General features: G+C 43.3%; 1 protein-coding gene across 1 annotated transcript; it reads right to left on the bottom strand.

Annotated features, from left to right (window-relative positions):
• Positions 1-14458: 14458 nt before the first annotated feature.
• On the bottom strand, positions 14459-119749 carry Osbpl11 (oxysterol binding protein like 11). Its single transcript, XM_045148015.1, has 13 exons — positions 119330-119749; positions 95285-95353; positions 79222-79397; positions 76989-77068; positions 72902-73078; positions 62090-62291; positions 50529-50674; positions 45865-46005; positions 39338-39836; positions 32151-32337; positions 19557-19739; positions 17970-18123; positions 14459-15370 (listed from the first exon to the last, which is right to left on the bottom strand). Exons 1-13 carry the CDS (start codon positions 119515-119517, stop codon positions 15308-15310), a joined length of 2265 nt encoding a protein of 754 aa, XP_045003950.1. The 5' UTR covers positions 119518-119749; the 3' UTR covers positions 14459-15307.
• Positions 119750-120696: the final 947 nt, after the last annotated feature.

Raw genomic sequence — 120696 nt, 5'->3', positions numbered from 1 at the left:
CTTGCCTGTGAAGATAAAGGAGCGAGGTTCAATTCCCCAGGATCCACGTAGGCCGGCTCAGCTGCACAAGGTGGTGTGTGTGTCTGGAGTTCGTTTGCAGTGGCTGGAGGCCCTGGCCCGCCCATTTGTTTTCTCTCTTGCTCTCCATATATATAATATAATACACACACACACACACATATATATATACATACATACATTCATACACACATACATACATATTCGGTATAACTTGTCTCTTTCTCAAATAAATAAACAAAAATAATTTTTTTTTAATTGAGGGGTGTGTCCTGACCATTGCTCTTGTACTCTACCTTGTCTTCCGTTGACAGTTCCAGCTTCTCATGGGAGGATAAAAGCAGCATAATTATTAACTTCTAATGCGATTTATGGAGTTCAGGAAGAGTCCTTAAATTCCACACCTTGAGTCCGTGTCTATTTTCATCAAAAAAAAGGGGGGGGGGCAGGAGAGATAGTTTAGTGGTTAAGGGGCTGAGAAGCCTGAGGATCCAGGTTCCATTCCCTAGTCCCCACATAGGCCAGATGCACAAGGTTGTGCATGCATCTGGAGTTCATTTGCTGTGGCTAGAGGCCCTGGCACACCCATTCATTCCCTCTCTCCCTTCTTTCTCTCTCTCGCAAATAAATAAATAAATAATAAAATAATTTTTTAAAATGGGAGAAAACAAGACTGAGACTTATGAACCATAACTTTTTGTTTGCTTGCTTGGTTTTTTGAGGTAGGATTTCACTCTAGCTCAGGCTAACCTGAAACTCACTATGTAGTCTCAGGGTGACCTCAAACTCCTGGTGATTCTCCTACCTCTGCTTCCCGAGTGCTGGGATTAAAGGCTTGCTTCACCATTCCTGGCTGAACCATTACATTTTTTATACTCTTTTTTAAAATACTTTTTAATTTTTATGTATTTGACTGAGAAAGGAGGAGAGAAAGAATGGGCACACCAGGGCCTCCAGCCTCTGCAGACAAACTCCAGACACATGCGCCCCCTTGTGCATCTGGCTAATGTTGAGTCCTGGGGAATCAAACCAGTGTCCTTTGGCTTTGCAGGCAAATGCCTTAACCACTAAGTCATCCCTCCAGCCCTGAACCATTACATTTTTATTCAGGAATATATAAGGGAGATGGAGGGTGGGAGAACTCACCCACATGGTCTGAGAACCTATATGGGAAATAAGCATGAGCCTAGAACATAAAAAGGGATTTAGAAAGAGAAAGTGCAGAGAGCTCCTGCCACGTGGAGGGCAGGAGGGGGTAGAGAGCCCACGTGGGAGTAGGGTCCCCCCTCTTGTGGCAGTCAGCTTCAGTTGGTGGGATGAACCTCCAGACCAGACACAGTTTATGGGAGAGAGGGGCTTCTTGAAGCTTACAGATAAGAGGGAAAGTTCCATAATGGCAGAAGTTGGCATACCCTTTTCACAAGTCCAGGCAGAGAGAGAGCAAAGTAACCCCCACACTCGGTTGAGGTAGGGTCTCCCTCTAGCCCAGGCTGACCTAGAATTCATTTTGTAATCTTAGGCTGGCCTTGAACTCACAGCAATCCTCCTACCTCTACCTCCTCAGAGCTGCTGGGATTCAAGGTATGAGTTACCACGCCTGGCTCTTTTATTGCTGCTCCAAGACACACTTTGGGGGCAGACCCTAGGATCTGCCCACAGTGACACCTCCTCCAGCTAGGGGGCTTGGCGATCTAAATTACAAGCTTTAATAAACTCCTGAATCAACTGGGGACATCCATTCAAACCACCACATCTTGTCTCAATGGACTGGGCTGAGATGAGGAGAGGACAGATACTTCTGATCTCTAGCAAAATAAAGACCGCAAGGGCAGGTTCAAAAACATTCCTGCTGCTTCCTTTCTGGGCTAGTCATCCTAACTGCCTCAAACTTTCTTCAGGTTGAGTAACACAGGTTTCGAGAGAGGCCAAGAGTTTGGCTGAAGAGGTGCTTGAATCCCATTGTGTATAAACTTCAAACATTGGAGATCTCATAATTTTCTACAAAGGTCTCTTTTATGATTTTCGGCACTTACTTCCTTTACAAGCATTCAGGATGGTAACCTGATGAAAAATGCTCACTGACTATGGGGCCTTGATGTACTTTCTGTACAAAATCTGGTCTCCATTGTTTTCATGTATCAAAACAGATCTTTCTGCCCGAACAGCTTTTTCAAGTGTGACACACAATTCTTCTTGGAATGTTCCATCTATCTTTTGGCAGATAGCAAATTTCTACTTATCCCTAAAAACCTCAACTCAGTCATTGTATCCCATTGATACAGGAACTTTGGGTTCCTTGTGTGCTAATGCACTGATAATTTGAAGTGTTCCTGGATCTTTGTCCCATGAATTCAAAGAGTGAAATCCACAGACCAGAGAGCAAAGTTCAGAAAGATTTTATTATAGCTTAAAGCTTTAAGAAGACAAAGAGGGGGTGGAGAGATGCCTTAAGGAGCATGCCTGCGAAGTCTAAAGATGCAGGCTCGATTCCCCAGGACCCATGTAAGCCAAATGCACAAAGTGGCACATGTGTCTGGAGTTCTTTTGCAGTGGCTGAAAGCCCATTCTCTCTCTCCCTTTCCTCCTCTCTTTCTCTCCCTCCCTTCCTCTTCATAATTTTTTTTTTTTTTTAAGAATGTAAAGCATCAAAGGAAGGGGAGGAATGCTTTGCAATACAGTCTTCCAGACACCAAGTGTGGATGGCTGGTGCTACCTACCCAAGACCGACTAATATGAGGAAACAAATGATGAGGTCAAAATAGAAGAGAGACTAGTTGAAAAGGAGGAGAAATTCAGTGGAGAGGGGATTCAGGAGGGGAAAAGGGAGGGTGGTGAGATAAGACTGATCATAGTACAGTCTATATATATGGAGGTTGTCAATAAAAAGTTTAAAAAGGGCTAGAGAGATGGCTTAGCGGTTAAGCGCTTGCCTGTGAAGCCTAATGACCCTGGTTCAAGGCTCAATTCCCCAGGACCCACGTTAGCCAGATGCACAAGGGGGCGCACACGTCTGGAGTTCATTTGCAGTGGCTAGAAGCCCTGGCACGCCCACTCTCCTCTCTCTCTCTCTGCCTCTTTCTCTCTCTGTGTCTGTCGCTCTCAAATAAATAAATAAAAATAAACAAAAAATTGTTTAAAAAAAAGTTTAAAAAGCCTGGGTGTGCTAGTACATGCCTTTAATCCCAGTGTTTGGGAGGCAGAGGTAGGAGGATATACCACGAGTTTCAGGCCACCCTGAGACTACATAGTGAATCCCAGGCCAGCCTCCACTACAGCGAGACCATATCTTGCAAGACAAATACCGCCCCCCAAGTTAAAAGAAATATATATTTGGTGTATGAAAGAAAATAAGACTTTTTTATGTCCATTTTTTATTTTGCATAAGACACATGTAGAAGCCAGAAGACAACCGTGTGTGTGTGTGTGTGTGTGTGTGTGTGTGTGGTCTCACATAGCTCAGGATAGCCTTGCATGTCTGATCCTGGCCTTAAACTTGGTATGTAGTTGAGGCTTCCCCTAAATTCCTGGCCCTCCTCCCTCCATCTCCCAAGTACTGGGGTTACAGGCATACACCATCATACCCAGCTTGAGGACAATATATTAAGTGGATTTTTTAAAATTAATTAATTAATTTATTTGAGAGCGACAGACACAGAGAGAAAGACAGATAGAGGGAGAGAGAGAGAATGGGCGCGCCAGGGCTTCCAGCCTCTGCAAACGAACTCCAGATGCGTGTGCCCCCTTGTACATCTGGCTAACGTGGGACCTGGGGAATCGAGCCTTGAACCGGGGTCCTTAGGCTTCACAGGCAAGCGCTTAACCGCTAAGCCCTCTCTCCAGCCCAATTAAGTGGATTTTTAGAGCCTCCTCTCCCAATGGTACAACCCTTCAGGGAACTTTAAAAGGGGTGGGGTGGGGAGATGGCTCAGTAGTTAAAGTCAATTGCATACAAAGCATGGTAGTCTGGGCTTGATTGTTTAGTACTCACATAAAGCTAGATGCACAACATGGCACATGCCTCTGGAGTTCATGTTCAGTGGCAAGAGGCCCTGGCACTTCCATTCTCTCTCGCTCTCTCTCTGCTCACAAATTTAAACAAAATGAGGGGGATGTTTAGACAGTGTGGCACTCTAGTCTGGAACTCACCCTAGCCTAGGTTCACCTGGAACTTACTTTTCCTACATCTGCCTCCCAAATGCTGGATTTAAAGGTATGGACCACCATGCTCAGCTAAAAATATATTTCTTAGCTGGGTGCGGATCAGGCATGGTGGTGCATGCCTTTAATCCCAGCACTCGGGAGGCAGAGGTATGAGGATCGCCATCAGTTCCAGGCTACCCTGAGACTACATAGTAAATTCCAGGTCAGCCTGAGCTAGAGTGAGACCCTACCTCAAAAAAACATGATGGGCTAGAGAGATGGCTTAGCGGTTAAGCGCTTGCCTGTGAAGCCTAAGGACCCCAGTTCGAGGCTCATTTCCCCAGTTCCCACGTTAGCCAGATGCACAAGGGGGTGAACGTGTCTGGAGTTCATTTGCAGAGGCTGGAAGCCCTGGCGCGCCCATTCTCTCTCTCCCCCTCTACCTGTCTTTCTCTCTGTGTCTGTCACTCTCAAATAAATAAATAAATAATTTAAAAAAATATTTAGGGCTGGAGAGATGGCTTAGAAGTTAAGCGCTTGCCTGTGAAGCCTAAGGACCCCGGTTCAAGGCTTGATTCCCCAGGACCCACATTAGCCAGATGCACAAGAGGATGCATGTATCTGGAGTTCATTTGCAGTGGCTGGAGGCCCTGGCACGCCCATTCTCTCTCTCTCTCTCTGCCTCTCTCTCTCTCTCTGCCTGTCGCTCTCAAATAAATAAATAAAAATTTAAAAAAAAAATATTTAAAAAAACATGATGATGATGATAATAATAATACATGTATATATACTTTTGGGGGCTGGAGAGATAGCTTAGTGGTTAAGGCACTTGCCTGTGAAGTCTATGGACCCAGTTTCAATTCCCCAGTTCCCATGTAAGCCAGATGCACAAGGTGGCACAGGCATCTGGAGTTCATTTGCAATACCTAGAAGCCCTGGTACACCATCATCTATCTCTTTCTCTAATCATCTATCTACCTACCTATCTATTTATCATCTATCTCTATCTGCCTCCTTCTCTCTCCCCCCTCAAATAAAAAGAAATAGATAGATAGATCGATAGATAGAGATATATATAGATTTTTTTTTTTTTTTTTTTTTTTGGTTTTTCGAGGTAGGGTCTCACTCTAGCCCAGGCTTACCTGGAATTCACTATGGAGTCTCAGGGTGGCCTCAAACTCACGGTGATCCTCCTACCTCTGCCTCCCGAGAGCTGGGAGGCTGTAGTTAAAAGTGTGCTCCACCACACCTGGCTTAAAAGTTTTGTTTTTTTTTTAATTTTTATTTGTTTGGCAGAGAGAGAGAGGGAGAATGGGTGCTCCAAGGCCTCCAGCCACTGCAAACAAACTCCAGACACATGTGCCACCTTGTGCATGTGGCTATCGTGGTTCCTGAGGAATTAAACCTGGGTCCTTTGGCTTTGCAGACAGATGCCTTAATTGCTAAGCCATCTCTCCAGCCTCACAAAAGCTAACTTTTCTGAGTCACAATTTGCTTGCAGAACTGCAGAAATGTCCCTGTTTATTTCTGTCATTCCAATGGCTAACTTTGGTCCCAGTTTAAATAAAGGATTAATTTGGGCCCTAGCTTCAAATCTATTTGTGCATTGGGAGGAAATCCACCCCTTAATACTAAGCCATCTTCCCACTCGAAGTTGTTCTTCATCTGTTGCAGAAACCAAACATGGACCAAATATATCAGAAAACGTTGAATGTTGCTGGTCGTGGTGGCACACATCTTTAACCCCAGCACAAGGGAGGCAGAGGTAGGAGGATTGTCATGAGTTCGAGGCCACTCTGAGACTAGATAGTGAATTACAGGTCAGCCTGGGCTAGAGTGGGCTACCTTGAAAAAAAAAGCCCTTGAATAATTTTTGCTTTTGGGGGGTAGGTTTCAAGGTAGGGTCTCACTCTAGACCAAGGTGATCTGGAATTGACTATGTAGTCTCATGGCGGCCTTGAACTCATGGCCATTCTCCTACCTCTGCTTCCCAAAGGCTGGGATTAAAGGCATTTGCCACCACACCCAGCACTTTGTTTTCTTTTTTTGAGGAAGAGTTTCACTTTAGCCCTAGATGACCTGGAACTCATTCTGTATTCCTAGGCTGGCCTCAATTCGAATTCAGTCATCCTCCTTTCTCTGCCTCCCAAGCTCTGTGATTACAGGCATGCACCTGGTTTTCTTCAAAGACTATTTCCTTAAGAATGTGTGAGAGGCTGGAGAGATGGCTTAGCGGTTAAGCGCTTGCCTGTGAAGCCTAAGGACCCCAGTTCGAGGCTCGGTTTCCCAGGTCCCACGTTAGCCAGATGTACAAGGGGGCGCACGCATCTGGAGTTCGTTTGCAGAGGCTGGAAGCCCTGGCGCGCCCATTCTCTCTCTCTCCCTCTATCTGTCTTTCTCTCTGTGTCTGTCACTCTCAAATAAATAAATAAATAAATTTATAAAAGAAAGAATGTATGGGAAGTCACCCACTGGTGTCCTTTGAAGTGGGAATGGTAGTTATGAAGGGAGGAAAGGCCCAGATGATTATTGTTTGCACTTTTGCAGGAATAGGAACAGACCACTGATAGAGGCTTGGCAAGCCCTTACCACTGAGCATGTGATAGACTTGAGAGTAAATGAGTCTAGGAGGGGGGTAGATTTGACAAGGAGGACTTAGGCAAGCCAGATATGGTGGCTCATGGCTATAATTCCAGCACTTGAAGGGTAGAACAGGATCAGTAGTTCAGTGCCAGCCTGGGCTACTTGAGACCCTGTCTCACAAACAAAAGCAAAACACACGATTAAAATCTCTCAGCAGCCGGGCGTGATGCACGCCTTTAATCCCAGCACTCGAGAGGCAGAGGTAGGAGGGTCACCGTGAGTTCAAGGCCACCCTAAGACTGCATAGTGAATTCTAGGTCAGCCAGGGCTAGAGTGAGACCCTACCTCAAAAAAACAAAAAAAAAAAAAAAAAAAAAAGAAAAGAAAAGAAAAGAAATTACCACGTGGCAAGACCCTAGGAAGGAGATTACTCAGTCCCTGAGTCATGTGAGCTTCCACCCTGGTGCCTCAGAAGTCCATGGCTGTGTCCCAACCAAAGCTGGTGATGAATCACTGACACCAGCAGCAAATGATGCCCAGTATCCGGGAGCCCACAGAACCGGCCAACTCAGAACCCACACACGGGGCTCCTGAGTATGCTGAGAAAGGATTCAGCTGGAGAAAGGATTAGGATGTTCTTCAAAGTCTGCTTTATTCCCCCCTGGTTTAACAAATTGGCACCCTACCTGGTATTGTGGAGTATAAGAAATGCAGGAAAGAGAGGGTCATTGAGTTTGCAACACAGTCTTGTGTTTTGGAAATGGCCACGAGCAGTGTGAAGCAGGTTTTCTGGATGCCTGCATGGAGACCCGCACGGGGCCATGAGGATGAACCATGGATTGCAGTGGAGACCCAGTGGAGATGCCGGGACCACAAGATCGCTGCTAAGAAGGGCTGCCAGACCAGAATGAAGCTTTTTCCTGGACTGTGAGCAGCCTAGCTGGAGGGGTGGAATTGGAACTCCTGAGACTTGTTGCTGGTTAGAATTAGTAAACTTGGAGATTTGTCACTGACTAGAATTGTTGGACTTGGAGCTATAGTTTGATGTTTGCCCTGTTTAAATCTTGTATTGGCTGAATTTTTTTTTTTTCTTTTTACCTTTTGGTTTTTCGAGGTAAGGTCTCACTCTAGCCCAGGTTGACCTGGAATTCACTAGGTAGTCTCAGGGTAGCCTTGAACTCACAGCAATCTTTGCACCTCCGCTTCCCAAGAGCTGGGATTAAAGGCGTGCACCACTATGCCCGGCTGGTTGAATGCTTCTTTGCTATGCCCAATGCCAACTTTTGTAGTGTGTTTATTCTGTGCCATTATGGTGTTTGGGGGGGGGGATTTTTTGGTATTATGGCTTAGTTGAAAACCTTGGATTATGGGGATATTTGAACATTATGAGGATAAAACTATGGGGACTTTTAAAGTTGGATTGAATGCATTGCATTTTACATCATGTATGATTATCAGTTTATGGGGTCAGGGGTAGAATGTGGTTTGATTCAGGTGTCCCCTGTAAACTTAGGTGTTCTGAATTCTAGGTTACCAGCTGATGGAGATTTGGGAATTAATGCCCCCTGAAGGCAGTGTATTGTTGGGGGTGGGCTTGTGGGTATTATAGCCAGTTTCCCCTTGCCAGTGTTTGGCACATTCTCCTGCTGGTGTTGTCTGCCTGGTGTTGATCAGGAGGTGATGTCCACCCTCTGCACATGCCATCATGGAGCTTCCCCTCAAGTCTGTAAGCCAAAATAAACCTCTTTTTTTTTTTAATCCCACAAGCTGCTGTTGGTCGGTTGTTTTCTGCCAGCAATAGAAACCTGACTGCAACATCCCTGTTTTTAGTTGTTTTTTTTTTTAAATTATTATTTTTTTCTTTTTTGGTTTTTTGAGGTAGGGTCTCACCCTAGCTCAGGCTGACCTCCAATGCACTATGTAGCCTCAGGATGGCCTTGAATTCGTGGTGATCCTCCTACCTCTGCCTCCTTAGTGCTGGGATTAAAGGCATGTGCCACCATGCCCAGACTTGTTTTTAGTTTTTAAATCTTTGCTGCCACACGGCTAATCTTTTTTTTTTTTTTTCTTAAGAGAGACAAGAGAGAATTAGCATGCAAGGAACTCAGCCACTGAAATCAAACCCAGATGCTTGCGCCATCTAGTGGGCATGTGCAACCTTGTGCTTGCCTCACCTTTATGCATCTGTCTAGTGGATTATGAATCCTAAGAGTTGACCTCAGGCAGTGAATTTTTGGGGGGGGAGGGTTTGAGGTAGGGTCCCACTCTAGCCCAGGCTGACCTGGAATTCACTATGGAGTCTCAGCGTGGCATCGAACTCATGGCAATCCTCCTACCTCTGCCTCCCGAGTGCTGGGATTAAAGGCGTGCGCCACCAGGCCCAGCATCAGGCAATGAATTTTGACAGGCAGCTTGGTCCAGGAAATGTGCAGGAGATAACCTCACGTTATGTACAATTTGAAAACTCTACTGGTGATAATAGTAGCAAAACGACCTGGGCTAGAGGAGACCCTACCTGGGAAAACAACAAAACCCTTGAGCTTTATAAAGATCACTGGTAGTAACTGTTGTATGGATACAATGTAGTTTTGAAGGGCTCTGATGACTTATCTTAATTTGCAAAGGCACATGAAGTCCTCCTGCTGTTACTTTCCATTTTACTGTACAGCTTACACAATTCAGTCCTTCCAGCAGAAGGGTGTGGGCAGCCTTAGCCTCCATTTTTCACACTCAGAAAGCTGGGCGTGGTCACACTTGGATTTAATCCAGGCACTCAGAAACCAGAGACAGGAGGATTGCTGTGAGTTTGAGGCCTGGCTGGGACTACAGAGTGAATTCCAAGTCAGCCTGGGCTCTAGAGTGAGACCCTACCTCAAAACACAAAACAAAACAAAAAATAAAAAGATCTTGGGAAAGAGACCAATATGGTACTAATATGAACCATAATTAAACAAAACTTTTAAAAAAATTATCACTTGGGGGCTGGAGAGATGGTTTAGTGGTTAAGCGCTTGCCTGTGAAGCCTAAGAACCCCGGTTCGAGGCTCGGTTCCCCAGGTCCCACGTTAGCCAGATGTACAAGGGGGTGCACGTGTCTGGAGTTCGTTTGCAGAGGCTGGAAGCCCTGGCGCGCCCATTCTCTCTCTCCCTCTATCTGTCTTTCTCTCTGTGTCTGTCGCTCTCAAATAAATAAATTAAAAAAAAATTTTAAAAAAATTGTCACTTGGAACTAGGCATGGTGGTGAATGCTTTTAATCACAGTACTTGGGAGGCAGAGGTAGGAGGATCACCATGAGTTTGAGGCCACCCTGAGACTACATAGTGAATTCCAGGTCAGCATGAGTTAGTGACAGTACCTCAAAAAACCAAAACAAAACAAAAAAATGCCACTTAGGGGCCTAGAGAGATGGCTTAGCAGCTAAGAAGCCAAAGGACCCAGGTTCGATTCCCCAGGAGCCATGTAAGCCAGATGTAAAAGGTGGCACATGCATCTGGAGTTCATTTAGAGTGGCTAGAGGCCCTGGTGCACCCTTTCTCTCTCCATCACCTCTTTTTAACTCCCTGCCTCAATCTCAAAGAAATTAAAAAATAAAAACTATTTAAAATATTTCAAACAAAATTGCTACTTTGGCATTTTGTTTGTTTACTTTTGGTTTTTCGAGGTAGGACCTCACTCTAGCTCAAGCTGACCTGGACACTGTAGTCTCAGGGTGGCATTGAACTCACGACGATCCTACCTCTGCCTCCTGAGTGCTGGGATTGAAGACGTGTGCCATGATGCCCAGCTTTCACTTGGGCATTTTTGAAAATGTAGTTTAGGAGCCAGATGTGGTGGCACACGCTTTTAATCTCAGCACTCAGGAGGCAGAGGTAGAGAGTAAGCGAGGGAGCATGGGTGTGCCAGGGCCTCCAGCCACTGCAATGAACTCCAGATGCATGAGCCACCTTGTGCATCTGGCTGACATGGGTCCCAGGGAATCGAATCAAAGTCTTCTGGCTTTTTGCAGCCTGCATTTGGTGTTTATTTTATTGAACACTGTAATGTTGTAGCTTTTAACTAAGGACAGCCAGATTTTTTGTTTTGTTTTTTTTTTAAGACCAGCACTTGGGAGGCAGAGGTAGGAGGATTGCCATGAGTTTGAGGCCAGCCTGAGACTACATAGTGAATTCTAGGTCAGCCTGGGCTGGAAGAAGACCCTACCTGAGAAAAAAAAAAAAAAAAAAAAGGGCTGGAGAGATGGTTTAGCAGTTAAGGCATTTGCCTGCAAAGCCAAAGGACCTACGTTCAATTTTCCAGGACCCACGTAAGCCAGATGCACAAGGTGGCACATGTGTTTGTTTGCAGTGATGGCTGGAGGCCCTGGCACACTCATTCCCTCTCTCTCTCTCTCCTCTGTCTCTCTCAAATAAACAAACACACACACACACACATGCAACCTTTGGTTCAAAAGGAAGACAGAAAGGAAAGGACTGGGCATGTAGCTCAGTGGTAGAGTGCTTGGCTACCATTTGGGAGTTCGTAGGTTTGATTCCCCAGCACTTAAAAAAAAAAAAAGAAAAGAAAAAGAAAATGAAGACCTAAGTTAATAACTCAAAAGAAAAACCAAACCTCTAGCTGTTGGGAGGCAGGAACTGTTCCTTCTAAGCCTACTTCTGGAACAACAATTACCTTAAAGCACTATTGATTCCCTACTGACAGATTATAGTCCAATAATGTGGAAGAGAGAAGGACCATTTGTCAGTTCAAAGCTAGCTTGGGAACACTGAGATCTTGTATCAAAAAAGAAAAAAAAGATCCGGGTGTGGTGGTGCATGCCTTTAATCCCAGCCTTTTGGAGGCAGAGGTAAGGGGATTACCATCAGTTCAAGGCCACCCTCAGACTACATAGGAATTCCAGGTCAGCCAGGGCTAGACCCTACTTTGAAAATCCAAAAAGAAAATAAAGAAAGCAGAGTTTAAGGAGCTTAAGTTCTTTATAAATGTAGTTTTTCTTTTCTTTTTTAAAAATTTTTTTGCATATTTTTATTTATTTATTTGATAGTGACAGAGAGAGAAAGAGGCAGATAGGGAGAGAAGAGAGAGAATGGGCTTGCCAGGACCTCCAGCCACTACAAATGAACTCCAGATGTGTTCACCTCCTTGTGCATTTGGCTAACATGGGACCTGGGGAACTGAGCCTCGAACCGGGGTCCTTAGGCTTCACAGGCAAGCGCTTAACTGCTAAGCCATCTCTCCAGCCCTTTTTTTCTTTTTTTGAGTTAGGATCTCACTCTAGCCTAGACTGACCTGGAATTCTGTCTCTGGGTGGCCTTGAACTCACAGCGATCCTCCTACCTCTTCCTCCCAAATGCTGGGATTAAAGGCCTATGCCACCTTGCCTGGCTTTTTTTGTTTGTTTTTGATCTTTTGTGAGGTAAGGTCTCACTCTAGCCTAGGCTGAGCTGCAAAACCTGAGTGCTGTGATTAAAATAGGCCACCTCAAACCCAGGCCCAGAAAGCCAAGCGCCACATGTTCTCTCTCATATGTGGATCCTAGCTACAGATGATTGGGCTTCTGTGTGAGAATGAAAATACTTAGTAGCAGAGGCCAGTAAGTTAAAAAGGAGACATAAAGGGAAGAGAAAGGAAGGGAGGAGGGTACTTAATAGGTTGATATTGTATATATGTAAGTACAATGATTGTGATGGGGAGGTAATATGATGGAGAATGGAATTTCAAAGGGGAAAGTGTGGGGAGTAGGGAGGGAATTACCATGGGCTATTTTTTTATAATCATGGAAAATGCTAATAAAAATTTTTTAAAAAATAGGCCACCTCATCACAATGTATTATTTTTCATAAGAATTTTAAAACATCTAGCTGGGTGTGACAGCACTGCAGAGGCTGAGATAGGAGGATCACCATGAGTTTGAGGCCAGCCTGATACTACATAGTAAATTCCAGGACAGCCTGGGCTAGAATGAAACCCTACTCCAAAATAAATAAATGATTAAAAATCAAATCCCCATTTCCATTCATTCATTCATTCTTCTTCTCACTCTAGCCCTGGCTGACCTGGAATCCACTATGTAGTTTTAGGGTGGCCTTGAACTCACAGTGATCCTCCTACCTCTGCCTCCCGAGTGCTGGGATTAAAGACGTGTGCCACCACGCCTGGCCCATTCCTTTTTTTAAGTAGGGTCTCACTCTAGCCCAGACTGACCTAGAATCCCAGCACTCGGGAGGCAGAGGTAAGAGGATCATTGTGAGTTCAAGATCAGCCTAGAGTTACACAATAAATTCTAGGACAACCTGGGCTAGAATGAGACCTTACCTGAAGAAAAACAACAGCAGCAAAAAAAAAAAAAAAAAAAAAAAAAAAGGGCTAGAGGGATTGCTTAGTGGTTAAGGTGCTTGCCTGCACAGTCAAAGGACCCAGGTTCGATTGCTGAGGACCCATGTAAGCCAGATGCGCAAGGTGACACATGTGTATGTAGTTTGTTTGCAGCGGCTAGAAGCCCTGGCATATCCATTCTCTCTCCTTCTGTCTCTCTCAAACAAAGAAAAAAACAAAACAAGGGTGGCCTTGAACTCATAGCATCTTCCTACTTTGACCTCTTGAGTACTGGGCTTAAAGGCATATGCCACCACACCCTGCAACAATCATTAAATTTAAATTTATTTCCTAAGGTAGAGACTTATAAAAGTAAGGATTTTATTTATTTATTTATTATTTATTAAGACTCACAGTCTGGCCATGTTGTTCAGGCTGACCTAGAACTTACTCACTACGCAGTTCACACTGGTCTTGAACTCACAGTCCTCCTGCATCAGCCTGCTATGCACTGGGGTTACAGGAGGCCTGTGCTACCTCATCAGGCTGTGAAGGACGGAAAAAGAAAAGCAACGCCTCTCCCACACAAACAGGGAAATCACTATAAACATTCTATTTTTCGCCATTCATAAAAACGGACAAAAGCATCATTGTTCTCTAGTTTTATTATTTTTCAATTTTCTCAACACATGAACTCAAGGCTTATTTTGAGATTTTCTTTTCAGTGCATTTCACAGCAAAAATGAAAAGGGAATCATTAAAATGGTTGTACACAAACCAATTATTTTTCTTATAATTTACAATTTGCTGAAAATGATTGGGTTGCTCTTTTCATCCTATCAACCCTTGTAGTAAAACGCAATATATCAGAGCACAAAGTTAAAGTTGTAATGATGCAACAGACAGTCATCTGCCATGGCCAATGGGAAACAGGTACGTGTTATGCACACTGATTGGAAGACCACTCGGGAACAGCAGAGTAAGGCACCACTCTTGGAAAACGAACGTAGTTGCGGTAACAAGTGCTGAGCGCCACGAACAGGCACTCAGTAAATCCTTGAATGCATGAAGATCATCATTAGCATTATTCTTATACTTGTCAGCAATTCTTCAACCTCAAGAAAATACCCATGAAAAACAGTACCTGAATGCAACTTCCTGATTTTTTTCTAGAATCTTTTAACTTTCTTTAGCATTTCAATTTCTTTGAAAAGACTACCATACCTTATATGCACTCAGTCACATACCTAGTGAATTACTGACAAATAGGAATAGCCATTTGTTTTCATTTTTGAGTGAACAGAGAGGTAAGACAAAGCAAACTTATTCAGGAGGACAGTACATAATACTGAATATTAACCTACAAATGAAAAAAAAAAGATAAGGAAAAAAGGTAACAGTTTGTTTTTTATAAATATTTGCTCTTTTCTTTAATGCCTTAGTTCTTGTGAAAGGCCAAAATCTCATATTGACATGAACACATTTAAAAAAATTGTCTCTTAAGTATATTTAATAAAACTAGGTATTGAAAAATGTTCTGAAATTTTTCAAGTCAATGTTGTTTTCAAGTATATTAAAATGCTCAGAAGAAAAAAATTCTCCATGGTTATAATTCTAATCAATTTTATAAATATACTTTTAAAATACTTCCAACACAGGTGGATAATGGGTAAGTTCCTCAGACACAGGCACAGTCTTTTAGAAGAAAAAGAATGCCTTGTTACTACAACCTGGTGGGGTTTTTTGTTGTTGTTTTTTGTTTGTTTTTAACACTGATTTCAGGCACAATGGCTGAATCCTCTTCTGGATCCTGTTCTTCTCCCTCCTGGTTGGTTTAGAAGAGTAGTGAATACTTCAGCTATGAACAGAAAGCAAAACATAAGCTCTGAAAGAGACTTCACTTTTCACTACAAACACATCAACACTGAGTTGTATATCTGCTGCCCCTGTTCCAAGACAGGGGAATCAAGCAGCTTCAGGACCAGGAACAGAGGATGACTCATCTAGTCATTCAGGTCAAAGCCTGGGGGATGCTATTGCTCACGTCACTTGGACAGGTTGGTGAGAGGTCCATCGTGTTTCTTGAACATTTTGGTCTTGCTGCAGTATCATGGTGCCCTAGTAGGTACATTTGTGTTTAGCTAGTTCAGGATGCACGATCAGAAGCAGGTCGCTCAGTGCAATGACTCCGGTCTGAGAGGGTATGGGGTAAACAGAGAAGAACCTCATTTGGTCGAATCTTAGAGACTGTGTGTCACTCTGCTGGTTGTGTTGGAATTGCTTTCCAAAGGGGTTTGTGATAAACCCAGCCATCGCCCTAAAACAAGTAGAAAGGCAAATTAAAGAACCATTTTTCCAATATTTTCAAAATCAGAAATCAAAACTAAGAGCAAGGGCTGGAGAGATGGCTCAGCGGTTAAGGTGCTTGCCTGTAAAGCCAAAGTATAATTCTCCAAGACCCAGGGATGCCAGATGCACAAGACGGTGCATGTGTCTGGAGTTCGTTTGCAGTGGCTGGAGGTCCTAGTGCACGCAATCTCTCTCTATTTTTCTCTCTCAAATGAATTGAAAAACAAAAACAAAAACAAAAAACCCTAAACTAAACTAATAAATTGGGGCTGTAGAGATGGCTTAGCAGTTAAGGCATTTGCCTGCAAAGCCAAAAGATTCTGGTTTGATTCTCCAGGACCCACATAAGCCAGATGCACAAGGTGGCAAATGCACCTGGAGTTCATTTGCAGTAGTTGGAGGAACTGGCGTGCCCATTCTCTCTCTCTATCGCTCTCAAATAAATAAAATTTTTTATAAAAGGACTGGAGAGATGGTTTAGTGGTTAAGTGCTTGCCTGTGAAGGCTAAGGACCCCGGTTCAAGGCTCAGTTCCCCAGGTCCCACGTTAGCTAGATGCACAAGGGGGTGCACGGGTCTGGAGTTCGTTGGCAGAGGCTGGAAACCCTGGCGTGCCCATTCTCTCTCTCTCCCTCTATCTGTCTTTCTCTCTGTGTCTGTCACTCTCAAATAAATAAAAAAATAAAAAATAAAAATAAATTTTTTTTAAATACTAAAAAATTACTCTTAAAAAAAAAAAAGCAGCTAGGAGCAATCCCTACACTGAAAGGGAATTCTATTTAGCCTGTGTTTAAGGCTTTGCAGACAATGCCTGCAGGTTAGCTGGGAATACTGTAATTTCAATGTGACATATACCCCACAGGCTCTTGTGTTTGAACACTTGGCCCCAGGCTGAAAGACACTCCTTTGAGTGTAAATTGAGTGTGAATATTTTGGAGGTAGCCCTCACTGGAGGAAGTGGGGCACTGGGAGACCATGAGGATTGCTGCCCAACTCTGCTTCCTGTTGACCAGACCGTCCAAGGAATGTAACCAGCATTTTTTTTTTTTTTTTTTTTTTGACTGCTGAGCCATCGCTCCAACCCATACCCAGCATTCTCAAGCTCCTGGACCACTGCCCTGCCAGGAGCTGCTCTCACCAACATGCCTTTCCCATTTTGATGGACTATATCCCTGAACTGAAAGCCAGAATGAATTCTCCCTCTCTTCAGTTGTATTTGTCAAATGTTCTTTCCCAGGGATGAGAAAAGTTTTAAAAAAGTAGGGTTGGGCGTGCTGGTACACACCTTTAATCCCGGCACTTGGGAGGCAGAGGAAGGAGAATCACCATGAGTGTGAGGCCACCCTGAGATTACATAGTGAATTCCAGTGAATTCCAGGTCAGCCTGGAAAAAATAAGCAAAAACAAAACAACAACAAAAAAAGTAAACCCTCCTAATCTATCTATCTATCTATCTATCTATCTATCTATCTATCTATCTATCTATATATATATATATGGGGATGAATGCATTGCATTTTACATCATGTATGAATATCAGCTTATGGGGGCCAGGGGGGAATGTGGTGGTTTGATTCAGGTGTTCCCCATAAACTTAGGTGTTCTGAATGATAGGTTCCCAGCTGATGGAGATTTGGGAATTAATGCCTCCTGGAGGGAGTGTATTGTTGGAGGCAGGCTTATGGGTGTTATAGCCAGTTTCCCCTTGCCAGTGTTTGGCATATTCCCCTGTTGCTATTGTCCACCTTATGTTGGCCAGGGGGTGATATTTACCCTCTGCTCATGCCATAGTTTTCTCTGCCGTCATGGAGTTTCCTACTCAAGCCTGTAAGCCAAAATAAACCTCTTTTTTTTTTTCCCCACAAGCTGTTCTGGGTTGGGTGATTTCTACCAGCAATGTTAACCTGCCTGCAATGGGGGGGGGGGAAGGGGGGAGGGTGGGGGTTGAGGTAGGGTCTTGCTCTAGCTCAAGCTGACCTGGAAATCACTATGTAGTCTCAAAGTGTCTTTGAACTCACAGCAATCCTCCAACCTTAGCCTCCGGAGTGCTGGGATTTAAAGGTGTGCACCACCATACCCTGCCACTTAATCTTTTTTTTTTTTTTTAATTTATTTTATTTATTTGAGAGAGAGAGAGAATGGGCATGCCGGGGCCTTTAGCCACTGCAAACAAACTCCATACATATGCGCCACCTTGTGCATCTGGCTTTATGTGGGTCCTTGGGAAATGAACCTGGGTCATTCGGCTTTGCAAGCAAATGCCTTAACCACTGAGCATGGCTCTAAATTAGCATTTTTATTTGTGACCCATTTGAATTCTCAAATACAGTTCATCTGAGCTGTGGAAAACTGTTTTACTTGGAAACCTTGTGAAAACCTCATAGTTAAGCTGAACATTTTTGTTTGTTTGTTTGATTTTCAAAGTAGGGTCTCGCTCCAGCCCAGGCTGACCTGCAATCACTATTAGTCATAGACTGGTGCTGAACTCAGAAGTAGCAAGAGCTAGCAATTCAACAACAGGGTTCTAAGTAGAAAATGAGCTTTGGCCTGAATGCCTATAGGACTTACCTCTTTGATAAAGTACTTGGTTTTCCAGGGAATGCCTGTTTCTGTACGATGCCTTTCTTCGTTCCTTTGGCGTTCTTCCAGGGCACGTTTATGCTCTGTGGCCTTGTCCATTTCACATTCCCTCAGACAGTCTGTCACATTTTTCCATAATCGTCTAAAATCCACAAACATTCCATAAACATTTTTTCTTTCTTTTTGTTTTTTTAAGATAAGGTCTTGCTCTAGCCCAGACTGACCTAGAATTCATTATGAAGTCTCAGGGTAGCCTTAAACTCATGGCTATCCTCCTACCTCTGCCTCCTGGGTGCTGGGATTAAAGGCACATGCCACCACACCCAGCAAAACATTATTTAAAAAATATTTTTATTTATTTGGTTATTCACAAACAGAGAGAGAGAGAGAGAGAGAGAGAGAGAGAGAGAGAGACAGACAGACAGACAGACAGACAGACAGGGCACACACACATACACACACACAAACACAAAACGTATACATTTTCATGCAAGAAAAATCTGGCTTCACACAAATACAGTTACAAAAGGTGAGGATGTTTTAACGTAATTCAGATCTTTGATACTGTGTGAAAACTTGCCAAGTAGAAGTTTTTAACAGTTAGTTATGTAGGAAACTATAAACATTATTAAAATGATCACATATCACAAATTGCCTGTGGTATTCAATACTGGGTCAACTTAGAGGTAGCCTCTTGTAAGAGACAAATCTCCCCGTAAATCTGTGAGGAATTTTCTAGATTAGGTTAGTTGAACTGGAAGACCCATCCTGAATATAGTGATGGTACTCCATGGGCTGAGGTTCCAGGTAGAATAAGGAGCTATGCCAGGCATGGTGGTGCACACCTTTAATCTCAGCATTTGGTAGGGAACAGTAGGAGGATTGTTGTGAGTTCAAGGCCAGCCTGAGACTACGCAGTGAGTTCCAGGTCAGCCTGGGTAAGACTGAGACCCTACCTCAAAAGAGAGACAGAGACAAATATGAGAGCTGAACACTGGTATTCACCACTCTCTGCCTGAGGAGTGAACCTGACCAGCTCCTTCCAGCTCTTGCTGCCCCGCCTCCCCAACATGGCAGCCTCTGAGGTGTACACTGAAATAAACCCTCCTTTAAGATGCTTCATCTCACGTGTTTTATCACAGCAACAAGGGAAGTAACTAATATAATACCAGAGCTGATAAAGGGCTTACAATTTATTTTTTATTTTTTTTAATTTTGTTTTTATTTATTTATTTGACAGAGAGAGAGGGAGAGAGAGAATGGGCACACCAGGGCTTCCAGCCACTGCAAACAAACTCCAGATGCTTGTGCCCCCTTGTGTATCTGGCTAATGTGGGTCCTGGGGAATCGAACCTGGGTCCTTTGGCTTTGCAGGCAAATGCCTTAACTGCTAAGCCATCCCTCCAGTCCCAAGGGCTTACAATTTAGATCATACCAACCAACTCTTTCAACTTATAGATGATAAAGGGGATGCAAATGGAAAAAGTGACTTGTCCAAGGTCATAAATTAGTGAAAAAGTGTATGTAGAAAATCAGTGTTTCTGCCTTTCTTGGTGGCTGTGAGGGGTGGTATACCTTGACTCGAACAGGTCCTGTTTCTCCAGAGGCCTTACTCTTTTCTTCGTCACTGCCAGCTTAGTCAGGTCTACGTACTTTGTCTCTCCACTGCTGTAGGTGAATTCAAGGACGCTATTCCACTCCCCTTGAACTCTGCACACCACAGTGTTGGTGACGTTGTGCTTCACTTCAGCTGTAACCCTAGAAACAAGCAAAAAGAATAAAGATATGCTCCAATGGGTGATATACTTCGGTTGTTTCTTAGAATTCTAAAACCCAAGAAAACAACTGGAAAATCTACTTTAAATGAGGTACACAAAACCTCATTTCAACTTTTCAATGCCAAAGCCAGACATTTAGCAAGTCCAATGTCAGCCTCCTAGATAATTTTCTTTCAAATAATAACAAGTTTCTCCTTTAGAATACTAGGCATCAAACCAGACTTCATTGCTATGAATATGGTCTTTATTATGTTTATTGCAATGTAAAAATGTTACAGTTTAACTTTTTTTATTTTCGGGTATTTTGAGGTAGAGTTTCCCTCTAGCCCCGGCTGACCTGAAATTCACTATGTAGTTTCAGGGTGGCCTTGAACTCACAGTGATCCTCCTACTTCTGCCTCCCGAGTGCTGGGATTAAAGGCATGTACTACCACACCTGACTTTAACTTTTTTTTTTTTTTTTTAAGTAGTAGCCCTTCTTAAACATTCAGGTTCCTAGATATCTCTGTGTTGTATTAAATCACAAGAAGTCAAAATTTAAATATAGAAACTATTCAGCCAGGTGTGGTGGCGCACGCCTTTAATCCCAGCACTTGGGAGGCAGAGGCAGGAGGATCGCCAAGAGTTGGAGGCCACCCCGAGACTGCATGGTGAATTCCAGGTCAGCCTGAGCTAGAGTGAGACCCTACCTTGGAAAACCAAAAAAAAAAAAAAAAAAAAAAGAAAAGAAAAACTATAAAAATTAGTCAGTGCTGTGTAAAAAATCACCAGTGGCCAGGAGATGGTCCAGTGGATAAAGTTCTTGCAGCTTAAGGCTGAATAACCAAATTCAACCCCAGACCCAAGGTAAAGAGGCGGGAGCTGAGGCAGGTTTCCCAGCGCACTGAGGGAGAGATGGGGGGCTGGACAGAAGAACTTCCTGAAATCGCAGGAGCTCATGGAAGGGGAACAAAGAAAATGAATAGCAACAAGCTGAGAAACCCTGCCTCCAAGGAGATGAAAGACGCAGGGACAACACACTAAAGCTCTCCTCCACACAGTGTGATATACATACGCCCACACTCATACATATAAACACACACACATAAAATAATAATAATAATACTAAGCTGGGCTGGAGAGATGGCTAAACAGTTAAGTTGCTTGCCTGCAAAGCCTAACAAACAGGGTTCAATTCCCCAGTACCCATATACAGCCAGATGCACAGTAGCGCAGGCATCTGGAGTTTGTTCGTAGCAGCTGAAGGCCCTGGTACACCCATTCTCTCTCTCCATCTGTCTGTCTCTACTTGCAAATAATAACAATAAAACTCAAAGAAGCTGGGTGTGGTGATACATGTCTTTAATCCCAGCACTTGGGAGGCAGAGGTAGGAGGATCACCAAGAGTTCGAGGCCACCCTGAGACTACACGGTGATTCCAGGTCAGCCTGGGCTACGGTGAGACCCTACCTCAAAAAAACAAAAAACAAACAAACAAAAAACAAACCTCAAAGATTTTCAGCATTGCTGATATGGAATGAGGTTACCTGGCTGCTTATCAAGGACAGCAGCACTGATACAGCTCAGATATAGGTGAGGAATGGAACAGACCTGACTTTTTTTTTTTTTTTTTTTTTAATAAAGCTTATTTCGCTATAGGATGCAGGAAAGACCAAGGTTAGGTAAGACAGAAGTTCAAAACCCAGGGAATAGAGGGCAAAGGTTAAGGTCTGATTAGTGTGCCAGACATTATGATTTATCTGGATTTAAAAGAATCAAAGTCAATGGTACAGGAATGCTAATTTGTTATGTACAAGCCATGAGAACCAGAAAAGGTAGAAAAGGGCTTCAGAGAGCCCATTTTTAAAAATATATTTCATTTTTATTTATTAGAGACAGAGACAGAGAGAGAGAGAGAGAGAGAGAGAGAGAGAGAGAGAGATAGAGAGTGAGTGAGTGAGTGAGAACGGGCCTGCTAGGCCCTGTAGCCATTGCAAATGAACTCCAGACGCATGCACCGTCACGTGCAGCTGTCTCATGTGGGACCTGGAGGATCGAACCTGGGTCCTTAAGCATCGAGGCATGTGCCTTTACCGCTATCTCTCCAGCCCTTTTAATTATTTTTTAAAATTTTATTTACTTATTTGCTCGCAGAGAGAGGAGAAACAGAGAGAATGGGCATGCTAGAGACTTCAGCCACTGCAAACAAATTCCAGACCCATGTCCCCCTTGTGCATCTGGCTTACGTGGGTCCTAAGGAATCAAACCTGGGTCCTTTGGCTTCGCAGGCAAAAACCTTAACCACTAAGCCATCTCTCCAGCCCCTTATTTTTATTTATTTATGAGAGAGAATGAATGGGCATGCCAGGGCCTCTAGCCACTGCAAACAAACTCCAGATGCACTACCTTGCACATCTAGCGTATATGGGTTCTGGGGAGTTGAACCTGGGTCTTTAGGCTTTGCAGTCAAGTGCCTTAACAGATAAGCCATCTCTCTAGCCTGGGAGCCTCCCCCCCTTTTTTTTTTCCCAGTGAGAAAATTCAGAGCTGTAAAAAGGTACACGTGTGAAGAACCTGATACCCAAATGATCTATGAGCTGGACCTTGGAGATCAAGGTGCACAAGGGTTCAGAATCCAAGAGCAAACCAAGCTTTCAACATCACCACAGAGGGGGTAACTGTGCCAACACTCTCCCCTTCCTTGAAAATTTATCTCTAATCAAATAGGATATGTAGAGATGACTGAACACTTAGCTTTCTTCCCCCACCCCCTACATAATCAGATTTTCTTGATATTTATTTATTTTTGGTTTTCCAAAGTAGGGTCTCTAGCCCAGGCTGACCTGGAATTCACTAAGTAGTCTCAGGGTGGCCTCGAACTCACAATGGCAATCTTCCTACCTCTGACTCCCAAGTGCTGGTATTAAAAGAGTGAGCCACCACAGCTGGCATTTCTTTTCTTTTTTTAAACAAACTCCAGACACATGGGTCCCATGTGTATCTGGCTTACAAGGGTACTGGGGAACTGAATCTAGGTCTTTAGGCTTCACAGGCAAGTGCCTTAACTGCAAAGTCATCTCTAAAGCCCTTGTTTATCTTTCTCTTTTTTAAAAAAAATTTATTTATTTATTTGAGAGTGACAGACAGAGAGACAGAGGCAGATAGAGAGAGAGAATTGACGTGCCAGGGCCTCTCTAGTCACTGCAAACAAACTCCAGACGCGTGTGCCCCCTTGTCCATCTGGCCAACGTGGGACCTGGGGAACCGAGCCTCGAACCGGGGTCCTTAGGCTTCACAGGCAAGCGCTTAACCGCAAAGCCATCTCTCCAGCCCCCTTGTTGATCTTTCTTTTGGGGATCTTTATTATGGCGGTCTCATTGTGTCATCCAGGCTGGTCTCAGGAAGACTCACGTGATCCTCCCTGGCCTCAGTCTCCCCCTCCTCCATGCAGGGTCTGTAGGCGCATTGCACACAGTTGTAAACCACTGAGCCTGCTTACTTGATCATTACTGCCACAGCAAAACCTTCAGCAAAATGGTTCTCTCTCACACACCCTTACATTCAATAAACAGCCATCTCAGGTCCCGGGTCCCAAATGTTGGACTCAACAGTCCCTGCTCCTTAGAGCACCTTCAGGGCAAAAGCTGGGGCAGGGAGGGCAGGACTCATTTGTACCAAAAAAATCTGTAAGGGACTGGCAACAAACAAAAGGAAGAAAATGGGCTCCATCTCCTTTTCCTTATAACAGTTCTTTTATTTATGTAATTATTTATTTAAGAAAGAGAGAGAAAGACAGACAGACAGACAGACAGACAAGGTAGACAGCGAATGGGCACACCAGGGCCTCTAGTCACTGCCAATGAACTCTAGACACATGTGCCACCTTGGGCATCTGGCTTTATGTGGGCACTGGGAAATCAAACTTGGGTTCTTAGCTTTCCAAGCAAGTGCCTTAACTGCTCAACTATCTCTCCAGCCCCCTTTTATTTCTGAGGCAAGCCCAAGAGTCTGGCCTTTTTAATTTTTTTTTTTTTTTTTTATGACAGAAACAGCGAAGGAGGGAGGGAGAGAGAATTCGTATGCCAAGGTCTCCAGCCAGTTATAGAACTCCAAATGCATGTACCACCTTGTGTACTTGTGTGACCTTGTGCGACAGGCTTATGTGGGACCTGGAGAGTCTGGAACATGGATCCTTAAGCTTCGCAGGCAAGTGCCTTAAGTGCTAAGCCATCTCTCCTGCCCTTTATTCATTTTTTTTTTTTTTTTTTGAGGCAAGCCAAACAGACTGGCCTTTTTTTTTATTGGGGGGGTGGGGAAGGCCCTAGAACAATTCTTTTTTGTTGTTGTTTTGTTTTTTTACGAGGTAGGGTCTCACTCTAGCTCAGGCTGACTTGTAATTCACTATGTAGTCTCCAGGTGGCCTGGAACTCACAGCGATCCTCCTACCTCTGCCTCCCAAATCCTGGGATTAATGGTGTGCACCACCACACCCAGCTTTTTATTTTTTAGTTTTTCAAGGTAGGGTTTCACTCTAGCTCAGTCTGACCTGGATTTCACTATTTAGTCTCAGGGTGGCCTCAAACTTGTGGCGATTCTTCTACTTCCGCCTCCCGAGTGCTGAGATTAAAGGTGTGCACCACCACACCCAGCCTCGCTTTTTATTTATTTATTATTACTTTTATTTTTTTTGTTTTTCCATTTTTTTTTTTTTTAAGGTAGGGTCTCACTGTAGCTAAGGCTGACCTGGAATTCACTATGTCATCTCAGAGTGGCCTCCAACTCAAGGTGATCCTCCTACCTCTGCCGTCCAGAGTGTTAGGATTAAAGGTGTGTGCCACCACACCTGGCTTTTTATTTTTATTTTTGGTTTTTGAAGGTAGGGTCTTGCTCTAGGCCAGGCTGAGTTGGAATTCACTATGTACTCTCAGGGTGGTGAAATTTATTTTATTTTGAGAGGGGGAGAGAGAGGGGAAGAGAGAGAGAGAGAGAGAGAGAGAGAGAGAGAGGCAGAGACAGAGACAGACAGAATGGGTGCACCAAGGCCTTCTGGCACTGTGAATGAACTCCGGGCATACGTGCTACCTTGTGACACATGTGTGACATTGTGCACTTGTGTCACTGTGCGTCTGGCTACATGGAACCTGGAGATTCAAACTTAAGTTCTAAGGCTTTGCAGGCAAGTGCCTTAACTGCTAAGCCATCTATCCAGCTTGAATATTTTTATCTTTATTGTTTTGGTTTTTTGAGGTAGGGTTTCACTCTAGCTCAGGCCGACCTAGAATTCATTCCGAATTCTCAGGGTGGCCTTGAACTCACAGTGATCCTCCTACCTCTGCCTCCCAAGTGCTGGGATTAAAGGCGAGCAGCACCTTTATTTTATTTTGAATGAAAAAAGTTTCTTGGGGACTGGGGAAATGGCTTAGCGGTTACAGCATTTGCCTGCAAAGCCTAAGGACGTAGGTTCGATTCCCCAGGACCCATGTTAGCCAGCTGCACAAGGAAGCACAAGTGCCTGGAGTTTGTAGGCAGTGGTTAGAGGCCCTGGCATGCCCATTCTCTCTTTCTCTCTGTCTCTTTCTCTGACATAAAGCCTGCATCCTTGGGCTTCTCAGGCAAGTGCCTTAACCATTCTTCAAGCCCTCCAGCCCATTAAAGTCTGTATATCTTTTTTTGTTTGTTTGTTATGTTTTTTGTTTTCTGAGGCAGGGTCTCACCTGAGCCCAGGCTGAACTGGAATTCATTCTGTAGTCTCAGGGTAGCCTTGAACTCATGGTGATCCTCCTACTTTTGCCTCCCAAGTGCTGGGAATAATGGTATGTGCTGAATATTCTGTTTCAATAAATGACATAGAATACAGAACATGCTATGCTACCCTGAAGATATTTACCACAAAGCTAAGTCTTAAGTCATGTCTGGAGTGAAAATAAACTGATAATATAACATCAAGCAGTTACTTTCTTTGCAGAAATTTGACAACTAGAACTGTCTAGTTCTAAAACCAATGAATATTTAGATTTTCTAGACTTTGTCTCTATAGTTATTTACAATACTGACATATAACAAAGTTCTTATTGATTGAAAGTTAAGATTTTGCCTTTGTATTTTATTGTTTTTGTTTTGTTTGTTTGTTTTGTTTTGATTTTTTTCTGAGGTAGGGTCTCACTCTAGTTCAAGCTGACCTGAAATTCACTCTGTAGATTCAGGGTGACCTTGAACTCATGGCGATCCTCCTACCTCTGCCTCCCAAATGCTGGGATTAAAGGTGTGCGCCACCACACTTGGCTTTTTTTTTTTTTTTTTTAAGATGAGCTAGGGTCTTGCTCCAACCAAGACTGACCTGGAATTCACTATGTGTTCCAGGGTGATCTCACAGTGATTCTCCTACCTCTGTTTCTCCAGTGCTAGTATTAAAGGCATGTGTCAACTCGTACGGCTCTGATTTATTTTTTTTAATTATTTATTTGCAGATATGAATCCAGGCCCACAGCAAGTATCTTTAACCACTGAGCCATCTCTTCAACTTCTATTTAGTTATTATTTATTTATTTGAGAAAGAGAAAGACAGAATGGGTGTGCCTGGGCCTTTGGCTACTGAAAACGAACTCCATACACATGTGCCATTTGATGTGTGTCTAGCTTTATGTGGGTACTGGAGACTTGAGTGTGGGCCTGAAGCCTTTAACTATTGAGCCATCTCCCCAGTGAGCCCTACCCAACCACTTTTGTTGTTTGTTTTTTTGGCAGTAGGGTCTCACTCTAGTGCAGGCTGACCTGGAATTCACTATGTATTCTCAGGGTGGCCTCGAACTCTTGGCAATCCTCCTACCTCTGTCTCCTGAGTGCTGAGATTAAAGGTGTGTGCCACCACGCCCGGCCCCACCACTTTCTTGAAGACAAAGTCTCATGTATCCTAGGCTATGTAGCCAAGGATGACCTTGAACTTCTGATCTTCCTAGCACTGGGCTAGGATTACAGGCATGAATCACCATGCCTGGCTCACATGGTGCTGGAGATTGGCCTGATGGCTTAAAGAGAACTCTACCACCATGAAATAGATCCCCAGCCCAGCCAAGTATTTCTAGTACCAGTTTTCTAAATGGAAACCTAGAAAAGCCTTTGGTTTGAAGGGAGATCAAAACAAAAACATGAAGAAACTTTGGAGTTGGCCAAAATTATTCATTAAGAGTTAGGGAGGGGGCTGGAGAGTTGGCTTAGCAGTTAAGCGCTTGCCTGTGAAGCCTAAGGACCCCGGTTCAAGGCTCGATTCCCCAGGACCTACGTTAGCCAGATGCACAAGGGGGCGCACGCGTCTGGAGTTCGTTTGCAGTGGCTAAGCAGCCCTGGTGCGCCTACTCTCCTCTCTCTCTCTCTCACTCTCTGTTGCTCCCAAATAAATAAATCAAAATAAACAACAACAACAAAAATTAAAAAAAAAGTTAGGGAGGGCCAGGCATGGTGGTGTATGCCTTTAATCCCAGCACTTGGGAGGCAGAGGTAGGAGGATCTCCGTGAGTTCAAGGCCACCCTGAGACTACATCGTGAATTCCAGGTCAGCCTGGGCTACCATGAGACCCTATCCTGAAAAACAAAAATAAAAAGCTTAAAAACCAGGTACCGGGGCTAAGAGATGGATTAGCAGTTAAGACACTTGCCTATAAAGCTTAAGGACCCAGGTTCAATTGCCCAGTAGCCATGTAAGCCAGATGTAATTCACTATCTAGTCTAAAACTGGCCTTGAACACAGGGTGGCACATGCATTTGGAGTTCTGGAGTTGGTTTGCAGTAGCTAGAGGCCCTGGCACAGCCATTCTCTCTATCTGCCTCCTTCAATTTCTCTTATAAATAAACCAACCAGGTAACAAAAGCCATGTTTTATTTGCTTCTAGAAACTCAGTTGCCTGCTGGGTATGGTGGTGCACACCTTTAATCCCACTTGGGAGGCAGAGGTAGGAGGATCGCTGTGAGTTCAAGGCCACCCTGAGACTACATAGTGAATTCCAGGTCAGCCTGATTAGAGTGAGATCCTACCTTGAAAAGCCAAAATAATAATAATAATAATATAAATAAATAGCAACAACAACAATAAACACTAACTCAGCTGCCAAGATGTAGAGGCACACGTGACAAGGAGAGGCTACACACAGACCCCTGAATGACAGTCCTGGCCGACAGCCTCCCACGTGCGTGAGTTACCACAGATATCCAGCCAGGCTGAACCTGTAGAAAGCTGACCTCTAACAGCACCTGACTGAAACCACATGAAAGGTACAAGGGAGAGCCACCCACTGCAAACACAGCAACAAGAGGAAAGAATGCAGTTCTTTTAGAGTCTCGTGTAAGCAGAAAGCAACAGGCACTCACCTAGTTACTCTGAGCACCTTATCACCCCCTCTACCTCCTGAACGCCCAGCGGACCCCCACTTCTCATTTCATAGCACTACCGACCCTTCCGCTACTCTCCAACTTTCCTTCTTTCTTTTCTTTTTTATTTTTCAAGGTAGGGTCTCACTATAGCCCAGGCTGATCTGGAGCTCACTCTGTAGCCCCAGGCTGGCCTTGAACTCACAGCCATTCTCCTACCTCTGCTGCCCAAGTGCTGGGATTAAAGACACACACCACCATGTCTGGCTCAGAAAATTTTAAAGCAGGATATTTTTGTAGAAGGAAATATGTATTATAGCAATGGTGAATTCTGATCTTCCATATTAGGTTGTCATGAAATAATGACTATTTGAACATTTGTAATTTAGATAATTATAATTTAAGACAAAATACATCACTGGCTTAATAAAAGGCTTAAATGCTTTGCATTTGAAAAAATATCTGAGCTTAAATCTACAAAATGAGTTGGGTTTTAGTTTTTTTCAAGGTAGGGTCTTGCTGTAGGCCAGGCTGACTATAATTCACCATGTCTCTCAAGCTGGCCTTGAACTCATGATGATCTTCCTACTTCTGCCTCCCAAGTGCTGGGATTAAAGGTGAGTGCTACCATTCTTGACTTTAAAATGAGTTCTTACAATGGGTCATATACATAAATGTAATCAATATAACAAATGTTTTAATCATAATTAAGACTTAAAAACTGCATTAAGAATAGCTATATAAGTAAGCTGTTACAAAAGAAAATCTGGCTTGGTGCATGTGGTACTTGAATGGGTGGGCCCCAATATATTCAGGATCTTATTAAAGTTTGTAATTGTAAAGATCTGCAGCCACCTGGCTGGAGGAGGTGTCACTGCATGAATCTTAGGGTCCAGACCTAAGGCCAGGGGTAGGTTTGAAATGCCAGTCTAGAGATATGAAAAGTGCTGGCGTTCTGCCAGGAGTTTCTGACGTGTGCTTGTTTGCTTGATTTTTGGTGGTGGCTTGTGGCACCTGGACCTGCGAAAGTGGGCCAGCTTCTTCTGCCATTATGGAACATCCACTCTACCTTCAATAAGCCCCTTCCCCGCCTAACTACGCCTGGTCTGGAAGTTCTTCTCAGTGACCTGAAGCTGTCTGTGACAGAAATGGTACTGAGAGTGGGTGAGATGAAGCTGACCATATGTGGAGTTTAGTCTTTTGGATAAACACATCTAAAAGCTTTTAGTCAGTACTGCATTATCCATTAGACAACACAAGAAAATTAACACTAAGAACAAAATTTGCAGGCAGGGTACTTCCTTTTAGATACCACATACTTCACACTATGGGGAAAACCTACGTCTTATTAATGTGTGAGATTATCCCACCAGTTTTAGTATGATGCTGACACAGAAATTCTGTCTAGTATAAAACTCTAAAACATGTAAAGAATGACAAAGGCTTCAGACAGAACTCTACTTTCACTGACGCCAGACACCTCTGAGAGAAATGCTTTCCTCCTTCCCTCTCGTCTTCCTTCCCTCCCTCCCTCCCTCCCTTCCTCCCTCTTTTCCTTCTTATTCTTTCTTTTTTGTTTTTTTTTTGAGGTAGGGTACCTCAGAAAAACCAAAAATCAAAAACAAACAAACAAAAACGTAAAAACAGACCTGGAGAGATGGCTTAGTTGTTAAGGCATTTTTCTGTGAAGCCTAAGGAGCCAAGTTCAATTTCCCAGGACCCACATAAGCCATACACACAAGCCAGATGCATCTGCAGTTTGTCTGCTATGGCTGAAGGCCCTGGCAGGCCCATTCCCTCTCTCAAATAAATAAAATTAAATCAAAAAAAGTAAAAACAGGGCTGGAGAGATGGCTTAGCGGTTAAGCGCTTGCCTGTGAAGCCTAAGGACTCTGATTCGAGGCTCGGTTCCCCAGGTCCCACGTTAGCCAGATGCACAAGGGGGCGCACGCGTCTGGAGTTTGTTTGCAGAGGCTGGAGGCCCTGGTGCGCCCATTCTCTCTCTCTCCCTCTATCTGTCTTTCTCTCTGTGTCTGTCACTCTCAAATAAATAAATAAATAAAAAATTTTTTAAAAAGCTTTAAAAAAAAGTAAAAACAGTTGTTCAGAAAACCAGTTTTTTTAATAAAGAGATAACATAGTCATATGCAGTTCAAAGTCTCATATATAACTAGAGGGGCAATGCCGAAATCCTACATAGTATCTAGGTAACAGAAGTTTATATAAACATTCACCCACACTCTCTAGCAGCACTCTGTATGCACACAAACACGTAATTTTTGCAGTGCTGAGGACTGGACCCAGGACCTTGCTAGGCAAATCTGCTAACACTGAGCTGCACCTCCAATTGTCTTTAGCATAATTATTGTAATAGCCAAAAGTTGGAATCTATATAAATGACCATCAAAATTAGAATGAATAAACCAATTGTAGCACAGTTATACATGGGAATGCAAGTGTTGATGAGGAGACAAAAATGGAATTATAGGAGCTGGAGAGATGGCTTAGCAGTTAAGGCATTTGGCTGGCGAAGCCTAAGGACCCATGTTTGATTCTCCAAATCTCACATCAGCCAGATGCACAAAGGAGAGGCAAGCACAAGGTCGCACATGCCCACTAGGTGGCGCAAGTGTCTGGAGTTGGATCTCAATAGCTGAGGCCTTGGTGCTCCAATTCTCTTCCTCTAAAATAAAAAAAAAAATTTAAAACTAGAATTATATATGGACAAATATCAAAAACAAAATATTGAACAAAATAAGAGCTAACACCACAGTGCATGATATAATTTATATAGAGTGTAAGAACAGAGAAAATCAATATGTGGTGTCAGAACTCAGGACAATGGCCACCCACGTGAAGAGGGCTTTGGAGGTACAAGTCATATACCATAGTGAGATGAAGATACTCAAGTTTTTACTTTGTCTGCTGTTGAAAATTTGTGGGGTTTTTTTTTTGGTTTTTCAAGGTAGGGTCTCATTCTAGGTCAGGCTGACCTGGAATTCACTATGTTGTCTCAGGGTGGCCTCAAACTCACAGCAATTCTATCTCTGCCTCCTGAGTTGTGGGATTAAAGGTAAGGTATGTGCCAACACACCTGGCTTAAATTTTGTATATTTTTGCATGTATATTATTTTTCAATAAAAACTTAGTAGGAAAACTACCCCTATACTTCCAAGATAGTCAGAACAGGTATCAAAAGCTTAAGGAAAGCTGGAGAGATTGGCTTAGCAGTTAAGGCGCTTGCCTCTGAAGCCTAAGGACTCAGGTTCGATTCCCCAGTACTCAGGTAAAACCAGATGCACAAGGTGTAACATGCTCCTGGATTACATGGGTGTTGGGAAATGAACCTGAGTCCTTAGGCTTCGCAGGCAAGTGCCTTAACCGCTAAGCCAACTTCCAGCCCTTTTTTGGGTATTTTTCAAGCAGGGTCCCACTGTAGCCCATGCTGACCTAGAACTCATTCTGTACTTCCAGGATGGCCTCAAATTCACAGTGATCCTCCTACCTCTGCCTCCCAAGTGCTAGGATTAAAAAGCATGTGACACAACAGTTGGCTTAAATAAGTTTTTTGTTTTTTCAAGGTAGGGTTTCACTCTAGCCCAGGCTGACCTGGAATTTACTATGGAGTCTCAGGGTGGCCTCGAACTCATAGCAATCCTCCTACCTCTGCCTCCCAAGTTCTGGAATTAAAAGCGTGTGCCACCACACTCAGCTCTTAAATGTGTTTTTTATTTATTTGTATGGGTGTGTAAAGAAATGTCAGGTGTTTGTACACTTTTTGCATCTATCTTTACATGGGTGCTAAGGAATCAAACTCAGGCTGTCAGCTTTGCGAGACCCTTTAGTCACTGAGCCACCTCTCTAGGCCCGCCATTCATATTTTTAAAAGAAGGCCATGATTTCCAGATTGTCTTGGAAGCCTGAAAATATGCAATAAATAAATAAATAAAGACCAGTCTCATGCACATAAGTCAAAGCAGAAAGAGAGCAAGGCGTTGTAACACAGGACCAAGGGGAAGCACAGAACCAGAGAGCATTCAAGTGTTCTTACCGGTGCAGTCTGCCACCATAAAATGGCTTAGTATGAAAAGTGATGCTGGCTGAGTACCCAGTTTTTGCACAGTTGACGCTGACTTTGCCACCTAGTTCTACCCAAGGAACAGTCAAAATTGACCGGGCATATGCACAAGGTAGGGAAAATGTGTATTCTTCTCCATGCTCCAATAGACTAAGGATACCTGAATGTAAAAGCATGAGGGTGGTTAACATCTTTTAAATAAAACAGTTACCAAAAAAAAAAAAAAACCCAAAAAAACTATTTTTTCTACCTAGTAGTCAACATCACTGATTTGCTTCATCTTAACTGCTAAGCCATCTCTCCAGCCCTATTTTGATTGATCTTCATGATCTTGGATAACACTGACTTGACCACAAGCCCGGGTACAGGACCATTATTTTCACTCTGACTATATGACCTTTAGGGGTTCGTGGGACGAGTAAATGATACAATGCAAACAGTCTAAACTCCCTCTAATGCTCCATGAGACACAGCTGCAGGCTGTGCTGTGTCATGTTAAGATCTGGTCACTGACACTAGCAACCTTGTTGGCAGTTCAAGAATAGCTATAAAGTTATAGACCTTAAAAAACTCAGTATGATGGGAACCATGTTCTTCACTCTAGTCTAGAGAAAAAATTGTAATTTTATCTTAAAAGCTATAATCAGGGCTGGAGAGATGGCTTAGCGGTTAAGCACTTGCCTGTGAAGCAGTGGCTGGAGGCCCTGGCGTGCCCATTCTCTCTCTCTCTCTCTCTCTATTTCTCTCTCTCTGCCTCTTTCTCTGTCTGTTGCTATCAAATAAATACATAAAAATAAAAAAAACTATAATCATTCTAAGTTTAGTTTGCTATATTCTGAAATATGTAGAGTGAAACTTTAAGATACATAAGAGCTAAAAGTGGTGGTTTTCAAACAAATACTATTCTAATGATGTTTTTCCATATTAAGTAATGATATATTAAAGATGGCTAAAACATGTAAGGAATTTACACTAGTGAAAAATTGATCTGCACTAGATAATTTAAAAAGACACTACTCAGGACTGGAGGGATGGCTTAGTAGTAAAAGCATTTGCCTGCTAAGCCTGAGAACCCAGGTTTTACTCCCCAGTACCCATCTAAGCCAGATGCACATGGTGGCGCATGCATCTGGAGTTCCTTTGCAGGGGCTAGAGGCCCTGGTATGCCTGTTCTCTCTCTCTCTCTCTCTCTCAAACAAATAAGTAAAAATAAAATATATAGGGCCGGGTGTGGTGGTGTATACCTTTAATCCCAGCACTTGGGAGGCAGAGGTAGCAGGAGCGCCATGAGTTCGAGGTCACCCTGAGACTACATAGTGAATTCCAGGTCAGCCTGGGCTAGAGTGGACTTTAAAATAAAATATTTAAAAAATTTTGCTGGGGCCGGGTGTGGTGGCGCACGCCTTTAATCCCAGCACTAGGGAGGCAGAGGTAGGAGGGTTGCCAAGAGTTCAAGGCCACCCTGAGACTACATAATGAATTCCAAATCAGCCTGAGCTACAGTGAGACCCTACCTTGGAAAACCAAAAAATATATATAAATAAACAAATTTTGCTGGGCATGGTGGTACATGCCTTTAATCCCAGCACTCGGGAGGCATAGGTAAGAGGATTGCTTTTGAGTTCAAGGCCAGCCTGACTACATAGTGCTTTCCAGGTCAGCCTGGGCTAGAGTAAGACCCTAACTCAAAAAAAAAAAAAAAAAAAAAATCAGTAAGCACATTTGAGCTACATACTAATCTCCTAAAATGTGCTCTCATACTAAACACTGAACTAAATATGTACTTTTAGTCTGAGCCCTTAGTGAATGTGCAATGAGCATTTGCTTGGGTTTTTATGTTTTGTTTTTTGAGATAGGGTTTCACTCTGCAGCCTAGGCTGGCCCAGACCTGGGTATGTAGCTCAGGCTAGTCCAAAATGCAAGGCAATCATCCTGGAGCAGCCTCCTGAGTACTGAGACCAAGAGGTGAGCCACTGTGGCTGGCTGGAACTCTATTTTTAACACTCACAAACAAGAGCTGGAGCCGGGCGTGGTGGCGCACGCCTTTAATCCCAGCACTCGGGAGGCAGAGGTAGGAGGATTGCTAAGAGTTCGAGGCCACCCTGAGACTACATAGTGAATTCCAGGTTAGCCTGAGCCAGAGTGAGACCCTACCTCGAAAAAACAAAAAACAAGAGCTGTTATAAATATTTTCATAGTTAATTTTTTAAATAAAAAACAAATATGTCACAAAGTAGCATCAACCTTCTCCCCTCACCTCTATATTGATCCAATTTTAGTACATGCGCTGCTGACGTGAACACTCAACCTTTTCTAAGTGTTGGTAGGTAGGTCTCACTGTAGCCTAGGCTGACCTGGAACGCACGTTGTAGTCCATGCTGCCCTTGAATTCATGGCGACCCTACCTCTGATGCCCAAGTGCTGGGATTAAAGATGTGCACCACTATGCCAGGCCTCAGCCATTTTTTTTTTATTACCTTTAACACTTTTTTTTAAATATTTTTTTGTCCATTTTTTAATTTATTTATTATTTGAGAGCGACAGACACAGAGAGAAAGACAGATAGAAGGGGAGAGAGAGAATGGGCGCGCCAGGGCTTCCAGCCTCTGCAAATGAACTCCAGACGCGTGCGCCCCCTTGTGCATCTGGCTAACGTGGGACCTGGGGAACCGAGCCTCAAACCGGGGGGTCCTTAGGCTTCACAGGCAAGCGCTTAACCGCTAAGCCATCTCTCCAGCCCACCTTTAACACTTTTGACAAGGCAGCAATAAATAATTATTGAGGAAATGGAAGTTTATTAAATGGTAAAAGCACTTGCCTAGTATATGTGAAGTCCTGGGTTCTTTAGCATCAATCAACTGATCAATCAATCAACAGAATTATTGAGACATTTCATAGGAAACATAGTTTTATTCATATAATGAAAGCCAGAAAATATACTTGGATCTATCTAAAGTGCTAAGAATAACTTAATTATAAATAGGACAGATTATACTTTTTTTTTTTTTTTTTTCCCGAGGTAGGGTCTCACTCTAGCCCAGGCTGACCTGGAATTCACTATGCAGTCTCTGGGTGGCCTCGAACTGACGTAAATCCTACCTCTGCCTCCCAAGCACTGGGATTAAAGATGTGTGCTACCACACCTGGCAAGACTGTTCTATTACTATTTTTGTTAAGTTACACGATTTTATAAATTGGGAATATGATCACTGGTATCTAAGAAGACATTTAGAATAATAAGCAAATACTATGGAATTTAAATTGAAGAAACACATGATAGGGTAACTCATAAAATTATAAAATCTCATCTAAGAATTAAGCTGAATTTTACCACATAGGTAACAAGAACAAATGAATCATAATAAATCCCATTCCCTGACTTAAATTTTTTTTTCCTTTTATTTATTTACTTGTTTTAGCTTTTTAAATTTATTTATTTGCAATCAGAGAAAGAAAGAGAGTATGGGCATGCCAGGGCCTCCAGCCACTGCAAACAAACTCCAGATGTGTGTGTCCCTGTGCATCTGGCTTACATGGGTCCTGGGGAATCAAACCTGGGTCCTTTGGATTCGCAGGCAAGTGCCTTAACCGCCAAGCCATCTTTCCAGCCCCCCCCCCTTTTTAAGAAAATCAATAGCAGTTTAACTTCCAAAGATAATGCATAAATCTACAACAGCATGTGGGTAACAAAAACTTAGGTACTTTTACAACTACGTGATGAGATCAAGTTCAAGCTGGAGATGCTCACCTCTAGGAGTAGACAAGGCACCATTAGCAAAACTTTTATTCTATTAACTAACTGATAAGAACAACTATTCCTGGGGAAAGTACATCAAAGAATGACATACTAAATCTGGCTATGGGTCTGGAGAGATGGCTCAGCAGTTAAGACACTTGCCTGCCAAGCCTAATGACTACAGTTTGATTCCCCAGTACCCACATAAAGCCAGATGCACAAACTGGCGTATGAGTCCAGAGATCATTTACAGTGGCTGGAGGCCCTGGTGCACCCATTCGTTCTGTCTGTCTCTCTCTCTCTGCTTGCAAATAATTACATAAATGAATATATAATCAATCTGGCTATGCCTTGGTCTTATGATCTCAAATTCCATTATCTCTAGACTTCATCTATAAAATAATGTAATACAAGCTAGGTGTGGTGGTGTACACCTTTAATTCCAGCACTTAGGAGGCAGAGGTAGGAGGATCACTGGGAGTTCAAGGCCAGCCGGGGACCACCCTCCCCCAAAAATAACCATTCTAAGCAAGAATGAGGACCTGAGTTCTATTACCAGCACCCGTGTAAAAGCTGGGGACTGAACTCAGGCCACTGAGCACTGCAGGCAAGAGCCTTTCACCATTGAGCATCTCACCAGCCTCCAGAATAGCCATTAAAATGTCTTCTCTCTGTCATGAGGATTATTGATGTGCATGAGATGTGTGCAGAGGCCTCCTCTATGGCTCTTCTGCCTTATTTCCTTGAGGCAGAGTCTCTCACTGCATCAAAAGTGGGCTATTTTCCAGTTACACTGGCTGATCACAGAGCCCCAGCAATCCTGTCTCTGCCCCTCTCAGCGCTGAGATTCCAGTGTGGTAATGCCCAGTTTTTACATGGGTGCTGGTATTAAAAGTATATGCCACCATACCCAGCAACATAGAACATATTCTTTTTCTGTTTTTGTTTTTTTGGCTGAGGCAGGGTCTTGTACTAGTCCAAGCTGACCTGGAACTCACTTTGTAGTTTCAGGGTGGCTACGAACTCATGCGTTCTTCCTACCACTGGCTCCCAGAGCACTGGGATTAAAGGCATGTGCCACCACACCAGGCTTTTTATAAAATTTTATTTTTACTTATTAGAGGGGGAGGGGGAAGAATGGACTCACCAGCGCCTCTAGCCACTGCAAACGAACTCCAGAGTTATACATCGCCATGGGCATCTGGCTTACATGGGTTCTGGGGAATTGAACCTGGGTTCTTAGGTTTTGTAGGCAAGCCCCTTAAACACAAAGCCACCTCTCCAGCCCTAGAATGTATTCTTATATTTGTTGAAAATTTCCCTGTCACCTAACACTAATTTTTATTTATTTACTAGAAAGAGAAAGAGGTAGACAGAGAAAGAGAGAGAGAGAATGGGCATGCCAGGGTCTCCAGCCACTGCAAACAAACTCAAGAAGCATGCATCACCTTGTGCATCTGGCTTACGAGGGTCCTGAGGAATCAAACCTGGGTTCTTTGGCTTTGCAGGCAAACACCTTAACTGCTAAGCCATTCCTCCAGACCTAATTTTAATAATTAAAACTATGACTACAGACAGAAAAAATATAAAAAGCCAGTTCAAATTATCCATCTTTGAATTAATGGATTAGGGGATATTTTTATTTCCCCTTTTAAATTTTCATTTGTCAAGATTTTTTTTTTTATTTGCCAACTTTTTTTTGGGTGGGGGATTATTATTATTATTATTATTATTATTATTATTATTATTATTATTATTTTGAGGTAGGGTCTCACTCTGGTCCAGGCTGACCTGGAATTCACTATGGAGTCTCAGGGTGGCCTTGAACCCACAGCGATCCTCCTACCTCTGCCTCCCAAGTGCTGGGATTAAAGGCATGAACCACCACGCCTGGCTATTTGCCAACTTTTTAACAACATAAACTTTATATTTAAAATCAGAAATGTCTGATGTTTTTAAAAAGAGATTTACTATTATTATTTATTTATTTGTGAGAGAAAGAAGCATATAGACAAAGAGAATGGGCGCTCCTGGGCCTCCAGCCACTGCAACCAAGTCCAGATGCATGTGCCACCTGTGCATCTGGCTTACATAGGTCCTGGAGAATTGAACCTGGGTCCTTTGGCTTTGCAGGCAAGCATCTTAATTGCTAAGCCATTTCTTCAGCCCAATGTTTGATTTTTAAAGGGAATTTACATTACTCCATAATAATGTTCTTTTTTTGTTGGGGGAGGGTTCAAGATAAAGTCTCCCTCCAGCCCAGGCTGACCTGGAATTCACTATGTAGTCTCAGGGTGGCCTTGAACTCAGTGATCCTCCTATCTCTGCCTGCCAAGTGTGTGTAACACCATGGCCAGCCCAAAGTAAAATATCTTTTTTTTTTTTTCCTCCCTGAGTTAGGGTCTCAGTCTATCCCAGGCTGACCTGGAATTCACTATGTATTCTCAGGCTAGCCTTGAACTCACAAAGATCCTCCTACCACACCCAGCTCTTAATTTTATTTTATTTTATTTTTTTTTTTTTTTGAGGCAGGGTCTCACTCCCGAGTAGGCTGACCTGGAACTCAATCTGTAGCTCCAGACTGGCCTTGAACTCATGGGGGCCCTTCTACCTTAGCCCCCAAAGAGCCGGGATTAAAGACATACATTACTATACCCAGCCCATGTTAACATTCTACTTCCAACAAGTGTTCTAGAACACAATAGGAATTGGGCAAATAAAGTGGTACATATAACATCATAGCATTGCTTTATTATTTATTTAGCTTTTTTTGGTTTTTCGAGGTAGGATCTCATTCGACCCATGCTGACCTGAAATTTACTCTGTGGTTCAAGGCTGACCTCAAACTCACAACAATCCTCCTACCTCTGCCTCCCAAGTGCTGGGATTAAAAGTGTGTGCTTCCACACCCAGCAATTTATGCTTGTTTTGAACCCAGGTCTCAATCTAGCCAGGCTGACTTGGAACTCAGTCTAGACCACAGTGGCCTCAAACTCACCTCCTGATTAAAGGTGTGTGCCGCAACGGCTGACTTACTATTTATTTACTGTGTGTGTATGTTGTGTGCACATGTGTGCAGAGGTCAAAGGAGAATGCTGGGTCTCCTCCTCTATGGCTTTTCCACTTTATTTCCTTGAGACAGAATTATTCATGAACCTGCAGCTGCCATTTTTTAGTCAGATTTGCTGACCCTAGTAATTCTTTTGTTTTCATCCCCCTCAGCACTGGGTTTACAGGCATGAATGGCCACACCTGATGTTTTATGTGGGTCCTGGGGATAGAATTTGGGTATTCATGCTTGCACAACACGAAATAATTTTCCCAGCCCCGTTAACATGGCAAGTTTATAATTAATACCTATACAGCTTCCCCAAATTTAGGACTAGTCTGCTATTAAGAACTGGAGAGAAATTTTTGTACTTACCTTCACCAACCATTGTCACACCTATTGACATGCCTAAGAATTTGCTTTTAGTCCAGACATGTGCATTTACACACATCTTCTTCTCTGCACATTCGGCATAAAATCCTGAGACTGGAGGATGATGGGAAACCTGCTCAGCAACAAATCTGACTGTGTAACAGTCCGATCCCACCTGGACTGGAGACTCCTCTGAGGGAGGGGCACAGTTTGTTACTATCTGGGAGGAAGAGCCACTCCCAACACTGGACACCACCTGGCTCTTGGGCACCCTCCAAGAACAGTGAAATGTCTCTCCAATGATAGGATTGTACGGCTTCTTAGCAATGGCTCCTTTGCGGCCTTCATGAAATGAGGTAAGGTAGTACTCAACAAAGCGGATCATTCTGTCCTCAGGTGTGGCGCCATAAGTGATGGCTATGAAGAGGTCTGGATGAGACATAAAATCTGCATACATTTCCAGCAAGGACCGCTTCTCTAGGATAAATGTAGGCAGTACCACCTAGAAACAACAACAACAATCAACTAACAAGGGACAATTTCATCCACATCAACATCTACGACCAATCACTCTATTTCTCTTTTAGGAAGGAAGGCATTCCTTTTTTCTTTTTATTTTTTTTTCTGGGGAGGCGGGTGTCGGTTTCCAAGTAGGGTCTCACTCTAGCTCAGGCTGACCTGTAATTCACTATGTAGTCTCAAGGTGGCCTCCAACTCAGTCATCCTCCTACCTCTGCCTCTTAGAGTGCTAGGATTAGAGTGTGCCACCATGTTTGGCTTCAGAGAGACATTCTTTTTGTTGTTGTTGTTGTTCATTTTTATTTATTTGAGAGAGGGAGAGAGAGAGAAAATGGGCACACCAGAGCTTCCAACCACTGCGAACAAACTCCAGACACGTGCGCCCCCTTGTGCATCTGGCTAACATGGGTCCTGGGAAATCGAGCCTTGAACTAGGGTCCTCAGGCTTCACAGGCAAGCGTTTAACCACTAAGCCATCTCTCCAGCCCCAGAGAGACATTCTTATTTCTCTGAAAGCATTTCATTTCAGACAGGTATTTGGAACAGAATTACATATAAAAGTATTTGGCCGGGTGTGGTGGTGAGACTGAATTCCAGGTCAGCCTGGGCTAGAGTGAGACCCTACCTTGAAAAGCCCCCCAACCAAAAAAGTATTTATTCACATTAAGGAAAAAAAAAAAGCACACCAAACACACACATACATTTAAGGGGGGGGGGGAACCAAAAACAAGCACCTTTAAAAGGAAAAGAGAACAAAAATTGTGACTCAGTTAACTTTAAGTACAAAAGGGCTTCTTAACACCTAAAGGCATATAAATTAAATACTTCACTTAAAGTAGAAATGAAAAGACACTGTGAAGAAAATGGGTAATACTTCTTAAGAGCTCTAAGAAGCCCATACCCAATCAGTTTAACAAAAAAAATTAAGAGACAAGTGTGGCGGCTTAATCCTAATCCAAGTACTGGTGAGGCAGAGGCAGGGGCAGGAGGAGGGACTATGAATTCCAACCAGTGATATAGTAAGACCCTATTTCCAAAAAAACAAAAATAAATAAATAATGCCAAGAAAGTAAACCAGGGCTGAAGAGATGGTTCAGCAGCTTAGGCCCCTGTTTGTAAAGCCTAAAGAACCAGGCTCAAGTCCCCAGTACACCTGAAGCCAGATGCAGAGTGGCACATGTATCTGCAATCTCTGCACTGGAGGGGACCCTGCAGAGTCCCTTCTACCTCCCTCACTGCTTGAAAATAAATAAATTAAAAAAAAAATTTTTTTTGAGGTAAGGTCTCACTCTAGTTAAAGCTCACCTGGAATTCACTACGTAGTCTCAGGGCGGTCTTGAACTCACGGCGATCCACCTACCTCTGCCTCCCGAGTGCTCGGATTAAAAGTAAAACAGGGGCGGGAGAGATGGCTTAGCGGTTAAGAGCTTGCCTGTGAAGCCTAAGGACCCCGGTTCGAGGCTCGGTTCCCCAGGTCCCATGTTAGCCAGATGCACAAGGGGGTGCAAGCGTCTGGAGTTCTTTTGCAGTGGCTAGAAGCCCTGGCGTGCCCATTCTCTCTCCCCCTCTATCTATCTTTCTCTCTGTGTCTGTCACTCTCAAATAAATAAATAAACAAAAAATATTTAAAAAAAAAGTTAAACAGCATATATTTTAAACTAGGGTTCTAGGCTGGGTGTGGTGGCACACACCTTTAATACCAGCACTTGGGAGGCAGAAGTAAGAGGATCGCTGTGAGTTCAAGGTCACCCTGAGACTACATAGTGAATTCCAGGTCAGCCTGGGCTAGAGCAAGACCCTACTTCAAAAAACCTAAATAAGTAAACGAACAAACTAGGGTTCTAGAATGTTCACCTAGTAGGCAGTGACTGTCATTTGAAATGATGGATGTGAAGATAACACCCAAGTCACAGGAGGTGGAAGGCTCAGATGGTGTACTGAGTGCATAAATCTTAACCCCATATTCCACTTAAATACCACTGAATCATTCCAGAAACCAAGCCAGAGAGACTGGGAAAGTAGAGATTAACAAGATTTGGGGGTTTGCTAAGTAGAAAGCTGAACTGGAAGTAGCTTATACCACAGATTTCTGGAAAAGGTTCAGGAAACCACAGTACCATGCACTGCTTAAAAAGCCCAAGTCTCTGCCCTGACTCCACACTGCTAGTAATGCCCGCTGGTTCCTCGAAATCTCATTTAATCTCTGGAGAGTAAAACAAAATGCATATTCTCTAGAATGGAATACACCAGAAACAATGAAGGAGGAGACAGCATGCTGATAACAAAGAGTAACAAATAATCATTTATACATTAATTAAATGTTCCATTCCCCAGGACCCATGTAAGCCAGATGCACATGGTGGCACAGACATTTGGAGTTTGTTTGCAGTGGTTGGAGGCCCTGATGCACCTATTCTGTCTCTCAAATAAATAAATAAATAATTTTTTAAAATCTGCCTTCTGGGAAATGCTAACCCTGGAGGAAAAACCAATACTGATGGCAGATTCCCAAAGAGCCACCCAGACTCTTGGGCATGAAAAGGAGAGGTCCTAATCATATGCTGAAACTTACAGTCGAGGTCTAGGGATATACTTCAGTGGGTAGCGTGCTTGCCTAGCACTCACGAGGCTCTGGGTTTCATCCCCAGAACAGCACAAACCAGGTGTGATGGAATATGCCTGAAATCCCAGCAGTGGGAGGTAAAGACAGGAGGATCAGAAGTTTAGTGTCATCTTCGCCTACCTTATGAGTTCCAGGTCAGCCTGGAGTACGTGAGAGTCTGTCCCAAGAACTAACAAAGATGCTGGAGACATGGCCCAGCTGGTACAGCACTTGCTACATAAGCCTAAGTACCTGAGTTTGGATCCCCAGAATCTACAGAAAGCTGGACACCGTGAGGAACATCTTTAATTCCAGTGTACCTACAGCTAGAAAAGCAGCAGAAACGGGAATTTCTTGGAAGCTCGAGAGCCAGCTTGCCTGGAAAGTCCAGCAGTGAACAATGAGAGACCCTGTCTCAACTGGGTGGGAGGCGGGGATCAACAACTGAAGTTAGTCTCTGACCTCCACACATGCTGCACTCACATGAATGCACACAGACACATGCACCCCACAAGAAGGGAAGCTGGAGGTCAGTTAACAAAGTGCCTGCCAACCAAGCATCAGGGCCTGCGTTTGGATCCCCAGCACCAGCACAAATGGCAGGTGGAGTAGTGCCTGACTACAATCTCAGAGCTTGGGTGGAGCAAGAGGCTCTGTGGGGCTGATCAGGTAGTCCAGCTGTATCAGCAAGCTCCAGGTTCAGAGAGAGAAACCCTGTCTCAAAAAATAACCAGGCAGGGCGTGATGGCGCATGCCTTTAATCCCAGTACTCGGGAGGCAGAGGCAGGTGGATTGCCTTGAGTTCAAGGCCACCCTGAGACTACGTGGTGAATTCCAAGTCAGCCTGGGATAGAGCGAGACTCGACCTCAGGAAAAACAAAAACAACTGAGGAAGATACTTGATGCTGACTTCTGGCCGCCTCATATATGTGCACTCATATGCACATGCCCACCCTCTCCCCGTACAAATAATAAAACAAACATGTAATTCACTTTTAAGTTTCTTTAAACTAAAACATGAACAACAAACCAAGACACAGTACATCTCAGAAAATCTCCAGTGAATAACAAAGAGAGCTGGGGAGATGGTTCAGCAGATAAGAGCCCTTGCCGAGCAAGCATCAGGGCCAGGGAGGGTTCACCTGCCCTGGGTTTGATTTCCCAGCACCCACATAAACAGCAGCACGTGGCCACACACACCTGTGGGAGTGAGACTGGAGAACCGCTGAGGCTCGCGGGTCTAGCAGGTGCAGGTTAAGAGAGAGATTCCATCGCAAGTAAACACGTGGATGAGGGACAAAAGAAGACACCCGACAACATTCTCCTTTGGCCTCTGCACAGGTAAACACACAGCATCACACATGCGACACTCATGTACGCGCAAAAAGACCAAAACAAAAAAGCCCTTGGCGGCCGAAGAGATAGCTTAGTGGTTACGGTGCTTGACTGTGAAGACTAAGGATCCATGTGTGACTCTCCAGGTCCAATGAAAGCCACATGCACAACATGACACAAGCACACAAGGTCACACATGCACACAAGGTGGCGCGTGTGTGTGGAATTTGGTTGCAATGGCTGGAGGCCCTGGCACGCCAATTCTCTCACTTGCTCGCTTTTTCTATCTCATACAAAGAATTGCAAGCGGGCATGGGGGCACATGCCTTTAATCCCAGCACTGGGAGGCAGAGGTAGGAGGATTGCGTTGAGTTCGAGGCCACCCTGAGACTACAGAGTGAGACCCTACCTCAAAAAAGAAAAAAAGAAAGACAGACAGGCAGACCTTGGAAGAAAAAAAAAAAGTTTTTAAAAGAATAAAATCTTGAGCCGGGTGTGGTGGTGCACGCCTTTAATCCCAGCACTTGGGAGGAAGAGGTAGGAGGTTCGCCGTGAGTTCGAGGCCACCCTGAGACTCCATAGTGAATTCCAGGTCAGCCTGGGCTAGAGTGAGACCCGTCCTCAAAACACCAAAAGCAAAAAAACCAAAAAGAAAAAAAATCTTTACAGAATTTAGAAAACGTTATATATATGAACTAAAGATATATATTCTCTCTGTCTCTGAGAGTCTCATGTAGCCAAGGATGTGATCTTGAACTATTTTAGCCATAGATGGCCCTAAATTCTTGTATGTGTGGTCAATACACATGGATGTGCTGCTGTGGTATCCCGTGCACTTGCCTGTGGGGGCTGGAGGATAACACAGGCAGTTCTCCATCACACACCTGCCTGTTCTTATAACAGAGCTTCTTGCTGATTCCAGAGCTGGCTCTCCACCGTTAACACTCACCACTGAATTGAGTTACAGTCGTGTGTGGCCATACCAAGATGTTTGCATGAGTTCTGGAGACTGAAACTCAGGCAGTCTTAAACCCCCTCAGGCCCTTGCTCTTACACAAAAGGTGCACTTAGCCTCTGAGGCATCTATCTAGCCCAGCCCTTGGAGTACTGGTATTCCTGATTCTGCCTCCTGAGTACCGGCATTATATGCCCAGTGTTACGCAGTGCTGGGAATGAACCCAGGGCTTGGGTTCTACCAATGGAGCTATACATCCCCAGTACAAAGATACTTTTACTCAAGCTAGGCATGGTGGCGCATGCCTTGAATTCCAGCACTTGGAAGGTTGAGCTAAGAGGACTGCTGTGAGTTCTAGGTAAGCTTGCGTCTATACAGTGAATTCCAGGTCTACAGTGAGACCCTACCTTGAAACACACACACACAATTAAAACTCAATGGGCTGAAGAGATGGCTTAGCAGTTAAATCACTTGCCTGCGAAGCCTAAGGACACAGGATTAATTCCCCGGTACCCACAAAAACCAGATGCACAAGGTGGTGCACGTGTCTCAAGATCATTTGCAGTGGCAAGAGGGCCCTAATGCACCTATTCTCTATCTGCCTGCACCTCTCTCTCTCTCAAATAAACAAATTAAAAAAAAAAAATTTAAGCTGGGCATGATGTTTCATGCTTTTAATCCCAGCACATGGGAGGCCAAAGTAGGAGGACTGCTGTGAGGTCAAGGCCACTTCGAAACTACATAGTGAATTCCAGGTCAGCCTGTGCTAGTGGGCCAGAGTGAGAACCTATCTCAACAACAACCAAAAAACAAACAAAAAAAGGCTAGAGTGATGGCTTAGTGGTTAAGGTGCTTGCCTGCGAAGCCTAAGGATGCGTGTTTGAATCTCCAGGTCCCACGTATAGCCAGAGGCGAAAGTGACACGAGCATGCAGTGTCACACATGTGCACAGAGGGGCGCACGTATGGCTGAAAGGCCCTGGCGCACCCATTCTCACTCGCTCTTTCTCCCTCTCGGTCTCTGTCTCAAAATAAAGAAAGAAACGCCCTGGCAACATTGTTGACTTCGGGCATGTTCCCAAGCCAACAGTGTCTGTGGGAGGTCTGCGCTGGCACTTACTCTTGTTAAGTCCATGCCCAGTTTGAGCTGTGACAGCAGGTGCAGGATCACACTGCGCTGCTCTTCCACAGCTCCCAGGTCGTCCTCCTTGCTGTCACCCGTGTCCTCCACCTCCTCGTCTGCATTGATTTCTTCAGGTTCCTTGACAAGAGTGAAACACAAGTCTACTATTAGACATAATTAGTCATATCCATTCAGAATGGAAGGTACAAACTTTTTTTTAAATTTTTTTTTTTAATTTATTTGAGAGAGAAAGAGGCAACGAGAGAGAGGAGAGTAGGCGCGCCAGGGCCTCCAGCCGCTGCAAACGAACTCCAGACGCGTGCGCCCCCTTGTGCATCTGGCTAACATGGGACCTGGGGAACCGAGCCTTGAACCGGGGTTCTTAGGCTTCACAGGCAAGCGCTTAACCGCTAAGCCATCTCTCCAGCCTGGAAGGTACAAACTTTTAACGCATTTATACTAGGCTTAAACAAATCAGAGGATGAAAAAAACCCTTTATGAAAATACAACTTTGCTGGGTGTGGTGGTACATGCTGTTAATCCCAGCACTCGGGAGGCACAGAGAGCTGGATCACTGTGAGTTCAAGGCCAGCCTGTGAAGTCCAGGTCCGCTTGGACTAGAGTAAGACCTTACCTTGAAAAACCAAAATAAATAAATAAATAAAGGAAATACAGGGCTGGAAAGATGGCTTAGCGATAAAGGCGCTTGCCTGTGAAGCCTAAGGACCGAGGTTTGATTCCCCAGTATCCACGTAAGCCAGATTCATAAGGTGGCACATGCTTCTGGAGTCCATTTGCAGTGGCTAGAGGCCTTGGTACACCCATTTCCTCTCTCTATCTGCCTCTTTCTCTGTCAAATAATATTGTGGTTTTGCTTACATATCACATAAAACAAATTTTGTTTGAGACAAGGTCTTACTGTGTAATCCTGGCTGTCCTGGAATGCACTATGTAGCTCAGGCTGGCATCATACTCATTCTCCTGTCTGAGTTTTGCAAGGGTTGGGACTGCAGCAGTGAGCCACCATGCCTAAAATATACTTAGTTTTTATGTACACGTGTGTGGTAAAATCTAGAGCTGGAGAGATGGCTTAGCAGCTAAGGCACTTGCCGGCAAAAACTAAGAACACATGTTCGAATCTTCAGGTCCCGTGTAGCCAGAATCAAAAAAAAGTTGACACAAGGTGCAAAACTGCACATGTGCACAAGAGGCACACACGTCTGGAGTTCATACACCATGGCTGAAAGGTCCTGATGTGCCCATTCTCTCTTTCCCTCTCTCAAAATTAAAATAACATATAAAAAGAAAGAGAGAAGACAGATAATACATGTGACATGTGATACCACATGTCATTCCTCAGAAACACCATCTATCTTTTTTTTTTTTTTTTGAGGTAGGGTCTTGCTCCAGCCTAGGCTGACCTGGAATTCACTACGTCGTCTCAGGGTGGCCTCAAACTTAGAGTGAGTTATACTCCTCCCTCTGCCTCCTAAGTGCTACAATTAAAGCATGTGCCACCATACCCGGAAAAATGTTAAAAAACAAAACAAAAGAAAAGAAACAAGGTAGACGGTAAGAGACAACTGGAAAGTTGTCCTCTGACCTGCATATGCACAACATGGTATGTACATTACCACACTAACATACAGGAACACACACCCCTAATAAATACAGTAGGGGGTGGAGATGACAGTCTTCCTCTTTCATATGGTATTGAGAAAAAAGCAGATAGAGAGAGGAAGAGAATGGGCACGCCAGATCCTCCAACTACTACATACAAGCACCAGACACATGTGCCATCTTGTGCATCCGCTTACTGGGAAATTGAAACTGGATGCTTAGGCTTTTCAGGCACAGAGATGGTTTAGCAGTTAAGATGCTTGCCTGCACAGCCAAAAGACCCAGGTTCCATTCCCCAGGACCCATATAAGCCAGATGCACAAAGTGGCGCATGCATCTGGAGTCGGTTTGCAGTGGCTGAAGGCCCTGGCATACCCATTCTCTATCTGCCTCTTTCTTTCTCCCTTTCTCTTTCTTTTTCAAATAAATAAAATTTTTAAAGAATTAACACAAAAAATAGGGGGCTGAAGAGATGGCTTAGCGGTTTAGGCGTTGTCTGCAAAGCCAAGGGCTCCCAGCTCGACTCTCCAGGACTCACGAAGGCCAGATGTACAAGGGGGCACACGCACCTGGAGTTCACTTGCAGTGGCTAGAGGCCATGGTGTGCCCATTTTTTCTCTCTCTCTATCTGCCTCTTACTCTCTCTGTCGTTTTCAAATAAATAACTAAGAATCAAAATAATTTTTTTAGAGAAGAGCTGGTTGTAGAGGCATGGCACATGCCTTTAATCTCAGCACTTGGGAGGCAGAAGTAGGAGGATTGCCGTGAGTTTGAGGCCAACTTCAGAGTGAATTCCAGGTCAGCCTGAGCTAGAGCGAGACCCTACCTCAAAAGCCAAAAACAAACAAACAAACAAACAAAACAAAAACATAAATAATAAAATAAAACGAGAAGAGCCCAAAAGTTGGGGTTCATAAACCCTCTCTGAACTCCAAAAACATTGTATCAGTGCAGATTCTCCCAACTGAAATAGTCTCTCCTGAAGAGGGGACCGAGACCTTCAGGTCTTTAACTTTAACCTTTAACTCTCTGCCCAGCCCGAGACCAAATTCTTTGGGCTGCCTTGTTACTCCGGGAGCAGGCAACCCACACTGTTTGCTGTGGAGGAGCCCGGGAAGCGTCACTCCTCATACTGTCCAACCACCTGAGGTCATTCCCACAACCCAGCTGCTCTGCTAGATTCACTTTATCCCCAAGACAACCTTCCTAAGTGCTGTCACTGCTTTACAGAGGAGGAAATAGAAGTTAACAGTGGTTCATTAATTGGTCCACTACTGAATGGCAAATTCTGAGTTGATAATCACCAGGCAAGAAACACATGCGACTACAGAATCCCGTCTTCCTTATTTCTCCCTCTTGAGATCTCCTTGTTCCTACTCTTCACATCCTCTCTCCTTTCAAAGTCCAAGTCTACATTCTTTGACTCTAAGGCATTCCTCATCTATTCCACTCCATGGTTCCTGTCTTTGTTTCTTTTCTTTTTTCTTTTTTGAGGTAGGGTCTCACTCGAGCCCAGGCTAACCCGCAATTCACTATGTAGTCTCAGAGTGGCCTCAAACTTACAGTAAGTGATACTCCTCTGCTTCCTGAAGGCTAGGATTGAAGGCTTGTGCCATGCCCAGCTGCATAACTATTATTTTTTAATTCTACTTCCCTAGCCTTTTAGCTTCCTGCCTCTAATGACTGCCTCATTAAGTCAAAGCCACTGCCAGGGAGGCTGGTGTTGTATCTTTTAAGAACCATAAACTGTATCTTTTTTAATTTAAAGATTTCATTTATTCATTGATTTGGGAGACAGAGAAGGAGGGAGAGAGAGAGAAAAAAAAAAAAAGAGAAAAAGAAGGGGCACATCAGAACCTCCAGCCACTGCAAACGAACTCCAGATGCATGCTGTACCTTGCACATCTGACTTACATGGGTACTGGGGAATTGAACCTGGGTCCTTAGGCTTTGCAAGCAGGCAAGTGCCTTAGCTGCTAAGCCATCCATCCCTCCAGCCCTATAATCAGTGTTTTTAAAGGCTGGAGAGTTGGCTCATTAGTTAAAGGCACTTGCTTGCAAATAAATAATAAAAGGCCGGGTGTGGTGGCACACACTTTTAGTCCCAGCACTCAGAGGTAAGAGAAGCGCCACGAGTTCAAGGCCACCCTAAGACTACATAGCAAATTCCAGTAAGCCAGGGCTACTTATGTGAGACCTTACCTCAGAAAACCAAAATAAATAATAAAAAAGTAACTACAAATAAAATTATTTATGTAACTATGGTGGCCATAAAAATAGCAGACATCAACACTAAGGGAAAAAAATATATATCTTTTAACAATAGTAAATCTATAAATAGAATAAAATGCTCTTTAGCTTCTGAAAATATAGAATAAATATTTCAGGAAAATATTAAACCCCGAAAAGAGGTGCTATTGTGAATAATAACAGGAACAATGTTTGGTAAAGTGTTTATTATCTAAAGGTTTACTATAACAGAAAAACTTTTTTTTTTTTTTTTTTTGAGGTAGGGTCTCCTCTAGTCCAGGCTGACCTGAAATTCACAGTGATCTTGGGACTGAAGACTTGCACCACCATGCCCAGCTTATAATAGACACTTTTAAGTATGTAAACAGAATACTGTGGTAAACAAGTTAAATGAAGTTAAATAATAAAGACAATGGGGTAGGAAGCTGGCCTCGACAGCCTTTGCCTGTAATCCCAGCATTTGTGAGGCTGAAGAGGAGGATCTAGCTTGTGCTAGTGAGAGCCTGTCTCTAAAACAAATATCTTTATCATTAAGCAAAGGTATACCAAAACTATAAAGAACATGTTATTTAACCTGGAAAATATATTCAAATTTATTATTAATACCTTTTCAATTAATTTAATTCAATTAATTTAATTAACACCTTTTCAAAAACAAATTGAGTTTAAAGGAGAATCTACAATGTCACTCCAGTTCTCTGATGACCTAAATGCAGAACAATGGAAATAAACCTGACCCTTTCAAGAATCCATAATTTCATCCATCAAGACCATAATTTGTATCATCTTACCCTTGCTAATGGTCCAGATTCTGCGGCAGACTGCTCTTCTGGGACTGCCAGAGGTTTGCTCTGCTCAGCTGCAAAGGGCTGCTCAGATCCATTTTTATAGTGGTTTGATAAAGGGATCTTTGGTTCTAACCACTCGATTGTTGTTCCTGATGAAGTAAGAGAAAACTTTCGCTGAAACTTGCTCATAATCTGGAAAGTTCAGCAGATGTAGATTTTACTACACAATTCTGTTCTGGGATTGAAAGAATAAAAGCAAGTCAACCTGCACCCAAAAGACGGCTGCTTGTGTCTCATTAGCATGAGCACCATGATTGGTCACTGACAACAGAACAGTTTGCAATTTGAAATCAGATACTATTCTAAAGACACTAACGCTGCATGCGACTGGTCTCTCTTAGACAAGTCTGAGAGTCATGAAGTACACTCCTAACCAGCTGACTTGCATCCTCTTCATATGAATTGTGTCCCTCTAATAAGCAAAACATACAGAATTAGGTTTGGAGGGCTCATGACTACCAGAGTTGGTTCAAAACAGTATGACTGGTTTCAATTTGGGATTGCCATTTTCCAGTCAATCAAAATAACCTCCCTGTATCTAATTTAAACTGCTCATATATGCCTTTTATTTAAATTACACAGAGCCCCATATAACATTTAAACTAAAAACTTTTCTACTGAGAAAGTGATAGCTGACCTGGTGAAAGATAGTGGTCACATTCAGAGACCTTGTCATCTTCTCAGTTAATGACTCAATGCTCTCTTGTTACTCTCAACTAGTTTAACAAAGTGAATTCTATGCCTAATCAATAATGGAAAATGTTCCATGTGATTTCAGAGGCTTATCTAGGTTTCACAGACACTAGCTAGGTTATTGAGTGCTTTAATAAGGAATGCTTAGCCAAGTATAGCAAACATTAGTAAAAGTCAGAAATGTACCAAGCCAGGCTAGAAGGATGGCTTAGTGGTTAAGGCTTTTGCCTGCAAAACTAAAGAAGCCAGGTTCGATTCCTCAGGATCCACATTAGCCAGATGCCCAAGGGGTGCACACGTCTGGAGTTCATTTGCAGTGGGCTGGAAGCCCTGGCACACCCATTCTCTCTCTCTCTCTCTCTCTCTCTTTCTGCCTGCAAATTTCCCTCTCTCAAATCAATAAAGAGTAATAAAAAAATATTTTTTAAAAAAATGTACCAAGTCAAATCCCAGGCTTCAGTACAGAAATAAATTACAAACTATGCACCAGGCCAGCAAAACATCTTGCCTTATTCAATCTCACTTGGCATTGGAAGGATTAAAGATTGAAGGAACCTAGTATGGTGGCGCATACTTTTCCCAGCACTCAGGAGGCAGAGATAGAAGGATCTCCATGAGTTTGAGGACACCCTGAGACTTACCTAGTGAATTCAGGTGGGCTAGAGTGAGCCCCTACCTCAAAAAAACAAAAATAAATAAAGATTGAAGAAATATTTTGGGAAAGTTCATGGAGCTTGTTTTAATATATATATTTTTTTAATTTTAAAGTATTTTATTTTATTTATTTGAGAGAGGGAAAGAGGTGGAGAGAGAGAAAGATAGAAAGAATGGGTGCGCCAGGCTTCCAGTCACTACAAACCAACTTCAGATGCATGTGCCACCTTGTATATCTGGCTCATGTGCGTCCTGGGGAATCAAACTGAGATCCTTTGGTTTTGCAATCAAGCACCTTAATTGCTAAGCCATCTCTCCAGCCCTTAATATATTAGTTTTTAATTTTTTTATTTATTAGAGAGAGAGAGAGGAAAAGAGGCAGGTAGAGAGAGAGGGAGAGAATAGGTGTGCCAGGGCATCCAGCCACTACAAATGAACTCCAGAAATTTGGGCCACCTTGTGCATCTGACTTACATGGGTCCTGAGGAATCAAACCTGGGTCCTTTGGCTTAGTAGGCAAGTGCCTTAATCACTAAGCCATCTCTCCAGACCCTGTTTTAATAGTTGAAAGATATATTAAAATGTTTCTTTTTTAATATCAATATCCAGATCTCATTACTTCTAAAATTAAATGGATATGAATGTTAATTAAAAGGCCAATTTTTGTAGCTCACCTGAAGCAAGTTTTTTAAAAAATATTTTTATTTATTTATTTGCAAGCAGAGAGACAAAGAGAATGGGCACACTAGGGCCTCCAGACACTGCAAACTCACGATACATGTGCCACTATGCATTGGGCTTTATGTGGATACTACAGAATTGAATTCAGGTCGTTAGGCTTTGAAGTCAAACACTTAGCCACTGAACTATCTCTGCAGGCCATGAGCTAAATTAAAAAAAAAGCCAGGCATGGTGGCGCACACCTTCAATCTTAGCACTTGGGAGGCAGAGGTAGGAGGATTGCTGTGAGATCAAGGACACCCAGAGACTACATAGTGAATTCCAGGTCAGCCTGGACTAGAGCAAAACCCTACCTCGAAAAACCAAAATAAATACATAAAATAAAGACCAATTTTTAAAGCTGGGCATGGTGGCACATGCTTTAAATCCCAGCACTCTGGAGGCAGAGGTAGGAGGACCGCCATGAGTTCAAGGCCAGCCTGGGACTACATAGTAAGTTCCAGGCCAGCCTGAGCTAGAGTGAGAGACCCTGCCTCAAAACAAAAGAAAACCAGTTCATTTTTTAGCTGGGAGTGGTGACTCACACCTATAGTCCCAGCACTAAAAAGCTGAGGTAGAAGGACCCCTGTGAGTTCCAGGTCAGCCTAGGCTAGAGTTATACACTCTCAATAAGAGTACAAACTGGGGCTGGAGAGATGGCGTAGCAGTTAAGCACTTGCCTGTGAAGCCTAAGGACCCCAGTTCGAGGCTCGATTCCCCAGGACCCACATTAGCCAGATGCACAGGGGTGCACGCATCTGGAGTTCATTTGCAGTGGCTGGAGGTCCTGGCGCACCCATTCTCTCTCTATATATATCTGCCTTTTTCTCTCTGTCTGTCGCTCTCAAATAAATAAGTAAAAATAAACAAAAAGTAAATAAATAAAATACAAACTGGATGTGGTGCTCCACACCTTTAATCCCAGCACTCAAGAGGCAGAGGCAGAAGGATCACTGCGAGTTCGAGGCCACCCTGAGATTATATAGTGAATTCCAGGCCAGCATGGGCTAGAGTGAGACTCTACCTAAAAAATAAATAAATAAATAAATAAACAAATAAATAAATAAATAAATAAATAAATAAATAAATAAAAGCAGGGCTAGTGAGATGGCTCAGTGGTTAAGGAGCTTGCCCATAAAGACTAGTGACTCAAGTTTGATTCCCCCAGTGCACAAAGTAGCACATGTGTCTGCAGTCTGTTTGCAGTGGCTGAAGGCCCTGGTGTGACCATTCTCCCTCTCTGCTGAACATGGTGGCATAGGCCTTTGATCCCTGCACTTGGAAGGCTGAGGCAGGAGGATGACTTTGAACTCAAGACCATTAAATTCCAGGTCAGCCTGGGCTAGAGTGAGACCCTACCTCAAAAAAAAAAAAATAAATAAATAATAAGGACCAAATTTAACAGATTACTCAGCTAACTGGAAATTATAATAAAACAGTGTCTATCATATCATTTGGTCTCAGGTCCTTCTGCATCAATTACCTGACTCTTTTTGTTTTGAGGTAGACTCTGGTCTCTAACCCAGGCTGACCTGGTACTACTCACTCTATGGTCCCAGTCTAACCTCAAACTCACTCACTAATGGGGATACTCCTACCTTTGCCTCCACAGTGCTGGGATTAAAAACATGCACCACTGAACCCTGCAATTAACAGTCTTTAACATGCTTTGTCTTTGTCATTTTTTATTTATTTATTAGAGACAGAGAGAGGAATAGAGAAAGAATGGGCATTCCAGGGCCTCTAGCAACTGCAAATGAACTCCAGACACATGTGCCACCTTGTGCATCTGGCTTACGTGGGACCTGGAAAATTGAACCATGGGTCCTTAGGTTTTGCAGGCAGGTGCCTTATCTGCTGAGCCATCTTTTCAGCCCTATTTTTTTGTTTCTGTTTTTGTTTTCAAGGTAGGGTTTCATTCTAGCCCAGGCTTATCTGGAATTCACTATGTAGTCTCAGAGTGGCCTTGAACTCATGGCAATCCTCCTACCTCTGTCTCCTGAATGCCGGGATTTAAAGGCATGTACCACCACACCTGGCTCCAGCCCTATTTTTATTTTTGCAGGGTTGGGGATTAAACCCAGGTCCTTGTACATGCTAGGAAAGTACTCTACCACTGAGCCACATTACCAGCAACGACTATGTCTTCAGATAACAAAATTAAGACCTTCTTACCTAGGCATTATAATATGCATGTAAATTTTAGCACTTGGGAACGAAAAGTAGGAGGAACCGAGGCCAACCTGAGCTACAAAGTGAGTTCAAGGTCATTTTAGAGCACTAAATTAATACATAAAACAAAAGACTATATAGGACTCAGTAGGTAACTCGGGTTTCATTTTTCTTGTCACTGCAAAAATTTAATGTAAGAGCCAGGCGTGGTGGCGCACGCTTTTAATCCCAACACTTGGGAGGCAGAGGCAGGAGGATCGCTGTGAGTTCAACGCCACCCAGAGACTACATACAAAATTCCAGGTCAGCCTGAACTAGAGTGAGACCCTACCTCAGGAAAAAAAAGGAGCTTGCCTACAAAGCCTAGCACCCCCCCATACCCACGGACAGCTAGGTGACAAAGTGGCAGTGAGGCTGGAGGGCCTGGGGCACCCATTTCCTCTGTCTGTCTCTCTTCTACTTCTCTGCTTGTTAATAACTAAAAGAAATATTTAAAAAATAAGTTTCTACAGATCCAATCTGGGAAAAATGACCAGTGTGACAAAAAGGACCAATTCCGGTGAGTTAATTCTTCAGAATGCCCATAAAACCTAGGCTCCAAAAAAAAAAAAAAACTGATGAACTTTTTGTTTAAACACCTATGAAGTTTGTGTTTCATTTTTGTAATTAATGCAAACTTAATTATAATACCTTCTTAAAATTGATTGTTTATTTTTATTTTTTGAGAGCAACAGAGAGAGAGAGAAAGAGGCAGAGAGAGAGAGGATGGGCGCCAGGGCCTCCAGCCACTGCAAACGAACTCCAGACGCATGCGCCCCCTTGTGCATCTGGCTAACGTGGGTCCTGGGGAATCGAGCCTCGAACCGGGGTCCTTAGGCTTCACAGGCAAATGCTTAACTGCTAAGCCATCTCTCCAGCCCCCTTCTTAAAATTGAAAAAAACATATATAGACTATTAAATTAAAGCATACAAACTAAGTTTTGTTTTTTTTTTTTTTAACAAATCTTCTCCCTCTCTACCACATAGGATCTCCCTCTAATCCAGGTAGACCGGAAATTCACTATGTAGTCTCAGGCTGGACTTGCATTCAAAGGGATTCTCTTACTTCTGCCTCTTTTTTTTTTTGGTTTCTCAAGGTAGGGTCTCACTCTAGCCCAGACTGACCTGGAATTCACTATGGATTCTCAGGGTGGCCTTGAACTCACAGTGATCCACCTACCTCTGCCTCCCATGTGCTGGGATTAAAGGCATGTGCCACCACGCCCGGCTTACTTCTGCCTCTTAAGTGTTAGGATTAAAGGTGTGCGCCATGACACCAGGCTTTTTAAAAAAATTCTTTTATTAAAATATATTTTATTTATTTGACAGAGAAAAAGAGAGAACGAGCGAATGGGCACACCATGGTCTCCAGCCATTGCAAACGAACTCCAGACACATGTGCCCGTTGTGCATCTGGCTAACATTGGTCCTGGGAAATAGAGCCAGGGTCCTTTGGCTTTGCAGGCAAATACCTTAAACAGTAAGCCATCCCATCAGCCCAACACACACCAGGCTTTTTACTTTTTGTTTTTTCGGTTTTCTGAGATAGGGTCTCACTCTAGCTCAGGCTAACCTGGAATTTACTATGTATTCTCAGGATGGCCTCGAACTCTAGGTGATCCTCCTACCTCTGCCTCCAGAGTGCTGGGAATAAAGGCGTGCACCACCACAGCCGGCACAATTTTTTTTTAATTTTTTATTTTTTATTTAAGTGATAGACAGAGAGAGAAAGAGACAGAGAGACAGAATGGGTGTGCCAGGGCTTCCAGCCACTGCAAATGAACTCCAGAAGCTTGCGCCCCCTTGTGCATCTGGCTAACATCGGTCCTGGGGAATCAAGCCTCAAACCGGGGTCCTTAGGCTTCACAGGCAAGCACTTAACCACTAAGCCATTTCCCCAGCCCTTTTTAACAAATTTTTAAAGATAATTTTTTAAATGACATATTTAATTTTTATAATATATTTTTATTTATTTAATTTCAACTGGGCATGGTAGCTCATGTCTGTAATCCCAGCACTCAAGAGAATCTGGCTTTACATGGGTATTGGAGAATTGAACCTAAGTCCTTTGGTTTCACCAGCAAGCACCTTAACAGCTAAGCCATCACTCCAGCCTCCAGATACATTTTTAAAATTTTTATTTCTATGTATTTGAGAGAGAGAGAGAAAGCCAGGTGTGGTGGCAAATGCCTGTGATCTCAGCACTCAGGAGGCAGAGTCAGGAGGATCACCCTGACTTCGAGGCTATCCTGAGACTACACAGTGAATTCCAGGTTAGCCTGGGCTAGAGCGAGACCCTACCTCGAAAAACCAAAACAAAGAAAGAAAGAAAGAAAGAAAGAGAATTCTAATGGCATCAAGAATAAAGGTTTAGGGCTAGAGAAATGGCTAAGCAGTTAAGGCGCTTGCCTGCAAAGCCAGAGGACCTCAGTTCGATTCTCGAGGACCCAGATAAGCCAGATGCACAAGGCAGCGCATGTGTCTGGAGTTTGTTTGCAGTGGCTGGAGGCCCTGGCGTGCCTATTCTCTCTCTCTCTCCCTCTGTCTCTCCCTGTTACTCTCCCTCCCAAATAAATAAATAAATACATAAATAAATAAATAAATAAATGAAATATATTTTTAAAAAAGAATAAAGGTCAAACAAGCCAATCAAAAATGGGCTATGGAGCTAAACAGAGTTCTCAAAGGAAGAAATACGAATGGCATATAAGCATCTAAAAAAAATATTCCACATCACTAGTCATCAGGGAAATGCAGATTAAAACTACATTGAGATTCCATCTCACTCCTGTCAGATTGGCAACCATCATGAAAACAAATGATCATAAATGTTGGCGGGGATGTGGAAAAAGAGGAACCCTTCTACACTGCTGGTGGGAATGCAATCTGGTCCAGCCATTGTGGAAATCAGTGTGGAGGTTCCTAAAACTGCTAAACATTGATCTACCATATGACCCAGCTATAGCACTCCTAGGCATATATCCGAAGGAATCATCTCATTTCCTTAGAAGTACGTGCTCAACCATGTTTACTGCTGCTCAATTTATAATAGCTGGGAAATAGAACCAGTCTAGATGTCCCTCAACTGATGAGTGGATAATGAAGATGTGGCATATTTATACAATGGAGTTCTACTCAGTGGTAAAAAAAAATGAAGTGATGAAAACTGCAGAAAAATGGGTAGATCTGGAAAGGATCATACTAAGTGAGGTAACCCAGGCCCAGAAAGCCAAGCGCCACATGTTCTCCCTCATATATGGATCCTAGCTACAGATGATTGGGCTTCTGCGTGAGAAGGAAAAAACTCAGTAGCAGAGGCCAGTAAATTAAAAAGGAGATATAAAGGGAAGAGAAAGGAAGGAAGGAAGGTACTTAATAGGCTGGTATTATATATATGTAAGTAGAATGATTGAGATGGGGAGGTAATATGATGGAGAATGGAATTTCAAAGGGGAAAGTGAGGGGGGGGAGGGAGGGTGTCACCATGGGATACTTTTTATAATCATGGAAAATGTTAATAAAAATTGAGAAAAATAAATAAATAAAATAAAATAAAAAAATAAAGGTTTACATAAAAAAAGAATCTGGAAGCCAGGCATGGTGGCCCATGCCTTTAATCCCAGCACTTGGGAGGCAGACGTAGGTAGATCTCTGTGAGTTTGAGGCCACCCTGAGATTACACTGTGAATTCCAGGTCAGCCTCAGCTAGTATAAGACCCTACCTCAAAAAAAGAAAAAAAGGGCTGGAGAGATGGCTTAGCCGTTAGGCGCTTGCCAATGAAGCCTAAGGACCCCAGTTTGAGGCTCGGTTCCCCAGGTCCCACGTTAGCCAGATGCACAAGGGGGCACACTTGTCTGGAGTTTGTTTGCAGAGGCTGGAAGCCCTGGCGCGCCCATTCTCTCTCTCTCCCCCTCTATCTGTCTTTCTCTCTGTGTCTGTCGCTCTCAAATAAACAAATTAAAAGAAAGAAAGAAAGAAAGAAAGAAAGAAAGAAAGAAAGAAAGAAAGAAAGAAAGAAAGAAAGAAAGAAAGAAAGAAAGACAAAAATGAACCTAGGAGTGGTGGAACACGCCTTTAATTCTAGCACTCAGGAGGCAGGGGTAGGAGGATCACCGTGAGAACAAGGCCACCATGAGACTGCATTGTGAATTCCAGGTCAGCCCAGGGTAGAACAAAACCCTACCTCAAGGGGAAAAAAAAAAAAAAAGAAATGGAACTTGTGTCTGATCAGTACTACACTGCCCTCTACTGCTCACAGTCTAGAACACTACCTGGCTCAGGAGGGCTGCCTCAGGATCCACCCTCCAAATCTACAAACCAATCGGGTCTTCTTGCCTGTGAAGGCTGCTATCTTCTTCCTGTAGGAGGCTCCAACCCACTCTGCCCTATCTCTTTCTCTCTTTGTTAGGGCCAGAGGGACACACAGAAGTCTGGCTTCTCTCCCTGGCTGGCTAGAGGGCAGGGGAACATAATACCATTTCTTGACCAGGGAGAACTTTTCTGCTCACCCCTGTTTTATAATTTGGAGTAACTTTTCACTTTGATTACATGCAAGATTTTCCTCTGGTCTCTGAATCTACCACATGTGCATTTTCCTTACTCTTTAGATCTACCACAGGTAGATCACTAACTCCAGACCTGCTACTTGTGTAATTTCTTTAAACTCGGGGTAACCATGGGCAACTCTTCATTACGCTTTTCTTCTCTGAATTTTTTGGTCTCTGCTTTGATATTTTTTCTCTGCTATTCTTCCTTCCTTAAGTCACTACCGTTTGCTCTTTTAACTTTCTTCCATGGGGAAGATACCATGGGTGTTCCCTCTACAAAAGCTCCTCAAATTCTTCCTTCTTGTGCTTGTGGCTCTACTCCAGTCTTAATTTGAAAGCCTCAGTCTCTCAAGTGAGCTTCCCACATGCTTGTAAGCTTACTCTAAGTGCTCTTTAAAGTCCTGTTTCAATCTCGATCACACCTTCCAAGGCTCAGGGTCTAATGCTGAAGCGGTGGCAGAAAGAATGTAAGAGCCAAAGGAAGGGTAGGACTCCTTACAACGTGCTCCCTCCAGGCATAAAATGGCTTGGATATCCATGACCTCACAGTGCCTAACACTACCTACCTACAAGACCATCATAAAAGGAGAAAAAGATCAAAATAAAAGAGAGACTGATTGAGAAGGGGAGGGGATATGATGGAGAATGGAATTTCAAGGGGCAAGTGGGGGGGGGAAGGGTATTACCATGGGATGCTTTTTATAATCACAGAAAATGTTAATAAAAATTGAGAAAAAATAAAATAAAAAGGCACTAGCAATGTAAACACAAACAAACACACAAAAAAAAAAACAAAAAAAAACAAGGACCGGAGAGATGGTTCAGCAGTTAAGGCACTTGCCTTCAAAGCGTAAGAACGCAGGTTTGATTCCCCAGTACCCACATAAAGCCAGATGCACAAAGTGGCACTTGCGTGTGAAGTTCATTTGCAGTAGCTGAAGGCCCTGGTGCACCTATTCTCACTCTGCCTCTTGCTCTCTCTCTCTCTCAAATAAATAAATAAAAATAAAATATTTATTTAAAAAAATCCTGTTTCACTTACCTTCCACACATTCGTGGCATTACTCTAATGTCTCTTTAAGAGCTGCAGCTTCTCTTAAGTCCACATGTTTGCAACTTTACTCTAAACTCTCTTTAAAAACCTCAGTTTCAGGCTAGTCAGATAGTTTAGCAGCTATGGTACTTTCCTGCAAAGCCTAAGGACCCATGTTGATTCCGCAGAGCCCATGTAAGCCACATGCACAAGGTGGTACATGTATCTGTTTGTTTGTTTGCAATGGCTAGAAGGCCCTGGTGTGCCCATTCTTTCTCTCTCTCTCAAATAAATAAATAAGAGCCTCAGTTTCTCTTAAATCCTAATCTCCCTTAAATAAACCCCACAATTTGTGATTTCCCCCTAAATAAGCTTCATATTTCATAATTTATCCTTGAGTCATTCTTTATTACTTCTCTATTAAAGACAGGATAGAACCCAAAACTTGGGATTCATAAATTCTGGGGTACCCCTTTTGAACCTCAAAATCCTGTATCACTAGGGCCTCTTGCTTACTACGTGATGGTACATGCCTGTAATTCCAGCACTCGGGAGGTGGAGGTAAGAGGATCCCTGTGAGATCGAGGTCAGCCTGGGCTACAGTGAAGCTCAGTCTAGAAAAAGACCAAAAATAAATAAATAAGAAAAGGGGGGAGGTAGTCTTCATTGTTTTTTTTGGGGGGGTAGGGGTAAGAGGGGTTTCTCACTCCAGCCCAGGATGACCTGGAACTTACTATGTAGTCTCAGGGTGGCCTTGAACTCATGGCAATCCTCCTACCTAAACGTGTGAGCCACCCTGCCTGGCTTGTATTTTATTTATTTATTTATTTGAGATAGAGTGAGAGAGCACATGAGAGAGAGAGAGAGAGAGAGAGAGAGAGAGAGAGAGCGAGCATGATGGGTGCACCAGGCCCTCTAGCTACTGCAAAGCCCAAACACCTGTGACACCATGTGCATCTGATTCGTATGGGATCTGGGGATTTGAACCTGGGTCTTCAGGCTTCACAGGCAAATGCCTTAACTGCTAATCCATCTCTCTAGCCCTGGTCTTGGTTTTTAATTATTACACTAATGTTACACAAACTTTTGCTAACTGAATTAATTGAATTCAAAATTATTATATATTTACATGCAGAAAGAGTAAGTTGGGCACGCCAACGACTCTTACACATGCTAAATTGTGCATGTGGCTTTATGTGGATGTGGGGAATTGAACCTTCGCCCGCAGGCTTTGCAAACACATGCCTTTAACCACTGAGCAATCTCCCCAGCCCCTAAAATTATTTTAGATCTAATGTCTAAAATCATTGGATGTACCTTTATAGACCTCAAACTCAATATACCAAAAGCTAAAATTAAAAAATAATAAATAATAAAAAGCTAACTTCAAATTTCTACAACTTATATATACTGTTAAAATGAGTGGAATCACTATCCATCTGGAAAGTCTGTTATAATTATTACACAAATGTTATACAAATTCTTCCTAATTCACTCAGCCTCTGGGAGTTGTACGATCAAAGGCATGCACCATCACACCTGGCCTTTTAAGATAATAATAATAATTTTATTACTTATTTGCAAGGACAAAGTCCTTTTCTTCTTTGGCCATGAATGTTAATCCTACCTTTGGTCTCTAACTTACCTGGAGGCAGTGAGCCCTTCTGATGTGATGCATGCTGCAACTGTAGGATATGGAAACAATCGTTTAAGCAGGTCATAGTTGCCATGGAAGTAGCTTTGAGCATTAAGAGATCCTGGTCCAAGGAGCTAAGAAAGCCAGAAGTAGGAAGGCCTTCAATCCGTCTGATTAAGTCTCTCTGTTGGCCTTCAGCATGAGACATCATCTACAAACAACAACAGTTCTGTGGGTCTTATAACTTCTGTACAGCATATATAATATCTGCTTGCCATTTTAAAGACCATATTTACCACTGAGACACATTATGACATACTAGACTTAGAAATGTATTTTAAGTTTGCTGTGTTATTTTCTTTCCTTTTTTGCTTTTTTTTTTTTGGTGTGTGTGGGGGGGAGGCAGGGTCTCACTCTAGCTCAGGCTGACCTGGAATTCACTATGTAGTCTCAGGATGCCCTCAAACTCATGATGATCCTCCTACCTCTGCCTGGAATTAAAGGAGTGCACTACCACACCTGGCTCAAGTCAGGCATGATTTGAAAGTAGGAACATGGTGGTTTAACTGCTTCCTCTTCCCTAACCTAACTTTCTGGTTAGGCTGTTTTATTGGTTTACTGTTACTGTGGTTCGAGCAAGTACTAAATTATAAATTTTTCAGGCTAAAAGAGTTTAATACATTTTTTTTTTACTTTTTTGAGGTAGGGTCTCATTCTAGCCCAGGCAAACCTGGAATTGACTATGTAATCCCAAACTGGCCTCCAACTCGTAGTGATTCTCCTACCGCTCTCTCCCAAGTGCTGGGATGAAAGGCGTGAACCACCAAGACTGGCTTTAGGCAGCTTTAAGCAGGCAGTTAGGGAAGCCTTTGAGGTAGGAGTCTTCCCTCACACCCTTGCCATGTCCACCTCAGCTTGTCCCACCTGCTTCAGTTGCAGGACGCTAAAGTTAACCCATCCCACCCAATCAGATCTCTTTTCAGCACACACTCTGCCCAGGCATGGGTGGATTCCTCCTCGGAGCCCAGGCTGATTGGCCTAAATAGGAGAAATAGAGAAAACGCCAACTTGAACTCACAGGAAGAAACTGTTTTTTGGTTCTCCTCCCTGGCCCTTGAATTTGCAAGCAAAACTGCACCTGGGTTTTTGTACTTGTAAGAGTCCCGCTCCCAGCCTGACCACCAGGGTGAAAAGGGACATTTTTCATTACTGCTTTTTTTTTTTTTTAAAGTATTTATTTATTTGAGAGAAAGAGGGGGTAGGGGAATGGAAGTTCCAGGGCCTTTAGCTGCTACAAATGAACTGCAGATGTTTCTAGCACCTTGTATATCTGGCTTTATGTGGGTCCTGGGGAACTGAACCTGGGTCCTTTGGCTTTGCAGGCAAGTGCCTTAACCACTATGCCATCTCTCCAGCCCTGTTTTGACTTTAAAAAAATATTTTTTAGTGGTAGGGTTTCACTCTAGCCCAGATTGACCTAAAATACACTATGTAGTCTCTGGGTAGACTTGAACTCTTACAATAAATAGTATTTATTATTTACATTGTGTGTGTGTGTGTGTGTGTGTGTGTGTGTACACACACATACATACACACACATATACATACATACATACATATATACACATACACATACATACATACATATATATATATATTCATATTAGAAAGAGAGAGAAAGAAGGTAGCCAGGTCCTCCTGCCATTGTAAAGGACTCCAGAGGTATGAACCACTTCATATACCTGGCTTTGTGTAGGTACTGGGGAATTGATTCTGGGCCTGCATATTTTGCAAGCAAGTACCTTTAGCCATTGAACCACCTTTCCAGCCACCTAAATTATAATTTTAAAAAATCATTTAATAGAGCAAAATAACAGAAAGAATTTTGTTTTTTGAAGCAAGACCAATAGACTGGCCTTTTTTTTTTTTTTAATGCAAGAGAGAGAGCGAGCGAATGGGAGGAAGGGAGAGACAGAGGTTAGGAGGACCAGGGCCTCCAGCCATGTAACTGAACTCTAGACACGTGTGACCCCTTGTGCGTGGGCATCACTGTGTGTCTGGCTCACGTGCGACCTAGAAAATAGAACATGAGTCCTTAGGCTTCTCAGGCAAATGCCTTAACCGCTAAGCCATTTCTCCAGCCTAGAATTATTTTTGTAAAAAAAGGAAAAATAGCTAGGCGAGGTGGCACATGCCTTTAATCACAGCACTCTGGAGGCAGAGGTAGGAGGATCACCGTGAGTTCGAGGCCACCCTGAGACTACATAGTGAATTCCAGGTCAACTTAGGCTAGAGTGAGACCCTGTCTTGAAAAAAACAACAAAAAAAGATGGCTCATGGTTAAAGCTGCTGCTTGCAAAGCCTAAAGACCCAGGATTGATTCCCCAGTACCAGTGTAAAGGCAGAAGTACAAAACATGCATGTGAAGTTCATTTGCAGCAACTAGAGGCCCTGGTACACCCATTCTCTCTCTTTGTAAATAAATAAATAAAAATATTTTTAAAAAGGAAAAAAAGGACATGGAAGTGCAACCCTTTAGTCCCAGCATTTGGGAAGTAGAGGTGAAGGGGTTGCTATGAGCTTGGGGTCACCCTGGGACTACACGAGTTCCACGTCAGCCTGGGCTAGAGTGAGACCTTACGCCAGGAACACCTCCCAACAAGAAAGAAGAAAAAGTGGAAGAAGTTCCGGTTAAGATGGCGGCGTAGGTACCACACCAAAGCAGCCTAGGGAGGAAAAAGACCAAAAAAACTCAGCAAAATACACACTTTTACTAAAAAGTGAGGTGTATAGGAAATTGAGGCGGCAGCGGAGAAGTAGAAGAGTTATAGAGCATCCAGAGCCTGCACAGGCGGGAAAAGCAGCTCCGGCATCTCGGCCAACCGCCGCGGCCGCAGTGCAGCAGAAAGCCGCCAGGCTCGGCTCGAGCCGCAGGAAAAGCCAGGTGCGGGATTTTCCCTCACACCTCGCTCTCCGCAACTCGGAAACGTGAGGGGAGAGCGGCAGCAAGCAGCGGAGGAGCAGACCGCAAGGTAGAAGAACACGTGGAGCAGCGATACAACCAGAGCAGCAGCGGCTCCCTCCCCTCCCCCAATGCCTGAGCCCAGCTCCAGCGAACAGAGCAGTGGCCCGGGACCCAACCACGCCAACTTGTGCTGACAACGGGACCCAAACAGGAGCAGAGTTCGGCAGCAACATCAGCGGCTTCAGCACCGGTAACAGCGGCCCCAGCAGCAGCGGACACAGCAGCAGCAGCTTCAGCAGCAGTGGTGGCTTCAGCAGTGGCAGCTATGGCAGCAGCAGAGGCAGCAGCAGCGGCTCAGTTTGCCCCGTAGGAAAAGCAAGTGCCCAGCTCCACAAATCAGAACAGCAGCCCGACGACCCAGGCAGCAACTTGACTGAGACCAAAATCACCCAAGGTAACTGGGACTGCACCAGGGAAGGGTCTCACTTGGTCACAAGCTGACTTGGATCCCTCAACAGACCAGAAATCTAAACCTCTTTGTTGACAGAGGATCTGGTCATTATAATAACTACTCTTGCATACATACTCGGGGCTGTTTTTGATTGAATGTGTACAGTGTTTAGTTAAATTTTAGAATCTACCTGTATTTTATTCCACTCAGCCTGCTTGAATACTCCTATAGCAGGGAATCTCAACCCCTAAGAACATCTTTGTAGATACTCTGAGAGTCTTAAGAGCCACACCTAACACCTTAAGGTCCTACCCTGAAAATATATTACATCAAATCAATTGATACAGCTAAGAATACACAGCTAGCTAGAAAAACCAAGCATTAACTTAATCCAAGATGCAAAAATATATACATTATAACACAAGAAACACTAAAAAGCAAGATGATATAAATCCACCTAAAAGTATTAATGCATCAGAAATGTCCTCCAGTGAGAAAGAGTTAGAGGAAATGCCTGAGAAAGAGTTCAAAAGAATAATTATAAATATGCTCAAAGAGGTCAAAGAACACATGAAAACAATCAAAGAAGAAATCAAAGAGGAAATCAAAGGAATCAAAGAAGAGGCAGGACACCAATTTAATGAAATAAAGAAGGCAATACAAGACATAAATAGGGAAATAGAAATAATAAAGAAAAACCAGTCAGAATTACTAGCAATGAAGAACACAGTTAATGAAATAAAAAACTCTGTAGAAAATCTCACCAGTAGGATGGATGAGGGAGAGGACAGAATATCTAAGCTAGAAGACCAGGTGGCAGACCTAATGCAGTCCAACAAAGAGAAAGACAAACATACAGAAAAGTATGAGTGGGAATTTCAAGATATTCGGGACACTATGAAAAGATCCAATATAAGAATTCAGGGCATAGTAGAAGGAGAAGAACTCCACTCCAGAGGCATAGTAGGCATCTTCAACAAAATCATAGAGGAAAATTTCCCCCAAATTGGGAAAGAGGTGCCAATACAGATACAGGAAGCCTTTAGAACCCCAGCCAGACAAAACCCAGAAAGAACCTCTCCTCGCCATATTATAATCAAACTTCCAAACACACACACCAAAGAAAAAATATTGAAAGCAGTTAGAGAGAAAAATCAAGTTACCTACAAAAGCAAGCCCATCAGGATTACAGCAGATTATTCAACACAAACTTTTAAAGCCAGAAGGGCTTGGAGTGATATATTCCAAGTTCTGAAAGATAACAACTGTCAACCAAGGTTACTTTATCCTGCAAAGTTATTCATTCAAATAGATGGAGAAATAAAGACATTCCATGACAAAAGCAGGTTAAAGGAGTATTTGAAGACAAAACCAGCTCTACAGAAAATACTTGATAGAATCCTCCATGCTGAACAAAAGGAAAAGCACACATATAAGGAACCTAGAAAAAACCAGCTATACCCAAATACCAGTTAACAGAAGAGAGCACAGGTAGAACCAGAAACACACACACACAAAAAAATGGCAAACATAAATACACACCTTTCAATAATATCTCTTAATATCAACGGTCTCAATGCCCCAACGAAAAGACATAGATTTGCAGACTGGGTTAAAAAGCAGGATCCTACAATTTGTTGTCTCCAAGAAACTCACCTTTCTACAAAGGATAGACATTACCTTAGGGTGAAAGGTTGGAAGACGGTGTTTCAAGCAAATGGGCCTAGAAAACAAGCAGGGGTTGCTATCCTAATATCAGACAGGGTAGACTTTAGTCCGACGTTAGTCAAGAAGGATAAGGAAGGTCACTTTATACTGATTAAGGGCACACTCCAACAGGAGGACATTACAATCCTAAACATATATGCACCTAACATGGGGGCTCCCAAATTCGTCAAACAAACACTATTAGAACTAAGGTCACAGATAACACCAAACACAGTGGTGGTGGGTGACCCACTCTCATCAATTGACAGGTCATCCAGGGAAAGAATAAACAGAGAGGCATCTGGACTAAATGAGGTCATAGAAGGAATGGACCTAACAGATATATACAGGACATTTCATCCAAAGGCTACAGAATATACATTCTTTTCAGCAGCACATGGAACATTCTCTAAAATAGACCATATATTAGGACACAAAGCAAATCTTAACAAATTCAGGAAAATTGAAATAATTCCTTGCATTCTATCTGACCACAATGGAATTAAACTACAAATCAGTAGCAAGAAAGGCTATAGAGCATACACAAAATCCTGGAAACTAAACAATACACTACTAAATGATGAGTGGGTCAATGAAGAAATCAAAAAGGAAATCAAAAAATTTATAGAGTCAAATGATAATGAGAACACAACATACCAAAATCTCTGGGACACAATGAAGGCAGTTCTAAGAGGTAAATTTATAGCCTTAAGTGCCTATATTAAGAAATTAGAAAGGTCGCAAGTAAACGACCTAATGCTTCACCTTAAAGCCTTGGAAAAAGAACAAGGCAAACCAAAAATCAGTAGACGGGAAGAAATAATAAAGATTAGGGCAGAAATTAATGAAATAGAAACAAAAAGAATAATCCAAAGAATTAATGAAACAAAGAGTTGGTTCTTTGAAAGGATAAACAAGATTGATAAACCCTTAGCAAATCTGACCAAAAGAAAGAGAGAAGAGACACAAATTAATAAAATCAGAGATGAACAAGGTAACATCACAACAGATTCCAGAGAAATTCAAAATATCATAGGGACATACTATAAAAGCATATACTCCACAAAGTATGAAAATCTGAAAGAAATGGATGATTTCCTTGATCTATATGACCTACCTAAATTAAATCAAAATGAGATTAATCACTTAAATAGACCTATAACAAACATGGAGATCCGAACAGTTATCAATAATCTCCCAACTAAAAAAAGCCCAGGCCCGGATGGATTCACTGCTGAATTTTACCAGACTTTTAAGGAAGAGCTAACACCATTGCTTCTTAAGCTTTTCCAGGAAATAGAAAAACAAGGAATTCTACCAAACTCCTTCTATGAGGCCAGCATCACCCTGATACCAAAACCAGGCAAAGATAGAACAAAAAAAGAAAATTACAGACCAATCTCCCTCATGAACATAGATGCAAAAATTCTCAACAAAATATTGGCAAACAGAATACAAGAGTATATCAAAAAGATCATTCACCCTGACCAAGTAGGCTTTATCCCAGAGATGCAGGGATGGTTCAACATACACAAATCTATAAATGTAATACATTACATAAACGGGGTGAAGGACAAAAATCACATGATCATCTCATTAGACGCAGAGAAAGCATTTGACAAAATCCAACATCCCTTCATGATAAAAGTCCTACAGAGACTGGGAATAGAAGGAACATATCTCAATATAATAAAGGCTATTTATGACAAGCCTACAGCCAACATATTACTAAATGGGGAAAAACTGGAAGCTTTTCCACTAAAATCAGGAACAAGACAAGGGTGTCCACTGTCCCCACTTCTATTTAATATAGTTTTGGAAGTCTTAGCCATAGCAATAAGGCAAGAGACACACATAAAAGGGATACAAATTGGAAAGGAAGAAATCAAGTTATCATTATTTGCAGATGACATGATTCTATACATAAAGGACCCTAAAGACTCTACTAGCAAGCTGTTAGAGCTGATCAAAACCTACAGCAATGTAGCAGGATACAAAATAAATACACAGAAATCAGTAGCCTTCATATATGCTAACAACAAACACACAGAGGATGAAATCAGAGAATCACTCCCATTCACAATTGCATCAAAAAAATAAAATACCTTGGAATAAACCTAACCAAGGAAGTAAAGAATCTATACAATAAGAACTTTAAAACACTCAAGCGAGAAATTGCAGAAGACACTAGAAAGTGGAGAAACATCCCTTGTTCCTGGATTGGAAGAATCAATATCGTGAAAATGGCAATCTTACCTAAAGCAATCTACACATTTAATGCAATCCCTATGAAAATTCCAAAGGCTTTCTTCATGGAAATAGAAAAATCAATCCAAAAATTCATTTGGAATCACAAAAAACCTCGAATATCTAAAATAATACTGAGCAACAAAAAAAGAGGCTGGTGGTATCACCATACCTGATTTTAACCTATACTACAGAGACATAGTAACAAAAACAGCATGGTACTGGCACAAAAACAGACATGTAGATCAGTGGAACAGAATAGAGGACCCAGATGTAAGCCCAAGTAGCTATAGCCACCTGATATTCGATAAAAATGCCAAAAATACTCATTGGAGAAGAGACAGCCTCTTCAGCAAATGGTGTTTTGAAAACTGGATAAATATCTGCAGAAGGATAAAAATAGATTCTTCTCTCTCGCCATGCACAAGAATTAAGTCCAAATGGATTAAAGACCTTAACATCAGACCAGAAACTTTGAAACTGCTAGAGGAAAAAGTAGGGGAAACCCTTCAACATATTGGTCTTGGCAAAGACTTTCTGAAAACAACCCCAATTGCTCAGGTAATAAAACCACAGATTAACCACTGGGACCTAATGAAATTACAAAGATTTTGCACCGCAAAGGACACAGTGAAAAAAGCACAGAGGCAACCTACAGAATGGGAAAAAATCTTCGCCAGCTATATATCTGATAAAGGATTAATATCTAGGATATACAAAGAACTCAAAAAGTTAAATAATAAGGAATCAAACAAGCCAATCAAAAATGGGCTATGGAGCTAAATAGAGAGTTCTCAAAGGAAGAAATACGAATGGCATATAAGCATCTAAAAAAATGTTCTACATCACTAGTCATCAGGGAAATGCAGATTAAAACTACATTGAGATTCCATCTCACTCCTGTCAGATTGGCCACCATCATGAAAACAAATGATCATAAATGTTGGCGGGGATGTGGAAAAAAAGGAACCCTTCTGCACTGCTGGTGGGAATGTAATCTGGTCCAGCCATAGTGGAAAACAGTGTGGAGGTTCCTAAAACAGCTAGAGATTGACCTACCATATGACCCAGCTATAGCACTCCTAGGCATATATCCAAAGGACTCATCTCATTTCCTTAGAAGTACATGCTCAACCATGTTTATTGCTGCTCAATTTATAATAGCTGGGAAATGGAACCAGCCTAGATGTCCCTCAACAGATGAGTGGATAATGAAGATGTGGTACATTTATACAATGGAGTTCTACTCAGCGGTAAAGAAAAATGAAGTTATGAAATTTGCAGAAAAATGGATGGACCTGGAAAGGATTATACTAAGTGAGGTAACCCAGGCCCAGAAAGCCAAGCGCCACATGTTCTCTCTCATATGTGGATCCTAGCTACAGATGACTGTGCTTCTGTGTGAGAATGAAAATACTTAGTAGCAGAGGCCAGTAAGTTGAAAAGGAGACATAAAGGGTGGAGAAAGGAAGGGAGGAGGATACTTAATAGATTGATATTGTATATGTAATTACAATGATTGTAATGGGGAGGTAATATGTGGGGGTGGGGAGGGAGGGAATTACCATGGGATATATTTTATAATCATGGAAAATGTTAATAAAAATTAAAAAAAAGAAAAAAAAATAAAAATAAATAAATAAATAAATAGGGTCGTGCATGGTGGTGCTCATCTTTAATCCCAGCACTTGGGAGGCCGAGGTAGGAGGATCGCTGTGTGTTCGAGGCCACCCTGAGACTCCTGAGTGAATTCCAGGTCAGCCTGGGCTAGAGTGAGACCCTACTTCAGTCCCCCCCAAAAAAGTAAAAAATAAAAATAAATAAATAAATAAATGAATGAATGAATAATAGGGGCTGGGGAGATGGTTCAGCTTACCTGCAAAGCCTAAGGATCCAGGTATAATTACCCAGCGCCTACATAAAGCCAGACAACGCACAAGGTGGCAAATGCGTCTAGAGTTCATTTGCAGTGGCTAGAGGCCCTGAGCACCCATTCTCTCTCTCTACTACCTCTTCCTCTCCCTCAGATAATAATAAAATAAAATAAATTTTAAAATCAATAAAAATTACGCCAGGCATGGTGACACACACCTTTAATCCCAGCACTCAGGAGGCAGAGGTAGGAGGGCTGCCGTGTGTTCAAGGCCACCCTGAGATACAAACTGAATTCCAGGTCAGCCTGAGCTAGAGTGAAACCCTACCTCGAAAACCAAACAAAAATGTTAATAAAAATTAAAAAAAAAGAAAGAGTGATATAAAACAATATCGGGGGGAGCTGGAGAGATGGCTTAGTGGTTAAGTGCTTGCCTGTGAAGCCTAAGGACCCTGGTTCGAGGCTCAGTTCCCAGGTCCCACGCTAGCCAGATGCACAAGGGGGCGCACGCGTCTGGAGTTCATCTGCAGTGACTGGAAGCCCTGGTGCGCCCATTCTCTCTCTCTCCATCTGTCTTTCTCTCTGTGTCTGTCGCTCTCAAATAAATAAATAAATAATGAACAGAAAATATTTAAAAAAAAAAAAACAACATTATCAGGGGCTGGAGACACGACTTAGTAGTTAAGGCACTTGCCTACAATGCCTAAGGACTCAGGTTTGACTCCCCAGAACCCATGTAAGCCAGATGCACACGGTGGCACATGCATCTGGGGTTCATCTGCAGTGGCTGGAGGCCCTGGTGTGCCCATTCTCTCTCTCTGTCTCAAATATATAAATAAAAACTTTAAAAGACAAAAAATGTATGATTTTAACTATGTTACGTATATGTGTTTAAATTTTGTTGTACGTACTTGTTTTAAATTTCTATGCATCAATTTGTCTGTTATGTGTGTGCATGCTAGGTCCACTACTGAGCTTCGAACCCTAGCCTACACAGCATGTCTTTTAAACATTTTATTTCTGCACGTGAGGGGGTTTTGCATGCGGGGGTCACAGACAACTTCCAGGTGTCTATGTGCCGACTCTCTGGAGACAGTCATTGCTGCTGTAAACAAACTGCCAGGCTGCAAAGGCTGTCACACTGGCTGCTCCAGATTCTCCTAGCTCCACCTACATTGTCACTGAGGTCACAGACGCATGAGCCACTTTGTATCACACTTTATGTAGGTGCTAGGGATTAAATCTGGACCAGCAGGCTTGGCAAGTAAACACCTTTAACCACTGAGCTACTTCCCCGGCCCCTAACCTGTATATCAGTTACAAAAAGATGAGCCACTGGTTTAAGCTACAGAGCTTTCCCACTAGGCTTAATGATCTTTGGGTTTTTTTTGTTTTGTTTTCTGTTGAGACAAGGTCAGCCTGGGTTGAGCAACACCCTACCTCAAAACAAACAAACAATCAAAAAAAAAAAAAAAAGCCAAAGGCAGCAGAAGATATAAACAGTATTTACAATGTTTTCACACAACAGACAGACAAGATACTTTTGTGCATTTCAACTTCACTTCAAATTATACTTACTTCTCTGACTTCCACAAGATGGTCTGGTGGTAAGTGAACTCTTCTGTTCACTGCCTGCAGTTTGGAATGTCCCACATTAAAAAAAGAGATGGCATTTTGACTTGGTCTCCTCTGGGAGATAGGAGAATTGCCACTAGATGCAAGGGAGAAGCTCCGAGACTTCAGAGGAGGGTTATTCTGTTAGAAAAAGAAAACAATGCTTTTTGTGTGTGTGTGTTTTGAGGTAGGGTCTCACTCTAGTCCAGGCTGATCTGGAATTCATTACGTAGTCTCAGGGTGGCCTCGAACTCATGGCAGTCCTCCTACCTCTGCCTCCCAAGTGCTGGGATTAAAGGTGTGCACCACCACCACACCTGGCTTAATAGTTCCTTTTTTGCTTTTTAAAATTTTTTTAATTAATTAATTTATTTATTTGAGAGCGACAGACACAGAGAGAAAGACAGATAGAGGGAGAGAGAGAGAATGGGCACGCCAGGGCTTCCAGCCTCTGCAAACGAACTCCAGACGCGTGCGCCCCCTTGTGCATCTGGCTAACGTGGGACCTGGGGAACCGAGCCTCGAACCGGGGTCCTTAGGCTTCACAGGCAAGCGCTTAACCGCTAAGCCATCTCTCCAGCCTTTTTTTTTTTTTTTGCTTTTTTAATGGTAAGCTCTCTCACCATCACGCTACTGAAGGAGGACTGGAGAAAACTAGCTCTTTTAGGTAGTTCAGCTAGAGACTAAAGCCCACAAAGATTGAGATGCTACTCCACATGCCACCTGTCCTGGGACAAGAATAGAGCTCTTGACGGAAACAGACCTCATGTCTGATCAAGTCCGATCTAGTGCCCCTGCTGCCCACGGTGTAGTGCACTGTCTAGATAGAAGGCCCCCATGGACTGACCCAGGGATCGGTCCTCCAAATCTACAAACCAACTGAGGCTTCCTTTTGCATATAAAGGCTCTCATCCTCCTGACTTGCTTTTTTGTCTGTGGGAATCTCCTGGCCTAACCCACGGGCTCTGTGGATACACGTGAGTACGGCTTCACCCTCAGCCGGCCTGGCTGGCAGCGGAGAGCATGACATTGCTTCTTGGCCTGAGAAACGCTTCTGCTTGCCTCTGCTTTATAGTTTGGGGTAACTTCTCACTTTGGTTACATGCATGACTTTCCTATGGTCTCTGAATCTAACCCATGTGTATTTTCCTTACGCTCTAGATCTACCACGTGGGTGCTCTCACTAACTCCAGGCCCACTACCTGTGTGATTTCCTGAATCTTGGGGTAATCATGAGTGTAACTCTCCTCATTACTTATTCATCCTCTGAATTTCTTGGTCTCTGCTTTGATATTTTCCCTCTTATTTTGCCATGAGCCTCAATAATTGTCCTTTTAATTCCCCTTCATGTGCTTGCAGCTCTACTCCAGTTTTTTCCAGAGAAACCTCCTTAATTGCTCTTATATGAATAGTATGAACTAGGCAGTGTTTCCACATTAAGAGCATGTTTCCTACTTCCTGTGTTTATGACTCTGCTCTAGTCTTCCTAAATCACAATAACCCTTAAATAAACCCCACAACTGGGGCTGGAGAGATGGCTCAGTGGTTAAGTCACTTGCCTGCAAAGCCTAAGGACCCAGGTTCGATTCCCCAGTACCCATGTAAAGCCAGATACACAAAGTGATACATGCATCTGGAATTCCTTTACAGCAGCAGGATGCCCTGGTATGTCCATATTTTTCTCCCTCCCTTCCTCCCTCCCTCCCCCCTCTCTGTCTCAAATAAATAAATAAAACATTTAAGATAAATAAACCCCACAATTTGTGATTTCTCCCTAAATATGCTTCATAATTTATCCTTCTTCAGGCTGTCTATGTCAATTCTTTGTTAAAAGTACAATAGAACCCAAACTTGAGGCTCACAAATTGGGGACCTCTCCTGAACCCCAAAATCCTGTATTCCTACCATACACTTGAGTCTTTGTTTATACATGTGTAATTTTAAAAATTAAATTGACCCCAAATTTGATTTAGGAACATTTCTTTCTTTCTTTCTTTTTTTTTGGGGGGGGCGGTCTTTTGAGGTAGGGTCTCACTGTAGCCCAGGCTGACCTGAAATTCACTATGGAGTCTCAGGGTGGCCTTGAACTCAAGGCAATACTCCTACATCTGCCTCCTAAGTGCTGGGATTAAAGGCATCAACCACTACGCCCAGCCTTGATTTAGGAATATTTCTTAAGGGAAAACTTAAGCTATTCAAGTTTGACTATTTCACATACCATTTAAAAAACTGGTAATTTATTTTAAAAATGACATTTTCAGCTTTGTATTCTTAGAATTTTTCATATCCTTAAAGTATATTAGCATAGCAAGATTTTTCTAACTTCAAGGTTTTTTTTTGTTTGTTTATTTTGTGTTTTTCAAGGCAGGGTCCTAGAACCTATCTGTGTATTATGTATGTATGTATGTATGTATGTATGTATGTAAGTAAGTAAGAATGTATGAATCTACCTATCTATCTCTCCAAGAAAGAAAGAAAGAAAATATTCCAAAAGAGAAAAAAAGAAGAAAATAAAGCTCCCTTAGTTGGAGGCTGATGAATGACCGCCTTGAGTCAGAAGGCGGCCTGGGCTACAGCGACACTCTGTCTCACACAAACAAGCAAGCAAACAAACACAGCCAGCCGGCACCTGTGAGAGAGCACTTGGAAGGCTGAGGAAGGAGAACTGCTGTGAGCTCAAGGCCACCTTGGGCTATGTGGTGAGTTCCAGCCCAGCCTGGGCTACAGGTTGAGATCCAATCCCAAAAAAATCAAATTTCAAAAATGTATATACAAGGCTAGGTGTGGTGGTGCACACCTTTGATCCCTAAGGAGGCAGAGGTAGGAGGATCCCCATGATTTCAAGGCCAGCCTCAGAATTCCAGGTCAGCCTGGGCTAGAGTGAGACCCTAATTCGAAAAAAAAAAGAGAAGGAAAGAAAAGAAAAGAAAAGAAAAAGTATAAACATACATATGAAAGAAAAGAGGCCGAGCACAGGGGCACATGCCTTTAATCCCAGTACTCGTGAGGCAGAGGTAGGAGGCCAGTCTGAGACTACATAGTGAACTCTAGGCAGGTCAGCCTGGGCTACAGCAAGACCCAATCTTGAAACAACAAATAAACAGAAAGAAAAAGAGAGATCAGGTTGAAAGTGGGGGCAAATGTCTATTAGGTAGATGGAAGATGAGGCAGGAGAATAGAGTTTAAGACCAGTTTCGCCTACACAGATACAGTCTACCTCACAAAACCAAGAGAAAAAAGAAAACAAAGGGCTGGGAAGATGGTTCCGTGGTTAAGAAAGCTTGCTGTGTAACCCTGAGGACCTCTCAAGCTGGAAACCACCAAGTTCAACTCCCCAGAACCTACTTAAAAAGCTGGGTCTGGCCATGGCTCACTGACAGACAGCAGCTCTGGGTTGAAGAACTTAAGAGAAGGACGGCCATACGCTCTCCTCTGGTCTCTGCAACAAGTATGGGGCACACCCATCTTCACACACACATGCATGCAATGCAACATACTTTATACAGAACACCAAGACAAGCACATGCATTTCTGTTATATGCAACAATGTAGCTGAACACTGAAAACATGTTAAATGGAAAAAGAAGGAAAATAAACCATACTTAATGAGTCATCAGAAACACAGAATAGATTAGTGTTTGCCAAGGGTTTTGGAAGGACAGAATAAGAAGTTGCAACTAATGGGAAATGTTCTGGAATCATAATGTCGCCAGTGGTAGCACAAGGCTGTAAATACACTAAATCCATGGGAACCTACACTTAGGAGGGTTAATTTCATGCACGTGAATAGTAGCTCCACTTAACAATATAAATAACATCAGGCATGGTGGCGCACACCTTTAATCCCAGCACTCGGGAGGCAGAGGTAGGAGGATTGCCATGAGCTCAAGGCCACCCTGAGACTACACAGTGAATTCCAGGTCAGCCTGGGCTAGAGTGAGACCCTCCCTTAAAAAAAAAAAATATACACACACACACACACACACACACACACACACACAATAGTTTTCTCCCATTTGTGTGCATTACTATCATCTAGAAATCCACATACCTTTCCAATAGCTTCAGTGTGGTGCTGTGTACATATCTGCAGTCTGCTAACCCAGTGTTGTCTCTCCTTAGCATCAGTGGCTAAGAAAAAGAACACTCAAGTTATTCACTTTTATTTTTTATTTTGAGAATATAATCAGTTGAAAGCAAAGATTGGGCCCATTCTCCCTAGAGCAAATGTCCCTGATTAGAGGGAGGGCAGAAAGGACGCTAAAGCATTGGGGGTTTTGTAAGGACCAGATGAGAATAAGATTGGAATTTCTGAGGTTTCTCTTGACAATGTGGTCCTACTTAAGGATACAACCTTTGTTAAGGATTTCAGTGATCTTCCAGATCTTAGCTACATGGTCACAGGATAACACTTACACTTCCTTTTATATATGTACCTACTTATTAAATAAAAACCCCAAACTTCTACACACAAAAATTTAAAGTAAAATAAAGATAGCTGGGTGTGGTGGTGCACACCTTTAATCCCAGCACCTGGGAGGCAGAGGAGGATCATTGAGAGTTCGAGGCCACCCTGAGACTACATAGTGAATTCCAGGTCAGCCTGAGCTAGAGTGAGACCCTACCTCAAAAAAACCAAAAGAAGGGGGCTGGAGACATGGCATAGCAGTTAAGGCATTTGCCTGCAAAGCCAGAGAATCTTGGTTTGACTCCCCAAGAATCCACATAAGCCAGATGCACAAGGGGGTGCATGCATCTGGAGTTCGGTTACAGCGGCTGGAGGCCCTGGCATGTCTATTCTCTCTCTCTCCCCCCCCTCCTTCCCTCTCTCTGCTCCTTTCTCCCTCTCAAATAAATAAATAAATAAAAATATATTTTGAAAAAAGAAAAGAGGCAGGCGTGGGGCATGCCTTTAATCCCAGCACTTGGGAGGCAGAGCTAGTAGGAGGATCATCGTGAGTTTGAGGCCATCCTGAGACTACATGATGAAATCCAGGTCAGCTAGAGTGAGACCTTACCTTGAAAAACAAAACAAAACAAAAAGTCCAAAACCCAAAACCTAGAAGCTATACTTTATTTTAATGAATGTAGACATTTGTTTGTTTGTTTAGAAGTAGGGTCTCATTCTGGTCCAGGCTGACCTGACTAAAATAAAATTCACTCTGCAGCCCCAGACAAGCCTTGAATTTATGCCAATATTCCTACTTCAACCTCCTGAAGTGCTGGGGCTAAAGTCATGAGATACAAAGCATGGCTGAGACATTTTAATAAATCCTGTATATTAGTGACTAAAAGTTGTAATGCAGGCATTCAAATAAAATCAAAGAGCAAAGCCAGTTCTGTGGCAGACATAAACATATTATTTAGGGGCTAGAGAGACTACTTAGTGGTTAAGGTGCTTGCCTGCAAAGCCTAGGGACCCATGTTCAACTCTTCAGATCCCATGTAAGCCAGACGCACAAAGGTGAGACAAGCCCAAAACTATACATGCCCACTAGATAGCACAAGCATCTGGATTTTGAGTGCAGTGGCTGAGGCCCTGGCATGCCAATTCTCTCTCTCTCTCCCTCTAAAAATAAAAAAAAAATTAAACAAATCTAATTGAACATATGAGGTCATTTTAAGAACCCCTCTGCCTGAGCTGAGGCAACTCTGAAATTTAATTATTCTTTTATCTGTGTGCCTTCATCTCACCCTACCTCCCACCCCGGCTGCAGCAGAACATCCAACTGTGGTCAGGGAATCCTGAAGTGATGGCCTTGAACTATCCAGTGGCTCCTGGCACTGGGAAGTAGAACTTACCCTTCCTTCTGAAAAGTTATGAAAGCAAGAAGCTTCTTTGATTGACTGGAAGCTAATGGCTTTCTCTGGCTCTGGGGTCTCTGCATGCTCTTCCATGACACACCAGCCCCTCTATTAATAAACCTTCCCCCACGAAAGAGGAATCAGTCTCGGTGTTTCTAGCTACTGACCAGGCCCTTGTTAGTCAATTTCCCTTAGGTACTCTTCCACCTATGTTTCTAGGTGCCTCAGGATCAGGCTGTCATCTGCACAGATCTCATTTTTCAGAAGGTCAATCCTAAACAGACTTGTTCACTGGACCACTTGATAAAAAGTTCATTAGAGCACATTTCATAAATTCTTGTAGTACTGAGATTGAGAATAGTGTCTACGTCACCAATGACAGTTTCTATGTCCAAAACCCAAATGAAAACAAGTAAAGAAGTACGAGCGTCTAAGGGAAGAAGAAAAGCCCAGTAGAAAGTCTCCATTCCCAGTCATACCTCTGAGTTTATACTGCTCCCCACTGGCCGCATTCACGGTGAAAGTGTGAGAGTCCTCATCACTGGGTGATATTACAGCACCTGCGAGCTGCAAAGTACCTCTGGGTTTCTGATTTCTAGACTGTTCATTCACAAAGTACTCCAACAGCCCAGCTTCATTGTTTAAGACAAAAAACCTATAAGAATGTTTAAAAAAAAAGTTATGTTTTGAATGAAACTAAAAGAAAGAAAAGCGAATTTTTGGTTTGGTTTGGTTGGTTTTCCGAGGTAGGGTGTCACTCTAGCTCAGGCTGACCTGGAATTCACTATGTAATCTCAGGGTGGCCTCGAATTCTTGGCAATCCTCCTACCTCTGCCTCCTGAGTGCTGTGATTAAAGGCGTGAAAAGCAATGTTTTATCATTTAAAAACTGCTAAAAGGGGGCAGGCGTGGTGGCGCATGCCTTTAATCTACCACTTGGAAGGCAGAGATAGGAGGATTGCTGTGAGTTTGAGGTCACCCTGAGACTACATAGTGAATTCTAGGTTACCTTGAGCTAGCACAAAACCCTACCTTGAGAAACCAAAAGCAAACAACAAGCTGCTAAGGGGGCTGGAGAGTCAGCTCAGAGTTAAAGGTGCTTACCTGCAAAGCATGACAGCCCAGGTTTGATACCCCAGTACCCATATAAAGCCATATGCACAAAGTGGTGCATGTTTCTGGAAATTGTCTGTAGTGGCAAGAGGCCTTGGCACACCCATACTCATTCTTTTTCTCAAGTAAATAAATAAATATTTTTAAAAGCCTGGTATGAGGAGCAAGTGAGATGGCCCAGCAGTTAAGACACTTGTCTGCAAAGCCTAATCATGCAGATTTGATTTCCCACTACCCATGTAAAAAGCCAGATTACTAAGTGGTGCATGCATATGGAGTTCGTCTGCTGTGATAAGAGGCCCTGGCATGTCCATTCTCTCACACTCTCTGTCTTTCTCTCTACTTACAAATGAATTAATTAAGAAAAAGGGGGACTCAGAGCTGGTGAGATGGCTCAGAGGTTAAAATACTTGCCTACAAAGCCTAAGGACCCAGGTTCAATTCCTCAGTACCCACATAAGCCAGATGCACAAGGTGGCACATGCATCTGGAGTTCTTTGTAGTGGCTAGAGGCCCTGGCATGCCCATTCTCTCTCTGCCTCTCTCTCACTCATAAAGTTCTGTGATTCAAAAAAAAGAAAAAGAAAAAAAGATGGACGTGGTGGCACACACCTTTAATCCCAGAGGTAGGGGGGTCGCCATGAATTCAATTCAAGGCCACCCTAAGACTACATAGTGAAATCCAGGTCAGCCTAGGCTAGAGTGAGACCCTACCTCAAAAAACCAAAACCAAAACAAACAAACAAAAAAAACCCCAGGGCTAGAGAGATGGCTACAAAGTTTAACGACCAGCATTCAATTCACCCAGTACCCACGTAAAACCAGATACACAAAAATGGCACATGCATCTGGAGTTTGTTTACTGCAGCTAGAGGCCCTGGCATGTCCATTCTCTTGCACTCCCTATCTATGTCTTTCTCTATCTCTGTACTTGCAAATAAATTTTTAAAAATGGGGCTGGAAAGATGGCTCAGCAGTTAAGATGCTTGCTTGCAAAGCCTAATAACCCAGGTACTAGTCCTCTAGTGCCCACGTAAAGCCAGATTCACAAAGTGCCACATGCATCCGGAGTTCCTTTACAGTGGCTAGAGGCCCTGGCACACCCATTCTCTCCACTTCCACCCGTGGTAGTTTTAATGGATGTCCCCCAATAGATTCAGGAGTTTATTCAAGCTGTAACTTGGATATCCAGCTGCTTGGCTGGAGGAGGTGTCACTGAGGGCAGATCTGAATTCTAATCTAAACACAGGCAAAGTGCTGGAGTTCCTATGGCGTGCTTGCTTAGGACAGTGGTGACGGTTTTTCTCTCTGAGTGCACCTGTGAAAGCGGCCACTTTCTTCTGCCATTGTGGAACTTCCCTGCATCTATAATCTTCAAATAATTCCATTCCTCCTATAAACTGTGATTGGGTGGGAAGTTCATCCCAGCAACATGAAGTTGACTGTAACACTGCCTCCCAAAAAATAAATAAACAAAATATAGTTTTTAATCCAGGCGTGGTGGCACACGCCTTTAATCCCAGCACTCGGGAGGCACAGGCAGGAGAACTGCTCTGAGTTCAAGGCCACCCTAAGACTACATAGTGAATTCCAGGTTAGTGTGGGCTAGATAGAGCGAGACCTTACTTCAAAAAACAAAACAGAAAGAAAGAGAGGGAGGGAGGGAGGGGAGGAAGGAGAGAGAAAGGGAAGAAGATAATTAAAAAATTAGAGATAGCTCAACCAGCAAGAGAGCACTTGCTGTGTAAGTAATGAGGACTTGAGTTCAATCTTCAGAACCCATATAAAAACCAGGCATGTGCACTAAAGAAATGGCTCAGCAGTTAAGGCACTTGCCTACAAAGCTTAAAGACAAGGATTTGATTCCCTAGTGCCCATGTAAAGCCAGATGCACAAAGTGGTCCGTGCATGATCTGAAATTCGTTTGCAGTGCCAAGAGGACCTGGCATGCCCATCCTCCCACGCTCCCTTTCCCTCTTTCTCTCCTTGCAAATGAATTAAACAAACATAAGATCTGTGGCTGAGATACAGGATTTTTTTTTCTTGTTCTTTTGAGGGAGGGTATCACTCTAGCCCAGGCTGAACTGGAATTCATTATGTAGTCTCAAGCTGGTCTTAAACTCACAGCAACCCTCCTACCTTGGCCTCCAGAGTGCTGGGATTAAACATGTGGGCTACAACATGCAGCTACACTGGCATTTTTTGTTAATTAATTTTTGTGGTCCTAGAGATTAAACACAGGACCTTATGTATTCTAGACAAGCATACTTCTCCTGAAATATACCTCTAACCCTGGACGAGGAACTTCTTAAGGAAGAACCATACCAGTTAATGCATAAAAAGAAAGCAGTAGGGGGGCTGGAGAGATGGCTTAGCAGTTAAGGTGCTTGCCTGCGAAGCCTAAGGACCCAGGTTTGATTCTCCAGGTCCCACTAAGCCAGATGCACATGCATCTGGAGTTCATATGCAGTAGCTAGAGGCCCTGGCTCACCCATTATCACTTTCTCTCCCTCTCCCCTGACTCTTCGGTCTGAAAGAAAGAGAGAGGGAGAGAAAGGGAGAAAGGGAAGGAAGGAAGCAAGAAGGCAAGCAAGAAGGCTAGAGAGACTGCTCAGTGGTTAAGGCACTAGCCTGCAAAACCTAAGGATCTGGGTTCAATTGCCCAGTACCCACATAAAGCCACATGCACAAAATGGCATCTGGAGATTGTTTGCAGAGGCTAGAAGCATAGTGTTCCTATTCTTTCTGTCTCTCCTTATAAATATATATATACTTTTTTTTTTTTTTAAAGAAAGTAGCATACAAGTATCCTTTCACAGGAAGATTTCTCTCAACTTGCTATCAGGGTAAACTGCAAACAAAAAGACAATGACACTGAGAACTGCTGTATGAAATTCACTGTGAACACATCAAAATATGAACTTTAGGACAGTTTAATGCTAGGAAAGAAATGAATGTGATCTAAGATTTAATCAGTGACAAATACAATGAGAAAGTCAGCACGGAAAGATTTTGTTATCAGTAACTAGGTCACAACTGAAGACTACTTGTCCTATTTAAAAGTGAAGACAGCTGTAAGTGGAGATGCAGAACCCTAAGGAACCTGAAACGAAAAGATGAAATACCGATAACACTTGGGAAAAGAAATTGATGTTCTAATTCTGTTCTAGATTAACAAATTTAGGACACATCAACTTATGCCCCAATATAAGTACTGCAATAGTTCACTTAAGAATCCCTAGAGCTTGAATTTTTCAAAATTCATGTTTGGGTTTCAAGAAATTTGACCTGCCATAGGCTGGCCTCTTCTATAATAGAACCTGGTGCACATCTGATCCAGTTGGGGCCCCTGAAAAAATATTCATTGTCTCAAGCAATAACAGAAAGAGAATGGAATGAGCCTTTACTGAGAAGGAGAAAAATCTCATTTTAGTAAGTTTGCAGCTTTAAAACTCACACTTCACTAATTACTAGTTTCTATAGCTCCATGTAATGAACTGTCATTACAATTTTCTAAATTTTTGTTTTGTTTTGTTTTTGAGGCAAGTTCTCAGTCCAGCCCAGCTGACCTTGGAACTTACTCTGTGGTTTCAGGCTGGCCTTGAACACATAGTGATCCTCCTACTTCTGCCTCCCAAGTGCTGGGATTAAAGGCATATGCCACCATGCCTGGCCTATTTTTCTAACTTTTTTTTTTTTTTTTCCTCAAGGTAAGGTCTCCCTCCAGCCCAGGCTGACCTGGAATTCACTATGCAGTCTCAGGGTGGCCTCAAACTCACGGTGATCCTCCTACCTCTGCCTCCTGAGTGCTGGGATTATAGGCATGTGCCACCATGCCCAACTATTTTGCTAGCTTTTAACAGTGTTTATTTCCCCAAAATTTGAAAGGATCGTTTGAATTAACATATGACAATGACTGACATTATCTTAAATTTCTAAACTTGGGGCTGGAGATATAGCTCAGCAATTAAAATTTTTTTAATGGCCTAGAGAGATGGTGTAGCACGTAAGGCACTTGCCTGCAAAGCTAAAGGACCCAGGTTCAATTCCCCAGGACCCATGTAAGCCAGATGCACATGGTGGCACATGGGTCTGGAGTTTGTAGTGGTTAGAGGCCCTTGCATTGTCATACTCTCCTTCTGTCTCTCAAAAAAATAAATAAAAATAAAATATTTAGTAGAATCAAACAGGATATTAAAATAAAAAAGGAAGGGGAGGAATGATTACAATACTGTCTTCCAGACACAAAATGGCCTTGATATTCGTGACCTGAGTGTCTGAGGCTGCCTGCATAAGATATGCGTAACAGGAGGAGAACAAATGATGAGATCAAAACAGAAGAGGGCTCGTTTAGTGGTTAAGGCACTTACCTAAAAAGTCTAAGGACTCATGGTGATACTCCTACCTCTGCCTCCTGAGTGCTGGGATTAAAGGCATGAGCTCTTTCTTAAATAAATAAACATTTCAATTAAAAATAAGTATTTTAATTAAAAAATAATCAGGGTTGATCCCAGCACTTGGGAAACATAGGTAGGAGGATCACTGTGAGTTCAAGGCCACCCGAGACTATAGAGTGAATACCAGGTCAGCCTGGGCTAGAGCAAGACTCTACATCAAAAAACCAAAAATAAAATAATAATAAAAATCAGTTGGGTGTGGTGGCACAAGCCTTTAATCCCAGCACTTGGGAGGCAGAGGTAGGAGGATCACTGTGAGTTCGAGGCCACCCTGAGACTGCATAGTGAATTCCAGGTCAGCCTGAGCTACAGTGAGACAGTACCTTGCAAAACCAAATCATCATCATCATCAGGTACTGGATGATGGCTCAGTGTTTAAAGGCACTTGTTTGCAAATCCTGAGAGCCCAGAATTACCCAGCCAACCATGTAAGTTGGATGCAAAAAGTGGTGCAAATGTCTGGTGTTTCTCTGCAGTGGCTAGAGAACCCAGGAGCACAATTGCAAGGGCGCAATGCGCACGCGTTCTCTCTCTCTCTCTCTCTCTCTCTCTCTCTCTCTCTCTCTCTCTCTCACACACACACACACACACACACACGCACACGCACACGCACACACGCATACACAAAAATAACTAGCTGGGTGTAGTGGTGCATGCCTTTGATCTCAGCACTTGGGAGGCAGAGGTAGGAGGATGAGGTAGAGGTAGGAGGATCACTGAGAGTTCAAGGCACCCCTGAGACTACTACAAAGTGAATTCCAGGTCAGCCTGAGCTAGAGTGAAACCCTACCTCAAAAAAAAAAAAAAAATTAGAATTAAAACGTGGTCCAACAGGACTGGAGAGATGGCTCAGTGGTTAAAGGGCTTGCTTGCAAAGCCTGACAGGCCTGGCCTTGATTCCCCAGTACCTACTTAAAGCCAGATATACAAAATCCCACGTGGCTGGAGTTTGTTTGCAGTGGCAGGAGGCCCTGGCACATCCATTCACTGTGTCTCTCAACTTTTTTTTTTTTTTTTTTTAAAGAAGATAAGGGTTGAAGAGATGGCTTAGCAGTTAAAGCGCTTGCCTATGAAACCCAAACACCCAGGTTCAATTGCCCAGTATCCAAATGGGCTGGATGTCCAGATAAACAAGGTAGCGCATGTATCTCTGAAATTCATTTGCAATGGCTAGAGGTCCTGGCATGCCTGTTTTCTATCTGGCCCCCGCCCCACCAATAAACGTTTTTTTTGGTTGTTTGTTTTGTTTTCATTTTTCAAGGTAGTGTCTCGCTAGCCCAGGCTAACCTGGAATTCACTATATAGTCTCAGGGGGGCCTCCAATGCACAGCATTCTTTCTACCTCTGCCTCCCGAGTGCTGGGAGTAAAGGCATGCGACACCATGCCTGGCCTAGTATCCTTTTTTTTTTTTTTGGTTTTTCGAGGTCGGATCTCACTGTAGCTCAGGCTGACCTGGAATTCACTATGGAGTCTCAGGGTGGCCTCGAACTCACGGCAATCCTCCCACCTCTGCCTCCCGAGTGCTGGGATTAAAGGCGTGCGCCACCACACCCGGCTCCTTTTTTTTAAAACAATTTAAAATACACATGTTTGAACATTTCAAGCTTGCCAAAAACACATATTTCTTATCCCAAAAGCATTATTATAAATTCATAATATGGGAGGTGTTCATATAGAAAGGAATGCTGAAAAAGGATTCAAAATGAACTAATAATTGATTCTTTCCAATACCAAGATGATGCCATGCACCCACTGGCAGTAACACAAAACTTTGAGCTGTCTTGCATTATACATTCATCAATTCCAATGTTCCCCCTAGACTCTTCTGGAGTTCATTTGCAGTAGGAAGAGATCCTGGCATATCCATTTTTTTTCTGTTTCTCAAATAAATAAAGTGAAATATTTTTTAAAAATACAAAAAGAGAGATGGGGAGATAGATGGCTTAGTGGTTAAGGCGGTTATCTGCAAAGCAAAAGGACTCAGGTTCAATTCCCCAGGAACCGCATTAAGCCAGATGTGCAAGGTGGTACACGCTTCTGGGGTTCATTTGCAGCAGCTAGAAGCCCTAGTGCACTCATTCTTTCTCTATCTCCTCTCTCAAATAAATTAATTTATTAATTAATTACTTTTTAAAATGCAGAAAAAAAAAGGGGGGGCTGGAGAGATGGCTTAGCAGTTAAGGTGTTTGCCTGCAAGGCCTAAGGATCCAGGTTCAATTCCCTAGTATCCATGTATGCCAGATGCACAAGGGGGTACATGCAACTGGAGTTCATTTGCAGTGGCTGAAGGTCCTGGCAGTCCATTCTCTCTCTCTCTCTCTCTCTCACCTCTCTCGCAAACACATAAAGTACATTTTTCAAAAATACAAAAATAAGCCAAGTGTGGTGGCTCATACCTTTAGTCCCTGCACTTGGGAGGCAGAGACAAGAGGATCACCATGAGTTTGAGGCCACCCTGAGAATTAAATAGTGAATTCCTGGTCAGCCTGGGCTACAGCAAGACCCTATCTTGAAAAACTGGGGGGGAAGGGGGCAGGGCTTAGAAAAGGCTGCCCATAAATCTCAGTGGTAGGATGCTTGCTAGCATGTGTTAAACCCTGGATTCAATCTCAAGTACCATTTTTTTAGAAAATGACATTTAGATTATAGACAACCTACACAGTGAAGAAAAAGCTATTTTACCGAAGAGTACTATAGTATACTCTTGATCTAAGCTTTTTTTTAATCAAGTTGGACTAGCCAATAAGCTACTGGAATAAGAAACAGCTGTGAAGAAGTTAACATTCAATATAGACCCTAATAAGCAGAAAATGTGCCTAGACTCTTAGAAGAAGGTATTGGGAAGACTGGCGGCATGCTTTCTGTTTGCTGGATTTGGCAATTTCGAACATCAAGATACCAGTTTGGAGAAATAACTAACCTTTTGGACCTCTCCCCAATTTAATCATCATCAAATACAACAAATATTCTAAGTGAAGTATACCACAAATGACAAAACTTTCATGACAATTTTGGATTGAAACACAGCTAAGAGCTTTGCTCTGCCCTTTACTGGACTTTAGTGTTCAGTCTGCACACAACTCCTAAGCCACACGCAGAGCAGAACAGCCTTTGGGATTACAGCTCAACGCAGAGTCATACTTTTCCAGGAAAATGCACTCCAGGGCAAGTAATCTTTTCTTCTCTCTCTCTTTCTCTTTTCCTTTTTTTTATTTTTTATTTTTTTATTTTAGAGAGAGGGAGACACAGAGAGAGAAAGTTGGCACACCAGGGCCTCAGCTACTATAATCGAACTCCAGATGCTTTCGCACCTAATGGATATGTGCAACATTGCACTTGCCTCACCTTTGTGCATCTGGCTTAAAGTGGGATCTGAAGAGTCAAACATGGGGTCCTCAGGCTTCACAGGCAAGCGCCTTAACCATTAAGCCATCTCTCTAGCCTCCTTTTTTTTTTTTTTAATTTATTTGAGAGTGACAGACACAGAGAGAGAAAGACAGATAGAGGGAGAGAGAGAGAATGGGCACGCCAGGGCTTCCAGCCTCTGCAAACGAACTCCAGATGCGTGCGCCCCCTTGTGCATCTGGCTAACGTGGGACCTGGGGAACCGAGCCTCGAACCGGGGTCCTTAGGCTTCACAGGCAAGTGCTTAACCACTAAGCCATCTCTCCAGCCCCCCCCCCTTTTTTTTTTTCCTGACAGAAGGACTCAGGTAGCCCAGATTGGCCTTAATATAGCCATCCATGGCTTTAACTGAACTCCTGATCCTCCAGCCTCTATTGCTCAAGAGCTGGGATTACAGACATGAGCCACCATGGTCAGCTGAAGTAATTTTTTCTTTTTTTTTTTTTGAGAGAAAGAGAGAACAGCCACACCAGGGCCTCTAGCTACTTCAAATGAACTCCAGACATGTAAGCCACCTTGTGCATCTGGCTTACATGGGAATTAGGGAATTGAACCTGGGTCCTTTAGCTTTGTAGACAAGTGCCTCAACTGCCAAGCCATCTCTCCAGCCCTCTTTTTTTGGTTTGTTTGTTTTTCCAAGGTAGGATCTTGATCTAACCCAGGATGACCTGAAATTCACTATGTAGTCTCAGGCTGGCCTCAAATTCACAATGATCATCCTACCTATGTCTTTGGAGTGTTGGGACGTGCATATGCCAACATGCCCAGCTGATGCAATTGTTTACAGAGTATAGACTGCTAGATTTCTCCAGGCTGCTCTAAATTGCCTTTAATCAAAATAGAAACAGATTGGAGGAAATTACCTTGACTACCTGGCAAAGGTACAATCATTGTGTTAGTTAAGCTTCCTTTGCAGGACCTGGAGAAAAGAAGCTGAGCAAATGGAAGAGAGTGAACTACTGAATCTGGGGCCCTTCAACATCTTAACCTCTGCGTTCCTCTTCTCAGGCAACCTTACTGGTCCACACTCAGGACCCAGCATGTCAATGCTGTGCTTCACAATCTCCAGCCAGGACAACAGTGTTTTCTCTAAGGACAGCTGACAGCAGTGGAAGGACGAGCTGAGACTGCCCTGCTGGGCAAGCTGGCAAAGGGATCTCTGTGTTCTCAGTCACAAAAAGGAAGGGCTGTTGTCCTCCTCAGGCTTTTTGGAACTATGAAACTTCACCTGCCACACAACTAGGGGGGAGCCAGTCTGCAGAGGTCTTCTCTGTCGTCAGGGGGTAGCCGTGGGTCTGCTAGCTAAGTTCCCAACTGCCTAACTTCAGCAAATACTGCTGAACAGGTCCTTCTGGTAACCGCCCTCATGCAATGATATGAACAATTGCTCCTTCTTATGGTCTCAAGTTGCCATGACCTGAAATGCCATATTTTTTTTGTTGACAACTTCCATGATTGTAAACAATATCCCATGGTAATTCCCTCCCCCCCCCTTTCCCCTTTGAAACTCCACTCTCTATCATATCCCCTCCCCCTCTCAATCAGTCTCTCTTTTATTTTGATGTCATGATCTTTTCCTCCTCTTATGATGGTCTTGTGTAGGTAGTGTCAGGTACTGTGAGGTCATGGATATTCAGGCCAATTTTTGTCCGGAGGAGCACGTCGTAAGGAGTCCTACCCTTCCTTTGGCTCTTTTTTTTTTTTTTTTTTTTTTTTTTTGGTTTTTTGAGGTAAGGTCTCACTCTGGTCCAGGCTGACCTGGAATTAACTCTGTAGTCTCAGGATGGCCTGAACTCATGGAGATCCTCCTACCTCTGCCTCCCAAGTGCTGGGATTAAAGGCGTGCGCCACCACGCCCGGCTTCCTTTGGCTCTTTAAATTCTTTCCACAAACTCTTCTGCATTAGACCCTGAGCCTTGGAAGGTACCATCACTCTTTATTATTATTATTATTATCATTATCATTGTCTACTTCAGAGAGAGGGAGAGGAACAGATAGACAGGACCCCAGATACATGTGCCACCTTGTGCATCTGGCTTACATGTGTCCTGGGAATTGAACCTGGATCCTTTGGTTTTGCAGGCAAAAGTCTTAACCACTAGGCCATCTCTCTAGCCCCATCACTCTTTTTTTTTTTTTAAAGATTTTATTTTTATTTATTTATTAGAGACAGAGAGAGGGAGAGAAGGAGAGAGAGTGAGAATAGGCAGCCAGGGCCTCTGGCCACTGCAAACAAACTCCAAATGCATGTGCCACCATGTGCATCTGGCTTACATGGGAGCTGGAGACTTGAACCTGGGTCTTTAGGTTTCACAGGCAAGCACCTTAATCGTTAAGCCATCTCTCTAGCCTCCCCCCCCCCAATCACTCTTTTTTGGTTTTTAAGAAATTCATGGGAACAATTTATCCTCCTGTTTCAGTTTTAAGAAGCTAGAAGTATATAGAAGTATAGGCATATGCTATCAATATGAGCTTGGTGCAAGTAAGGTTTGATTCCCCAGGACCCACATTAGCAGATGTCCAAGGGGGCGCATGCATCTGGAATTTCATTTGCAGTGGCTGGAGGCTCTGGAGTGCCCATTCTCTCTTCTCTCCCTCTTTGTCAAAAAAAAAAAAAACATATATATATATAAAATAAAATAAAGTTGTTAACCTACTTCTTTGGATAGAGGTGCACCCAGAAGACAGATTGTTACTAGAAAAATTTCAGTGCCAGGGATGGGATACCTTCCAGTGAGCTGTTGGCCAGGGAGGCTTCTAATGCTCCCAATGCCAAAACATTACAGGCTATTGCCAAGGCTCTTGGCTGCCAACAGAACTAGATGTTAAGACCCTACTGCTGAAGACTCCAATGCTTGGGCTGCAGGTCTCTGAGAAATTAAGCTGAAGCTGAGCTGGAAACCTCCACCCTGTTGACCAGCTATCAGGATGCTGGAAAGAACTATATGCTGCATGCAGCCTTTGGGGAGAGAGAAACCAGTATGTTCAACAGCAGTGAACCTTGCAAGCCTTGTAGCTGGCCAGCCAGGCCAAATGTGCCAAGTGGTGAAGAGAGGCATGTCTGTTGTGGGAGAAACCAATCTTTCTCTAATTGGACTAAAGGACTGCTCCATTGGAGGAGGCCTGGTACGGAAAACCTCGTCAAAAGCCTGGCTGGAGAGGTCATAAGGGAAGAACCACTACTATTGTCGGGCTAAATGTGTATATTATGTCCACCAAATTGTCCTCAAAACACTTATGTTTATGCCCATATATTTATGCTACTCTCACTTTTGGTTACAGAAGCTTTTCTTTTTAGATGACGCTGACCACTGGGGTGACTCAAAAGTCACCATAGCGCTGAGAAGAATTTTATTTATTTATTTATTTATTTGAGAGCGACAGACAGAGAGAAAGACAGAGGGAGAGAGAGAGAATGGGGGCGCCAGGGCTTCCAGCCTCTGCAAACGAACTCCAGACGCGTGCGCCCCCTTGTGCATCTGGCTAACGTGGGACCTGGGGAGCCGAGCCTCGAACCGGGGTCCTTAGGCTTCACAGGCAAGCGCTTAACCGCTAAGCCATCTCTCCAGCCCTGCTGAGAAGAATTTAACAGTGGGGTGTTCAACACTGAGACATCTCCATCACACCCTCCAAGGCTCAGGGTCCACTGTGCAAGAGGTAGCAGAAAGAATGTAAGAGCCAAAGAATGGTGCGGTGGTTTGACTCAGGTGTGACCCATAAACTTAGGTGTACTGAACGCTAGGTTCCCAGCTGATGGAAATTTGGGAATTAATGCCTCTTGGAGGCAGTGTATTGTTGGGGGTGGGCTAATGGGTATCATAGCCAGTTTCCCCTTGCCAGTGTTTGGCACACTCTCCTGTTCCTATTGTCCACCTTATGTTGGCCAGGGGGTGATGTCCACCCCCTGCTCATACCATTGTTTTCCCTTGCCATCATGGAGCAACCCCAAGTCTGTAAGCCAAAATAAACCCATTTTTCCCAAAAGTTGCTCTTGGCTGGGTGATTTATGCCAGCAATGCAAACCTGACTGCAACAGAAGGGCAGGACTGCTTATAATGCAATCTTCTAGACCAAAAAAAAAAAGGACTTAATATTCATGACCTCACAGTACCTGAAACTACCTACACAGAACCTTCATAATAGGAGGGAAAGATGATGACATTAAAATAAAAGAGAGACTAATTGGAATGAGGAGGAGATTTGACAGATGATGGATTTGAGAAAGGGGGGAATGAGAGTGAGGGAAGAAATTATTTTTTTAAATTTTTATTTATGTCAAAAAAAAAAAAAGGGCTGGAGAGATGGCTTAGCGGTTAAGCGCTTGCCTGTGAAGCCTAAGGACCCCGGTTCGAGGCTCAGTTCCCCAGGTCCCACATTAGCCAGATGCACAAGGGGGCGCACGCGTCTGGAGTTCGTTTGCAGAGGCTGGAGGCCCTGGCGCGCCCATTCTCTCTCTCTCCCTCTATCTGTCTTTCTCTCTGTGTCTGTCACTCTCAAATAAATAAGTAAATAAATAAATAAATAAATAAAAACAAAGAAAAAAGCTGGGTGTGGTGGTGCATGCCTTTAATCGCAGCACTCAGGAGGCAGAGGTAAGAGGATTGCCATGAGTTCGAGGCCACCCTGAGACTCCATAGTGAATTCCAGGTCAGCCTGGGCTACAGTGAAACCCTACCTTGAAAAACCAAAAAAAAAAAAAAAAAAAGTATTTATATATTTATTTTATTGGTTTTTTGAGGTAGGGTCTCTAGCTCAGGCTGACCTGGAATTTACTATGTAGTCTCAGGGTGGCCTCAAACTCATGGCTATCTTCCTACCTCTGCCTCCCACGCACTGGGATTAAAGGTATGCACCATCGTGCCTTTAGTTTTTATTATTAATTATTAGTTATTAGTTTTATTATTTATTATTATTATTATTATTATTAGTTATTAATTTTAGAGACAGAATGGGCGCAACAGGGCCTCCAGCTGCTGCAAACAAACTCCAGATGTGTGTGCCCCCTTGTGCAGCTGGCTTGCATGGGTCCTGGGGAATCGAACCTTGGTCCTTTAGCTTTGCAGGCAAGTGCCTTAACCGCTAAGCCATCTCCATCCCGGGAGGGAATGATTATGGTTTGTTGTCTATAGTTACAGAACCTGTCAATAAAAAGTTAAAAAAAAAAAAAAAAAAGGAAGCTGAAAGTTGGTGGCTGGTAGATGCCTCAGCAAGTGAGAGCAACTGCTGCAGAAGCATGAGGACGTGAGTTTGCCTCCAACTCCCACATGAAAGCCAGGCATGGGCACATATGCCTGTGACTCCAATAGCAAAGGGGGCAGAGACAGGAGAAGAAGTGGAGCTTGCTGGTCAGCCAGACTGATGACAAAAGCAGCAGCTTCCTTGGGAGGCAGAGGTAGCAGGATCACCATGAGTTCGAGGACACCCTGAGAATACATAGTAAACTCCAGGTCAGCCTGGGCTAGAGTGGCACTCTACCTCAAAAAAACAAAAATTACCCAGCAGCTTCAAGCTCTCTAAGAGACTCTTTCTCTAGGAAATACACCAGAGGAGTGACAGAAAAGGATATGCAATGTTCTCCTTTGGCCTCCACATGCATGCACACAGGGTGTACAGTTCTGAGTATATACACACCAAGAACATAAAGTTAATAGCACCTGCTTACAAAGCCTGATGTCTTGAGTTTGACTCCCCATGGCCTTGTAAACACAGATGCAGAAAGGAGGAGGGCTGGAGGGATGGCTTAGCAGTGAAGGTATTTATCTGCAAAGCCAAAGGACCCAGGTTCGATTCCCCAAGACCCACATTAGCCAGGTGCACAAGGGGGCGCACATGTCTAGAGTTCGTTTGCAGTGGCTGGAGCCCTGGCACACCCATGCTCTCCCTCCCTCTCTTTCTCTTTCTTGTTGTCAAATAAATAAATAAATAAAAATAATGTAAAAGGAAATTGCAATACATGTCTAGAACATGGCTGAATCTTTAACATATAATGCTAAGCAAAATAAACTAGTCAGAAAATGGCAAAAATTGTATGACTGAATTTATATGAAGTATGAATTCATAGCCACAAAAGTAGAATGGGGTGGGAGAATTGTTATGTAAAAGATACAAAGTTTCCATTTGAGATGATGAAAGGTTCTGGAGATGGAAATACAAAACGGGAATGTACTAGTTGCACTATAAACTTTAAAAATGGAGAATCTAGGCTGGACATGGTGGCGCACACCTTTAATCCCAGCACTTGGGAGGTCAAGGTGGGAGAATCACCATGAGTTCAAGGCCAGCCTGAGAATTTGCAACACAGTGAATTCCAGGTCAGCCTGGATTATAGCAAGACCCTACGTCAAAAACCAAAACAGTACAGCCAGGCATGGTGGCGCACGCCTTTAAGCCCAGCACTCAGGAGGCAGAGGAAGTAGCATCAACATGAGTTTCAGGCCACCCTGAGACTACATAGTGAATTCAGGTCAGACTGGGCTAGAGTGAAACCCTACCTTGAAAAACCAAACAAAAAAACAAAAAAACAGAGCCAGGCATGGTGGCACATGCCTTTAATCCCAGCACTAGGGAAGCAGACATAGGAAGATTGCTGTGAGTTCAAGACCATCCTGAGACTACATAGTGAACTCCAGGTCAGCCTGGGCAAGAGTAAACCACACCTACCAAAAAAAAAAGAAAAAAAAAAAGGCAAATCTTATGAATATTTAATTATAATGAAAATCTAAAATTTAAGTCTGAGCACATAGCTCAGTGATACAGTGCTTGTCCCGCATGTGCAAGGCCCTGGGGGTCAGATCCCTAGAACCACAAAATAATAATAATAATGATAAAACGAAAAACAAGTTGGGCACGGTGGCACACGCCTTTAATCCCAGCACTCAGAAGGATTGCCATGAGTTCAAGGCCACCCTGAGACGATATAGCGAATTCCAGGTCAGCCTGAGCTAGAGTGAGACCCTACCTCGAAAAAAAAAATAATAATAACAGAAAAGAAAAAGAAAAACAAGTTCAATATGTCTGCCCTACAACTACCAATTCCATAAAGGATTTGAGACAGCTGGCTTTCCTAATGCATGGGCTGGTTATGTGACCTCTCCAATATCTCAGAAAGCTTTGAGAATCCTCTACAAGACTTTTATTTTGCGGGCCATGGTAGCACACCCAGCACTGGCGAGGCAGAGGTAGGGGAATCGCTGTGAATTCGAGGCCACCCTGAGAACACAGAGTGAATTCTAGGTCAGCCTGGCCTCAAGTAAGACCCTACCTCGAAAAATTAAAAAAAAAACAAAAAACTTTTATTTCTTCCCCCTAAGATGTTCAGCTCTGCAAGTATAAAAAGCTTAATGCTAATGGTATGTCTGAGGTATTTATAAGCTGCAACTTGGACATGTGTCAACAATTCTACCTCTTAAATAGAAGAAAGTCACTGAACTTTTAGAAAATGTAGTAATTCCTCCTCTAAAAGGTCCCTAGCTGTGTTTTTACCAAAATAATATCAGAATGTAAATGATCAGTCTCATTTTCCTGATCTCTTCTGAGACACTGAAATGACAGACACAACCATGCTTACCTGAACTGCCACCCAGTGACAAGGTTGGTGTACTTCATTAAATAGCCATAAACATTTTCCATGTGATCACTGTTTCAAAAAGAGCAGAAAGAGCTAAAGTCAATGAAAATTAGAAGAAATCCCAGAAAGGAAACTACTGATAAGGGTTTTATGTGAATGTGTCAACTTTCTTCAGAAGTAAAATTTATAGCCTAACTGAAGCAAGTAATCCCCCAGTACAGGATTTCATTGTTAAGAACAATATACCATAAAGAATAGATTGTTACCAGGCGTGGTGGCACACATTTTTTTTTTTCAAGGTAGGTTCTCACTCTGGCTCAGGCTGACCTGGAATTCACTATGTAGTCTCAGGGTGGCCTCGAACTCATGGTGATACTCCTACCTCTGCCTCCAGAGTGCTGGGATTAAAGGTGTGCGCCACCATGCCCAGCGTGGCACACATCTTTAATCCCAGCACTCGGGAGGCAGAGGTAGGAAGATTACCATGAGTTCAAAGCCATCCTGGTACTTCACAGTGAATTCCAGGTCTAGCCTGGGCTAGAAAGAGACCCTACCTCGAAAAAACAACAACAACAAAAGATTGTAAATATTTCAAGTACGTAACCACTACACAATACATTTTTGCCCTATTGTTTTGTTTTGGTTTGGTTTGGTTTTCAAGGTAGAGGTCACTCTAGGCCAGGCAGACCTGGAATTCACTATGCAGTCTCCAGCTGTCCTCGAACTCACAACAATCCTCCTACTTCAGCCCCTGAGGACTGGGTTAAAGGTATATGTCACCGTACCCGGCAGGAGAGAATGGGTGTGCCAGGACCTCTCGCTGCTGCAAAGGAACACCAGATGCATGTACTGCTTTCCCTATCTGTGTTTACAAGGGCATGGGGAATCAAACTCGAGGCATCAGACTTTGTAAGCAAGTGCCATTAACCATCAGGTTATCACTCCAGCACTATTTGGGCTTCATTTTTATTTTGCAAATTCTCCCACCCAAGTACTAAGCAGTCATGACCCTGCATAGCTTCTGAGATCATGTGAGATTAGACACACTCAGGGTGCTATAGACGTAGACTATTTTGTAAATTATGCTGTACTCTGATCTTTCAGCTTTAGTCTATGAGAGGCATTAGAAATGAAACAAGTTTTTCTCCCCCTCTAACTATTTCTGAATCCTAGAGCGTATTTGATAAGCTAACCAACATTCACCCAGGTCATTAAAAGTTTCAGGCAACAGGCAATATTTGAACATGAATATCCAATGCAAAAGAAAGAAAAAATTGACACAATGACAATATTTCCACTGATAAGAATGATAAATGAGGGCTGGAGTGATGGCTTAGTGATTAAGGCACTTGCCTGGAAAGCCTAGGAATCCAGGTTCAATTCCCTAGTGCCCACATAAACCAGATGAACAAGGTGGCGCATGTGTTTGGAGTTTGTTTGCAGTGTATGGAGGCCCTGGTACGCCCACTCTATCTGCTTCTTTTATATTTTTATATCTTTTTAAAGAATGAGAGAGCTGGAGAGATAGATGGCTTAATGGTTAAGGGTGTCTGCCTGCGAAGCCAAAGGCCCCAGATTTGATTCCCCAGGACCCATGTAAGCCAGGTGCACAACGTGGCGCATGCATGTGGAACTTGTTTACACTGGCTAAAAGCCCTATGTGCCTATTCTCTCTCTCTCTCTCTCAAATGAATATCTCAGCACTTGTGAGGCAGAGGTAGGAGGATTATCATGAGTTCGAGGCCACATAGTGAATTCCAGGTCAGCCTGGGCCAGAGTGAAACCCTACCTCGAAAAAAAAAAAAAAAAAAAAGAAATGACAACAGCAACATATAAAGACACTCTCAGGCAAACAAATTGACCAATTTGATATAAGATTCAAGTAGCTATTACTAGAAAGCAAGTAGGGAGTGCATACAAATAAACTCAAAGCTTCATGCATTTCCAATCTAATTTTTTCACTGTTGAAAAGTAAGGATCAAAGTGATCCATGACTAATGGCATACTATTTTAGTTATTTGTTTTTCTGCATATTCTTTTCATTCCATGGTTAAAAGCACTGCCGTTGGCTAAAAGTAAGTGCAATTATTCAAGCTCTTTTAGTTTGGTAGGCCTACAAACCTCCAGAAGACAAAGGCCATGACATTCCTAAAGTTCTAAAGTCCCATGTTCCAAAAATCCAAGCTGACAGCCCCGCTAAATTCTCACTTCAGTATTTCTAAAGCCCACAACTAGAAGCCAAAGCTCTTCTAAAAACACAGCCCTCTCTGCATATCCCCTTCTCCTTGAGGAATTGGAATCTGTCTCTGGTGCATGTAAGGCGGGATCGTCCTGACACCAGAATGTGGAGTTTTACCACCACCGTGAGTCTGAAAAGACCCCAGGGTTTCCAGCTGTTTTCTAGCATGTACCAGCCCCTGTGCCTGGACAGATTTGAATACATGGTTTTTCTCCCTGTGCCATGACCCTTCCACCTCTCTTTGCTGCCTTCCAGCACCCTCGGATGAATGGGTTTTGTAATCCTAACTGTTGTATTTTGTGAATTGTTGTTCCTGTTTTTCTGTGAAGCACATACACTGGATGTGGGAGGTGAAGGAGTATCTCAGTTACTCCTGCTGACTCCCTAACTAGCCATCACTGTCTTGTTTCTTGTAACTCGGGTTAGGTTTTGGTCTCTTGCTCTATTGCAAAAAGAAAAAAAAAAGAAAGAGAGAGAGAGCCTGAAGAGATGGGACAGGACAGACCTCACAGCCAGATTGGCTGGCTGCTGAGGAATAATTTTCTTTCTTCCCCTTGAAGGGGAAAAAGCTTTTTTTCACTGATACATTTAAAATTCCCCAGCTAGGGGAGATACCAATTCTGGACGAGTGCCACTGGAATACAGAATGCTTGGAGAATCTGAACTTTTCAACTCTGGAAGATGAAAATTTACTGTTGGCCACTGCTGGGTCTGATTGGTATTTCAAAGGAATATTGGGTACTGCAAATAGGAACTGGAGGGGGGTAAACTTATTAAACCCATTAACCTGTGATTGATGATGTTTCCCTGTCATTTTAAAAAACTAAATAGAAGGTGGGAGGTCTGATGTCAAAAACTTGCACAATTTTAAAATATCACAATTAAATGTGAGCTGGTTTCCCATAAAAAATAAATAAATAAAAACACAGCCCTATACTTCTTTTTTTGTTTGTTTGTTGTTTTTCAAGGTAGGGTCTCACACTAACCTAGGCCGACCTGGAATTCACTATGTAGTCTCAGGGTGCTCTCGAACTCTCAGCAATCCTCCTAGCTCTAGTTCTGGAGGGCTGGGATTAAAAGCGTGCACCACCACATCCGGCTTAGAGCCCATATACTTCTAGACCCAGCTCACAACCAAGCTATTTCTTTGAAAAAAAAAAAAAGTATTTTGTTTGTATTTCTAAATATTTGTTTTTATTTCTTTATTTATTAGACAGAGAGAGAAAGAGATAATGGGTATGCCAGGACCTCTAGTCACTGAAAATGAACTACAGACACATGCGACAGCCGCCATGTGCATCTGACTTATGTGGGACCTGAAAAATCAAACCTGGGTTCTTAGGCTTCACAGGCATTTACCACTAAGCCATCTCTCGAGTCCTAATTTGTTTTATTTATTTGAGAGAAAGACAAACAGAGAGAATGGGCCCCTAGCCACTGTAAACGAACTCCTGACCCATGCACCATCTTATGCCACTGGCTTTAAGTGGGTGCTAGGGAAGTGAACCTGGATTCTTTGGCTTTGCAGGGAAGTGCTTTAACCATTATGTCATTTCTCGAGCCCCCAAGTTCTTTCTTTTAGTTCCTTTACTACTTGGAACACTAGAAATATTTTTCTTGTCTGACTCCTACATTTTTCCTACCTTCTAGGTCTCAACAGCTCTTGGACCACAAGAATCCCAACCCTGTGGACTCTACCACTAAATGATTGCCCAAAGAATTTCTGCTCTGGGCTGGAGAGATACTATGAAGCCTAAGGACCCTGGTTCGATTCTCCAGGTCCCATGTAAGCGAGATACAGATGATGGCACATGCACCTGGAGTTCGGTTGCAGAGGCTGGAGGCTCTGACATTCCCATTCTCACACACACTCTTTCTTTCCCCCTCTCTCGGTCTTAGATAAATTTTATAAAAATCTTTAGAAAAAAATAATTTCTGGGGACTGGAGAGATGGCTTAGCAGTTAAGCAATTGTCTGTGAAGCCTAAGGACCTCGGTTCGAGGCTCAATTCCCCAGGACCCACGAAAGCCAGATGCACAAGGGGGCAATTGCATTTGGAGTTCATTTGCAGTGGCTGGAGGGCCCAGGCGTGCCCATTCTCTATCTATCTGCCTCTTTCTCTCACTCTCTCTGCCACTCTCAAATAAATAAATAAAAATAACCCCCCCCAAAAAAAAATTTCTAAGCTGAGCATGGTGGCACACGACTTTAATCCCAGCACTTGGGAGGCAGAGGGAGGAGGGTTGCCATGAGTTCAAGGCCACCCTGAGACTACATAGTGAATTCCAGGTCAGCCTGGGCTAGAGCGAAACCCTACCTTGAAAAAACAAGAAAAAAAAATCTGCTCTGCTTTGGTACTTAACACACAGTCTGCCTTCCTCTACCCACAAAACTTATTCTTGGTCCAGTCCTGCAGCTTCATATTTGGAATGCTTATTTAGCCTCTCCATTAAGTCTGGGGTAATACCAAACATAAATGTTTCCTGAGTGTCAAGATATTTCACCATTTGAAGAACTCTCCCTTAAAGTAGGTCTGATAAGTGTCCTTTCATAGCTTAAAGATGTCATGAAAGCATTGTAACTGGACTTCTAGAATTATCTGAGTTTTTCAACTACTGTGAACTATGAGGAGACACTTTCTTAAAACCTTTCTCAGGGTAGTCTTGAATTCACAGTAATCCTCCTTCCTCTGCCTCCCAAGTGCTGGGATGAAAGGCATGAGCCACCACACCCATCTAAAAAGTTAACTTTTTTTTAAAATTTATTCTCATGCCAGGTGTGGTGGTGCATGCTTTTATTTATTGATTTTTTTATTTTTATTTTTAAATATTTTTTTGTTCATTTTTTTAATTTATTTATCTGAGAGTGACAGACACAGAGAGAAAGACAGGTAGAGGGAGAGAGAGAGAATGGGCGCGCCAGGGCTTCCAGCCTCTGCAAACAAACTCCAGACGCGTGCGCCCCCTTGTGCATCTGGCTAACGTGGGACCTGGGGAACTGAGCCTTGAACCGGGGTCTTTAGGCTTCACAGGCAAGTGCTTAACCGCTAAGCCATCTCTCCAGCCCTGATTTTTTTATTTTTTTGAGAGCGACAGACAGAGCCTTGAGGCAGACAGAGAAAGAGAGAAAGAGAATAGGCGTGCCAGGGCCTTTAGCCACTGCAAACGAACTCCAGATGCATGCGCCCCCCTCCTTTGTGCATCTGGCTAACATGGGTCCTAGGGAATTGAGCTTCGAACTGGGGTCCTTAGGCTTCACAGGCAAGCGCTCAACTGCTAAGCCATCTCTCCAGCCCTAAAAAGGTAACTTTTAAACTGAGTATGATGGCACATACCTGCCATCCCAGCATCTGGGAGGCTAAGGTGGAAGGATCTTGAGTTTGTGGCCAGCCTCAGCTACTTAAACTGAGCGTGGTACCTAGTGTTGTGGAGCACACCTTTAATCCCAGCATTCAGGAGGCAAAGGCAGAAGAATCATTGTGAGTTAGAGGCTACCCTGAGATAACACAGTGAATTCCAGGTCAGCCTGGGCTAGACCCTGAGCTAGTGAGACCCTACACCAAAAAAAAAAAAAAATATATATATATATATATATATATATATATATATATATATATATATATATATATGTTGAAACATAGGTGGTGTAGTGGCTATAATGCTTGCCAGCAAAACCAAGGAGCCCAGGCTCAATTCCCCAGTACCCATGTAAGGCTAAATGCACAAGGTGGCACCTGCATCTAGAGTTTGTTTAGTTTATTGACTCATTTATTTGAGACACAGAGAAAGAGGCAGATAGACAATGGGCATGTCAGGGCCTCTATTCACTGCAAATGAACTCCAGACACACAGGTGCCACTTTTTGCATCTGGCTTTACATGGGTACTGGGGAATCAAACCTGGGTCTTCAGGGTTTGCAAATAAGTGCCTTAAGCACCAAGCCATCTCTCCAGCCCAGGGTTCCTTTTTCATCTTTCTCCTTTTCCATGTTTCACAAAAAGTATTCAACATAACCAGCTGATATAGAATGACTGTGCCATCTGGTGACCAGCCAAAAAAACCCAACATGCCCAAATTTTCTCTCTCACTCTTTCTCTTTCAGTTTTTAGAGGCAGGGTCTCACTCAGACCAGGCTAGCATCCGTAACTGAGGATGGCTCTGACCTTCTGATCCTTCCACTACTCATCTTCCAAGTCCTGAGACGGCAGGCCTGTGTTGTGGCCGAACATCATTTGTTAAATCGTTTTGTCTATTTTCTTATATAGGCTAAGCAACCCCTAATCCAAAAATACAAAGTACAAAATTAAAATGGACTAAGCAATTCTGAACCAGTAAAGCCTATGCAAATACTTGCAAATCTGGAAAAATGAATTAGAAACACTTCTGGTTTCAAGCATTTCTATCAGGAATGTGATTGAGTTCTCATGCTTTACTCCCATTAAAATGCATCACTTCACTTTTATGCATTTCTTTTTATTTTTCTTTTCTTTCTTTTTTTTTCAAGGTAGGGTCTCACTCTAGCCCAGGCTGACCTAGAATTCACTATGTATTCTCAGGGAGGCCTCAAACTCATGGCAATCCTCCTACCTCTGGTCCCGAGTGCTGGGATTAAAGGTGTGCATCACCACATCCAGCTACTTTTATAAATGTTAATGAACTTTTAATACTAATCAAATCTAGGTCATTGAAGGATTCAGGAAGCCATAATAAGCCTCAGAATCATCAATAGGCCTAAGTTTCTGCTTCCCGGCAAGGTGAGTTTCCTGGTAAGGGGGAATAGACTGCACCATGCGTTCCTATGGTCATAGATAAAGTTTGCTTAAAATAAGTTTGTTTAAAGTTCCTCAAATACACATAGCCAATTACAATAAAAGTACCTAATCTGCCTGGAATCCCCCTAGGCCCCTGCCCACCAGCTTTGCCCACCAGTATCCTAAGCCTATCAGAAAAATACAAGTACAGTTACTGCTTCAATCAACCAATCATGTAACCATTCCCCTACTTCTCCCTATTTCTTTGTTCAAATCCCTATAAAAAACCTGCCCCCTGCTGCTCAGGGCTCTTGTTATGGATCCACTGCGCTGGTGAAGTCAAGAGTCAGAGCTTCAGCCCAAAATAAAGCTCTTTGCTGTTGCATACGTGTCAGGCTCTTGGTGGTCTTTGGGGACTCGGATCTGGGCATAATATTTGGGGACTTGTCCACGATCCCGAAGAACCCTGAGACCCCCGACACGTTGAGCTGAACTGCCGGCTGGTAAGTGTCTACATTTTGTCTTTCTTTCAGTCACTATGGAAACGAGCTCGTTCTGTAATTTTGATTTTGCCCCCGTGGTCTGGCGGACGCACTGGCCCACCAGGAAGGAAGTCAATCAATCCCCTTTTAGTGGATTTGTAGAGATGAAGCAGGTCGCTCCCGTGGCACAGACAGAGGCTGTCGACTCACTTTCAGTTTTGCTTCCAGTGGCCAGGAGGGTTTGTTCTGTGTATGTGTGTGTGTGTGTATGTGTGTGTGTGTGTGTGTGCGCGCGCGCTCATTGTGCTTGCTAGTCGTGTCATGTAGGTGAATGTTTGTAACTAAAGAGATGAGACGGATACAGGTAACACCCCTTTCTCTTCTAGAGAACCATTTCAAGGAAATCAAAGACCTGAGCATAGAAATTAAAAAGGGAAAGTTAAATGTTTTTTGCAGGAGCCAATGGCTGACCTTCAATGTTGGGAGGCTAAATGAAGGCACTTTCGACCTACCGACCATTCGCCAGATTTATTTATTCTAGGTCAACTTCACCTTACATAGAGGATTGTTAAAAACAACAGAACTCCCTCTGAAGAGGCAACTTATAATTTGTCAGGTATTAAAAAAAAAAAAGATTGTAATGTCCTGTTATTTAAAAGGAGGAGACAACTGACCTGACTTCTAAGCCAGCCTGCCTCAAGATAACAACAAAATTTGCCTTAGTTACTCCTAATAAAATCATTTCCAAGTGTGCTATTGGTATTAATGATATAAAATTGCCTTTAGACTACTTTCTTGTTAGTGAATAATAGGATTAATCAATTTGGTGTGATTTTTCTTAATAGCCTTATAAAAAAGATGGTTAATGATATTACTGAAGACTCCATATACTTGGGCTGCAAGGCCACTGAGAAGTCCTGCTAGATCTGAGCTGATAACCTCCTCCATGTAGACCAGCTAACAAAAAGCTAGAAGAAGCCATTCTGCACGCAGTTCAATGGGAGAGAGAGAAATCACCAGTGAAGACACTCAACAGTGGACACTGCAAGCCTTTATTTGGCCAGCCAGGCCAAATGAGCCAATGGGTGCAATAGTGGCATGTCTGTCATGGGGGAAACCAACTGCCCTCTAATTGGACTGGAGGCCTGCTTCATGGGAGGGAATACATCCCTGATGATGAAAACTTAAAACAGGGGTAGTCATGAGCCCTAGAGGTGTTACGTCTGCTGGTGTCTGGCTAAATGTATCTACTATGCTTATCAAACTGCCCAGTAAGCACTTCTCTTTATGTTCACACCCTTATATTAATGCTACTCTCACTTTTGGTAGAGAATCTTCTCTTTTCAGATGGCAGTGACCTTGGGACGACTCAGAAGGTATGATAGAGATGGAAAGAAATGACTGCAGTGCTCAGTACTACAATATCTCTATCACACCTTGCAATGCTCAGGGTCTAATGCAGAAGACATGGTGAAAAGAATGTAAGAACCAAAGGAAGAGCAGGACTCCATACAACATGCTCCCTCTAGACACAAAATGGCCTGGATATCCATGGCCTCACAGTGCCTGACACTACCTGCATAAGACCATCATAAGAGGAGGAAAAGATCATGACATCAAAAGTAAAAGAGAGACTGATTAAGAGGAGGGAGATGGAGAATGGAGTTTCAAAGGGGTAAGTTGGGGGAGGGAGGGAATTACCATGGGTTTTTTTTTTTAATATTTTTTATTTATTTATTTGGGAGCTACAGAGAGAGAGGGAGGGAGGGAGGCGGGGGGGGGGGAGAGAATGGGCACACCAGGGCTTCCAGCCACTGCAAACAAACTCTAGACGCGGGCACCCCCTTGTGCATCTGGCTAACGTGTGTCCTAGGGAATCGAGCCTCGAACCGGGATCCTTCGGCTTCCATTAAAATAGTTCTCCTCTCTGGGAAAGACTCTCTAACTGCAAAAAAATCCCCACTTCCAGTCCCAGTCAGCAGGAAATAGTAAATGATCTGATGTCTTCGACACAGTCGCCTAAAGCAGTTAGAGTGACTTCTCATGAAAGGAAGAAATAAAAGGGGATTAGATCTATTGTTCCTACAACAAGAAGGACTATGCCAAGCCCTGGGAGAGCAATGTTGTTTTTATATCAACAATTTAGGCATGGTCTGCAAGAAACTAGAGGAAAGGTCTAAAGCTAGACAGCAGAATCAAAATTGGTAGGAATCTTTGTTTCATTGGTCCCCATAGCTAACAACCTTGCTTTCAGCCCTAGCTGGACCCCTGATTCTATTATTGTTGTTACTAACCCTTGGACCCTGCATAATCAATGAACTAATCTCTTTTGTCAAGGAACAAATTAACAGTACAACTCATGGTGCTAAGAACCTAGTACCATCCTTTATAACCTCTTCCCTAACAAAGACCCAAGATTGGGTCCTCTTAAGTTACAAATTGAGGGGGGAATGAAGGACTCAGGAAGCCATAATAAGCCTCAGAATCATCAATAGGCCTAAGTTTCTGCTTCCCAGCAAGGTCAGTTTCCTGATAAGGGGGAAGACTGTCTGCACCATGTGTTCCTATGGTCTCGATCACACCTTCCAAGGCTCAGGGTCCGTTGTAGAAGAGGTGGCAGAAAGAATGTAAGAGCCAAAGGAAGGGTAGGACTCCTTACAACGTGCTCCCTCCAGACACAAAATGGCCTCAATATCCATAACCTCATAGTGCCTGACACTAACTATACAAGACCACCATAAGAGAAGGGAAAGATCAAGACATCAAAATAAGAGAGACTAATTGAGATGGGGAGGGGAGATGATGGAGAATGGAATTTCAAGGGGGAAAGAGGGGAGGGAGGGTATTACCATGGGATATTTTTGATAATCATGGAAAATGTTTTAAAAAATTGAGGGCTGGAGAGATGGCTTAGCAGTTAAGCGCTTGCCTGTGAAGCCTAAGGGCCCAGGTTCAAGGCTCAATTCCCCAGGACCCACGTTAGCCAGATGCACAAGGGGGAGCACACGTCTGGAGTTTGTTTGCCGTGTCTGGAAGCCCTGGCGTGCCCACTCTCTCTCTCTTTGCCTCTTTCTCTTTCTCTCTCTGTTGCTCTCAAATAAATAAATAAAATAAACAAAAAAAAATTTTTGTAAATTGAGAAAAAATAAAATAAGATTAAAAAGTTTGTTTAAAGTTCCTCAAATACACATAGCCAATTACAATAAAAGTACCTAATCTGCCTGGAATCCCCCTAGGCCCCTGCCCACCAGCTTTGCCCACCAGTATCCTAAGCCTATCAGAAAAATACAAGTGCAGTTACTCCTTCAATCAACCAATCATGTAACCATTCCCCTACTTCTCCCTACTTCTTTGTTCAAATCCCTATAAAAAACCTGCCCCCTGCTGCTCGGGGCTCTTGTACGGATCCACTGTGCTGGTGAAGTCAAGAGTCCGAGCTTAAGCCCGAAATAAAGCTATTTGCTGGTCTTTGGGGACCCCGTGATCTGGACGTAACAGTCATCTGGTCACCAGATTCATGATTTTATCACATTATTTTGTGTTCTATGAACTAAGAAACTGAAAAATAATCTATGAAAGTTTTTCTTCAGTAACTCCACTGTTCAACAAATTGGGTATATTTCTATTTTTTAAATTTTTACTTATTTATTCATTCATGAGAGAGAAAGAGAGAGAATGGGCACATCAGGGCCTCTAGCCACTGCAAACAAACTACAGACACATGTGCCACGTTGTGCATCTGGCTTATGTGGGATCTGGGGAGTCAAACCTGGGTCCTTAGGCTTCAAAGGAGAGTGCCTTAACTGCTAAGCCATCTCTTCAGCCCAATTTTTAAAAAAAATATTTATTTACAAACAGAGAGGAGGGGGAGAGAGAGGGAGGGAGAATGGGCACACAAGGGCCTTTAGCCACTGCAAACAAACTGCAGATGCATGTACCACTTTGTGTATCTGGCTTTACATGGGTATTAGGGAAATAAAACCCAGGCCATCAGACTTTCAAGCAAATGTCTTTACTTGAGAGCCATCTCTCCAACTCTTTTTCTTTTTCCTTTTTCTTTCTTTTTTTCTTTTTTTTTTTTTTTGAGGTAGAGTCTCACTCTAGTCCAGGCTGACTCGAAATTCACTATATAGTCTCATGGTGGTCTTGAACTCACAATGATCCTCCTACCTTTGCCTCCCGAGTGCTGGAACTAAAGGCATGTACCACCATACCCAGCCTATTTCTAATTTTTTAGTTTGTTAAGATTTCTCGAGATTGACTCTGGAGATGGTCTATTAAAATAGCTGATTAGCAAGACTGTGATCCTTTCTCAACCCCAAGTGCTACGACTGTAAATATAAACCACCATGCCTGATTAATTTATTTATTTGAGTTGGAGGCCACCCTGAGATTACATAGTGAATTCCAGGTCAGCCTTGGCTAGCATGATACGCTACCTCAAAAAAAAAAAAAAAAAAAAAAAAAAAGATTTTAAAATTAAGATACTTTCAAAAACTTTCCAATCTTCTCAGTTACACACAATCAGTATCTACGAAATACAAAGCACTCTAAAACTGCACAGACAAGTATGCAGAGATAAAAGGGCATTGTCTCTACATCTGAAGTCACTGTTAAATCTAAGAAAAGGACTAAAGAGATGGCTTAGCGGTTACAGCCTTTGCCTGCAAAGCCAAAGGTCTCCAGTTCAATTCCCCAGAAGTCAGGGGGTGCATACATCTGGAGTTCGTTTGCAGTGGCTAGACACCCTGGTACACATGCTCGCTCTCTCTCTTCCTCTTAAATAAGTAAATAAAATATATTCAAATCTAAGAGTAGCACATCTCTACAAAGAAAAAGATAGCACTAAGGTTCCCTGCTACTGGAAAATTGGAATAGCAAGAGTGTTTTAGCTGCCATTCAAGTAAAAAGGTATTTCATTAAGCACAGTGCAGGACTCAGGAGAGACAGAGGGGTGATGACAGGACTTGACTGGTTAGATGGGAACCAAGAAAAGGGCAGATGGTTGAAAAAGAAAGACAAGGTGGGTTGGAGAAATGGTTTAGCGGTTAAGGTGCTTGCCTGCGAAGCCTAAGGACCCAGGTTCGATTCTCCAGGCCCCACATAAGACAGTGCGCACCTATTCTCTCTCTCTCTCTGTCTAATAAATAAAAATAAATTCTCTAAAAAAAAGACAGACAGACAGACAGACAAGGGCCGGGCATGGTGGTGCATGCTTTACTTCCAGCACTAGGGAGGCAGAGGTAGGAAGATCACTGTGAGTTCCAGGCCACCCTGAGACAACATAGTGAATTCCAAGTCAGCCTGGGCTAGAGTGAGATCCTGCCTCAAAAACACCAAAATAAATAAGATCAACCAAGATGCACAAAATTACAAGAGATACAATAGGCTGGGAAGATGGCTCAGCAGCTAAAGGAACTTGCTTACAAGAGATGGAAAAGAGACTAGGAAAAAACTAAAGATTTAAATGCAAAAGGAGTGAAAGACCAAGAACAGAGAAAGGAAGAAAACTGGAAAAGTACGGGAGGACAGAAAACAATGTTTCAAAGCCAGGCGTGATGGCACATGCCTTTAATACCAGCACTCAGGAGGCAGAGGAAAGAGGATCGCCATGAGTTTGAGGCCACCATGAAACTACATAATGAGTTCCAAGTCAGCCTGGGATAAAGTGAAACCCTTTATCAAAAAAAAAGGGGGGGGGCAGCAGTTAAGGTGTTTGCCTGCAAAGCCAAAGGACCCACATAAGCCAGATGCACAAGGGGGCGCATGCACCTGGAGTTTGTCTGCAGTGGCTGGAGGCCCTGGCGCACCCCTTCTCTCTGTCTCTTCTTCTCTCTCAAATAAATAAAGTGCTGGAAAGATGGCTTAGTGGTTAAGCACTTGCCTGTGAAGCCGAAGAACACCAGTTCAATTCCCCAGGACCCACTTAAGCCAGATGCACAAGGTGGTACACGTGTCTGGAGTTCGTTTGCAGTGGGTGTAGGCCCTGGAGCACCCATCCTCCCTCTGAGGAGAAGGAGGAGGAAGAAAGCAATGTTTCAAGACAAGTTTGTGTCCAGAGATGTTCAGTGCTTTTCAGCTAAAAAGAAGCTGTGGTGTTTCTACTAGACTGAACAGCAATAGATAAACTTGGTGGAATTTCAAAGGGGAAAGTGCGGGGGTGGGGGGCATTACCATGGGATATTTATAATCACAGAAAATGTTAATAAAAATTGTGAAAAGAAAAAGAACAAAAACAAAAAAAAAAAGAAAAAAAAAACAAATTGGCACTCTACCTGGTATTATGGAGTATAAAAATGCAGGAAAGAGAGGGTCATTACGTTTGGTCTTGTGTTTTGGAAACAGCCATGGGCAGTGTGAAGTAGGTTTGCTGGATGCCTGCAGAGAGACCCCATGGGGCCATGAGGATGAACCATAGATTGCAGTAAGACCCAGTGGAGATGCCGGGACCATGAGATGGCTGCTAAGGAAAGCTGCCAGCCCCAATGAAGTTTTCTAGTACTGTGAGTAGCCTAGCTGGAGGGGTGGAATTGGAATGCCAGAAACTTGTTGCTCTTTAGAATTATCAGACTTGGAGACTTGTCTCTGATTAGAGTTGTTGGACTTGAAGCTAGAGTTTGATGTTTGCCCTGGTTGTTTTAAATCTCATATTGATTGAATATTTCTCTGCTATGCCCAATGCCCTCTTTTGCAGTGTATTTATGCTGTGCCATTATGGGTTTGGGGGCGATTTTTTGATATTATGGCTCAGCTAAAAGACCTTGAACTATACGGCTGTATGAACATCATTGGAATTGGTAAAAATTACGGTGACTTTTATAGCCAGTGTCTGCTTGCCAGTGTTTGGCACACTCTCCTGTTCCTGTTGTCCACCTTATGTTGGCCAGGGGGTGATGTCCACCCTCTGCTCATGCCATCGCTTTCCCTGCCATTGTGGAGCTTCCCCTTTGATCCTGTAAGCCAAAATAAACCTCTTTTTCCCACAAAGAAAAAAAAAAAAGAGAGATAAACTTGGTAGAAAAGAGGGCAGAGCCACGGGCAGTAATGAAGAGACCTCGGTGCCTCTGACACCCTGAGTTTGAGCCTAGAGATATAATCAGACCACCTACATGCCCTTGTCTTGATGAAAACTGCTTCCACTCTACACTTGTTAATTTTCATTAACATAAACAAAAATTTGAGAAAGACTGCTAGAGAAGCAACACGATTTAAATAGAGTTTTGATACATAAAGGAAAAATTACTAATCATAACTCCTAAGAGTAAAACCGACCATCCGATGGGTATTGGAGCTACAGAGAGTAATTCTTAAGTTTTGGTTAACTGCCCATGCATTTAACTCTAGTTCTTTTTTAGCACTTTTGCTATTTATGCTTATGAAATACGTGTGAAATTTGGAAGGGGTTAAAGCCAAGATTTTGTGAAAGATATATATCCTTATCATGAAACATATGTATAATATACATACATAACATGCAATAAAACCATATTTTAAAATACTTTCTTTTTCTTTTTTTAGTTTTCCAAGACAGTATCTAACCCAGTGCTGACAGCAGTTGCAGTAGACAGGTTTTCAGCCCCATCACACTGAGGGGAGGTCATCTTATAGGAAAAGAACCTCAAACTTAGGCAAGGAACCCAAACCTTTTCAAAAACAGTCAGGAGACACTACCTCCACAAGACCATCATAAGAGGAGGAAAAGATCATGACATCAAAATAAAAGACTGATTGAGATGGGGAGGGGATATGATGGAGAATGGAATTTCAAAGGGGAAAGGGGGGGAGGGAGGGTATTACCATGGGGTATTTTTTTATAATCATGGAAAATGTTTTAAAAATTTGAGAAAAAATAAAATAAGATTTTAAAAAAGTCAGGAGAGACATTATCTTCCAGTATGGATAGCACATAAATCTGCCCTGACAGAAGCATATTTTCAAAGGCAATCTGCTGTACAGACTTGAAAAGTGCTCTAGAACTGGTATGTCACAAGATATACAGGAATATGACACAGCCACTAAGAACTGCCTCCCAACAAGTATTGCACTTGTAATTCAGATAAAAGTCCCTTATCACCAGGCACGGTGGTGCGCGCCTTTAATCCCAGCACTCTGGAGGCAGAGGTTGGAGGATCACATGAGTTTAAAACCAGCCTGAGAATACATAGTGAGTTCTAGGTCAGCTTGAGCTAGGGTGAGACCCTACCTCGAAAAACCAAAAAGAAACAAAAAGTCACCTATCTAGGGCTGGAGAAATGGGTTAGCAGTTAAGGCACTTCTCTACAAAGCTTAAGGACCCAGGTTCGATTCCCCAGTACCCCCCATTAGGCAGATGCACAAGATGGCACATGTGTCTGTAGTTCATTTTCAGTGGCTAGAGGCCTTAGTGTGCCCATTCTATCTGCTTCTCTCTCTCTCATTAAATAAATATATTATTTTATTTTTATTTATTTATATTAGAGAAAGAGAAAATTGGTGCACCAGGGCCTCCATCTGCAAACAATCTCCAGACATGTCCACCACCTTGTGTATCTGGCTTATGTGGGTCCTGGGGAATAGAACCTGGATCCTTTGGCTTTGCAGGCAAGTGCCTGAACCACTAAACCATTTTTCCAGCACATTTTTGTTTTTGTTTTTGGAGGTAGGGTCTCACTGTAGCCCAGGCTGACCTGGAATTCACTATGTAGTCTCAGGGTGGCCTCGAACTCAGTGATCCTCCTATCTCTACTTCCGAGGTGCTGTGATTAAAGGCATGTGGCACCATGCACAGCTTTAAAATACTTTTTTTTTAAGTTAAAAAAATGGGATAGCAGTTAAGGTGCTTGCCTCTGAAGCCTAAGGACCCAGGTTCGATTTTCCAGGACCCACACAGATGGTGGTGCGTGCGTCTGGAGTTCATTTACAGTGGCTAGAGGCCCTGGCACAGCCATTCTCACTCACTCACTCCCTCCCACCCCTCTGTCTCTAATAAATAAGTAAATAAAAATAAATCTTTAAGTTTAAAAAAGCAGAGTGAACTCAAGGTTCAATGATATAGGAAGACACCCAACATGCTCCTTTGGCTTCCACACCCATGTGCATAGGGCATGCATTTCTATGCATGCAGCATAGGCATGCATGCACATACACATCAAGCAAAAAAGAAATCTGTCTTCCCGGGCTGGAGGGATGGCTTAGCGGTTAAGACATTTGCCTGCAAAGCCAAAGGACCCAGGTTCAATTCCCTAGGACCCATGTTAGCCAGATGCACAAGGTGACACATGCATTTGGAGTTCATTTGCTGTGGCTGGAGGCCCTGGTGTACCCATTCTCTCTCTCTCTCTCTCCCTCTTTCTCTGTTAAATAAATATATTTCTTTTAAAGAAATCTGTCTTACCTCCATTATCATGTGACTAATTCTAAAAGAAAGAACATTTAAAGCTAATGGAATAAATGTAATCCCCAATTAGCATTTTCATTTGTTTTACTCTGTAGGCCCAGGATGGCCTCAGCATCCTCAAAGCTGGAACTAAAGACATGTGTCACCATTCCTAATCTTTGGGGATTTTTTTTTAATTTTTTAAAAAATATCTTGTTTTTACTTATTTATTTGGGAGAGAAGAGGAGGGAGGGGGAGAGAGAAAAAATGGGTGCACCAGAGCAAGCAGCCACTGCAAATAAACACCAAATGCATGTGTCACCTTGCACATCTGGTTTACATGGGTATTGGGGAATCTAACCCGGGCCCTTCAGTCTTGCAGGCAAGTGCCTTAACCCCTAAGGACAGACTTTTAGTTTCAAAAATAGGTCATCATGAGATACACTGCAAATATTGCTGAGGCTCTTAGTTTTCCTGATTTTTTTTTGATGATCTGTAAAATTGTGCCTAGGAGTTCTGACTTTTCATTCCTCTGAGAATCAAGTAACAAAGCAGTTCACACACAGAAGCTCAAAAATATTTGTCATGTGAGTTTGAACCCTATAAAACCATGAAATGGATCACATATTAAACTATTTATTATGAACAAAAATTATTTATTCTTTCAGATCTTGTCTACTTTTAATACCAATGATCAAATAACTGCCTAGAGCTAAAAAGTTCCTCCTCCACATAATACATATGAAATCTTGGCTACTCATTTTTTTTCCCAAGGTAGGGTTTCACACTCTAGCCCAGGCAGACCTAGAATTCACTATGTGTTCTCAGGGTGGCCTCAGACTCAGAGATCGTCCTACCTCTGCCTCTTGAGTGCTGAGATTAAAGGCGTGCACCAACACCACCACCCCCCATACTCATTTCAACTTTCACTTTTTTCCACGGTAAAACACTGCTCCAGGGCTGGAGAGATGGCTTAGTGGTTAAGTGCTTGCCTGTGAAGCCTAAGGATCCCGGTTCGAGGCTCAATTCCCCAGGACCCACGTTAGCCATGTGCACAAGGGGGCACAAACGTCTGGAGTTTGTTTGCAGTGGCTGGAAGTCCTGGTGAGCCCATTCTCTCTTTCTCTCAAAAAAAAAAAAAAAAAAAAAACTGCTCCAAGAGTTCTGAGGTCAAAGTAAATGTGGTCAAAGAAAACACTGCCACTGGGCGTGATGGCCCATGGAAAGAAAGGCCTGCAGCCATCAGTCATGAAGACCTGAGATCTGAGATGTTCTGTGCAGTACGTCACAGGAAGCTAGATTATACCATAAGTCCCATGAGTAAGCTAGGTAGTGCATCCTTCACTCTTCTGTCTTGAGAAGACCATGGCCTCCTGAGAAACTCAGAGCAAGGGGACCTAGCTAACAAGATGCCTGACCACAGACTAACCAGGATATATTAATATATTTTATTTATTTATTTATTTGAGAAAGAGGCAGAGAGAAAGACAGAGACAGAGAGAATGGGAGCGTCAGGGCCTCCAGCCATGGCAAAGGAACTCCAGATGCATGCACCCCTTAGTGCATCTGGCTTACTTGGGTCCTGGAGAGTCGAACTGGGATCCTTTGGCTTTGCAGGCAAACGCCTTAACTGCTAAGCCATGTCTCCAATCCCTAACCAGGATACATTAAATATTACCGCTGTAGCTGGGTGCGGTGGTTCATGTTTATAGTCCCAGATACTCTGAAGGCTGAGTCAGGAGGACTTGGGAGTTCCAGCAACAGAACTGATCTCAGGAGAGAGAAAAGGTACCATTTCGAATACAGTAATCATTAAACGTGGGGCTAATGTAATATACACTTGTCTTGCTTAGGCTGACCACATGGCTTGCTTGGTAGAGTGCTTACCTATTAGACCCTGGGTTCAATCTCCAACACCCCATGAAACTGAGTACAGTAGAGTACACTGTAACCCCAGCAGTCTAGAGGTGGAGGCAGTAGGCTCAAGAGTTCGAGGCCAACTTCAGCTACACAGCAAGTTCCAGACCTACCTGAGCTACATGAGACCATCACTGGGAACAAAAACAAAAAAAAAAACAAAAAAAAAAACAAAAAAAAAGCCTGGGCTGGAGAGATGGCTCAGCATTTAAAGGTGCTTGCTTGTAAAGCCTGATGGGGCAGGTTTGATTCCCTAGTACCCAGATAAAGCCAGATGCACCAAGAGTTGCGTGTGTCTGAAGTTTTTTGCAGTTGCAAGAAGCCTGATGTACCCATACTAACTATCTCTGCCTCTTTCTGTCTCTTTCAAATAAACACATTTTTTTAAAAAACTAAAATCTCCATTTTAGAAATGGAGATAGGGCTGGAGAGATGGCTTAGCGGTTCAGGTGCATGCCTGCAAAGCCTAAGGACACAGGTTCGATTTCCCCAGGTCCCTCGTTAGCTAGGTGCACAAGATGGCACATGTGTGTGGAGTTCATTTGCAGTGGCTAGAGGCTCTGGAAGTCCTGTTCTCTCTCTCTCCCCTCTCTCTGTCTCAAAAAAAAATAATTTTAAAAAATCAAAATAAAAGACTGATGGGGGGGTATGATGGAGAATGGAATTTCAAAGGGGAAAGTGGGGGGAGGGCGGGCATTACCATGAGATATTGTTTACAATCATGGAAGTTGTTTAAAAAAATTAATTAATCGTAAAAAAGACAGAGAGAGAGAGGGAAATAGGGCTGGAGATGGCTTAGCAGTTACGGCGTTTCCTTTCAATTCCCCAGGACCCATGTAAGCCAGATGCACAAGGTGGAACATGCATCTGGAGTTCATTTACAACGGCTGGAGGACCTGGAGCAACAATTCTCTCTCTCTCTCTCTCTCTCTCTGCCTCTTCCTCTATCAATTTCAATTCATAAATAATTTTTTTAAATGGACATAACAGGAATTGGGTCGAGATGGCTTGTGTAGTAGTTTGAATGTATGTCCCCCAATAGACTCAGGTGGGTTTTCTGGTTTGTTTGTCTGTTTTATTTTGTTTTTCTGAGGTAGGGTCTCACTCTAGCTCAGGCTGACCCAGAATTCACTATGGAGTCTCAGGGTGGCCTCAAATTCTGGGCAATCCCCCTACCTCCACCTCCCAAGTGCTGGGATTAAAGATGTGCGCCACCACGCCTAGCGTGACTCAGGTATTTTATTAAAACTTATAACTTGGGTTTCCAGCTGCCTGGCTGGAAGAGCTGTCGCTGGGGGCTGTGACAATGAGGTCCAATCCTAAAGCGTGCTCAAGGGCAGATCTAACTTGCAGCCCACAGCTGTGCGGAGCAGCCTGCGCTCTGCCGGGGCCCTGCTGCTTGCTGCCGGTTTAGTACTTGCTGCTTTCGGTGTTTGCTGGCTGGTGATGGGCCCTCTCTGCTTGGATGTATGGAAGAAGCTTCTTCCGCCACCAAGGGAACTTTCCCTGAAGCCGTAAGCTTGAAATAAACCCCTTCCTTCCCTAAACTGTGCCTGGTTTGAATGCACACCCCAGCAGCAAGGATCTGACTACAACAGCCTTTGATAAGAGCACTTCCGCCCAACATGGTGGCACATGCTTTAATCCCAGCACTCAAGAGGCAGAGATAGGAGGATTGCCATGAGTTCAAGTGAGACTCCATAGTGAATTCCAGGACAGCCTGGGCTAGAATGAGACCCTACCTCGAAAAACAAAAACAATAAAAAGTTAAATTTAAAAAAATCAAAAAGGCCTAGGGAGATGGCTTAGTAGTTAAGGCACTTGGCTGCAAAGCCTAAAGACCCAGGTTCAATTCCCCAGTACCCACATAAGCATGATGCACAAGGTGGCACATCTGGAGTTTGTTTACAGAAGAGTTTGGGGCACCCATTTATTCTCTCTCTCAAATAAATAAATAAATAAATAAATAAATATATGCTGGGTGTTGTGGCACATGCCTTTGATCCCAGCACAGGAGGCAGAGGTAGGAGGATCATCATGAGTTTGAGGCCAACCTGGAACTACAGAATGAGTTTCAAATCAGCTTGAGCTACAGTGAGACCATACCTCAAAAAAACAGAGGGCTGGAGAGATGGCTTAGCGGTTAAGTGCTTGCCTGTGAAGCCTAAGGACCCCAGTTCAAGTCTTAATTCCCCAGGACCCACATGAGCCAGATGCACAAGGGGGCGCATGCATCTGAAGTTCGTTGCAGTAGCTGGAGGCCCTGACAATCCCATTCTTTCTCTGTCTCTCTCAATCTGCCTCTTTCTATCTCTGTCTTCTCAAACAAACAAACAAATAGGAATGGAGAGATGGCTTAGCAGTTAAAGTGCTTGCCTGTGAAGCCAAGGGACCCATGCTCAATTCACCAGGACCCACGTAAACCAGATTCATAAGGTGGGGCATATGTCTGGAGTTCATTTGCAGCAGCTGAAGGCCCTGGCATACCCATTCTCTCTCCCTCTATCTGCTCCCTTCCAACCCCCTATGCAAATAAAGTTCCTTAAAAAGATTTTTTTAGAATACATGTCAGGGTGTACATACACCAATGCCCTATTTATCTCATCCTTGGAGAAATGTTCTACAGAAATAAACTGTCCAGGCACGAACTCACAGTGATCCTCCTATCTCTACCTCTCAAGTGCTGGGATTAAAGGTGTGTGCCACCACACTCAGCCAAATATCTTTTTTTTTTTTTTTTTGGTTTTCGAGGTAGGGTCTCACTCTAGCCCAGGCTGACCTGGAATTCATTATGTAGTCTCAGGGTGGCCTCGAATTTACAGGGATCCTCCTACCTCTGCATCCCAGTGCTGGGATTAAAGGCATGCGCCACCACGCCCGGCACCTTGGTACAGTATTGTAGATATAATAGTGGCCATAAGTCATTCAGTAAAGCCCACTCAGTTTAGGAGTGTGAGTGTGAGAGACTAGTGAACAATTTCAAAGAAAATAGCTAAAGTTAGAGAAAAAAAAAAGGTGGGTGTGGTGGCTCATGCCTTTAATCCCAGCACTCGGGAGGCAGAGGTAGGAGGATCGTCGTGAGTTCGAGGCCACCCTGAGAGAACATAGTGAATTCCAGGTCAGCCTGGGCTAGAGTGAGACCCTACCATGAAAAACCAAAAAACCCAAAAAAACAAAAATACTATACCAAGGTAACTGGGTTTTCTTGCTAATTTTTCAGCTGTTGTCTTACATTGACAGTTGGCATTTCCTTTGCTACACTTCCCCTAACAAGTTGTTTTCTTTTGTGATTCCAGTAGATTCCAGTTTGAAAATTACAAAACTGTTAAATAACAAAATTAAGGGCAACAGGACTCTGAATAAAATGACATGAATGAGAGGCTTCATGATAACCCTACCTAGTGCTAAGAAATCGATTTCACTTTCCACTTTAATTCACACTGTTTTGGAATTAAGAGTATCAGAGGCTGACCTCTAGTTACACTGAACTTTACCTTACTTCCTAATGTCAAAATAGTCCCAGCAAGAAATTATCTAATGTTGTTAGTCTTGAGCCACAAAGAGAGACTATCACCCTGATTTCAACAGTCAGCATGGCAAAACTAACAAAAAAGAAGAAAGAAAAAAAAAAGTGAGCCTAGGTAATTCATACTAACAAAATATACTTCTAGCTGGATGTGGTGGGCACACACCTTTAATCCCAGAACTCAGGAGAGGTAGGAGGATCACAGTAAATTCAAGGCCAGCCTGGAACTACAGAGTGAGTTCCAGGTCAGCCTGAGGTAGAGTTAAGACCCTACCTCTAAAACAAAATGCCAAGTGTGGTGGCACATGTCTTTAATCCCAGCACTTAGGAGGCAGAGGTAGGAGGACAGTAGTGAGTTCAAGGCCACCCTAAGACTACATAGTGAATTCCAGGTCAGCCTGGGCTAGATTGAGACCCTACCTCGGAAAAAAGAAAAAAAAAATCTACTTCTTTCATTTCTGCAAGTTAATGCCATGCAAATTTCATATACTGTATATTTATTCAGTCAGATGCACAGGGCGGCACAATGGAGTTTGTTTGCTGTGGCTAGAGACCCTGGCATGCCATTCTGTCTCTTTCTTTCTCTCTCTCTAATAAATAGATAAAGTAATTTTTTTTTTAATGTATGGCACACACTTTTAATCCCAGCACTTGAGAGGCAGAGATAGGAGGATTTCCGTAAGTTTGAGGCCGCCCTAAGACTCCATAGTGAATTCCAGGTCAGCCTGGGCTAGAGTGAGACCCTATCTGGGAAAAAAAAAAAAAGTATCCCTGTAGTTCCAAAGCCAGGAGATACCTTAATTTCATTCATTCTAAAAGTTATGGCCAGGTATGGTGGCGCATGCCTTTAGTCCCAGTACTAGGGAGGCAAAGGTAGGAGGATCACCATGAGTTCAAGGACAGCCTGAGCTAGAACGAGACTCTACCTTGAAAAACCAAAAACTTAAAAAAAAAAAAAGTTATGAATGGGAATTTCCACCTATACTTTATATGCCAAACAACAAAATAAAGCTTTTGTTGCTCCTCCAGGAACTTTTATTCTTTAAGTTTTTCATTCATATTAATGAAAGTTAACACATGTAGAGTTTATGATCAAGACCATCCATGTGACTTGATCAGCTCACACTGAAACATCCAGAGGCTCTGTACTTCAGCCAGGTGTGGTAGCCCACGCCTTTAATCCCAGCAGTCAGGAGGCCAAGGTAGGAGGCTGTGAGTTCTAAGCCAGCCTGATGGTGAGCTCAGGCCAACCTGGGCTGGGGTGAGACTCTACCTCAAAAAACAATAAGTAAATAAATAAATAAATAACCATAGAGATGCTGAATTCTATTTGTATGTTATCTTTGCCCTTGTATTCATCCATTCCCCCTTTCTAAGTCACAACCAACCCAAAGGGCAAGAATTGTTCTCTAATTCAATGAGTCCTCACAAGTTTGAGCACCTTAGTTTTCGTGGCCACCGGAAAGAGCTGAGTCAAACAGTTCCTTCTCCGACAGTTTTATTGCCAGGCTCGTGAACAAATTACAACGGATGCCAAAATCAGGAGTACAGAATTACAGCACGGGAAGAATTCACTCTGACTTTATATGGGGAGTTTGGGCGGATATTTGTCTATGCTCCTCCAAAGTAAATACCTGTTGAATGAATTTATGAATGAAGTTGAGTCCCGCTAGGGAAAGCTGAGCTCCAGGGTCCACATAAGATGTCACTCAGCTGCTTCTGGAAAATGCCTTCAGACAAGTTGCACCCCGTGCATTACTTTTGGGAAGGTCTTACCTGTACTGCCAGCTCTTGGCACTGCCCCCTCGGGTGCTGCTGCCACCCGCACAGCTGGTGCTGGTGGTGGTGGTGGTGGTGCTGCTGCTGCTGCCATTCTTGCTGGGGGTCACGGCGGCGGCCAGGCCCTCCAGCTTGCCTTCACTCTCCGACACTCGCAGGGTGGACGCCGGCTCGCCTCCCTGCATTTTAACGCCCGGGTCCACCTGCCCCTTCTCGGGCGGGAGACGCACGGGAGAGGAATCTTGTAGTCGCTTTTTTTTCCCCCTTTTTTTAAATGATCGCGATCGCAGACGGCGGGCCGGAGCGCAAACCCTCGAAGGTCCGGCCGAGGAAGGCACGCATTCCCCGCGAAGTTAACAACTTTTTCCAAGGAGGGCGAGGCACCCGAGCGGGACTCCGCAGAGCCGGCCGCGGGGAGGTGCCCGGAGCGCTGAGCCGAGCGCGCACGGGCGGCGCCGACCGGGCACCGGGCCTGACCTCCGCGCTCGGGGCTCCCGGGCCGCGCTCCCCTCTCCCGGCTCACACCGATCCCAGGAGGAAGGCTCCAGCCGCCAGCCCGGCACCGGAGCCCCGAGACCGTGCCGGACCGGCCGCTGCCCAAGATGGGTCGGGAGGACGCCGCCGGGGGCGGGACACGGGCTCCCCCGGGGCCGTCGCTCCTGGTGCTAAGGGCGAGCCGTTTGAAGAGACTCCCGAGACGCTCGGCGGGAACCGGACGGCACCGCGACCGCTCTCCAGTCCCGGGAAGTAAAAGGCCAGGGCCGCGGCCGCCGCCCCATACACACTCACACTCACACACACAGCCGCTCACCCGCCCGCCGCTCCTCCCCGCCTTCCCTTCCGGAGTAGCGTGAGCTCACTTCCGGCGGCGCTGAAGCGGCCGGCGCCATCTTTGGTTCGGGCAGCGGGGTCCTAAAGCAGGCACCTGCCAGACAAAGGAAGGGCGGGGTAACTGGGAAGAGCCACGGAGAAGGAGGGAAAGGAGAAAGCAATGAACCTGACTTGAGGCCCAAGCCTTCTTGTTGAGAGCACCATCCCAAGCATTCTAAGCAGCTTTAAACAATTTTACAAAGCAAAAGAAACAGCTCGCTCCCCTTCCTTTCTGTCATTTTGGAGGTTAGTTTGGTTTGTTTTTTTTAAAAGGACATGGGCCCGGCGTGGTGGCACACGCCTTTAATCCCAGCACTCGGGAGGCAGAGGTAGGAGGATCACCTTGACTTCAAGGCCACCCTGAGACTCCATTGTGAATTCTAGGTCAGCCTGGGCTAGAGTGAGACCCTACCTTGAAAAATAAAAAAATAATAATAATAATAAATAAAAGGACATGGGGCTAGAAAGGTGGCATAGCAGTTAAGGCACTTGGC

The sequence above is a fragment of the Jaculus jaculus genome, chromosome 4, assembly GCF_020740685.1.
Source record: "Jaculus jaculus isolate mJacJac1 chromosome 4, mJacJac1.mat.Y.cur, whole genome shotgun sequence".
NCBI lineage: Eukaryota > Metazoa > Chordata > Mammalia > Rodentia > Dipodidae > Jaculus > Jaculus jaculus.
This window is presented reverse-complemented; position numbering and strand designations above follow the sequence as displayed.

Bases quoted from the DNA above. Each gene is read 5' to 3' on its own strand.
- Osbpl11 (XM_045148015.1), bottom strand. From the start codon at position 119,517: ATGCAGGGAGGCGAGCCGGCGTCCACCCTGCGAGTGTCGGAGAGTGAA. The intron at 77,069-79,221 runs GTATGACTGGGA...TCTTTTTCTTAG, and splicing joins GGAGCAGTATAAACTCAGAG to CCACTGATGCTAAGGAGAGA. The intron at 62,292-72,901 runs GTAAGTATAATT...TGTTGTTTGTAG, and splicing joins ATCTTGTGGAAGTCAGAGAA to ATGATGTCTCATGCTGAAGG.